Source organism: Microcaecilia unicolor, chromosome 5 (genome assembly GCF_901765095.1).
Source record: "Microcaecilia unicolor chromosome 5, aMicUni1.1, whole genome shotgun sequence".
Classification (NCBI taxonomy): Eukaryota; Metazoa; Chordata; class Amphibia; order Gymnophiona; family Siphonopidae; genus Microcaecilia; species Microcaecilia unicolor.
In genome coordinates this window covers 363,791,568-363,923,865 of record NC_044035.1, presented here as the reverse complement: position 1 = coordinate 363,923,865, position 132,298 = coordinate 363,791,568, and the positions used below count along the sequence as shown (strand labels likewise).

Here is a 132,298-nt window from a genome sequence, read left to right as displayed (position 1 = left end):
GAAGCAAGCCAGAGCCGCTACCTGGACTTTAAGGGAACTGAGCGACAGGCCTTTCTCCAGACCTTCTTGCAGGAACGCCAACACTGAAGACATTGGAGCAGTGAAGGGAGAAAGTGAGCCTGCTTCACACCATGCTGCAAAGATACGCCAAACCCTGGCGTAAGCAGTAGAAGTAGAGCGCTTCCTCGCTCTCAGCATAGTGGCGATGACCTTGTCTGAGAAGCCCTTCTTCCTCAGACGCTGCCGCTCAATAGCCAGGCCGTAAGACCAAAGGGAGAGGGATCCTTCATCACCACGGGACCCTGATGTAACAGGCCCTGCTCCACTGACAGCCGCAGAGGATCGTCGACTGAGAGCCTGAACAAGTCCGCATACCAGGGACGTCTGGGCCAATCCGGACCCACCAGGATTACCCTGCCGGGATGCTTTGCCACCCGGTCTAGCACCCTGCCCAACATGGGCCAGGGCGGGAACACATAGAGGAGCTCTTGTGTCGGCCACTGTTGGAGAAGAGCATCTACTCCCAGGGATCAAGGGTCCCGTCCTCTGCTGAAAAAGCGCGGCACTTGGCCATTGGCCGATGACGCCATCAGATCTAGGCTCGGCTGGCCCCAGCGCTTCGTGATGTCCAAGAACGCCTGAGCAGATAGTTGCCACTCTCCGGGCTCCAAGGTATGGCGACTGAGAAAGTCCGCCTTGACATTCATGACTCCGGCAATGTGGGCCGCTGAAAGCTGCTCCAGGTTCGCTTCCGCCCACTGGCAAAGACCCATAGCCTCCTTGGCTAGAGGGGCGCTCTGGTACCTCCCTGGCGGTTGATATAGGCCACAGCCGTGGCATTGTCCGACAGGACCCGTACAGGCTTCAACACGAGTACCGGGATGAACTCCAATAACACCAAGCGAATGGCTCTGAGTTCCAGGAGGTTGATAGACCACTTGCCTCTGCAGGAGACTAGAGCCCCTGCGCTGTCCTTCCCAAGCAGTGGGCTCCCCAGCCCATCAAAGAGGCGTCTGTCGTGACGACAATCCACTCCGGGGTCACCAGAGGCAATCCTGCAGACAACTTGTCTGTCTGCGTCCACCAGCTCAGCGCCTTGCGCACTGCTGGGTCCACGGGAAGGCGCACAGCATAATCCTCCGACATCGGAGTCCAGCGCAGCAGCAGAGATAGCTGTAGTGGTCTCATATGAGCCCTGGCCCAGGGCACTACTTCCATCGTGGCCGTCATAGAGCCCAACAGCTGCACGTAGTCCCAAGCCCGAATAGGAGAGGCTACTAGGAACTAGTCCACCTGAGCCTGAAGCTTGACAATCAGATTGTCTGGCAGGAACACTCTGCCCACTTGGGTGTCGAATCGAACTCCCAGATACACCAGGGACTGAGCCGGGCGCAGCTGGCTCTTCTTCCAGTTGATGATCCATCCCAGGGAGCTCAAAAGAGCAACTACCCGGTCCATAGCTTTGCCGCACTCTGCATAAGAGGGGGCTCGGATCAACCAGTCGTCCAGATAAGGATGGACTTGTACTCCTTCCTTTAGCAGGAAGGCCGCTATGACCCCCATTACTTTGGAAAAGGTCCGCGGAGCAGTAGCCAACCCGAAAGGGAGGGCTCTGAACTGGAAGTGTCGTCTCAGGACTGTAAAACGCAGAAAGCGTTGGAGAGGAGGCCAGATGGGAATATGCAGGTACGCTTCCTTGATGTCCAAGGAAGCCAAGAACTCTCCTGCCTTCACTGCCGCTATAACAGAGCGGAGAGTCTCCATGCGAAAGTGCCTCACTTTCCAGGCCCGATTGACCCCTTTGAGGTCGAGGATAGGCCGGACAGAACCTCCTTTCTTTGGAACCACAAAGTAAATGGAGTAACGTCCCTTGCCAATCTGATTTTTTGGCACCGGAACGACCGCACCCAGGCGGATCAGGTTGTCCAAGGTCTGCTGCACTACCACAGCTTGACCGGAGACTTGCAGGGAGAGAGTACAAACCCGTCTCTTAAGGGTTGGCAGAACTCTAGCTTGTAGCCGTCTCTGATGACTTCCAGCACCCACGCGTCTGAAGTTATAGTGGTCCACTCGCCCAGAAACGAGGACAGCCGTCCTCCAATCTGCACTGGGGCGTGGACCAAGGCCCCGTCATTGGGTACGAGACCCTGGGGGAGGACCGGAGGGAGCACCTCCGGGACGGCGGTCTCTGCGAAAGGAATGCTGCTTGGGGGAGAAATTCCTCTTGAAGGAAGAGGGGGCAGAGGAACCCGACTTGCCCGGGCGGTATGGAGGTATCGGGACGAGTACTAACCCGAGCCCTGACCTCTGGTAATTTCTTGCCCTTAGACGTGCCGAGATCGGTCACGATTTTGTCCAGCTCGACCCCAAAGAGCAGCTTGCCTTTAAAAGGCAATCTAGCCAGGCGGGATTTAGAGGCGTGGTCAGCAGACCAATGTTTCAGCCAAAGCCACCGCCGCGCAGAGACTGTCTGAGCCATGCCTTTAGCTGAGGCTCTCCAGACATCATACAGCAAGACTGCCAAATAGGCTAAGCCCGATTCCAGGGCCGGCCAATCAGCCCTCAAGGAATGATCCGAGGGGGAAGCCCGCTGCACCATAGTCAGGCACGCCCTGGCCACATAGGAGCCGCAAACTGAGGCCTGCAAACTTAAAGCAGCTGCCTCCAAGGACGACCTTAAGGCCGCCTCCAATCTTCTGTCTTGGGCGTCCTTTAGGGCCGTGCCACCTTCCACCGGCAACGCCGTTTTCTTAGTCACCGCAGTGATTAAAGAATCCACGGTAGGCCACAGATAGGCCTCACGTTCACTCACAGCCAAAGGATAGAGGCGGGACATAGCCCTAGCCACTTTAAGGCTCGTTTCCGGGACATCCCATTGAGCCGCAATTAAGGTGTGCATGGCATCATGCACGTGGAAGGTTCTAGGCGGGCGCTTCGTCCCCAGCATAATGACAGAGCCAACAGGGGCTGAGGGAGAGACGTCCTCCGGAGAGGAAATCTTCAAAGTGTCCATGGCCTGTAACAACAGGTTGGGCAAATCCTCTGGGCTAAAAAGCCGCGCTGCAGAGGGGTCATCCGCTCCATCCGAGCGGGGATCTATCTCCTCCAAGGAATTCGCAAAGGATCGTTGGGAGACCTCAGACACGCTGCCCTCATCTACATCGGAGGAGACAAAGTCCTCCAAGGCCTGGAAATCAACCCGAGGGCGTTTACCTCTGGGAACCTCAACCTCTTTATCAGAAGAGGGAGCAGGGGCAGCGTTTTGCATGAGGAAAGCCTGATGCAGCAGCAAAACAAACTCGGGGGAGAAACCCCCCAAACTGTGCACTTCCGCAGCCTGGGCAACAGCCCTAGACGCACTCTCAACCGGCGCTCGCAATAGCGGGGGAGAGACATGCTGCGCATCCAAAATGGCGTCCGGCGCGAAACTCCGTGAAGGAGCCGCGCGGGAAGAACGGCGCTTAACTTTAGCCGCTTTTGTGCCGTCGCCCAAATTAAGGGCGTTCATGGCATTAATGTCTCCAACCTCAAGGGCGGCCCCGAAGAAGCCGTCCGAGCCGCGTGGCCGGCCAAGATGGCGGAGGCGAGGAGCGGGGGATGGGCGTTTATGGCAGGAAAAAAACGCCACGCCGGAGGAACGACTGGGACATTCATCGGTCACTAAACTATCACCCATCAAGGGCGAATCAGGTTGTAAAACCCCCGCATCCCCTCTAGAAGCGCTCCAGCGATCCGGGGAGCGACCCTTTGCGCCCTCGCCCTCCGACGCCATTGCCACGAGGAGAAGAATCGGGGAACCCCCTGCCCGCTATAAAAAGGTAAAATTACCTGCTTGCCGCTCCGAGCTGTAACGAACTGGTGTCCCAGTGAGTAGCTGCAATGAACGTTTAAAGAAACGTCGCATTAAACGCCTTTAAAGACGTTTAAAAATATTTTTTTTTTTTTTTTTTTTTAAACGGAGCCAGCGGGAGGGGGGAGAAAAGGAGGGACCTGGCACCACCAGGTTTGCACTTGCTCAAAAGAGCCCTCAACCCCAGGCCTCAACAAAACCTAAGGATTAGGCTTGGAGGCCTAGCCAGAGCTGCTGCTGTGTGTGACCACCACCTGCTGAGATAGAGAACATACTGGGGAGTTTCCGGCAGCACATGACCACATATAGGGAGGCAAAAGTTTGCTCTCTATCTCCACCTGCTGGTAGATGGACACAACCCACCAGTCTATGGATTGATCAGCTTGATGATATGGAACGGAGATTTTTTCTAGTAAAATCTAAAGAGCTTTGCGACAGCCAGCAAAGCACGGGATGGATGCACTGCGCATGCGCGGCCATCTTCCCGCCCGCGTGCGTACGTTCCCGCCTCAGTTATATCAAAAGCAAATAAAGAATAAAAACAACTCCAAAGGGAGGTGGGCGGGTTGGTGAGAACAATCAGCCTGCTGTCCTCGGAGAATACAAATACCTGCTACACTTTAAGTATCTTCGCTTTCTCCGAGGACAAGCAGGCTGCTTGTTCTCACATGTGGGGTATCCCTAGCCCCCAGGCTCACTCAAAACAATGAACAATGGTCAATTGGGCCTCGCAACGGCGAGGAGATAACAGAGATTGACCTACAAAGAAACAGCTAACTGAGAGTGCAGCCTGGAACAGAACAAAAATGGGCCTAGAGGGGTGGAGTTGGATTCTAGACCCCGAACAGATTCTGCAGCACCAACTACCCGAACCGACTGTCACGTCGGGAATCCTGCTGAAGGCAGTAATGAGATGTGAATGTGTGGACTGAGGACTACGTCGCAGCCTTGCAAATCTCTTCAATAGTGGCTGACTTCAAGTGGGCCACTGACGCCGTCATGGCTCTAACACTATGAGCCGTGACATGACCCTCAAGAATCAGCCCAGCTTGGGCGTAAGTGAAGGAAATGCAATCTGCTAGCCAATTGGAAATGGTGATTTCCCGACTGCCACTCCCCTTCTGTTGGGGTCGAAAGAAACAAACATTTGGGCGGACTGTCTGAAGGGGCTTGTCCACTCCACATAGAAGGCCAATGCTCCCTTGCAGTCCAATGTATGCAACTGATGTTCAGCAGGGCGGGTATGAGGACGGGGAAAAAATGTTGGCAAGACAATTGACTGGATCAGATGGAACTCCGACACCAGTTTCTGCAAGAACTTAGTACAGAGGACTACTCTGTTATGATGAAATTCAGTATAAGGAGCATGGGCTACCAAGGCTTGGAGCTCACTGACTCTACGAGCTGAAGTAACAGCCACCAAGAAAATGACCTTCCAGGTCAAGTACTTCAGATGGCAGGCAATCCAGTGGCTCAACAGGAGGTTTCATCAGCTGGGTGAGGACGACGTTGAGATCCCATGACACTGGTGGAGGTTTGACAGGGGGCTTTGATAAAAGCAAACCTCTCATAAAGCGAACAACTAAAGGCTGTCCAGAGATAGGCTTACCGTCTACACGATAATGGAAAGCACTAATTGCACTAAGGTGAACTCTTACGGAGTTGGTCTTAAGACCAGACTCTGATAAGTGCAGAAGGTATTCAAGCAGGGTCTGTGTAGGACAAGAGCGAGGATCTAGGGCCTTGCTGTCACACCAGACGGCAAACCTCCTCCATTTAAAAGAGTAACACCTCTTCGTGGAATCTTTCCTGGAAGCAAGCAAGACTCGGGAGACACCCTCAGAAAGACCTACGGAGGCAAAATCTATGCTCTCAACATCCAGGCTGTGAGAGCCAGAGACTGGAGGTTGGGATGCAGAAGCGCCCCCTCGTTCTGAGTGATAAGGATTGGAAAACAGTCCAATCTCCACGGTTCTTCGAAGGGCAACTCCAGAAGAAGAGGGAACCAAATCTGATGCAGCCAAAAGGGTGCAATCAGAATCATGGTTCTGCGGTCTTGCTGCAGTTTCAGCAAAGTCTTCTCCACCAGAGGTATGGGAGGATATGCATACAGAAGGCCTGTCCCCCAATGCAGGAGAAAGGCACCTGACACTAGTCTGTCGTGGGCCTGAAGTCTGGAACAGAATTGAGGAACCTTGTGATTGAGCTGAGTGGCAAAAAGATCCACCGAGGGGGTGCCCCACTCCTGGAAGATCTTGCGTACCACACCCGAGTTGAGCGACCACTCGTGAGGTTGCATTATCCTGCTCAATCTGTCGGCCAGACTGTTGTTTATGCCTGCCAGATACGTGGCTTGAAGAAACATGCCGTACTGGTGAGCCCAAAGCCACATTCTGACGGCCTCCTGACACAGGGGGCGAGATCCGGTGCCCCCCTGCTTGTTGATGTAGTACATGGCAACCTGATTGCCTGTCTGAATTTGAATAATTTGATGGGACAGCCGATCTCTGAAGGCCTTTAGAGCATTCCAGACCGCTCGTAACTCCAGGAGGTTGATCTGTAAACCTTTCTCCTGAAGGGACCAACTCCCTTGGGTGTGAAGCCCATTGACATGAGCTCCCCACCCCAGGAGAGACGCATCCATCGTCAGCACCTTTTGAGGCTGAGGAATTTGGAAAGGACGTCCCAGAGTCAATTTGGACCGAATTGTCCACCAATGGAGGAACTGAAGAAAACTCGTGGACAGCAGGACTACGTCCTCTAGGTCCCCAGCAGCTTGGTACCACTGAGACGCTAGGGTCCATTGAGCTGATCTCATGTGGAGGCGGGCCATGGAAGTCACATGCACTGTGGAGGCCATGTGGCTGAGCAATCTCAACATCTGCCGAGCTGTGATCTGCTGAGTCGCTCGTACCCAAGAAACAAGGGACAGAAGAGTGTCGGCCCTCGCTTCCAGGAGGTAGGCACGAGCTGTCTGAGAATCCAGCAGAGCCCCTATGAATTTGAGTTTCTGAACAGGAAGAAGGTGGAACTTTGGATAATTTATCACAAACCCTAGTAGCTCCAGGAGTCGAATAGTCATCTGCATGGACTGTAGAGCTCCTGCCTCCGAGGTGTTCTTCACCAGCCAATCGTCGAGACAAGGGAACACGTGCACTCCCAGTCTGCATAGAGACGCCGCTACTACAGCCAGGCACTTTGTGAACACCCTGGGCGCAGAGGCGAGACCAAAGGGTAGCACACAATACTGAAAGTGCCATGTTCCCAGACGGAATCGAAGATACTGTCTGTGGGCTAGCAGTATCGGGATACGAGTGTAAGCATCCTTTAAGTCCAGAGAGCATAGCCAATCGTTTTCCTAAATCACGGGAAGAAGGGTGCCCAGGGAAAGCATCCTGAACTTTTCTCGGACAAGATATTTGTTCAGGGCCCTTAGGTCTAGGATGGGACGCATCCCCCCTGTTTTCTTTTCCACAAGGAAGTACCTGGAATAGAATCCCAGCCCTTCCTGCCCCAGTGGCACGGGCTCGACCGCTTTGGCGCTGAGAAGGGTGGAGAGTTCCTCTGCAAGTACCTGCTTGTGCTAGAAGCTGAAGGATTGAGCTCCCGGTAGGTAATTTGGAGGCTTGGAAACCAAATTGAGGGAGTATCCTAGCCGGACTATTTGAAGAACCCACTGGTCGGAGGTTATGAGAGGCCATCTTTGGTGAAAAAATTTTAACCTCCCCCCGACCGGCAGATCATCCGGCACAGACACTATGATTTCGGCTATGCTCTGCTGGAGCCAGTCAAAAGCCCGTCCCTTGCTTTTGCTGGGGAGCCGCAGGGGCCTGCCTAGTCGCACGGTGTTGACGAGAACGAGCGTGCTGGAGCTTGGCCTGGGCAGCAGGCTGGCGAGAGGGAGGACTGTACCTGAAGGTAACAGTCCTTCTTCCGCCATAAAAACGTCTACCAGTTGAGGTAGATGCTGAAGGCGCCCGGAGGGAGAATTTGTCGAATGCGGTGTCCCGCTGGTGGAGCTGCTCAACCATCTGTTCGACTTTTTCACCAAAAATATTATCCCCCCCGGTAAGGAGAATTCGCAATCCGCTGCTGAATCCTATTTTCTAGGTCGGAGGCACGCAGCCATGAGAGTCTGCGCATCACCACACCTTGAGCATCGGTCCTGGACGCGATATCAAAAGTGTTATAAACACCCCTGGCCAGGAATTTACGACACGCCTTCAGCTGCCTGACCACCTGCCAAAAAGGCTTGGCTTGCTCAGAAGGGAGCTTATCCACCAAATCCGCCAACTGCCGCACATTGTTCTGCATATGAATGCTCGTTTAGAGCTGGTAAGATTGGATTTTGGCTACGAGCATTGAGGAATGGTAGGCCTTCCTCCCAAAAGAATCCAAGGTTTTAGAGTCTCTGCCTGGGGGCGCCGAAGCATACTCTCTAGCACTCTTGACCTTCTTAAGGGCCAGATCCACAACCCCAGAGTCGTGAGGCAACTGAGTCCGCATCAACTCAGGGTCCCCATGGATCCGATACTGGGACTCGATCTTCTTGGGAATGTGGGGATTAGTTAGTGGCTTCACCCAGTTCTCCAGCAGTGTCTTTTTGAAGACATGATGCATGGGTACTGTGGACGATTCCTTAGGTGGCGAAGGATAGTCCAAAAGCTCAAACATTTCAGCCCTTGGCTCATCCTCTGTAACCACAGGGAAGGGAATTGCCGTAGACATTTCTTGGACAAAGGCCGCGAAAGATAGACTCTCAGAAGGAGAAAGCTGTCTTTCAGGGGAGGGATTGGGATCAGAAGGAAGACCGTCAGACTCCTCATCTGAGAAATATCCCACGAGGCCTCACCATCGGTATCGGACACCAGTTCATGAACTTCTGTCTGAAGTCGTGCCTGCCTCGTCTCCGTAGACACATGGCCACGGTGGGAACATTGAGAAGTAGACTCTCGCATCGGCGGCGACGAAGCTCCCTCCATCGACGTCGTCGGGGAGTCTGCTTGGGAGGCAGCCGACGTGGGCACTGCAAGTGGTACCAGCATCGGAGACCTCACGACGGGCAAGGGGCCAGCCGTCGCCTCACTGTACGGCACCGGTGGCGCAAGCACCCCCGGTACCGGAGGAGAAGGCCGCAACAGCTCCTCCAGGATCCCTGGAAGGATGGCCTGGAGGCTCTTGCTTAGAGCGGCTGTCGAGGAAGGCTGGGAATCCAGTACAGGCGACAAACTCAGAATCTGTTTGGGGCGCGGAGGCAGTACCGGGCTGTCCAGGGTAGAGCGCATCGACACCTCCTGAATGTTGACACCTCCTGAATGAAGGTTGAGCGGTCCTCCCGGCGTCGATGCCTAGTGGGTGCCGACTCCCTCGGCAACCCAGGGCTCTTGGTACCACGTCGGGAAGGTGACCGGTGCCGATGCTTCTTTGCCTTCACACGAAGCATGTCACCGAAACCTCCTGGTACCGACGAGGACGTCGAATCCAAGCGCTTCTTCCTCGGTGCCGGGTCGGAAGAAGGTCGATCCCGGGGGGGGGGGGGGGGAGGGCTGTACCGCAGGAGCCCTCGAGGCAGGGGGAGACCTACACGAGGGCTCACCGACCACCAGCAGGGGAATGGACAGCCCTCACCTGCACTCCTGACGAAGAGGCACCCTCCGACGACATCAGTATCAACGATTATCTCGGTACCGTAGACGCTGGAACACCGGTCGATGACCTTGGTACCGCAGACGTCGATGCACCGGCCGATGACCTCGATACTGTGACCGTCAAAACACCAGGCGAGGCCCCGAACAAAGCGTTCTACTGGGCGGTAGTTGGTAATATCATTTGTTTTTTTTTCTTGGTGTCTTTTGGTATTGGGGTGAGCAGGATGTTGCCTGTTGTAGCATGAAGTGGTATGTGAGATCTGTTATGAAGCGTTAGGCAGCAGATCATATTAGGTAGCTGGGGCAGGTGTCCAGTTGACAGTGGCTGTTGGAGTATTGTTTAATCGACTGGGTAACTGTGTTGGCGGTGAGTAGAGCGAAATTGGACCATATTCGGTCAGGAGGGTATTCACCAGGGATTGGGTCTAGACCATTAATGAAGTTTTCCTGTGTCCATGTTGTTTTGAGGTTGGATTTTGCGTAGGTTTATGATTTTTTCATTGAAATATTTAGCAAGGCTGTCTGCGGATGGGATGTCAGTGTTGGTTGTGGTAACCGGTGTTGTGTCTAGTAGTTTGTTCATGAGATGGTATAGTTTCTTTGTGTTTTTGTAGTCCGGCCCAATTTTAGTTTTGTATTTTTAAAGCATGTTTTATGGCATATTTATATTTCCTTTGTAGTTGTTTCCATACGTTGAGTGTTTGTTATGGCAGAAAAACGTACAAGTGTTAGGAACACCCAGATCCTGCCCTTAACATGCTCTGGTGCGCCCCCTTCTGATCTGAATGCATTTCTGACTGATTTTATGTTTAAATTTGTTTATTGATTTGCACGGAAAATTCCATATCATATTCAGCAAAGGCTCTGAACAATTTTCATGCTGACTGATTTTATAGAAAAAAAGCTAAACATTGGTTTTGAAAATACCAATTTGAAGATTATTGTGAGAAAATTGTCCAAATGCAGATTTATGCCACTTTTTGGGCATTTTTCTCTCTTGAAAATGAGCCCCAAAGTCAATCAAATTATGATCTATTGAACAAATAAGTTTTAACCTTTTTCTGAAATTTCAGGAGTACATATTCAGCAAGAGCAACATGTTTAAAAAGCTCCATGTGGGGGGGAAAATAAAGCATTCAGCTTTCCACCAAATGTGTATGGGAAAAACTTTTTAAAAACTGTCGCTCCTCACAGAATCCATCTACCTAACATGTGAATCCTCCAGGTAGAAAGAGCCCTTTCCAATTCCTCCCGCACCCCTGTGGGCTACTGGGAGCAGGAGCGATCACCAGTAGCTCTTGTTTACTACAGCTCTGCTCAAGGGCACCAATTAGAACCCAGAGCCATAATGAGCAGAAGAGACTGGGGTTCACTCCTGCTCCCACTATACCACCAGGGACCCCAATACTGCTGGAATGGAAGGGACGGGTACATTGGTCTTTGCAGTTGCCCCTTCAAGCTGACACTTGTGAAATGGAGAATACACGTCAATATTTTAGGCCTATTCAAACCATATCTCTTTACAATCTGTGTGTGATGTAATCAGCACTTGCACATAGCAGCACATTTAAAAGCTGATATTCACACGTGAAGATGCTTCTAAAATACAGCAAGTAGTGCCTGTTTCTTATAAGTATTTAATGCACTGTGGCATAAACTTAGTTATTATGTTAGTGATTTAGTGATTATTGATTATTTATTGCTGTTTTATATTAAGGTGGTATGCTTTATGTAATCAATTATATATACTGTATATCACCAGAACCTTAATCAGGGTCAGTAATTTAGAAATTATATTAAACTAAATAGTAACTACTAGTACTACTTAACATTTCTAAAGCGCTACTAGGGTTACGCAGCTCTGTACAATTTAACATAGAAGGACAGTCCCTGCTCAAAGAGCTTACAATCTAAAGGACAAGTGAACAGTCAGTCCGATAGGGGCAGTCAAATTGAGGCAGTCTAGATTTCCTGAAAGGTAAGAGTTAGGTGCCGAAAGCAGCATTGAAGAGGTGGGCTTTAAGCAAAGACTTGAAGATGGGCAGGGAGGGAGCTTGGCGTAAGGGCTCAGGAAGTTTGTTCCAAGCATAGGGTGAGGCGAGGCAGAATGAGCGGAGCCTGGAGTTGGCGGTGGTGGAGAAGGGTTCTGAGAGGAGGTATTTGTCCTTTGAACGGAGGTTTCGGGCGGGAACGTAAGGGGAGATGAGGGTAGAGAGGTAGTGAGGGGCAGCAGACTGAGTGCATTTGTAGGTAAGAAGGAGAAGCTTGAACTCAATGCGGTATCTGATCGGAAGCCAGTGAAGTGACCTGAGGAGAGGGGTGATATGAGTATATCGGTTCTGGCGGAATATGAGACGTGCAGCAGAGTTCTGAACAGATTGAAGGGGGGATAGATGGCTAAGTGGGAGGCCGGTGAGGAGTAAGTTGCAGTAGTCAAGGTGAGAGGTAATGAGAGCGTGGACGAGAGTTCGGGTGGTGTGCTCCGAGAGGAAAGGGCAAATTTTGCTGATGTTAAAGAGGAAGAAGCGACAGGTCTTGGCTATCTGCTGGATAAGAAGCAATTGTTTCCCAGCATCAGCTATGGCAGCTGCACCATGAACACCACCTATTTTTCTAGACTCCACAATTGTTGAGGTTTGAGAACAGCTGTCTTTTTTTTCTTCACTTTGTTTTACCCTTTACGCGCTGTTGATGTAACACCAATGTACACTACCAGCAGGAATCCATTGTTTCAGTCAGAAAGAAGGGAAGAGACAAGTGTGAAAAGTGATAGGTTTGTATCTCGACAATGAAAGTGAGCTAGAGGCAGAAGAGAGAGAAATTCGGATTCTTTGAGGGATTACAGGAGCCAGTCAGAGTAAAAGATCATCCTTACCTGAGGGACTGTGGCAGGTCACCCTCTGGCACAGAGGCTACCAGCTTCTTTAACAGAAGAAAAAGCTCTGCTTTACAGATTCGGGACCTGCAGGGAAACAACCACGGAAGCACTTGCTTGTATTATTGATTTGTCAAATGTAGAAACCTATCTCCCCTAGGTTGCTGCTCGGTCCCTTCCCATGGCTACAGTACCTCTCTACCAGCCTTGCTGACATCTCTCCTGCACTTCTACATAGAAATGCCACTGAAGCCATCTCTCCTGGTCCCCTTTCTCTACACTTAACCAATATTTCTGTCATTTGTGCTGGTCCCTGACCTTTTTTCTCTCTCTTCTGCTTCCACTAATCCACAGCTGCTTCTGCAGTCATTTCTATTACCTACCACTACCCCCTTCTACATCCCCTCCATCCCTCCTGTCCCCTCCCCCTCACCCCCACACATCTGCTACCACCATCTCTCTTACAAAGAGACATAGATAATAAGGCAGCAAAAGAGAAAATGGCCTATCCAGTCGGCCAATCCATGCCATCTACTATCCCTTCCTCTCCCTATTCTATATTCCTCTATTCCATTTGAGTCTTATATACTGACTGTAGTTCCAGAAAGGATTCACAGCGGTTAACAATTAAAGAAGATCTCAACATTTCAGAGCAATTACATAGGAACATAATAGCCATACTGGGTCCATCTAGAACAGTGGCCAATGCAGGTCACAAGTACCTGGTAGAAATTCAAATAGTAGCAACATTCCATCCTACCAATCCCAGGGCAAGCAGCGGCTTCCCCATGTCTGTCTCAATAGCAGACTATGGACTTTTCCTCCAGGAACTCCTCTAAACATTTTTTAAACCCAGATGCACTACATCTCAACAAAGAGTTCCAGAGGTTAACTATTTGTTGAGGGAAAAAATATTTGCTCCTATTTGTTTTAAAAGTATTTCTGTGTAACTTCATTGAGTGTCCCCTAGTCTATATACACTTTGAAAGAGCAAAAAAAATCTATTCACTTCTACTCGTTCTACAACACTCAGGATTTTGTAGACCTCAATCATATCTCCCCTCAGCCGTCTCTTTTCCTGAGAAAATTAAAGAGTCATGGGATAGTAGGCAATGTTCTGCTGTGGATTAGGAATTGACTATTAGACAGAAAGCAGAGGGTAGGGTTAAAGGAACATTTCTCTCAATGGAGGAGAGTGAACAGTGGAATGCCACAGGGATCAGTACTGGGAGAAGTGCTATTTAACATATTTATAAATGATCTGGAAATCGGAATGACAAGTGAGTTGATTAAATTTGCAGGTGACACAAAACTATGATTCAGATTATTCTTCCCAATGTGCATCACTTTGCATTTGTCCACATTAAATTTAATCTGTCATTCGGATGCCTAATCTTCCAGTTTCCTAAGGCCTTCCTGCATTTTTTCATGGTACACATGTGTTTTAACAACCTTGCTTAGGGGGGTAGGGGGTGGGGAAGGGCCGCTAGACCACCAGGTGAGGGGGGGATTGACCTGAGGCCTACTGGGTCACCAGGGACAACTGAAGGGATGCTGGGGGGAAGGTTAGAGGGGCTGGAGACCCACCACAATCCTCCTGAAATTTACCCTATGATCAGAAATAATAGCGCACATAAATTTGCATGCTATTATCTTTGATCATAGGGGCAGTAAAGGCCTGCGCTGTTTGGAACAGCGCAGGGCTTTCAATCATCTGCCCATCTGCCACAGTAGGCTTCTTCATAGGCTATCTGACGTTGACATTTCTAGCACTGCTCTCTCCTGGTTCAGGTCTTATGTCATAGTCCACTTTGAAACAACTCTTCTGCGCCTTCTGTTCTGCTATCTGGTGTCCCCCAAGGCTCTATTCTAGGTCTCATCTTACTTAACATATTTTCACCCTTTTGCTCTCCTCAATCAGTCTATAGGCTTCTCATTACATATCTCTTTCTAGCATTTATTGTTTTGCCTCACCTAAAGCTTGAAGCAAAATTACAAAGGTAAAATATCATTACAAATAGGGTTGTACCAAATACTCATATTTGATTCAATTTGGCCCGAATACTGCCTCAAATTTATTATTTGTAATTGGACGAATATTGAATTAAATTGGAATACAAATATTCCAGGGCTTTACTGTGCTAAATCCTACTGAAATAAACACAATCTCTGATTTTATGTTGCTTCTTTTATTATTTGTTATGTTAAAGCTCAATGTCCATTATTCTAAGAACATAAGACTAGCCATACTAGGTCAGACCAATGTTCCATCCAGCCCAGTATCTTGCTTCCAACAGTGGCCAATCCAGGTCACAAGTACCTGGCAGAAACTCAAATAGTAGCAACACTCCATGCTACCAATTCCGGGGCAAGCAGTGGGTTCCCCATATTCATCCCAATAACAAACTGTGGACTTTTCCTCCAGGAACTTGTCCAAACCTTGTTTTAAACCCAGATATGCTAACAGCTGTTACCACATCCTCCAGCAAAGAGTTCCAGAACTTAACTATTTCGTCAGTGAAAAAAATATTTCCTCCTATTTGTTTTACAAGTATTTCCATGTAATTTCATTGAGTGTCCCCTGATTTTTGTACTTTTTGAAAGAGTGAAAAATCGATTCACTTCTACCCGTTCTACACCACTCAGGATTTTATAGACCTCAATGATATCACCCCTCAGCAGTCTCTTTTCCATGCTGAAGAGCCCTAACCTCTTTAGCCTTTCCTCATACGGGAGAAGTTCCATCCCTTTTATCATTTTAGTCGCTCTTCTTTGAACCTTTTCTAATTCTGCTATATCTTTTTTTTGCAATACAGTGACCAGAATTGAACACAATACTTATTTGTATTCTGCCAAATAATATTTTTCATTATTTATATTTGGACGAATAGTAAAATATGCTATTTGGCACAGCTCTAATTACAAAACAACTCATTAGATACTATCTACAACTATATTACACAGCTTCAACAATACATTTCCTATGAAACCATGCTTTTTTACATTTTTATGAATTGAATATAGCAATTTATCTGGTGTGACTCTGAAGATAATTCATTCCAAATTTTCGGACCTAGAATTGCAAAAACTCCTTTACACGTAGACTGTAACTTAATCTTATTTGGTCTTTCCTAAGATCTCTAGTTGGATTATAATGTTGCAATAGGTCAGATACATATACTGGACCCACCTGGGGACAAATGACCTGGCCAACAATAGCAAGTTTACAGCACAGAGAGCATTCCAGAAGTTTGGGGAGGGACTGAAATCTTTGGTGCGGACTGTGTTTTTTTTCTGAAGTAATTCCTACGTTGGGGAGGGGAGAGGAAAGACTACGCAAAACAGAGGAATTCAATAAGTGGCTTGAGTCTTGGTGTAAAGAAGAAGGTTTTATATACATAGGATATCAATAGAAATCAAACAAAATAAAACCTGGAAAAGAAAATAAGATGATACATTTTTTTATTGGACATAACTTAATACATTTCTTGATTAGCTTTCGAAGGTTGCCCTTCTTCGTCAGATCGGAAATAAGCAAATGTTGGTAGATGTTGCCATCCCTCCTGTCCCCTCCTTCACATCAAAGCATTTCAGTGACAGTCTAACAGGATGGGGGTGGATAGGTGAGAGACTGGGAGATATGCATGGGAACATCAAAGCATTTCGTCTAACAGGATGGGGGTGGATAGGTGAGATAGGAGAACGGGGTAATACGTGGAAAAATAACAGGCTGTACTGTAATGATGGGCTACATCTTTCTGTGATGGGAAAAGGGATTTTGGGGGATAAATTCAGACAGTATGTTTCTAGACATTTAAACTAGAGGGTGGGGGTGACAAAAGGAAACAGGATTTTGGAAACTCACCCTCAGAATAAACATGATGGCAGAGGGAAAGGTCATGTAAATATAAAAAAACCACCTAAACTCACTAAGCACATGGAAAGCTATGTGCACAAATGCTCATAGTCTAAATAAAAAGGTTCAAGACTTGCAAGCCCTGATGTTTGAAGAAAACTTGGATATTGTTGTTATTACGGAGACGTGGTTCAACAATTCTCATGAATGGGATGTGACCGTACCGGCCTATAATCTTTTTAGGAAGGATAGAGAGAGCCAAAGAGGTGGAGGAGTGGCTCTGTATGTGAGAGAAAATATCGGAGCGCCTGAAATGCGGGGAACCTGGGGAAAAGAAGAAGCTTTATGGATCGTCCTGGAAAAAGAAGACGGAACCTGTATCCACACGGGAGTTATCTACAGACCTCCTGCGCAAACATAGTAACATAGTAGATGACGGCAGAAAAAGACCTGCATGGTCCATCTAGTCTGCCCAAGATAAACTCATATGTGTATACCTTACCTTGAATTTGTACCTGTCTTTTTCAGGGCACAGACCGTATAAGTCTGCCTAGCAGTATTTCCCGCCTCCCAACCACCAGTCCCGCCTCCCATCACCGGCTCTGGTACAGACCGTATAAGTCTGCCCTCCCCTATCCTAGCCTCCCAACCACCAACCCCTCTTCCCCCCACCTGCTCCGCCACCCAATTTCAGCTAAGCTTCTGAGGATCCATTCCTTCTGCCCAGGATTCCTTTATGCATATCCCACGCATGTTTGAATTCCGTTACCGTTTTCATCTCCACCACCTCCCGCGGGAGGGCATTCCAAGCGTCCACCACCCTCTCTGTGAAAAAATACTTCCTGACATCTTTCCTGAGTCTGCCCCCCTTCAATCTCATTTCATGTCCTCTCGTTCTACCGCCTTCCCATCTCCGGAAAAGATTCGTTTGCGGATTAATACCTTTCAAATATTTGAACGTCTGTATCATATCACTCCTGTTCCTCCTTTCCTCCAGGGTATACATGTTCAGGTCAGCAAGTCTCTCTTCATACGTCTTGGAACGCAAATCCCATACCATCCTCGTAGTTTTCTTTGCACCGCTTCCATTTTTTTAACATCCTTCGCCAGGTATGGCCTACAAAACTGAACACAATACTCCAGGTGGGGCCTCACCAACGTCTTATACAGGGGCATTAAAACCTCCTTTCTTCTGCTGGTCACTCCTCTCTCTATACAGCCTAGCAATCTTCTAGCTACGGCCATCGCCTTGTCGCACTGTTTCGTCGCCTTCAGATCCTCAGACAAGGATCTGATAGAAGATATTCAAAAGACTGGTATGAAAGGGGAGGTGCTACTGTTGGGAGATTTCAATTTGTCTGACGTGGATTGGAACGTCCCGTCTGCAGAATTGGAAAGAAGTAGGGAGATTGTGGATGCCTGTCAAAGTGCCTTGCTCAGACAAATGGTGACGGAACACACGAGGGAAGAGTCGATGCTGGATCTAGTGCTCACTAATGGAGGTAATGTTTCAATATCCGGGTGGGTGCCCACCTATGTAATAGTGATCATCACACCGTATGGTTTGATACACGGACGAAGGCGGAGTGTAGACGCACAAAACTCAAAGTACTGGATTTGAGACGTACTGATTTTGATAAAATGGGGGAATACCTGAAGAAGGAGCTGTTGGCATGGGAAGGCATAGGAGAAGTGGAAGAACAGTGGTCCAAGCTAAAAGCTGCTATAAATATGGCAACTGATCAGAGAAGCAGGAAGCCTATATGGTTCTCCAACCAAGTAACTGAAAAAATAAGAGCAAAAGAAGCTTTGTTCAAGAAATACAAAAGAACGCAACAAGAGGATCACGGAAAAGATTATTGGATTAAACTCAAAGAAGCGAAGAGGGAAATATGGCTAGCGAAAGCGCAACTGGAAGAAAAAATGGCTAAAGATGTAAAGAGAGGTGACAAGACTTTTATCAGATATATTGGAGAAAGGAGAAGAGACAGGAATGGAATTACGAGACTGAAAGATAATGAGAATGGCTATGTGAAGAGTGATGAAGATAAAGCGAATGTGCTAAACAATTATTTCTCTTCGGTGTTCACGGAGGAAAATCCTGTAGAAGGACCGCGGTTGACTGCCAAGGGAACGTCTGGGAATGGAGTGGATACTGCGCCGTTTACAGAAGAAAGAGTTTATAAACAGCTGGAGAATCTGGTGAACAAAGCTATGGGGCCGGATGGGATACATCCCAGGATACCGAAGGAGCTCAGAGAGGTCCTGGCGGGACCTCTTAAAGATTTATTTAATAGATCTTTAGAAACAGGAGAGGTTCCGCGAGATTGGAGATGAGCGTATGTGGTCCCTCTTCACAAAAGTGGAGACAGAGAAGAAGTGGAAAACTACAGACCGGTAAGTGTCACGTTGGTGGTAGGAAAAATAATGGAGTCGCTGCTGAAAGAAAGGACAGTTAACTTTCTAGAAACTGACGGGTTACAGGACCCGAGGCAACATGGCTTTACCAAAGGAAAATCCTGCCAAACGAATCTTATTGACTTTTTTGACTGGGTGACCAAAGAACTGGATAAGGGACGTACGCTAGATGTAATCTACTTGGACTTCAGCAAAGCCTTTGATACAGTCCCCCACAGAAGACTCGTGAATAAGCTGAAAGGGCTGAACTTAGGATCAAAAGTGGTGAACTGGATAAGAAACTGGTTTACCGACAGGTGGCAGAGGGTGGTGGTAAATGAAATCCACTCTGAGGAAAGGAAGGTGAGCAGTGGAGTTCCTCAGGGGTCAGTGCTGGGGCCTATTCTGTTTAATATTATATATAATTTTTATTAAGTTTTTAATACTTATACAGATATTATCAATACTGCAAAGTATAATACAGCCATTAAACAATAAGCTTTTAAGTCAGGAAATCAAGAAAATATTTTCTTTATATAACATGACTTCCTTAGACCTCAATGTGGAAGATAAGGGGGGGTAGGAATATAGTGAAGTTTAAACATAATATATACATAAATCATTATAATTTTAATTATGGTTCAGTATTCCTTTCTTCTTTATTACTCTACAGATTTCTTGCTGTCTAGGAAGGTCTGAAGTTGGTTAGGCAAATAATAGACATATTTTATCTGATTTAGTCTAATAATACATTTACAAGGGTAAGCCAGGAGAAATGAAGCCCCCAATTCCAAAACTTTTGGTCTCATAGAAAGGAATATTTTTCGTCTTTCTTGAGTAGACTTAGTCACGTCCGGGTAAAGCCAAATTTTTTGACCAGCAAACAAACGGTCAGTAGATTTAAAATATAAACGCATTATTGCATTTAAATCCTGCTGAAATACAAATGAAACAATTAATGTCCCTCTTTCTGTTACATCTTCAATTGATTGTTCCAAAATATCTGTGACGTTTTGCAGGTCTATTGACTTCTCTGAATCTATTTTTTTCATTGTAGATGGTATATAATAAATTTTATTTAACGGTGGAAACACTTCTTGGGGAAATTTCAAATTTTCTTTTAAAAACCTGCAAAACATGTCATTCGGGGACACTCCCATCAATCTAGGAAAATTCAGTATTCGAAGATTTAATCTCCTATTATAGTTCTCCACTTGCTCTATCTTCCTTCTTAAATCCATATTATCCTTTATCACTGCAATTTTAAATTCTTCAGTTTGTTTTGATTCTCCCCGCAAGGCCTCAATTTTCAAAGACAGATCTTGTTTCACCAACTCATGGGAGTTCTTCACCTCCTGTATATTAACATTCAATATCTTTACCTCTTCAGAAGATTGTTTCAATATTTTGTCCATTTCTACCAACTTTAGCCAAATCTTCCCCAGGCTCACCTCCATCTCTCCGGCAACTGCAATGTTTTCTCCAGATTCGAGCTCCCCTCTGGGCTCCTCGGGATCGCCCCTTCTGGGTTCCACAGGGAGCCCCGTTCGAATCGCAGCAGCTGCAGGGCAAGGAGGCGTCATAGAGCTTGGCGGGGAGAGAGATGTTTCAATTTCCAGCGGGGGAACCGCTTCACCGGTTTCTCCCGCTATGGACTCCGCGTCACCACGTCGGGAAAGAGCGTGGAAGAAGCGCTCCAGGCCCACAGTTACTGGCGTGGACGTTCCAGAAGGTAGGGAATTCTTCCGAATCGTTCCCTTTCGTTTTGTATGCGGCATATTGTAATGAGGCAACTAGAAAAAACAAGTTTTAGCAACTGTAGAGCGGAGAACACCTCAAACGTTACCGCTCACGGCGCCATCTTGACACGCCCCCTATTCTGTTTAATATATTTGTGGGAGATATTGCTGAAGGGTTGGAAGGAAAGGTTTGCCTTTTTGCGGATGACACGAAAATAGCCAATAGAGTGGATACCCTGGAGGGAGTAGGAACGATGAGAAGGGATCTCCGAGCATTAGAAGAATGGTCGAGGGTCTAGCAGTTAAAATTTAATCCTATTTCAACCAGGGGGATGTAGCTTGTTATAAGAGTAAGGTCAATGCTAATTACCAATTACAAAGTACTCTACTACTAAATTGTACGAAATTGGACTAATAACAGCGGTCTGTGCTGACCATCTGTGGAAGTGATGGACTTAAATCCAGCAGGAAAAAACCCTCTCTACCCTCTAAAGAATTTATCAATGCTGCATTTATTCTAAGTAGCAAATATTGAAAAATATGAGTGGATTATATGAGTGTCGTTTGACTGAGTGGGTGACATTTGAAAGTGAGTTGCATGGAAACCTAGGGTTATGGGAATTATCTGTAAGCACAAATGGAAACAATAAATGTATTGATGTTTGTTGAATTTAGTAGTAGAGTATTTTGTAATTGGTAGTTAACATTTAATGTACACAAACAAAACCCTTATAACATAATTTATATGTGTGTTTCAACAGTGCAATATTTAAACAAACAAAATTTCCACACCCACTTTTTTTTAAATATTTTTTTGATTTGCATTCAAGTAGTGCTCAGTGACTGGACAACCACCACTAGACTGACTGGCAGACATTAAAGGTGTTGTATTCATTATGGCGAAACATGCTTGCATGTAGGGCACCAAGAACAGATGACAACTAGGAACTGGTACATCTCTGATAACTGGTAAGGATGGGGGGCGGGGGAGGGATAGGCGGAGAGAGGGACTGTAGATGATGTAAGCTTAAATATTACATGAGACGCGTCATAAGCAGACTTCAATTTTATTTTTAATATCTATGTTACAAAGTAAACGCAAACACAATGGATGTGGTGAAATGGTTGATTGGGCGGGGGGAGGGAGAAAATGATAAAACCATTGATGATAAAGGATAAGGATGAACATATATAAATAAGATGTATTCTTTAAAAGGTTCAATTACCGGTTATGTTGATATTATTGAATCATCAATAAAAATTGTTATAACTAAAAGCTCCACAATAGTCATGTTTCACTGCACGTTCTTAAAGCGACTGGGACCTCCACTAGCCACAGCTGAATCTACTTTTAAGCACTAAGGTAAGTGGTTTGTCGAATGATTTCTAATGTGGATAAGGAACACACATATTATCCACAGCAGCTATAACGTAACATCATAGGTAGGCAGGAGGCTTAGTGCTATGATGCATTAACGGATACAACACCTTTAATGGCTGCCAGTCAGTCTAGTGGTGGTTGTCCAGTCACTGAGCACTACTTGAATGCAAATCAAAAAAATATTTAAAAAAAAGTGGGTGTGGAAATGTTGTTTGTTTAAATATTGCACTGTTGAAACACACATATAAAATTATGTTATAAGGGTTTTGTTTGTGTACATCAAGTTGAGTAGAAAACCCATAGGACTATCTATACTAGTGTGTACTAGTTAAAATCTAATGCCAAGAAGTGTAGAGTGATGCACTTGGGGTGCGGAAACCCAAAAGAGAGATACGGGATAGGAGGGGAGAGATTAGTAAGCTCGACTCAGGAGAGAGACCTTGGGGTGTTGGTAACAGAGGATCTGAAGGTGAAGAAACAATACAAGGCGACGGCCGTGGTCAGAAGGATGCTAGGCTGCGTAGAGAGGGGCATAAACAGCAGAAGAAAGGGGGTGTTGATGCCCCTCTATGAGTATTGTGTTCAGTTTTGGAGGCCGTATCTTGCTAAAGATGTAAAAAGACTGGAAGCGATACAAAGAAAAGCTACGAAAATGGTATGGGATTTGCGTTGCAAATCATACGAGGAGAGACTTGCTGACCTGAACAAAGGACAAACAGACGTTCAAATATTTGAAAGGTATTAATCCGCAAACTGAACCTTTTCCAGAGACGGGAAGGCGGTAGAACTAGAGGACATGAATTGAGGTTGAAGGGGGGCAGACTCAGGACTAATGTCAGGAAGTATTTTTTCATGGAGAGGGTGGTAGATACGTGGAATGCCCTCCCATGGGAGGTGGTGGAGATGACAATGGTAATGGAATTGAAACATGCATGGGATAAACACAAAGGAATCCTGTTTAGAAGGAATGGTTCCGTGGAATCTTAGCGGAGATTGGGTGGTGACGCCGGTAATTGGAAACAAAATGGGAGCTGGGCAGACTTCTGTGGTCTATGCCCTGATCGTGACTGAATAGATAGGGATGGGCTGGAGTGTAAATTTTAAGGGGCTTTCGATGTTAGCTTCAGAACTTAGTACAAGAACAATACTGGGCAGACTTCTACGGTCTGTGCCCTGAGAAAGGCAAGGACAAATCAAACTCGGGTATACATATAAAGTATCACATACCATGTAAAATGAGTTATCTTGTTGGGCAGACTGGATGGACCGTACAGGTCTTTATCTGCCGTCATTTACTATGTAAATGCAGAGAAATCTATATTAAACACAATAACTTGAAAATATTTCTTCACTCAATGAGTAATTAAACTCACGAATGGACTACAAACGCTGACACCATCCAATTCCTTCAAGAATGGGATGACATAAGCACAACAACATTAGACAAAATCGCCCCAGTCCAAACCAGAACAACACACAGAAAAAACGCAAATCCATGGTTCACCGAAGAGCTGAAAAAACTAAAAACACAAGTCAGGAGACTAGAACGAGCCTGGAACAAAAAGAGAGACGAACAAACACTAAATGACTGGAAAATAATTCGGAGAAAATACAAATATACCATAAAACAGACAAAAAGACTTCACTACAAAACATTAATAGGACCAAACTACAAAGACACACATAAACTCTTCAACCTCGTGAACAAACTATTAGACACCTCACCAGTTACAACCAACGACAAAGATACACCAAGTGTCGACAACCTAGCGACATACTTCAAGGAGAAAATTGTTCTACTACGGCACAAGATACCCACTAGCCCTACAGAATACACCACTCTTCTAGACTGCCTAGATCCAGAAGAAGGAATATTCCCAGCAGACAGAACCTGGACTGAATTTGAACAACTGCCAGAAGACCTCATCTCTAAAACTCTTAAAAGATATGCTAAATCCAACTGCAAACTAGACATATGTCCAAACAGCCTCATGAAATCCGCTCCCCAGAAATTCATAATAGACCTAACAAACCACATAAACTACATGCTACAAAATGGACTCTTCCCAAAAGAAAAAGGAAAAATCTTGCTCACCCCTATTCCGAAAGATACAAAGAAAAACACGAGCGAAATAACCAACTACAGGCCAATAGCATCTATACCACTCATAACCAAATTAACTGAAGGTATGGTAACCAAACAACTCACAAACTACCTAGATAAACACTCAATACTGCATGACGCCCAATCAGGATTCCGATCGAATCATAGCACAGAAACAGTATTAATCACCCTCATGACCAAATTCAAACAAATCATCGCAACTGGCAACAATATACTCCTCCTACAATTTGACATGTCAAGCGCCTTCGACATGGTAGATCATGGAATCCTGCTACACATACTCGAACATTTTGGCATAGGAGGAAATGTCCTGAACTGGTTCAAGGGGTTCCTAACCCTACGTTCGTATCAAGTCACATCTAATTCAACCACGTCCAAGGCATGGACACCTGTATGTGGAGTCCCACAAGGATCACCTCTTTCACCAACCATTTTCAACCTAATGATGATCCCTTTAGCAAAACTCTTATCAAACCATAAGCTCAACCCGTATATATACGCCGATGATGTAACAATATACATCCCATTCAAACAAGACACCAAAGAGATCTCCAACGAAATCAATCAAAGTCTACACGTCATGAACACATGGGCAGACGCATTCCGCCTGAAACTAAACGCAGAAAAAACCCGATGCCTGATACTCACCTCCCAATACAACACAAATGAATTCAGCGCTATAAACACACCAACCCTAAACCTCCCAGTCTCAGAAACACTAAAAATCCTCGGAGTCACCATCGATCGCCACCTAACACTCGAAACCCACGCAAACAATACAACCAAGAAGATGTTCTACGGCATGTGGAAATTGAAAAGGATAAGACCATTCTTCCCAAGATTCGTCTTCCGCAGCCTAGTGCAATCCCTCGTCCTCAGCCACCTGGATTACTGCAACTCACTATACGCGGGCTGCAAAGAGCAAATAATGAAGAAACTTCAAACAGCCCAGAACACAGCAGCCAGGCTCATCCTCGGAAAACCAAGATACGAAAGGGCGAAACCACTACGAGAGAAATTACATTGGCTTCCACTTAAGGAACGCGTTACTTTCAAAGTTTGCACACTAGTCCATAAAATCATCTACGGCGAAGCCCCAGCGTACATGTCTGATCTAATAGATCTACCACCCAGAAACGCTAAAAGGTCATCCCGAACATACCTCAACCTCCACTTCCCCACTTGCAAGGGCCTGAAATACAAGACGCTACACGCGTCAACCTTTTCCCACATGAGCACGCAGGCCTGGAATACACTACCGCGCAACCTAAGAACGATTAACGAACAAGCTTCCTTCCGAAAACTACTGAAGACCTATCTGTTTGAACAAACTTACGGAAAGAACCAAAACACATAGAGTCCATACTCACTGTTCACCAATGCAACATACATCCACTTCAGATCCCTCATCCTGTAATCAACTGTCCCAATGTCTCCTCCCAATGTTTCTATGTTGATGTCCCATTGTTATATTCCTAATGATAATCGAATGTCTCACACAACTCTGTACAATGTACTCCATATTCAAGCTATTACAAATGTATTTCTATTATTCATATCTTATTGTAAGCCACACTGAGCCCGCAAAAAGGTGGGAAAATGTGGGATACAAATGCAATAAATAAATAAATAAATAAATAAATAATACATACTTTCCTGTCAGCTTTTCAAGACTCAAACCCACCAAATCAAAAGAGAAATCTAAATAATAAGTGTCTATTGTAAACATCTCCCTTACCTGGCTTGCGGTGTTCCCATGACTTTCTTAGTTGCTCCCTGCCTGTAGCCATTGGCTGTGACATCCAGTGAATGCTCAGGGAAAGCACTCCAGCTGATAGCTGTAAAACAGAAGAAATAGCTAAAAGAGAATGTAATTTAAAGGAAAGCACAAACCTATTCAGTCACCCGTCTTCAAACAGACACAAAACTCATTCAGATTTGTTCTCTAATAAATCACAACACTATCTTTAAGGAATTCACATTCAAAGGCTCCATGCAAACCCTATGTCTGATTGAACAGAGACAGGTAATTTTCAGAATTTGTGTTATTCAAATATGAAATCAGTGCTGGACATATCAATCTGCAATGTATAAGTGTTTGGCCTACAATAAATACCAGGGCCACCGAGAGGGGAGGAGCAGGGGCAAAATTCCCCGGGTCCGGCACCGGGCTCTCTCTCTCTCCTGCTCGTGATGGGACCCGAGTGATCATGTCCTGACAGGAGAAGGAGAGAGAAAACTCCGGCGCTGGGCCTTGGAGGCTGGGGAAGACCTGGAGGAGCAGACACTGCTGCTCTTCTGCCCATTGCTTGCTGAGTGGTTGCTTTTCCTCTCAGGCACGCATGCTCGGTTTTGAAACGGAGTATGCCTTGAGAGAAAAAGCAGCCACAGGGGCTAGCAATCGGCAGAGTGAAGAGTCAGTGCTGGAGGAAGGTGTCTTCTGCTGGCAGGGCCTCAGGATCTCTGCCGGCCAAGGTATTTCAATTGTGGCAGCGATTGGGGGGGGGGGGGGGGGGGGGGAGCGGCCCTGCCCCAGGCCTGGTTCAGTCTCTCGGCGGACCTGATAAAAACGAATTAAGGATGGAATAAAATCATGAGCCTCCCCTCCCCCACCCCAAGATGGAAACATTTTGTCATTGAACTTTAACGCAGATTTCTCAAGTTGCCAATAAGCAAAGGCAGATTCCATATCACAAAAGGAATCTAATTCAGAACCAGGTGTCTAATGACAACTCCAAGAACATAAGAACTACCATACTGGGTCAAACCAAAGGTCTATCAAGCCCAATATCTTTTTTTACAACAATGGTCAATCCAAAATGATAAGTACCTGGCAGGATGTCAGAAAGTAGATAGATTCCATGCTGCTTACACCTCCGGGGAGAAGCAGTGGCTTTCCCCAAGTTTATCTTAATAAGAGTTTATAGATTTTTCCTTCAGGAACTTGTTCCAAACCTTTTTTTAAATCCTGCTGTGCTAACTACCTTTACCACGGACTCCAGTAAAGAATGACAGCATAATAGTGAATACCATGAAAAATATATTTTCTCTGATTTTAAATGTTCTACTTCAAATGTCCCCTAGTCTTTATATCTTTTGAAACACTGAATAACAGATTCACATTTACCTGTTGCACTCTACTCCTGAATCTACAGACCTCTATCATATCTCCTTTCAGCTGTCTACTACTACTACTACTATTTAGCATTTCTATAGCGCTACAAGGCGTACGCAGTGCTGCACAAACATAGAAGAATGACAGTCCCTGCTCAAAGAGCTTACAATCTAATAGACAAAAAATAAAGTAAGCAAATCAAATCAATTAATGTGTACGGGAAGGAAGAGAGGAGGGTAGGTGGAGGCGAGTGGTTACAAGTGGTTACAAGTCAAAAGCAATGTTAAAGAGGTGGGCTTTCTGTCTAGATTTAAAGATGGCCAAGGATGGGGCAAGACGTAGGGGCTCAGGAACGTTTATTCCAGGCGTAGGGTGCAGCGAGACAGAAGGCGCGAAGTCTGGAGTTGGCAGTAGTGGAGAAAGGAACAGATAAGAAGGATTTATCCATGGAGCGGAGTGCACGGGAAGGGGAGTAGGGAAGGACGAGTGTAGAGAGATACTGGGGAGCAGCAGAGTGAGTACATTTATAGGTTAGTAGAAGTTTGAACAGGATGCGAAAACGGATAGGGAGCCAGTGAAGCGACTTGAGGAGAGGGGTAGTATGAGTAAAGCGACCCTGGCGGAAGACGAGATGGGCAGCAGAGTTTTGAACCGACTGGAGAGGGGAGAGGTGACTAAGTGGGAGGCCAGCAAGAAGCAGATTGCAGTAGTCTAAACGAGAGGTGACAAGGGTGTGGATGAGGGTTTTGGTAGAGTGCTCGGAAAGAAAGGGGCGGATTTTACGGATGTTGTAAAGAAAGAAACGACAGGTCTTGGCAATCTGCTGGATATGAGCAGAGAAGGAGAGAGAAGAGTCAAAGATGACCCCAAGGTTTCGAGCTGAGGAGACAGGGAGAATGAGAGAGCCATCAACAGAAATAGAAAACGGGGGGAGCGGGGAGGTGGGTTTGGGGGGGAAAATGAGAAGCTCGGTTTTGGTCATATTTAATTTCAGGTGGCGTTGAGACATCCAGACAGCAATGTCAGACAAGCACGCTGAAACTTTGGTTTGGATGCAAGGTGAGATATCAGGGGTAGAAAGGTAGATTTGGGAGTCATCAGCATAGAGATGGTAGGAAAAGCCATGGGATGAGATTAATGAACCAAGGGAAGAAGTGTAGATAGAAAAGAGGAGGGGACCAAGAACAGAACCCTGAGGTACGCCGACAGGCAGAGGGATAGAAGTAGAAGAGGATCCACCAGAGTGAACACTAAAGGTGCGGAGGGAGAGGTAGGAAGAGAACCAGGAAAGACAGAGCCCTCTTCTCCAAGCTCAAGAGCCTGAACCACTTTAGCCTTTCTTCACAAGTCATTCCATGCTCCTTATCATTTTGGTTATAACTTACGGTGAAATTATAAAAAAGGTACAGATATCTTTTTTGAGATGCAATTACCAGACTTGCACACAATACTCAGGGCAAGAGAAGCGCACTGAACGGCTAAAATATTAATTCCTTCCGAGTACGGCTGAATTGCACAAAATGCAAGGCACTCACGATCTCGGAAAAAGGTACCACTACTCCTGCTACACCTCTGCTTATTCAAAGTAGCACCGTACCTTTGGTCTTCACACTAAAAATATTAGGCGTCATACTGGATGACAAACGGTACAAATCCTCATCGGTCATTCAGCGCCGTTGCTATAAATTAAGGCAAATTATGTCAGTGAGGCATCTCTTTAACCAAGTTGCTCTTGGAACATTGGTCCATGCATTAGTCATTAGTAATGATCAGTATTGCAACGCCCTCTATTAGGGACTCCAAAACATCTCCATTAAGCTCATCAGGGGTGCTACAAAATATGATCATGTGAGACCACTTCTTCAAGAGGCACATCACCTACCACTCACACACACATCTGCCAAGATATTACTTCTGGTTTTTAAAACTTTACACTCTAATCTTCCCTTTTCCTTATCACATATATTAGTCACAAACTCCCCTCATTGAATTCTTAGATCACGTCAGCAACACCTACTTAGTATACTCAATTTACACAAATAAGATATGACCACATTAGAAAAAAAATCTTTAATGTAGTAGGGCCCTAGACTGCGGAATGCTCTCCCCAATTACATAATATTGCAGGATTCTTTAATCAAGTTTAAAACTGATATAAAGACCTTCCTATTTGAAGATGCTCTCTCATGAGTCAAAAACCACCTTACTGGGTCAAGGGCCAGATTACAGCTGGGTGGAACGCCCTGGATAGCAGTACTGTAATACTACCCTTTATATTTTCTCCAACTTTCCTGTCTTGGGATAGGAGACGATGTCCTTCTGTGGCTTAGGAATTGGTTACTGGACAGAAAACAGAGGATAGGGTTAAATGGTAATTTCTCTCAATGGAGTAGGGTGAACATTGGAGTGCCGTAGGGATCTGTACTGATCTGGAAATTGGAATGACGAGTGAGGTGATTAAATTTGCAGTTGACACAAAACTATTCAAGGCTGTTAAAACACATGTGGACTATTAAAAATTGCAGGAAGACCTTAGGAAATTGGAACACTGGGAATCCAAATGGCAGATGAAATTTAATGTGAACAGATGCAAAGTGATGCACATTGGAAAGAATAATCCTAATCATACTTACCTAATGCTAGGAGTCAGCACTCAAGAAAAAGATCTAGTTATCATTGCAGATCAGGGGAGTATCTGCTGTGGGGCCACAGGGGCCTGGCTCCTGTAGATTTGCCCCTGGACCCCCCTACCGACGACCCTCTCAACCCCCCTCCTCCTGCCATCACTCCGCTATCGCGCCTCACCTCCCTTTGCTAGGCGGGGGACCCCAACCCCCACCAGTCGAAGTCTCCTTCCTTCCTTTGTTTGGGTTTGGTTTCTGACGTCATGCACGCACGTACAAAAAAAAAAAAAAAATAAGAGCCAACCTCATCAGTGATGTCACAATGGCTTGATTGCCAGATACTTGGCCCACTTCTGATATTGTGATGTCATAAGGGAAAGAGGAAAGGGAACTGGGACTTCACATACCGCCTTTCTGTGGTATTTTGCAACTACATTCAAAGTGGTTTACATATGTTCAGGTACTTATTTTGTACCTGGGGCAATGGAGGGTTAAGTGACTTGCCCAGAGTCACAAGGAGCTGCACTGGGAATTGAACTCAGTTCCCCAGGATCAAAGTCCACTGCACTAACCACTAGGCTACTCCTCTGCCTCATATGGGAACTTCTGCCATATGAGGAAAGGCTAGGGCTCTTCAGCTTGGTAAAGAGACAGCTGAGGGGGAATATGATTGAGGTCTACACAATCCTGAGTGATGTAGAGCGGGTGGAGGTGAATCGATTTTTCACTCATTCAAAAAGTACAAAGACCAGAGGACACTCAATTAAGTTACATGAAAATATGTTTATAACAAACAGGAGAAAATATTTTTTCATTCAACGAATAGTTAAGCTCTGGAACTCTTTGCCAGAGAATGTAATAATAGCAGTTAGTGTAACTGGGTTTAAAAAATGTTTGGACAAGTTCCTGGAGGAAAAGTCCATAGTCTGCTATTGAGATGGACATGGGGGAAGCCACTGCTTGTCCTGGGATTGGTAGCATGGAATGTTGCTACTATATGGGTTTCTGCCAGGTACTTATGACCTGGATTGGTCACTGTTAGAAGCAGGATACTGGGCTAGATGGACCATTGGTCTGTCCCTGTATGGCTATTCTTATCCTATATAATAAAACTCACCCTCAACGTTCTGAGCACACTGACGTCACTGTCAGGTCCTCCGGGCACTTCCTTCTGGTTCGAAGCCTTCGTGGTGGTGAAGCCACCGAAAACACTGTGTTGGGGCCCCGCCCTCGCGTCAAACGTGATGACGTCGAGGGCGGAGCAATGTCAGCAGATTGAAGGTGGCGTGCCGAGGTCCGCAACAACGGCGGACGAACGCCGATGGAGTGAGTAGGGAGGGGAGGAGGTCCGGAAGGAAACTGTGCTAGCGCCCGTTTCACTGCCGCAAGAAACGGGCATGTTTTACTAGTGTCTTAATAGAATTCCTTTCAATGAGTCTTTATTATAAATTTTATACATAGGTGTAAACCACTCAGACAGACCATGATGGGCGGTATAATAAATAATAAAGAAACTTGAAACTTGAGGTGAGAAGAAATTATCCAGATTAAGCAGAGCTGAGAAGCACATTGAAAGACTAGTTTGGGACTTGTGGAAATTAAACTAGACCTATGTTCTATTAACGGTTATGAGTATTGGTGATGCAAAGAGAGATGCCTGGGTAAAGGACTACTACTATTTGAAATTTCTAAAGCGCTACTAGGGTTATGCAGCGCTGTACAATTTAACATAGAAGGACAGTCCCTGCTCAAAGAGCTTACAATCCAATGGACAAAATGTACAGTCAAGTAGGGGTCGTCAGATTGGGGCAGTCAGGATTTCCTGAGAGGTATAAAGGTTAGGTGCTGAAAGCAACATTGAAGAGGTGGGCTTTGAGTAAGGATTTGAAGATGGGTAGGGAGGGGGTTTGGCGTAAGGGCTCAGGAAGTTTATTCCAAGCATAGGGTGAGGCGAGGCAGAAAGGGCGGAGCCTGGAGTTGGCGGTGGTGGAGAAGGGTACGGAGAGGAGGGATTTGTCCTGTGAGCGGAGGTTTCGGGCGGGAACGTAAGGGGAGATGAGGGTATAGAGGTAATGAGGGGCTGCAGACTGAGTGCATTTGTAGGTAAGAAGGAGAAGCTTGAACTGTATGTGGTATCTGATCGGAAGCCAGTGAAGTGACCTGCGAGGGGTGATACGAGTATAACGGTTCAGGCGGAATATAAGACGTGCAGCAGAGTTCTGAATGGATTGAAGGGGGGATAGATGGTTAAGTGGGAGGCCAGTGAGGAGTAGGTTGCAGTAGTCAAGGCGAGAGGTAATGAGAGCGTGGATGAGAGTTCGGGTGGTGTGCTCAGAGATGAAAGGGCAAATTTTGCTGATGTTGAAGAGAAAGAAGCGACAGGTCTTGGCTGTCTGGTGGATATGCGCAGAGAAGGAGAGGGAGGAGTCGAAGATGACTCCGAGGTTGCGGGCGGATGAGACGGGGAGGATGAGGGTGTTATCAACTGAGATCGAGAGCGGAGGAAGAGGAGAAGTGGGTTTAGTTGAAAGACGATAAGCTCAGTCTTGGCCATGTTCTGTTTCAGGTGGCGGTTGGACATCCATGCAGCTATGTCGGATAAGCAGGCCGATACCTTGGCCTGGGTTTCCGCGGTGATGTCTGGCGTGGAGAGATACAGCTGGGTGTCATCAGTGTAAAGATGATACTGGAAACCATGAGATGAGATCAGTGAGCCCAGGGAAGAGGTGTAGACTGAGAAAAGAAGGGGTCCAAGGACAGATCCCTGGGGAACTCCAACAGAGAGCGGGATGGGGGTGGAGGAAGAACCATGAGAGTGTACTCTGAAGGTTCGGTGGGAGAGATAGGAGGAGAACCAGGAGAGGACAGAGCCCTGGAACCCAAATGAGGACAGTGTTGCAAGAAGTAAATCATGATTGACAGTGTCAAAAGCAGCGGATAGATCGAGGAGGATAAGGATGGAGTAGTGGCCTCTGGATTTGGCAAGGAACAGGTCATTACAGACTTTAGAGAGTGCTGTTTCTGTCGAGTGTAGAGGGCGGAAACCGGATTGAAGCGGATCGAGGATAGCCTGAGAGGAGAGAAAATCTAGGCAGCGGCTGTGAACGGCGCTCAAGTATTTTGGAGAGGAAGGGTAGGAGGGAGATGGGGCGGTAGTTAGAGGGACAGGTAGGGTGAAGTGATGGTTCTTTTGAGGAGAGGTGTGACTACGGCGTGCTTGAAGGTGTCAGGGACAGTTGCAGTGGAGAGAGAGAGGTTGAGGATATGACAGATGGAGGGGGTGACAGTATGAGTTCGGGTGGTGTGCTCAGATCCTTGCTGAATTCTTTCACAACAAGGTTCAAAAGATAAACCTTGCTTTCTCTACCTCACCACCTCTCCCTCCTTCTCCTCATTCCCTTTCCTCCTTTCCTGAAGTTACTATTGAGGAAACTACACTTCTCCTTTCTTCCTCAAAATGTACCACCTGTTCCTCTGATCCCATTCCCACCCACCTTCTTAATGCCATCTCTCCTGCTCTTATTCCTTTTATCTGTCACATTCTCAACCTCTCAATTTCCACTGCGACTGTCCCTGCTGCCTTTAAACATGCTGTGGTCACACCTCTCCTTAAGAAACCTTCACTCGACCCTACTTGTCCCTCTAATTACCGACCCATCTCCCTCCTTCCTTTTCTCTCCAAATTACTTGAGCGTGCTGTTCACCGCCGCTGCCTTGATTTTCTCTCCTTACATGCTATTCTTGACCCACTACAATCTGGTTTTCGCCCTCTCCACTCAACCGAAACTGTGCTTACTAAAGTCTCCAATGACCTATTACTGGCTAAATCCAGAGGTCAATATTCTATCCTCATTCTTCTTGATCTTTCCGCTGCTTTTGACACTGTCGATCACAGCATACTTCTCGATACCCTGTCCTCACTTGGATTCCAGGGCTCTGTCCTTTCCTGGTTCTCTTCCTACCTCTCCCTCCGCACCTTTAGTGTTCACTCTGGTGGATCCTCTTCTACTTCTATCCCTCTGCCTGTCGGCATACCTCAGGGTTCTGTTCTTGGTCCCCTCCTCTTTTCTATCTACACTTCTTCCCTTGGTTCATTAATCTCATCCCATGGCTTTTCCTACCATCTCTATGCTGATGACTCCCAAATCTACCTTTCTACCCCTGATATCTCACCTTGCATCCAAACCAAAGTTTCAGCGTGCTTGTCTGACATTGCTGTCTGGATGTCTCAACGCCACCTGAAATTAAATATGACCAAAACCGAGCTTCTCATTTTCCCCCCCAAACCCACCTCCCCGCTCCCCCCGTTTTCTATTTCTGTTGATGGCTCTCTCATTCTCCCTGTCTCCTCAGCTCGAAACCTTGGGGTCATCTTTGACTCTTCTCTCTCCTTCTCTGCTCATATCCAGCAGATTGCCAAGACCTGTCGTTTCTTTCTTTACAACATCTGTAAAATCCGCCCCTTTCTTTCCGAGCACTCTACCAAAACCCTCATCCACACCCTTGTCACCTCTCGCTTAGACTACTGCAATCTGCTTCTTGCTGGCCTCCCACTTAGTCACCTCTCCCCTCTCCAGTCGGTTCAAAACTCTGCTGCCCGTCTCGTCTTCCGCCAGGGTCGCTTTACTCATACTACCCCTCTCCTCAAGACCCTTCACTGGCTCCCTATCCGTTTTCGCATCTTGTTCAAACTTCTTCTACTAACCTATAAATGTACTCACTCTGCTGCTCCCCAGTATCTCTCTACACTCGTCCTTCCCTACACCCCTTCCCGTGCACTCCGCTCCATGGATAAATCCTTCTTATCTGTTCCCTTCTCCACTACTGCCAACTCCAGACTTCACGCCTTCTGTCTCGCTGCACCCTACGCCTGGAATAAACTTCCTGAGCCCCTACGTCTTGCCCCATCCTTGGCCACCTTTAAATCTAGACTGAAAGCCCACCTCTTTAACATTGCTTTTGACTCGTAACCACTTGTAACCACTCGCCTCCACCTACCCTCCTCTCTTCCTTCCCGTTCACATTAATTGATTTGATTACTTTATTATTTTTTTTTTTGTCTATTAGATTGTAAGCTCTTTGAGCAGGGACTGTCTTTCTTCTATGTTTGTGCAGCGCTGCGTACGCCTTGTAGCGCTATAGAAATGCTAAATAGTAGTAGTAGTAGTAGTAGTAATGGTGTTAAGTAAGTTGGTGGGGATGGGATCAGAAGAACAAGTGGTGCATTTCGAGGAGGAAAGAAGGCGGGGGTTTCCTCCTCGGTGATATCAGGAAAGGAGGAGAAAGAGGCTAGGATTGGTATGTTGAGGGAGAGGGTTGAGGGGCGAAGGGGGGGAGGTGGTTTGGTAGTGAACTCAAGGTTGATCTTTTGCACCTTGTCGCGGAAGTAGTCAGCCAGTGATTGAGGAGAGAGTGGGGGGGGGGGGGGGGGTGTGAGCGGAGGGCACTTTGAGGAGGGAGTTAAGGGTGGCTAAGAGACGACGAGGGTTGGAGCTGAGAGAGTTGGTCAATTGGGTGTAGTAGTCCTTTTTGGCAAGGAATAGGGAGGATTGGAAGGAAGATAGCATGAATTTGTAATGAAGGAAATCTGAGTAGGTGCGAGATTTCCTCCAGAGGCGTTCAGTGGATCAGGCGCAGGAGCGAAGGTGACGGATGCAAGGGGTCAGCCAAGGCTGGGGATTAGTACGCTTAGTGGGACGGGAGATGGATGGTGCGAGGGTGTCCAGAGCAGAGAAGAGAGTGGCATTGTAAGCGGAGACAGCCTTGTCGACAGACTCGGAGGACATGATGGAGGGGAGGAGATTAGAAATACTAGAGGATAAGGTGGGAGGGTCAATAGCCTGGAGATTCCTGGAAGTAGTGGTTAATGTTGGGTGGGGCTGGGGGGGGGGGTGAAGAAGAGTGAAGGTGATCAGGTGATGATCAGAGAGAGGAAGAGCTGAGGCGTGGAAGTTGGAGGGTGAGCCGGAAGAGGAGAGGATGAGGTCGAGACAATGGCCATTTCGGTGAGTAGGGGTGGTGGAGCACAGCTGGAGGTTGAAGGAGGATGTTAGAGTGAGGAACTGAGAAGCGTGAGAGTCGGATGGGTCATCAGCGTGTATGTTTAAGTCTCCAAGAATGAGGGACGGAGATGAGGGATCAAGAAAAACAGAAAGCCAGGCATCGAAGTCAGTGAGGAAGGAAGAGAGAGCTTTATCAGGGGGGCGGTAAATGACTGCCACTGAGTGGCAACGGGTAGAATAGACGGATGGCGTGGGCTTCAAAGGATGAGAAGCAGTGAGATTGCGGTAGGAGGAGGGGTTGGAAACTACAGGAGGGCGAGAGTAGTAGCCCGACGCCTCCACCGCGGCCAACTGGGCGGGGAGTGTGGGAGAAGAGATAACCTCCATGGCATAGGGCCGCGACTGAGGCAGAGTCATCAGCGGAGAGCCAGGTTTCAGTTAGGGCGACATCTACAGCAAGCTACTCCCAGATGTACAGTTTCCCTACTTTTAATCCACCTGATCAAATGGTGTTGGCCTCAATTCACAGGCAATGCAATCAGTGGCAGAAGGGAAGATCCATATGGAAGCATTATGTGAGAGTGGTGGACACATATGGGAAGCTAAATACTACAGTGTATCCGGAATCTTCCTAGGAGAAATACCTGTGCACAAGCCTGACCCTAAACAGTGCTGCATGTGACAGCTTAACAAAGGCTATATAGAATCAGTACAAGGGACTGTGAGCCAAAGCATCCTTGTGAGAAAATTATCCAGTTTCTCTCTTTTGGTGTTAAATGTGGTCAGTTTGTATGTCTTTGCTTATTTTGCAGATACAGAAATCAGATGTATGTCTTGCAGGCAGGCACTGTATGAATTCTGCCTTCTCAAAGCTTTCAAAAACATCTTTATTGGGCTAATGCAACTTGAAACATTTTTGATCTCTTAATAGGGGAATTAATTCCCACCATGTTCCGAACCTTAAATGGAATGCAGACACAGAACAAAAAGTTGTAATCACACTGCTATGCCAATGGCGTCTATCATAAGATTTAGGTGCCCAGCCTCCATCTAGATATCCAGAATCCAGGCACCTCCCGAACCAGCTAGACAAAAGAGCATATATACTTCTAAACCCATCCCACCAATTCTCTCCAACAAAATACCTCAGGCTCACCCTCCCCAGTGGAAGAGTTGATTGATCCCTCCCCTCCTCTCCCCCATTTACTTCCCCAACCACGTTAAACAGCCATTGTGCTAACCTTCTCCCATTCCTAAACAATGTCATACAATCTTCGCTATTCTACTCAAGACTCACTCACCCCACACTCACAACTTCCATTCCAATCATACAATCTTCCTCCAAGCTCACGGAAACTAACCCCACAGACAGATCTATATAACATGGGCAGTAGGCCCAACGCGGACTCACCACCTGTTAAAAAGAAAGTACCGTCAGGCTACCACAGCAGCCCAGCAGTCGTTCCCACCCCCAGCACGCCGTCATATCTGCTGCTACAAAAATATTTTTTTCTAGTGCCGGTGTGTATCCGGAAGTTACCTCCGGGTTACAGCGGGAGCCCTTACCGCTACCTCAATGGATGGCAGTAAGTGCTGCACCACGAAATGGCTGCGTGGCACATTGGCGTAGCCACAGGTGGGCCTGGGTGGGCCGGGTGCCACCCACTTAGGGCTCAGGCCCACCCAACAGTAGCACATGTTTAGCGGTAGCTGGTGGGATCCCAAGCTCGGCCAGCTCAAGATTTCCCCCTGATGGTAACGAAAACGCTACTCTCCACGACAATAGAACCTGCACATGCTCAGTTTTCAGTGCATGCCTGCTGCAGATTGCCAAGATGGAAAGAAGTGTTTTCTCACCAGCTGAGATATTTTTTGGGTGGTGGTTGGAGGGGGGGAGGGGGAACACTTGGTGCCCACCCACTTCTTGCCTAGGCCCACCCAAAATCTGTTGTTTGGCTATGCCCCTGGCGTGGCAAGTGCTTCACGGCCATTTCCTGAAGAAAAGTAAAATGGGGCCTCGGCACGTGTCAAAAGCATGCACCGATGCCAGCACAGGCCCCCTTTTGCCGCAGCTTTATACAAGGGGTCTATATAAAGAAATAAAACTCATGATACTGCTTTCCGCTATTGAGGACAAAGAACCAAAAAAAGGGAGAAGAAACCTAGGGACCCTGTTTACTAAGGCGCGTTAGTGTTTTTAACGTGCCTACAATCTGCGCGAACGCTAACCATGTAGGCGACTAGAGGGATATTGTAGGTGCGTACACAGTTAACGCGTGTTAAAAATGCTAACATGCCTATAACACGGCTTAGTAAACAGGGCCCCTAACTCTCAATATTATATCGAAAACACAATAGGGTAATAGGTAAAACGGCAATCAATTCTCAATTCTTTCAAAGCAGTTTTTTATTTCTATTTTTTTATTCTATATTATTATTAAATTAGAAAAAGCAGAGGAGGAGGTCATCAGTATATCTACAAGGTAATGGACCTCGAGTCGCAGTCACTGCTGTCCCAAAGTCTTAGCCTTTCATGTAGTTGCTCAATCATCCGTCACTCCAACCTCTACCCTGCCTGTACCTTTTAACTATAAAAACTCAAAATACTTTAATCAAAATATATTCTAAAAATCACATAAGTAAAAAGCGGTCACTTAGCTTTAATCAAAATTTGCAATGCCAACTTCATGTCAGCACTGCAATTTTTGAATGAAAGCTAAGTGACTGCTCTTTACTTATGTGATTTTTAGAACTCTTCTCATATGAGGAAAGGCTTAAGAGGTTAGGGCTCTTCAGCTTGGGAAAGAGAGAGATGAGGGGACATATGATTGAAGTTTACAAAATCCTGAGTGATGTAGAATGGGTAAAAGTGAATCGATTTTTCACTCTTTCAAAAAGTACAAAGACCAGGGGACACGCAATGAAATTACATGGAAATACTTTTAAAACAAGTAGGAGGAAATATTTTTTCACTGAAAGAATAGTTAAGGTCTGGAACTTGTTGCTGGAGGATGTGGAAACAGTGGTTAGTGTATCTGGATTTAAAAAAAAAGGTTTGGACAAGTTCCTGGAGGAAAAGTCCATAGTCTGCTATTGAGATAGACATGGGGGAAGCCACTGCTTGTCCTGGGATTGGTAGTTATTTGGGTTTCTGCCAGGTACTTGTGACCTGGATTGGCCACTGTTGGAAGCAGGATAGTGGGCTTGATGGACCATTGGTCTGACCCTGTATGGCTATTCTTATGTCCACCTTCACCATTAGGACTTGCAGATCTGAAGTTTTTTTGTGTGTAGACAATCAGCATTTGTACTCCTAGGTTTCCAGCTACTTTTTCTTTGCTTGCTAATACTCTTTCTAGGGATTGCTTCCAGCCCAGACACGTTCTATAGGCTCTAGAGATGGAAAATCTCCGATCTGATCAAACTGGATTTGTAGCAAAGAGTAGGCATTTAAACTGGCTGGGTTTTAGAATAAAGATAGCTGGATCTTTGGAAAACCCTAGCTTTTAACATTTCCAGTTCTTCTTCTTATGCCATTCCGCACTAACCCCTCCCCATCATCCATAATTGTAGAAGTCATCTCTCTCTCTCTCAAGAAGGCTGTGGTCATGGAACAGAGGGGAAAAGCTGCTTTCTGTTTTCAAATCTCATGACACCAGACTCAACAACTAATTTATTTTATTTATTGCATTTGTATCCCACATTTTCCCACCTCTTTGCAGGCTCAAGGTGGCTTACAATACATCATGAACTAAGTAGTTTCTGGCTTCTTTTATGTTTTTTTCTAACTCTGGTTTTGCTTTGAGATATTTATTTATTTTCAGCACTTGATATACCACAAGTGATCTTTGAGCTGCCTAAGCAGTTTACAATTTCTATTACAGGCACTTTGTCCCTAATGGACTCACAATGTAAGTTATATATTGTACCTGGGGCAAAGCAGAGTTAAATGACTTGCCCAGGGTCACATGGAGCTGCAGAAGGAACTGAACCTGGTTCCCCAGGATCTCAACCCACTGCACTAGCCATTAGGCCACTCCTCCACTCCGCAGCTATTCAGAACAATATTGTGAATTTACTGCAAATACTTTTATTTGGACTACATCTTTCTGAGGAAGGCAAAAGTATTCTAACTGAAAAATTCAATCAATATGTGGACAGGCGTTTAAACTAGAGGAAGGGAATGGGGAAAGAATAAAATACTATCAAAAAGTCACCCCTAATATAAACATTCAAGTGGCATAAATAATAAAGAGATATGACCTCAACAAAGAGAGGAGACAACCAGAATAAGCCACATTGAGCCTGCAAATAGGTGGGAAAATGTGGGGTAGAAATGTGATTGATAAATAAATAAATAAAAACACTCAAGTTTAGCAAATAAAATTCCTGATCTGGCAGCTCTAATGCTAGACATGGACTTATTAAACACTGTGGCTGTTATGGAGACATGGTTCAATGAGTCTGATGAATGGGATATTATCAGACCTGTCTATAACCTATTTAGGAAGAAGAGAAATGGCAATAGCTCTCTAACAGATAAAGACCTGTACGGTCCATCCAGTCTGCCCAACTGTCACACTCATTATCAATTCATGATTAAATCAACAGTGAATACAATGTAAAATACTTGATCTTGGTACATAAATACATAAGTAATGCCACACTGGGAAAAGACCAAAGGTCCATCGAGCCCAGCATTCTGTCCACGACAGCGGCCAATCCAGGCCAAGGGCATCTGGCAAGCTTCCCAAACGTACAAACATTCTATACATGTTATTCCCGGAATTGTGGATTTTTCCCAAGTCCATTTAGTAGCGGTTTATGGACTTGTTCTTTAGGAAACCGTCTAACCCCTTTTTAAACTCTGCTAAGCTAACCGCCTTCACCACGTTCTCCGGCAATGAATTCTAGAGTTTAATTACGCGTTGGGTGAAGAAATATTTTCTCCGATTTGTTTTAAATTTACTACACTGTAGTTTCATCGCATGCCCCCTAGTCCTAGTATTTTTGGAAAGCGTGAACAGATGCTTCACATCCACCTGTTCCACTCCACTCATTATTTTATATACCTCTATCATGTCTCCCCTCAGCCGTCTCTTCTCCAAGCTGAAAAGCCCTAGCCTCCTTAGTCTTTCTTCATAGGGAAGTCGTCCCATCCCCGCTATCATTTTAGTCGCCCTTCGCTGCACCTTTTCCAATTCTACTATATCTTTCTTGAGATGCGGCGACCAGAATTGAACACAGTTTTCCATACCTTTCCTAATAATACCCAACATTCTATTCGCTTTCCTAGCCGCAGCAGCACACTGAGCAGAAGGTTTCAGTGTATTATCAATGATGACACCCAGATCCCTTTCTTGGTCCATAACTCCTAAAGTGGAATCTTGCATGACGTAGCTATAATTCAGGTTCTTTTTTCACACATGCATCACCTTGCACTTGCTCACATTAAACGTCATCTGCCATTTAGCCGCCCAGTCTCGTAAGGTCCTCTTGTAATTTTTCACAATCCTGTTGCGATTTAACAACTTTGAATAACTTTGTGTCATCAGCAAATTTAATTACCTCGCTAGTGGACTTCCGGCGGAGCTGCTGGCCAAGATGGCCGCCATAAGCTGAGCGCCGCACAGTCACGATCGTGAACTCTGAAGAAAACCGAAGTTGCCTACCCCACCACAGCACAGTTGGAGGAAAACTACGGGGAGGTAATCAAGAAGGAGATCCGACCCCCGGAAACAAAGCAGCAGTGAAAGCAGAGTGAGGAGAATCGGCAGCAGCTATCTACCCCTCCCCCATACCACAAGGCGAACGGCCAGCACCGAAGAGACACTTGAACGAAGATCACTCTCTGGTCAGAAGATAAGAGCAGATCGAAAACAGTTCCAGCCTGCTGACAGAGTGAGTTCCATAAAGCACAAGGGTGAATCCAGGAAAGGGGGGCCGATAACGAGAGAGCTGGTGCCGTAGCAAGCAAAACTGAAAGTGGGGGTCGGAGGGACTAACAGAGTGGATAAACAGCAGCATAAATTATGTAATCAGTTATAACCAGAGCTCAGAGCTGGTGCAGCAGGGTCAGAACGTTTAAGGAATAACAAAAGCTCGGCTGCAAGCAAGGCAATTTGGTTTGAGAGTACAGCATGGATATTTAAAGAGACAGGGGCACCCTTCTTCAACTAATCTAAATTTAGCCCAGGAAGAACTGTGGGTGAAGTACAGCACTTAAAATCCCAGCAGGTACGCTACACTAGTGGTGCAGACCTTGTCTTATACTTGACTGCAGAAGCAGCAGAGCTTGGGAAGTTCCTAGACACCGAAAAAAAAAAGCCATCTCAAAAGCTATACTGTACTGTGTATGGCGACCCGTGGATCCAAAAAAGAGCCGGAAAAATCCAAAGGAGGAGGCTCCAAGATGGCGGAGAAAAGCTCACCGCCGTCACCGTCAGTGAGTTCCGTATGGGCCTCGGAAATCGTGGCGGAGGTTAAGATGGCGGTGGAAGACACCATGAATCACCAACTGCAACAAATAATTGACAAGCTGGATGGCATGGATCACCGGTTTACAACTTTTACAAAAGACTTTCAGGATGTCCAGCAGCGGCTGGGAGAAGTGGAAACATCGACGCAGGAATCTTCCACAGCCATAGTAGACCTTACAAGAAAAATAGCAGTTTTGGAAGATAAAGTGGATGATTTTGAAAACCGTTCTCGACGGAATAACATCAGACTGGTAGGAATACCAGAATCTATAAAGGACGGTGATCTGAGAGAATATTTGGAATCCTGGTTAGCTAAGCTACTGCCCACCGCAAGCACAGCAGGCCTCCTTAAAATAGAGCGGGCACATCGTTTGGGACCCTGGAAAGCCCCTAATGAACGGCCGAGGGTGGTCATAGCGCGGCTGCTACACTACCACCACAAAATGGAGATCCTTACAGCGCTCAGGAAAGGAGCAGCTCTCGAGAGAGAGGGTCACAAGATAGTGTTTTCAGGATTATTCCACTAAAGTCTCTCTCCAGCGTAAGCAATATTCACAGGTCTGTGGGAGACTGCATAAACTGCAAATCCGTTTTGGTCTATTGTATCCAGCGAAATTACGGGTCCAGCACAATGAAGCAGTGAAGTTCTATGAGACTGTAGAGGCGGCCCAGGCGTTTGCAGACCAGATGGAGAGAGAAAGACTGAGTCCGTCTAAAAACAAGTAGACTGTGTTGGTGAGATGGGAATCCTGAGTAAATACGGGAATAGTAGAAGAGATGAAAAAATCTTATGCTGGGATGGAGTTAATTATCTCTGCAAAGGTTAAAGCGGTTAATGCTGTTATAAAAATTATGTTGTACAAAGAGGGGAACACAGTTACATAATTTGCGACACATTTGTTAAAGGGAGTCCCCGATAGGAGACAAGGAAGTCGAGCACCTTAGGTGCCCAGGAGGTCCCAGAGTAAGGGGAAGGAGGTACGACAGGGGGAGGGAGGGACGGAAGTAGAGCACATGGGTGCTGCAAGGCAAGGGGGGAGGCGGGGACACCAGGGATGGGATGGGGGGAGGGCAGAGGGGAGAACATTGAGGAACAAACATTTCATGGTTCAAGGAGAACAGGAGAAAGTCGATAACATCTTACAAATGACACGGAAAGCATATTCTTGTAGATCAGATATCTCATACAATTCAAGCTCCTCCTCCTTACCTACAAATGCACTCAGTCTGCGGCTCCTCACTACCTCTCCACCCTCATCTCCCCCTATGTTCCCGCCCGTAACCTCCGCTCACAGGACAAAGCCCTTCTCTCAGTACCCTTCTCCACCACTGCCAACTCCAGGCTCCGCTCATTCTGCCTTGCCTCACCCTATGCCTGGAACAATCTTCCTTTACCCATACGCCATGCCCCCTCCCTACCCATCTTCAAATCTCTGCTTAAAACTCACCTCTTCAATGCTGCCTTCGGCGCCTAACCGCTCAAGATATATAGAATGCCCCAAATCTATCCACCCTATCAGACTAACTGTTCACTCGTCCTCTAGATTGTTCACTTGTCTTTAGATTGTTCTCTTGTCTTTTAGATTGTAAGCTCTTTGAGCAGGGACTGTCCTTCTAGGTTTAAATTGTACAGCGCTGCGTAACCCTAGTAGCGCTTTAGAAATGCTAGTTAGTAGTAGTAGTAGAACACTGTCTGACCACAGGTGGTGGGGGTATAGGCTGGGATGCCCCTCCTGCCCTATTAGCGAAGATATTGGGATCCTGTACCCTAGGTCTAAAGATTATACGTGATGACCCTTAAAGTAGTGACCTGGAACGTGGGAGGGATCTCATCGCCAATAAAAAGACAGAAAATACGCCAAGCACTTCATAAACAACAGGTCTCAATAGCAATGCTTCAAGAAACACATTTAAATGCCAAAGAGCATGAGAAATTATGCCACTGGTGGGTGGGCTCATATTATGAATCTCCGGCACAGGCTAAAAAAGCGGTGGTCATAATCTTGATTAAGAAAGGGGTTCATGTTATGACACACAAAATTATTGCTGATGAGGAGGGCAGATTTGTACTGGCACATTTAACAGTAGAGCGTCAACCTGTAGTTCTGTGTAATGTCTATGCTCCCAATACATATAGCAAGGTGTTCTACAAACAACTTTTGCGCCATTTAATATGTTTTGAAGGAACTCCCCTGCTGGTTGAAGGAGATTTCAATGCAGTGGGAGCCCCTAGACTGGACAGGTCGCAGGGGGAGAAAAGGGGATTGGGAGCGGACTCCAGAGGCATAGGAATGTTAAGTGAGGTCCTTGACCTGGTGGATGTGTGGAGAACCCTGCATCCATCAGAGCGTGACTATACTCATCTGTCTCGCGCACACGCCACCATGTCAAGGATTGATTACATATTCATTTCTCGACCCCTATTTACAAAACTTTGTGCGGCAGAAATTGCTATGGTAACGGTAATGTGGGAAACATCAAAAGGAGATCCTGGCCCATTTCAGTGGTGATTTCCTATTTGACTATATAAAGATCAGAGTTTTCGAGAATTCATACTTAAAAAATATAAGCAATTTCAAGACACTAATCTGGTACACAGGATGACTCCAATACTCTACTGGGATGCGGCCAAGGCTGTACTTAGAGGGGAGATTATTGCCTATACAAGTCACCAGAAAAAGGCATGGGAGAAGGAACAGCTTCGGTTAGAAAAGGAAGTAACACGGGTTCGGCGAGAATATGGACGCCATCATACCATAGCACTAAAAGCCCAGCTTTTGGAACTGCAGCAAACCATGAATGAGAGGCTGCATAGCAGGGCACAAAAAAGTTATGCCTATTATAGATATCATTTATACAAGCATGCCAATAAAAGTGGAAGAATGTTGGCTACATTAGCAAAACCTCGGCAAGGCCCCTATAAAATAAATACATTGTACTCAGCTACAGGAACCTTGGAAAATGAGGATATCCAAATTAATAAAATCATGCAGGAATACTATAAGAAATTATATGCCATTCCAGATCCACCCCCGCTAGACAGTGAGATATATTTGGATGGGCAGGATCTTCCGCATATAGATACAAAGAGCCTAGACATTCTAAATGCTCCCATAACAGTAGAGGAAGTCTCATGGGCTATACAGCAGGGGCCATTGGGGAAAGCTCCAGGCCCGGACGGGTATAGAGGAGAATTCTACAAACTATTAAAAGAAGAAATAGTAGCACCTCTTACCTCAATGTTTAATACCATAGCGCAGGAGAAACAAATGCCCGCCTCCTTAAGAACAGCACAGATCATAGTGATTCCGAAACCAGGGAGGGATATTCAGAAACCTGAATCTTATAGGCCAATATCATTGCTTAATTATGAGGCTAAACTATTCGCTAAAGTCTTAGCCAATCGCCTATCTCGAATACTATCAGACATCATTGAGGAATCTCAGGTGGGATTTGTACAGGGCAGAACTATTACCAAAAACATGAGAAAGATTTTGGCAACATTAGAGAAGATGTCCACACAAGCCATGCCATCGCTATTCGTTAGTTTTGATGCCGAAAAGGCGTTTGACAGGGTAGTATGGGGCTTTCTATTTGGAACTTTACACGCCTATGGTATAAAGGGATTTTTTTTCAAGAGGCGATTTGAGCTTTATACTATTTACCACAAGCCCAGGTGTGGGTTAATGGTATTTTGTCTTCTCCCTTTCCCATATATCGGGTAACTAGGCAGGGCTGCCCACTGTCACCCTTATTATTTGTTCTGACCCTAGATCCATTGATACTCGATGTACACGGTGTTCAGATGGGAACAGAAATTTTCAAAACAGCAGCTTTTGCTGATGATTTATTAGCCCATGTAATCCACCCAGCAGCATCATTGACGGCTCTCTTAGAGTGTATGACAGAATATGGCGACTTCTCTGGATTTAAGCTCAATTTAGAGAAGTCTGAAGTTTTGCAGAGGGAGGGAGACCAACTAAGAGATAGGCTGGGACGATTACCGTTAAAGTGGGCAGAGGAATCTTTTAGGTATCTGGGAATTCGTCTGACAATGGACACCACCAAGCTTTATAAAATCAATATAGAAAAGCAATTACAGGATACTAGATGCTCTCTTGAAAGATGGAACCATTTACCGATATCATTAATAGGTAGAATAAATCTATTTAGAATGATCATATTCCCAAGATGGCTCTACCTCTTGCAGGTATTGCCAATACATTTGATCAGTAAAGATTTACGACAGCTGAATAGGATCTGTAGGGGATTCCCATGGGGGGGGGGGGGGGGGGGGGAAGAAATCCAAAGTGCGCTTTGAATATTTGAATGATGGATGGGCAAGGGGTGGGCTAGGATTACCTTGTATTAAACGATACAATAAGTACATAAGTACATAAGTAGTGCCATACTGGGAAAGACCAAAGGTCCATCTAGCCCAGCATCCTGTCACCGACAGTGGCCAATCCAGGTCAAGGGCACCTGGCACGCTCCCCAAACGTAAAAACATTCCAGACAAGTTATACCTAAAAATGCGGAATTTTTCCAAGTCCATTTAATAGCGGTCTATGGACTTGTCCTTTAGGAATCTATCTAACCCCTTTTTAAACTCCGTCAAGCTAACCGCCCGTACCACGTTCTCCGGCAACGAATTCCAGAGTCTAATTACACGATGGGTGAAGAAAAATTTTCTCCGATTCGTTTTAAATTTACCACACTGTAGCTTCAACTCATGCCCTCTAGTCCTAGTATTTTTGGATAGCGTGAACAGTCGCTTCACATCCACCCGATCCATTCCACTCATTATTTTATACACTTCTATCATATCTCCCCTCAGCCGTCTCTTCTCCAAGCTGAAAAGCCCTAGCCTTCTCAGCCTCTCTTCGTAGGAAAGTCGTCCCATCCCCACTATCATTTTCGTCGCCCTTCGCTGTACCTTTTCCAATTCTACTATATCTTTTTTGAGATACGGAGACCAGTACTGAACACAATACTCCAGGTGCGGTCGCACCATGGAGCGATACAACGGCATTATAACATCCGCACACCTGGACTCCATACCCTTCCTAATAACACCCAACATTCTATTCGCTTTCCTAGCCGCAGCAGCACACTGAGCAGAAGGTTTCAGCGTATCATCGACGACGACACCCAGATCCCTTTCTTGATCCGTAACTCCTAACGCGGAACCTTGCAAGACGTAGCTATAATTCGGGTTCCTCTTACCCACATGCATCACTTTGCACTTGTCAACATTGAACTTCATCTGCCACTTGCACGCCCATTCTCCCAGTCTCGCAAGGTCCTCCTGTAATCGTTCACATTCCTCCTGCGACTTGACGACCCTGAATAATTTTGTGTCATCGGCGAATTTAATTACCTCACTAGTTATTCCCATCTCTAGGTCATTTATAAATACATTAAAAAGCAACGGGCCCAGCACAGACCCCTGCGGGACCCCACTAACTACCCTCCTCCACTGAGAATACTGGCCACGCAATCCTACTCTCTGCTTCCTATCTTTCAACCAGTTCTTAATCCATAATAATACCCTACCTCCGATTCCATGACTCTGCAATTTCTTCAGGAGTCTTTCGTGCGGCACTTTGTCAAACGCCTTCTGAAAATCCAGATATACAATATCAACCGGCTCCCCATTGTCCACATGTTTGCTTACCCCCTCAAAAAAATGCATTAGATTGGTGAGGCAAGACTTCCCTTCACTAAATCCGTGCTGACTTTGTCTCATTAGTCCATGTTTTTGTATATGCTCTGCAATTTTATTCTTAATAATAGCCTCCACCATCTTGCCCGGCACCGACGTCAGACTCACCGGTCTATAATTTCCCGGATCTCCTCTGGAACCCTTCTTAAAAATCGGAAGTAACATTGGCTACCCTCCAGTCTTCCGGTACTACACTCGATTTTAGGGACAGATTGCATATTTCTAACAGTAGCTCCGCAAGTTCATTTTTTAGTTCTATTAATACTCTGGGATGAATACCATCAGGTCCCGGTGATTTACTACTCTTCAGCTTGCTGAACTGACCCATTACATCCTCCAAGGTTACAGAGAATTTGTTTAGTTTCTCCGACTCCCCCGCTTCAAATATTCTTTCCGGCACCGGTGTCCCCCCCAAATCCTCCTCGGTGAAGACCGAAGCAAAGAATTCATTTAATTTCTCCGCTACGGCTTTGTCCTCCTTGATCGCCCCTTTAACACCATTTTCGTCCAACGGCCCAACCGACTCTTTGGCCGGTTTCCTGCTTTTAATGTATCTAAAAAAATTTTTACTATGTATTTTTGCTTCCAAAGCTAATTTCTTCTCAAAGTCCTTTTTTGCCCTCCTTATCTCCGCTTTGCATTTGGCTTGGCATTCCTTATGATCTATCCTGTTACTTTCAGTTGGTTCTCTTCTCCACTTTCTGAAGGATTGTTTTTTGGCTCTAATGATTTCCTTTATCTTACTGTTTAGCCACGCCGGCTGACGTTTAGTCTTTTTTCCCTTTTTTCTAATACGTGGAATATATTTGTCCTGAACCTCCAGGATGGTGTTTTTAAACAGCATCCACGCCTGATGCAAGTTTTTTACTCTGCGAGCTGCTCCTTTCAGTCTTTTTTTCACCATTTTTCTCATTTTGTCGTAATCACCTTTTCTATAGTTAAACGTTAGCGTACTTGATTTCCTAGTTTCACTTCCTTCAATGCCAATATCAAAACCGATCATATTATGATCACTGTTATCAAGCGGCCCTCGTATCGTTACCCTCTGCACTAGATCATGAGCACCACTAAGGACTAAGTCTAGTATTTTTCCTTCTCTTGTCGGCTCCTGAACTAGCTGTTCCATGAAGCTGTCCTTGATTTCATCAAGAAATCTTATGTCCCTTGCGTGTACAGATGTTACATTAACCCAGTCTATATGCGGGTAATTGAAATCCCCCATTATTATTGTGTTGCCCAGTTTGTTTGCGTCCCTGATTTCCTTTAACATTTCCGCATCCATCTGTTCGTCCTGGCCAGGCGGACGGTAGTACACTCCTATCACTATCCTTTTCCCCTTTGCACATGGAATTTCAATCCACAGTGATTCCAAGGAGTGTTTTGTTTCCTGCAGAATTTTCAATCTATTTGATTCAAGGCTCTCGTTAATATACAATGCTACCCCTCCACCAATCCGATTCACCCTATCACTACGATATAATTTGTACCCCGGTATGACAGTGTCCCACTGGTTATCCTCCTTCCACCAGGTCTCAGAGATGCCTATTATATCTAATTTTTCATTTAGTGCAATATATTCCAACTCCCCCATCTTATTTCTTAGGCTCCTGGTATTCGCATATAGACATTTCAAACTATGTTTGTTGTTCCTAAGTACATCATGCTTAGTACTTGACAGTATTAATTGGCAATCTTTTGTCTGATTTTTATTGTTATTTAAAGATACCCGATCTACTACAATCTCTTTTGCAACCTCACTATCAGGATACTCTATCTTCCCTGTTATGGTGATATCTTTGAAAGATACCTTATCCCGAACCATGCTCTTTTGAGCGACTGTCGGCCTTCCCCCCATTTCTAGTTTAAAAGCTGCTCTATCTCCTTCTTAAACGCCGATGCCAGCAGCCTGGTCCCACTCTGGTTAAGATGGAGCCCATCCTTTCGGAATAGGCTCCCCCTTCCCCAGAATGTTGCCCAGTTTCCTAACAAATCTAAAGCCCTCCTCCCTGCACCATCGTCTCATCCACGCATTGAGACTCTGGAGCTCTGCCTGTCTCTTGGGCCCTGCGCGTGGCACAGGTAGCATTTCAGAAAATGCTACCCTGGAGGATCTGGATTTCAGCTTTCTACCTAAGAGCCTAAATTTTGCTTCCAGAACCTCTCTCCCACATTTTCCTATGTCATTAGTACCCACATGTACCAAGACAGCCGTCTCCTCCCCAGCACTATATAAAATCCTATCTAGGTGACGCGTGAGGTCCGCCACCTTCGCACCAGGCAGGCAAGTCACCAGGCGATGCCTTCTGAGACATCTTAGGGATTGGCTGTTTAACACAAATCAATATACCCCACTTAGTTGGGAGCAGGCACTATTTAGGCCTTGGCATTTGAATTTCTTATTACAAGCAAAAACAAAAAGCTTACTCCTTAGCATTCGGAACAGCATATTGCTTCAACCTCTGAGAAGTGCTTGGAGATTTCTTATGCAGTCTTGGCAATATAACCCCAATATTAGTGACCAGCTCCCATTGTGAGGGAATGGGGACTTTCCACCGGGGCTGGAGAAGGGTTTATTTGATAGATGGTCGGCACAGGGGATTACTTTGCTAGAACATTTAATGAATGAAGAGGGTGTTCTGTACAGTTTTCCGGACATTCAGCAGAGATTCTCTTTAGCCACTAAAGATTATTACACATATCGACAATTGCATCACTATTGGTAAAGTATGGACCAAAATGCACTAGGCACAAGGTTGGGCTTTAGGCTTCGAGATTTTTTGAAAGGGGATGCACACGGACAGGTGTCAATATCGAGTTTACATAAAGTATTGGAGTCCCTTAGCCCCCCACCTCATTCCTATGAGATACTTGAAAAGACATGGAGCAAAGACTTGGGCTATGAGCTGAAAGGAATACATTTTGCAAAACTGATAAAAGATATACCAAGACAAGTGGGAGGGGTGGAGCTGCAGGAGAGTCAATACAGGGTAATTCACAGGGGGTACATATCACAATCACAAGCAGTAAGGGCAGGATGGATATCTGATGCTCAATGTCCTAAGTGCCATAGAGATAATAACACTTTTTTGCATGCATTTTGGTGATGTGATCGAATAAAACACTTTTGGAAAATGTTACAAAACTATCTTGAACAACTATTGGGACATAGACTGCTTCCCTCCTGGAGGGGAGTGCTTTTGAATAAAAGCAATGCTTATGGGATCTCAGACAAAAATCAGGAGTTATTCTTGTGTAAGGCCCATGCAATGGGGAAAAAATGTATACTCAGACATTGGCTGCAGGCTGAGCCACCCTCCTTTTGGTACTGGAGAAATAGGTTCCATGAGCTAATGCTCTGGGAGGCCAGGGAGGCTTACGGTAACCCAAAGAAAAGAAAGATCTTTGTTAATATATGGTCTAAATATTTACAAAATATCTCCCACAAGGCTAGAAGTGCAGGGCTTAACAAATTGGATACGTCCTAGATAGTGAGACATCCAGCAGATATTTGCTCCAGATTTTGGACCGGTTAAGACTACTACTACTACTACTATTCAGCATTTCTATAGCGCTACAAGGCGTACGCAGCGCTGCACAAACATAGAAGAAAGACAGTCCCTGCTCAAAGAGCTTACAATCTAATAGACAAAAAATAAATAAAGTAAGCAAATCAAATCAATTAATGTGAACGGGAAGGAAGAGAGGAGGGTAGATGGAGGCGAGTGGTTACAAGTGGTTACAAGTCAAAAGCAATGTTAAAGAGGTGGGCTTTCAGTCTAGATTTAAAGGTGGCCAAGGATGGGGCAAGACGTAGGGGCTCAGGAAGTTTATTCCAGGCGTAGGGTGCAGCGAGACAGAAGGCGCGAAGTCTGGAGTTGACAGTAGTGGAGAAGGGAACAGATAAGAAGGATTTATCCATGGAGCGGAGTGCACGGGAAGGGGTGTAGGGAAGGACGAGTGTGGAGAGATACTGGGGAGCAGCAGAGTGAGTACATTTATAGGTTAGTAGAAGAAGTTTGAACAGGATGCGAAAACGGATAGGGAGCCAGTGAAGGGTCTTGAGGAGAGGGGTAGTATGAGTAAAGCGACCCTGGCAGAAGATGAGACGGGCAGCAGAGTTTTGAACCGACTGGAGAGGGGAGAGGTGACTAAGTGGGAGGCCAGCAAAAAGCAGATTGCAGTAGTCTAAACGAGAGGTAACAAGGGTGTGGATGAGGGTTTTGGTAGAGTGCTCGGAAAGAAAGGGGCGGATTTTACGGATGTTGTAAACAAAGAAACGACAGGTCTTGGCAATCTGCTGGATATGAGCAGAGAAGGAGAGAGAAGAGTCAAAGATGACCCCAAGGTTTCGAGCTGAGGAGACAGGGAGAATGAGAGAGCCATCAACAGAAATAGAAAACGGGGGGGAGCGGGGAGGTGGGTTTGGGGGGGAAAATGAGAAGCTCGGTTTTGGTCATATTTAATTTCAGGTGGCGTTGAGACATCCAGACAGCAATGTCAGACAAGCACGCTGAAACTTTGGTTTGGATGCAAGGTGAGATATCAGGGGTAGAAAGGTAGATTTGGGAGTCATCAGCATAGAGATGGTAGGAAAAGCCATGGGATGAGATTAATGAACCAAGGGAACAAGTGTAGATAGAAAAGAGGAGGGGACCAAGAACAGAACCCTGAGGTATGCCGACAGGCAGAGGGATAGAAGTAGAAGAGGATCCACCAGAGTGAACACTAAAGGTGCGGAGGGAGAGGTAGGAAGAGAACCAGGAAAGGACAGAGCCCTGGAATCCAAGTGAGGACAGGGTATCGAGAAGTATGCTGTGATTGACAGTGTCAAAAGCAGCGGAAAGATCAAGAAGAATGAGGATGGAATATTGACCTCTGGATTTAGCCAGTAATAGGTCATTGGAGACTTTAGTAAGCGCAGTTTCGGTTGAGTGGAGAGGACGAAAACCAGATTGTAGTGGGTCAAGAATAGCACGTGAGGAGAGAAAATCAAGGCAGCGGCGGTGAACAGCACGCTCAAGTAATTTGGAGAGAAAAGGAAGGAGGGAGATGGGTCGGTAATTAGAGGGACAAGTAGGGTCGAGTGAAGGCTTCTTAAGGAGAGGTGTGACCACAGCATGTTTAAAGGCAGCAGGGACAGTCGCAGTGGAAAGTGAGAGGTTGAGAATGTGACAGATAAAAGGAATAAGAGCAGGAAAGATGGCATTAAGAAGGTGGGTGGGAATGGGATCAGAGGAACAGGTGGTACATTTTGAGGAAGAAAGGAGAAGTGTAGTTTCCTCAATAGTAACTTCAGGAAAGGAGGAAAGGGAATGAGGGGAAGGAGAGAGAGGGGAACGGACTAGTGGAGGGAGAGGTGGTGAGGTAGAGAAAGCAAGGTTTATCTTTTCAACCTTGTTGTGAAAGAATTCAGCAAGGGTCTGAGGAGATAATGAAGGGGGAGTTGGGGGAGGGGGCACCTTGAGGAGAGAGTTCAATGTGGTGAAGAGAAGTCGAGGATTAGAGCCAAGAGAGTTGGTCAGTTGGATATAATAATCCTGTTTGGCACGTAAAAGAGCAGATTGGAAGGAGGTCAGCATGAACTTAAAGTGTAAGAAATCAGCAAGGGCCCGAGATTTCCGCCAGAGGCGTTCGGCGGAGCGGGTATAGGAACGTAGGTAGCAGATATTAGAAGTCAGCCAAGGTTGGGGTTTTGTACGCCTTACAGGGCGGGTCATCAAAGGTGCAAGAGTGTCTAAGGCAGAGGATAGAGTATTGTTGTAAGAAGAAACAGCCTCGTTGACAGATGTGGATGGTGCCACAGTAGAGAGGAGGTTTGAAACATGGGAGGATAGAGATGAAGGGTCAATATCGTGAAGATTCGTAGATAAATTAGATAAGATAGGACGGGACTGGGAGGGAGGAGATTTAAGTGTGAAAGTTATAAGATGGGGATCAGAGGAGGGAAGATCAGAGGCAAGGAAACTAGAGGGTGAACAGTTGGAGGAGAAGATGAGATCAAGACAGTGACCATTTTGATGAGTGGGGGAGGTGGAGCATAGTTGGAGATTAAAGGAGGACGTTAAAGCGAGTAACTTGGAAATATAAGAGTTGGAAGGATCATTAGCAGGAATATTGAAGTCACCAAGGATGAGAGAGGGGGAGGAAGGATGATGGAAGAAGGCAAGCCAGGCATCAAAGTCACTGAGAAAGGATGAAAGGGACTTATCAGGGGGACGATAAATGACCGCTATTCGAAGAGGCAGAGGAGAGAAAAGGCGGATAGAGTGGACTTCAAAGGAGGAAAAACAGTGAGATTGAGGTGGAAGAAGGGGTTGAAATCTGGAGGAGGGAGAGAGAAGTAGTCCAACACCGCCCCCACAGCCAGCAGGGCGAGGAGTATGTGAAAATAGATAACCGCCATGGCAGAGGGCTGCGACTGAAGCAGAGTCATCAGGGCATAGCCAGGTCTCTGTTATGGCGAGCAGATGGAGGTGACGCGAGATAAAGAGGTCATGGATATAGGCGAGTTTGTTACAGATAGAGCGGGCATTCCATAGGGCGCAAGAGAAGGGCAGAGAAGAGGAGGGGAGTAGAGGAATAGAGATGAGGTTAGAGAGGTCGCGGTGAGATCTGTAGAGTTGGGATAACAGTTGGTGAGGGGGGCCAGGATTGGGATTGATGTCACCGGCTGAGAGTAAGAGAAGGAGTAAAAGAGAGCGGAGGAGAGTAGGAGAGGTGTGGCCACGAAGGCGTCGAAGGCGAGAGGTATTTAGGTGGAATGGGGAAGGCAAAATGGACGGAAGAAAGAGGCGGAGATTAAAAGCCAAGAGGGAGGAAGAGGGTAGGAGAGAAGGTGAGGTGATGAAGTCGATGGATGGGCAGTGAGTTCCTGTAGCGGAGAGAGGTAGGGGGTGAGGGAAAAGATTAGGAAGGGACAGGGCTAGGAAGAGAATATGAATAGGGGCCATAAATGACTGAGGTACTTTAGCAAGATGTAAAGAGAAAAATGCCCCGCGCGCCTAAGAGCGGAGGCCCTGAGTGGATCGGAGTGGACCTGGGTGTCACCCCGGAGAAGGCTGTAAGGATATGCAGATGAGCTGCAAGTCCTCCACAGCACCTGAAAGGCAGCCGGTGGTAGAGCTGGGCACCTCTCAGCTGAGGAAAGGCTTACCAGGTGTTAGGCCGAAGCCAGCATTCCTCCCCCTGAGGGTCGCCTGATTTACTACGTTACTATGTTGTTATAAGCAACTGGCGTCTTCTCGCTCTAGTTCTGAACCACTCAGTTTGACTCCACAATAGCATTCCAAATATTCTGCCAAAATACCATTTAGATGTCTAATGTTAAGTATGTTCCAAGAGAATCCCAGACTCTAAGAGGTAATACAGCTTTTTTGTGATCCCCTCTGGCACTAAAAACATCTCTTTCTGTAGCTCACCCGCACCACAAGGAGTAAGTTTTTCTTTGCCATTGCCACAGGAGGTAGTGACAGCAAGGCGACCATGTGTAAACTCCAAATTGGACTGCAGAATTTTCATCTCCTGAACCTTGAAACCATCAGGCAAGGACGAAATATCTTGGCACCTGGATACAGAGGCAAAAAATAAATCAGGGTTTACCATTTTACCTAACACTTAATAAAGGGAAAGAAATAGATGTATACCAAAAAATGTAGTTGAACAGGTAAGGAAAATGAAGTTAGCCTTCATAAATTACAAGAGAGAGCAGAAAGAGGCAGATAAGCAACAATATCTGGAAAAGTTAAGTGAAGCTGGTAAAGAAGTCATAAGAACATAAACAAGACTCAAAAAAAGATGTCAGGAAGTATTTTTTCACAGAGAGAGTGATGGATGCTTGGAATGCCCTCCCACAGGAGGTGGTGGAGATGAAAACGGTAACCGAATTCAAATATGCGTGGGATATACATAAAGGAATCCTGTGCAGAAGGAATGGATCCTCAGAAGCTTAGCCAAAATTGGGTGGCGGAGCCGGTGGGGGGAAGAGGGGTTGGTGGTTGGGAGGCGAAGATAGTGGTAGGCAGACTTATACGGTCTGTGCCAGAGCCGGTGGTGGGAGGCGGAGCTGGTGGTTGGGAGGAGGGGATAGTGCTGGGCAGACTTATACGGTCTGTGCCCTGAAAAAGACAGGTACAAATCAAGGTAAGGTATACACGAGTTCATCTTGTTGGGCAGACTGGATGGACCGTGCAGGTCTTTTTCTGCCGTCATCTACTATGTTACTATATGTTATGTTACTTGGACAGACTGAAGGTCCATCAAGCCCAGTACCCTGTTTCCAATAGTAGCCAATCTAAGTCTACTTAAAACAGATTTTATGATGCTCATCCTGGAAATAAACAGTGGATTTTCCCACGTCCATCTTAATAATGGCTTAAAATTATCCAAACCTTTTTTAAACCCTGCTAACTGATTTTACCATATTCTCTGGCAACAAATAAAATCACTAACTACCGTCCAGTAGCATCCATTCCGTTGTCAGTCAAACTGAAGGAAAGCATGGTAGCCAAACAATTTACAGATTATATAAACAAATTCTCAATATTACACGAATCACAGTCAGGTTTTCGCCCCCTACACAGCACAGAAACTACTCACTCTCCTAGCCAAATTCAAGCAGGAAATAGCAATAGGCAAAAACATCCTCCTCCTCCTCTAATTCGACATGTCTAGTGCATTCAACATGGTAAACCATAATATATTAATAAGATTACTAGATAAGTTTGGGATTGGTGGAAACACACTTAGCTGGATCAAGGGTTTCCTAACCACAAGAACATATCAAGTCAAATCAAATTCAAACATATCATCACCGTGGAAAGCAGACTGCGGAGTACCACAAGGATCACCGCTATCATAAGTACATAAGTAGTGCCATACTGGGAAAGACCAAAGGTCCATCTAGCCCATCATCCTGTCACCGACAGTGGCCAATCCAGGTCAAGGGCACCTGGCACGCTCCCCAAACGTAAAAACATTCCAGACAAGTTATACCTAAAAATGCGGAATTTTTCCAAGTCCATTTAATAGCGGTCTATGGACTTGTCCTTTAGGAATCTATCTAACCCCTTTTTAAACTCCGTCAAGCTAACCGCCCGTACCACGTTCTCCGGCAACGAATTCCAGAGTCTAATTACACGTTGGGTGAAGAAAAATTTTCTCCGATTCGTTTTAAATTTACCACACTGTAGCTTCAACTCATGCCCTCTAGTCCTAGTATTTTTGGATAGCGTGAACAGTCGCTTCACATCCACCCGATCCATTCCACTCATTATTTTATACACTTCTATCATATCTCCCCTCAGCCGTCTCTTCTCCAAGCTGAAAAGCCCTAGCCTTCTCAGCCTCTCTTCATAGGAAAGTCGTCCCATCCCCACTATCATTTTCGTCGCCCTTCGCTGTACCTTTTCCAATTCTACTATATCTTTTTTGAGACACGGAGACCAGTACTGAACACAATACTCCAGGTGCGGTCGCACCATGGAGCGATACAACGGCATTATAACATCCGCACACCTGGACTCCATACCCTTCCTAATAACACCCAACATTCTATTCGCTTTCCTAGCCGCAGCAGCACACTGAGCAGAAGGTTTCAGCGTATCATCGACGACGACACCCAGATCCCTTTCTTGATCCGTAACTCCTAACGCGGAACCTTGCAAGACGTAGCTATAATTCGGGTTCCTCTTACCCACATGCATCACTTTGCACTTGTCAACATTGAACTTCATCTGCCACTTGCACGCCCATTCTCCCAGTCTCGCAAGGTCCTCCTGTAATCGTTCACATTCCTCCTGCGACTTGACGACCCTGAATAATTTTGTGTCATCAGCGAATTTAATTACCTCACTAGTTATTCCCATCTCTAGGTCATTTATAAATACATTAAAAAGCAACGGACCCAGCACAGACCCCTGCGGGACCCCACTAACTACCCTCCTCCACTGAGAATACTGGCCACGCAATCCTACTCTCTGCTTCCTATCTTTCAACCAGTTCTTAATCCATAATAATACCCTACCTCCGATTCCATGGCTCTGCAATTTCTTCAGGAGTCTTTCGTGCGGCACTTTGTCAAACGCCTTCTGAAAATCCAGATATACAATATCAACCGGCTCCCCATTGTCCACATGTTTGCTTACCCCCTCAAAAAAATGCATTAGATTGGTGAGGCAAGACTTCCCTTCACTAAATCCGTGCTGACTTTGTCTCATCAGTCCATGTTTTTGTATATGCTCTGCAATTTTATTCTTAATAATAGCCTCCACCATCTTGCCCGGCACCGACGTCAGACTCACCGGTCTATAATTTCCCGGATCTCCTCTGGAACCCTTCTTAAAAATCGGAGTAACATTGGCTACCCTCCAGTCTTCCGGTACTACACTCGATTTTAGGGACAGATTGCATATTTCTAACAGTAGCTCCGCAAGTTCATTTTTTAGTTCTATTAATACTCTGGGATGAATACCATCAGGTCCCGGTGATTTACTACTCTTCAGCTTGCTGAACTGACCCATTACATCCTCCAAGGTTACAGAGAATTTGTTTAGTTTCTCCGACTCCCCCGCTTCAAATATTCTTTCCGGCACCGGTGTCCCCCCCAAATCCTCCTCGGTGAAGACCGAAGCAAAGAATTCATTTAATTTCTCCGCTACGGCTTTGTCCTCCTTGATCGCCCCTTTAACACCATTTTCGTCCAGCGGCCCAACCGACTCTTTGGCCGGTTTCCTGCTTTTAATGTATCTAAAAAAATTTTTACTATGTATTTTTGCTTCCAACGCTAATTTCTTCTCAAAGTCCTTTTTTGCCCTCCTTATCTCCGCTTTGCATTTGGCTTGGCATTCCTTATGATCTATCCTGTTACTTTCAGTTGGTTCTCTTCTCCACTTTCTGAAGGATTGTTTTTTTGGCTCTAATGATTTCCTTTATCTTACTGTTTAGCCACGCCGGCTGACGTTTAGTCTTTTTTCCCTTTTTTCAACCTAATGATGACCCCACTAGCCAAGTCCTTATCCAACCAAGGCCTTAACCCTTTCATCTATGCAGACGATGTCACAATATTCATTCCTTACAAATCTAAACAAACAGAAATCATCAACGAAATCAAGATCAGCTTGAACATCACGGACTCTTGGGCAAATGCATTTCAACTAAAACTAAACAAAGAAAAAACACACTGTCTCATCCTCTCATCCCCACACAGCGCGGATAACCCCACTATTATGAACACCCCAGATTACACCCTCCCTATCTCAGACAGCCTGAAAATACTCTGCGTTACAATGGACCACAACTTAACAGTAGAGAGCCAAGTGACATCAACAACAAAGAAAATGTTCAACTCAATGTGGAAACTCAAACGCGTGAAACAATTCTTCCCGAGGGGAACATTTTGCAACCTGGTACAATCAACGGTACTAAGCCATGTAGACTACTGCAATGGAATTTATGCGGGATGCAAAGAACAAACCTTAACGAAACTTCAGACCGCTCAAAACACGGCAGCTAGGCTTATCTTATTTTTTGGGATCTTGCCAGATATTTGTGACCTGGATTGGCCACTGTTGGAAACAAAATGGTGGGCTTGATGGACCTTTGGTCTTTCCCAGTATGGCAATACTTATGTACTTATATCTTCGGAAAAATACGATTTGAAAGTGCAAAAACCCCTTCGCAAAAAACTACACTGGCTCCCAATCAAAGAACGCATAGCTTTCAAAATCTGCACTCTGGTTCACAAAATTATCTACGGTGAAGCTCCGGGATACATGACAGACTTGATCGACCTACTAGAAACACATCCGAATCAACACAAACATATCTAAATCTGCACTACCCAAGCTGCAAAGGACTCAAATACAAATCAACTTACGTGTCCAGTTTTTCCTACATAAACACACAACTGTGGAACGCATTACCAAAAGCCTTGAAAACTACGAACGATCACCTAAACTTCCAGAAAACACTAAAAATTAACCTGATTAAAAAAGGCATACCCTACCGATCCAACATAAATGCCTGATCTTTGCAACACAACAAAACTAAAGAACGTAATGGACATAGCACAACTCTTGCGTTGTACGATTCCCTAGTGTGGCTGTGCCACACGAACTTTACCTACCACAACATCACTTTGTATTTGTTTACACCGGAGTCTGTAACACCTCTCTGGTACTATGTAAGCCACATTGAGCCTACAAATAGGTGGGAAAATGTGGGATATAAATGTAACAAATAAATAAACAATATAATACAATACAGGCATTTCTATACTGCAACTACCATAAACACAAATTCCAGAGTTTAATTACACATTGAGTGAAGACATATTTTCTCCAATGTATTTTATAGCTACTACTTCATAGGTTCATTGTGTGCCCCCTAGTTCTTGTATTTTTGGAAAGAGTAAACAAGCAATTTCACGTCTACCTGTTTCATTGCACTCATCATATCTCCCCTCAGCTATCTGGTCTCCAAGTTGAAAAGCCCTAGCCTTTCCTCCCAGAGAAGTCATCCTGTCCCCTTTATCATTTTCATCATCCTTCTCAGTACCTTTTCTAATCCCACTATTTTTTTTTTTGAGATGCAGTGACTAGAATTGCACAGAATATTTGAGGGAGAATGGAGAGACAAGAAATTGTTAGAGATAAGAAGAACAAAAAGTAGTTCAAGGGTGAAAGGGAGGAATATGTGACTGTTAACCATTTTATTGTGAAGGAGACTATGGGTCCGATATTCAGCACAAGTTAACCAGCCAGGAACAGCCACAGACTGTTTAACTTGCGTGTCAGCGGATAACCGGTCATTTTCAGCTGCATGTACCCAATTATCACCACTAAAAATGCCTCGTTAGTGCCAAAAATAAAGCCAGCCATGTTGGGGGTGTTCTAGGGCCATGACCGGTTAAGTCCTGATATTCTGAACGTAACCAGTCAGGTTTAGCAACCAAATAAGGCCACATAAAAAACAGGCCTATCTTTGCCTGCTAAGCCATGGCTGGTTAAGTCTGAATATCAGCTTAACTGGTCATGAGCTAGCCGGCGTTGAAAATGCCGGTGACTGGAAATGGCCTGGCATTGAATATCTGGGTTGAACGCAGGCAGCAAAGTACTGCCCGCTGAATATTAGGGTGTGTGTTTTTAACTAGCTGTTCTTGTATCCTTGTTATCTTCCTGCTGCTGGACTCTCTCCCGAAGAAACTCTGCCACATTTTTTAATGTCACTATCAGTGTCCTTGTTACCTTCCTGCTGCTAGACCTACAATGAAATTCTCTCCACAGCTCTGGATACCCTAGCACCATCTGTCTTTCGCCCCACTAAGCGCATTAATCCTCAGCCCTGGTTAACCCCTTGCATCCGTTACCTTCGCTCCTGCACCCGTTCCGCGGAACGACTCTGGAGGAAATCTCGCACCCTGTCAGACTTCACCCATTACAAATTCATGCTTTCCTCCTTCCAGTCCTCCCTATTCCTTGCCAAACAGGAATATTACTCTCAATTAACCAATTCTCTTGGCTCCAACCCTCGCCGCCTCTTTGCCACCCTCAACTCCCTACTTAAAGTGCCCTCCGCCCCCACCCCCCTTCACTCTCTCCTCAAACACTAGCTGATTACTTCCGCGATAAAGTGCAGAAGATAAACCTTGAATTCACTTCCAAGCCTTCTCCTCCCTGTGACTTCTTAACCCACTCCCTCAACCAACCTAACGCCTCCTTCTCCTCCTTCCCTGAGATCACCGAAGAGGACACTGCTCGCCTTCTTTCTTCCTCTAAGTGCACCACCTGTTCCTCTGATCCGATTCCCACCAATCTGCTTACCAACATCTCTCCTACAGTTATCCCCTCAATCTGTCACATCCTCAACCTCTCTCTCTCCACTGCTACTGTCCCTGACACCTTCAAGCACGCTGTAGTCACACCACTTCTCAAAAAAACCTTCACTTGACCCCACCTGTCCCTCCAACTACCGCCCCATCTCTCTTCTACTCTTCCTCTCCAAAATACTTGAACGCGCTGTCCACAGCCGCTGCCTTGATTTCCTCTCCTCTCAGGCCGTCCTCGATCCGCTTCAATCCGGGTTTCGCCCACTACACTCGACAGAAACAGCACTCTCCAAAGTCTGCAACGACCTGTTCCTTGCCAAATCCAAAGGTCACTATTCCATCCTCATCCTCCTCGACCTATCGGCCGCCTTTGACACCGTCAATCACAATTTACTTCTTGCCACACTGTCCTCATTCGGGTTCCAGGGCTCCGTCCTCTCCTGGTTCTCGTCGTACCTTTCCCAACGCACCTTCAGAGTATTTTCTAACGGCACTTCTTCCACCCCCATCCCGCTCTCTGTTGGGGTTCCTCAAGGATCTGTCCTTGGACCACTTCTTTTCTCGATCTACACCTCTTCCCTGGGCTCGCTGATCTCATCACATGGTTTCCAGTACCACTTCTATGCTGATGACACCCAGCTTTATCTCTCGACATCACAGTCGAAACCCAGGCCAAAGTTTCGGCCTGCCGCTCAGACATCGCTGCCTGGATGTCCAACCGGCATCTGAAACTGAACATGGCAAAGACTGAGCTCCTTGTTTTTCCACTCAAACCCTCATCTCCTCTTCCCCCACTTTCCGTCTCTGTGGACAACGCCCTCATCCTCCCTGTCTCTTCAGCCCGCAATCTCGGAGTCATCTTCGACTCCTCCCTTTCCTTTTCTGCCCATATCCAGCAGACAGCTAAGACCTGTCACTTCTTCCTCTATAATATTAGCAAAATCCGCCCTTTCCTCTCTGAACAGACCACCCGAACCCTCGTCCACTCGCTCGTTACCTCTCGCCTTGACTACTGCAACCTTCTTCTCGCTGGCCTCCCGCTCAGCCATCTATCCCCCCTTCAATCTGTCCAAAATTCCACCGCACGTCTTATCTACCGCGTGAACCGATACTCTCACATCACCCCTCTCCTCAAGTCGCTTCACTGGCTCCCAATCCACTACCGTATACAGTTCAAGCTTCTCCTATTGACTTTCAAGTGCACTCAATCTGCAGCCCCCCACTACCTCTCTGCCCTCCTCTCCCCGTATGTTCCCACTCGTAACCTCCGCTCTCAGGACAAATCACTCCTATCTGTACCCTTCTCTACCACCGCTAACTCCAGACTCCGCCCCTTCTGCCTCGCATCACCTTATGCCTGGAACAGACTTCCCGAGCCCATACGCCATGCGCCCTCCCTGCCCATCTTCAAGTCCTTACTCAAAGCCCATCTCTTCTCCCTTGCCTTTGGCGCCTAACCACCTTCCCCATTCATGTTACCTACACTGACTACATAGTTTGTAACCTCTAGATTGTAAGCTATTTAGTTATAACCTTTAGATTGTAAGCTACCTACACTGACTACATAGTTTGTAACCTTTAGATTGTAAGCTCTCCTGAGCAGGGACTGTCCTTCCCCATGTGAAACTTGTACAGCGCTGCGTAACCCTGGCAGCGCTATAGAAATGCTAAGTAGTAGTAGTAGTAGTAGTTCTGAAGAAGCTCCATCCCCAGGTGCCGAGCTGGAAAGTTTAAATCTGAACTTCTCTGCGGTACATGTTGATTGTTACTCAATTAATTGTACTGGAGACTGCTTTTAATTAGCTGTTCTTGTGCTTATTTGTAGTGTCCTTTTTACCTACCTGCTGCTAGACCCTCTCCTGAAGAAGCTCTGCACCCTTTTTGAAAGTCACTATCAGGTGGAAAGTTGGCACGTAGACACCACTGGCATGCAATAAAGGAGCAGTTGTTCTCCTTTTCGCGTCTCCTGCACGTTTCCTGCATGTTTGTTTTACTTTATTTCTCTTATCCAATGACTCCAGTAATATCATTGCACACATAGGCCACCACCCTCAGCTTCATCACCATCCAGTGATGTTTAACCTCTTCAGCACAGGTTTTTCCTTTATCATCAGTTTCTTGTTCCACTGTCTAACCTTGATCAACGTTGGTTCCTTAAAAGCTAAGGGTTCTATCTCCTTTGATTTACGTAAGAACATAAGAATAGCCATACTGGGTCAGACCAACTGTCCATCTAGCTCAGTATCCTATTTCCAACAGTGGCCAATCCAGGTCAAAAGTACCTCACAGAAACCTAAATTGTTGCAAGATTGCATGCTACTAATCCCAGGGCAAGTGGAGGCTTATCCATGTCTATCTCAACAGCAGACTATGAACTTTTCCTCCAGGAACTTGTCCAAACCCTTTTTAAACCTAGATATGCTAAGCACTGTAACCACATCTTCTGATGAGTTCCAGAGATTAACTATTCGTTGAGAGAAAAAATATTTCTTCCTATTTGTTTAAAAGTGTTTGTGTAACTTTATTGAGTGTCCCCTAGTCTTTGTACTTTTTGAAAGAGTAAATAATCAATTTGCTTTTACTTGTTCTATATCACTAAGGATTTTGCAGACCTCTTGATTCATCTCAGACTGCTATACTAGCTATTACTGAAATTTGGCTAAAGCAAGGTGAGACTATCTTACTCAAGCTTGTCCTTCTACCTACTCCTCCTCCTTCCACTGCTCATCCAGACACGGTAGAAATATTGTGCTTTTTGCAAGCAGTTCTTTCCTTCCCAAAGAAATTTCCAGTTTCTCCTTTCTCAAGATATTCTAATTATTCACTGGCTAACCTATTCCTGGTAATCTGTCTTTTGCTCTATCATCCTCCACCTCTTACATTATCTTCCTTTTAATGAACTCAGTTGTATAGTTGCTGATTTTGGTCTCATTAGGGGATTTTAATATTCATCTTGCTGCTCCTTTTTCTCAACTAGAAAAGGATTTTTTTCATCTCCTACTAGATGTTGATTTTATCATTCATACGACGAAACCTACCCATCATGCAGGTCACTGTCTGGACTTATTGGCTATTGAGACAGACATGGGAAGCAACTGCTTGCCCTGGGATTTGTAGTATGGAGTGTTGCCATGATTTGAGTTTCTGCCAGGTACTTGCGACCTGGCTTGGCCACTGTTTGGAAACAGGATACTGGGCTAGATGGACCATTGACCTGACCCTGTATGGCTACTCTTATGCTCTAATTCTTTATCGGCTTGGCTCTATTGTTGAAAACAGTACAGACTCTGCAAATATAAGTGTTGGTTTATTAATATTTGAAAAAAGACATGGACATATCTGCCAGAAAAGATTGTACTGACTTACAGTGAGCAGCAGAAGAAATGTATTATTTAAAACCTTTTTGAAAAATATAAATTATTAAGGAAGGTTTTTGCCAATGATGAAAGAGTAGAGATCTTTATAGATCCCCTTCAGCTCGTTAAATCTTGAAAGATTTTGAGCTCTTTGAGGCTTTTCCTTCCGAGGCATATCAGATCTGTCGTTTTTCAGTAAGTGGATTAGTTTTTGTGATTTCATTAATATATTTGGTTAATCCACACCTGCGTGTTTTTTTGCTATAAATCATTAATATCCATAAAACGTAAGGAGAATAGTCTTAAATTGATGACAAGATGGTATATGACTACAGTGAAGAATGGGGGAAATGATTCCTAATACATCATTGGGAACTACAGGAACAAAGGTAGTGGCTTTCACATGTGGTGGATTGTCCAATAAATAAAAAAAAGTATAATACTTAGGATATATATCTCAAAACATAAATATCAAAAAAGTAAATAAAATGGAATAAGATTTGTCAGCAGTATTTTGCCCTGTTAAAAACGTGAGGCAAGAGATGAAACAGCCAAAGCCCTGAAGCAGGCAAACTCGCTGACGAAACACTTTTGTGCCTCTTCACTGCTGCTTTTTACGTACATGGAACTTTAATTTCAACAATGATGACACAACTCAAACAATCGTATAGGCATAACAGAATAATAAACACTAAAACTAATCATTCACCGAGAGTGCAAAAATACTATGAAGGAAACATCATCAAATTTTTCTTTTTAAACTTACAGAATATGGAACTTTAATCTAATGAGACAGTCTTCAACAGCAGGTTGTTTGCTGTAGGTGCTTCCTGACAGTGGGAGAGTAATTGTTAGTGTTTGTGCTGCTTCAGATAAGTACTCACCTGTTTAACAATTTCAAAATATTTTTCTAAGTTTTTCAATGCACATTTTTGATTGCAGCAGAAAATATGTTAAAAAGTAGGTCTGGATACACTCAAAGATTTATTCCTGGGAAAGTCCTTTGACATCTCTCAACTACACGAATCTCTGTCTGAAGCCCTAAAAAAAAACCTTTAGAATGCTGCATATGTATAGATGTAAAAATACTGTAAAGGTATTTTTATTCACTTTTTGATATTTATGTTTTGAGCTATATATCTATACCTGTTTCCATAGTATCCCCCCCACACACACATTTTTAAAATGTGTTATATTGTTTAGGGTTGGAAATAATAACTCTACATGTATTTGTGAATAAATAAAAGAGGAAATAAGGGGAGGTTTAAGCAGGATATTAAGTGGAATCCTAAGTTGTTACTGGGATATTGGAAAGAGGTACCTGGAGGTCAATATAGAAACCAAACTGGGGCCTGCTTGACTGCAGCACGGTGCAAAATTGTATATAAATGGGCAGCAGGAGGACCTGAGCATATAGCAATGGAAGGCTAGGTTGAACCTGATGGAAAAATTATCCGCAATGTACCGTGATAAGCTGGAACAATTTGATAAGGAGTGGAAACCTCTTCTTGTCTATTTAGGGATATAAAAAAATCACTGATGTATGGACTTGTGCCTTGAAGAAACAACTGGGTACCAGAAGAGGGTTTTTTTTCGTATCTTATTATGCTCGTTGTGATCGATTCAAACTGAAATTTAAAAAAAAAAATGGCCAAATGGGTAGAAAAGGTGACAGACAGCAAAAGCCAGAAGGATGCTCGGACACATAGGAGGTGAAGCCTCTGTTTAAGTCTCTGGTTGAGACCTCATTTAGAATATTGTGTACAATTCTGGAGACCACCTTCAAAAGATATAAACAAGATGGAGTTGGCCCACAGAGCAGCTACTAAAATGGTCGTGATCATAAAGATCTCAATATGTATACTTTGGAAGAAAGGCAGGAGAGGGGAGATATGAAAGAGACATTTAAATACCTAAGCGGAATAAACGTACAGGAGGCAAGTCTCTCTCACGTGAAAGAAAGCTGTGGAACGAAGGTGAAAGGGGACCTGAGGAAATGCTACTTCATGGAAAGGGTACTTGAGGTGCGGAGGGGATGGAGACGAGAACTATATCCGAATTTTAAAAAGCTTGGGAGAAGCACAGAGGATCTCTAAGAAAGAGAAAAGGACGACTAGTTTATTATCAATGGGCAGAATTGAGAGGCCATATGCTCCTTATCTGTCATCATTTTCTAGGCTTTCATTTTATATGTCTATGAAATTTTAGACTGAAAGGACAGGGATAAGTAGAAAATGTCATACGGATAGAGAATGCAATAAATAAACAGTGTGAATATGGATCTCCTTGATAGTTCTGGTCAGTTAGATATATATCACATAATATACTGCAAACCAAAGATACTGAGACTTATATTTTGTCTAAGACTCAGTTGTTAGCACTCACAGAAAATTTCCAGGACTCAACATGTGTATTTTACCTGTCAATAAGTGCTCTCTTCATGGATTCTTGGCTGTAAGGGCACTTCCCAACTACAACTGTGGAAAAATATAGTGGCGACTGCAGGAAATGCATGAGGAGTGCCCCCTGAGACCCCAGCACATTCCAGCGGGCCATTTTATCACTGCAGGACATGGAGAGCGTCTGGTCTCCTCGCCCTGGTTTTACCCGTAATAATCCTACAGAGTGATAATTAATACCAGGGCTGTGTGTATCCTGATTCTCGCCTGGCACACACTTTGCTCCGGTCCTGTAAACATCCACCACTCTTGCCAGAATTGGATCAGCTTTATGGTCAGTTAATGCTTTTGCAGGTTGATCCTCAACAGATTTCTGGATTCCGGAAGTTGCCGTTTCTTCTGTGCTGTGCTTTTTTAGCAGATGATTTGCTTGTGCTTGCTCCAAATACTTCATTCTCTTGGTGGATGAGCAGCTTGTACTGTTGTCCATCTTTCTTTTGCTATTTTCTGTTATCACCTGGTTAGCAATCTCCTTGTCTTGCAGAGAGAGGTGAGGGGTACTTGGGGGTGCAACAGGCAGATGGACTTCATGTTCTAGGACTGGAATAATAGAAGCATCGCCACCTTCCAGAGAGAAAACTCCATGAGAATCAGTTCACATATGTTGGAAATAATAATAATAATAATTCAAAGGATGCAAATATTATCAAACAGAGTAACGTGCATATGTTTTCAATTGTAGCATAACTAAATGATTTACCATAATGCAGAGATATGAAAGAGTTATAGACCTTTGTCTTTTTGCTTGTGGGAAAAGGAACGGTCTTGTACAATTAAAATTTCACTGTATTACTAACCTGGGTCAGAGCAAAGAATGCAAACAGAACTTTTTCTCTTATGACATGGAAATACTAGAGAAAGCTGTGGCACCAGGGGCGTAGCCAGACTTCGGTGGGAGGGGGGGGGGGGGCCAGAGCCAAGGTGAGGGGGCACATTTTATCCCTCCCCCGCCGCCATTTTTGACCCCCCCCCCCCCCCCCCCCGACGTCCTACGTGCAGGACGTCAGGACAATTCATACCACGCAAAGAGAATCGGCTTCCCGCTTACAGAATCAGATCAGCTGCTGCAGGCTGCAGCAACGCACCGGCCCAGACGGGCTGAAGACACAGAACTTCGGCTGGCGGGGATTGGGGACCCCCGCCAGCACAGGTACTCGACGGCGATGGGGGAGGGTTGGTGACGCCGGGGGAGGGGGATCAAAGATGGCGGCGGCGGGGTTGAAGGGGTTGGTGGTGGGGCCAGGGCCAAATCTGAGGGGGCCCAGGTCCCCCAGGCCCCACATAGCTACGCCACTGTATGGCACACTCAGTGGAGTGGAGTAGCCTAATGCTTTGAACAGTAGGCTGAGAAGCAGGGGGTTCGATTCCCAGTGCAGCTACAAAACGTAGATTGTGAGCCTACTAGGGACAGCGAAAGTGGCAATGAAAACGGTAATGGAATTAAAAAATGCAGGGGATAAATACAACACCAGTAATTGAGAAGCAAAGATGGAGCTGGGCAGACTTCTACAGTCTGTGCCGATCGTGGCTAGATAGATTTGGATGGGCTGCAGTGGGGCTTTGATGACAGTTTCAGTGGTCTGCGCCCTGAAAATGACAGGGACATATGTAGTATCACATCATACCTCACGCCATGAGTTTATCTTGATGAGCAGACTGGATGGACTGTGCAGGTCTTTATGTTATGTAATTCAGAAACTGCTTTGGCTGTACCACAGAAAGGCAGTTTACCAAATCCATCACCCAGACCCTCACGTGAATGTGGTATGAGACCCTTCTCCCAAGGGTGTGTAAGAGAAGGGAAGTACTCACATGGGGTATGGCTGGTAAAGAACACAAAGGAAATTTCTGGTTTCAGTTTCCATTTCCCGGTTTCAACTGCAGGAATGAAAATGGAGCTCTGTTTCTGTGAGACTGCCAATGAAATCTGATGAAGGAGGTACCTGCCAATGAAAAAGAAACATGTGGGCACTCTGACTTACCTTGGAAGAGAAGATAAAAGCACATCCATATTCCCAGCAAGAACATCCGAAAGAACATCATCCCATTTCTCTTTCATAGAGCAACCAGTAAACCATAAATATACATCACCTCTAAATCCCAGCATAAACAAAATACTGAAGATCACACGATCTACTGTATCAAAAGCTGATGAAATATCCAATGATACAAAACAAACTGGGAGTGGAGGAGTGGCCTAGTGCTTAGGGTGGTGGACTTTGGTCCTGAGGAACTGAGTTTGATTCCCACTTCAGGCACAGGCAGCTCCTTGTGACTCTGGGCAAGTCACTTAACCCTCCATTGCCCCATGTAAGCCGCATTGAGCCTGCCATGAGTGGGAAAGCGCAGGGTACAAATGTAACCAAAATAAAATAGATACTATTGGAGATTCTACATGGAATGTTGCTACTAGTGGAGATTCTACATGGAATGTTGCTACTATTGGAGATTCTACATGGAATGTTGCTACTATTGGAGATTCTACATGGAATGTTGCTATTCCACTAGCAACATTCCATGTAGAAGGCTGCGCAGGCTTCTGTTTCCATGAGTCTGACGTCCTGATGTCAGACTCACAGAAGCAGAAGCCTGCACGGCCACATTGGTGATCTGCAAGGGCCGACTTCTACATGGAATGTTGCTAGTGGAATAGCAACATTCCATATAGAATCTCAAATAGTAGCAACAGTGGAGGAGTGGCCTAGTGGTTAGGGTGGTGGACTTTGGTCCTGAGGAACTGAGTTCAATTCCCACTTCAGGCACAGGCAGCTCCTTGTGACTCTGGGCAAGTCACTTAACCCTCCATTGCCCCATGTAAGCCGCATTGAGCCTGCCATGAGTGGGAAAGCGCAGGGTACAAATGTAACAAAAATAAAATAGATACTATTGGAGATTCTACATGGAATGTTGCTATTCCACTAGCAACATTCCAGGCTGCGCAGGCTTCTGTTTCTGTGAGTCTGACGTCCTGTGCAGGACGTCAGACTCACAGAAGCAGAAGCCTGCGTGGCCACATTGCTGAATGCTGATCTGCAAGGGCCGACTTCTACATGGAATGTTGCTAGTGGAATAGCAACATTCCATGTAGAATCTCAAATAGTAGCAACAGTGGAGGAGTGGCCTAGTGCTTAGGGTGGTGGACTTTGGTCCTGAGGAACTGAGTTCAATTCCCACTTCAGGCACAGGCAGCTCCTTGTGACTCTGGGTAAGTCACTTAACCCTCCATTGCCCCATGTAAGCCGCATTGAGCCTGCCATGAGTGGGAAAGCGCAGGGTACAAATGTAACAAAAATAAAATAGATACTATTGGAGATTCTACATGGAATGTTGCTATTCCACTAGCAACATTCCAGGCTGCGCAGGCTTCTGTTTCTGTGAGTCTGACGTCCTGTGCAGGACGTCAGACTCACAGAAGCAGAAGCCTGCGTGGCCACATTGCTGAATGCTGATCTGCAAGGGCCGACTTCTACATGGAATGTTGCTAGTGGAATAGCAACATTCCATGTAGAATCTCAAATAGTAGCAACAGTGGAGGAGTGGCCTAGTGCTTAGGGTGGTGGACTTTGGTCCTGAGGAACTGAGTTCAATTCCCACTTCAGGCACAGGCAGCTCCTTGTGACTCTGGGTAAGTCACTTAACCCTCCATTGCCCCATGTAAGCCCCATTGAGCCTGCCATGAGTGGGAAAGTGCAGGGGACAAATGTAACAAAAATAAAATAGATACTCTTTGAGATTCTACATGGAATGTTGCTACTACTGGAGATTCTACATGGAATGTTGCTATTCCACTAGCAACATTCCATGTAGAAGGCTGCACAGGCTACGTGCAGGACGTCAGACTCACAGAAGCAGAAGCCTGCGCGGCCACATTGGTGATCTGCAAGGGCCAACTTCTACATGGAATGTTGCTAGTGGAATAGCAACATTCCATGTAGAATCTCCAATAGTAGCAACAGTGGAGGAGTGGCGGACTTTGGTCCTGGGGAACTGAGGAACTGAGTTCGATTCCCACTTCAGGCACAGGCAGCTCCTTGTGACTCTGGGCAAGTCACTTATCCCTCCATTGCCCCATGTAAGCCACATTGAGCCTGCCATGAGTGGGAAAGTGCGGGGTACAAATGTAACAAAAAAAAAAAAAACATATTTATTCACACCCTTCCTAGGTACATCCAGACAATAAAAGAATCTCTATACTTTGGGCTCGTCGAAATCTATATTCCAGAGAATGTGGTAAAGGCGGTTATTTGTGGCTTTAGATGACTCTTGATACAGGTACTTAGTACTGAAAAACAGAGCCATGTTGAGTTTACCTTCTCAATTTCCACATTTTGGTGTTTTATATAGACCTGTGGTCTAGGTGTCATCATCTCCTCAATGTGCAGCGTCAGCTAAGTAAGAACTGTAGAATGTTAGGAATTATTAGAAAAGGAATGAAAAACAAAAATGAGAATGTTATAATGCCTTTGTAGCGCTCCATTTATGACCACAGCTCAAGTACGGTGTGCAATTCTGGTTACTGCATCTCAAAAAAGAACTAGTGGAATTAGAAAAGGTACAGAGAAGGGCAATGAAAATGATAAAGGGGATGGGATGACTTCCCTTTGAGGAAAGGATGAAGTGGCTAGGGTTCTTTTGCTTCAAGAAGAGACGGCTGAGGGGAGATATGATAGAGGTCTATAAAATACTGAGTGAAGTGGAACAGGTAGACGTGAATCACTTGTTTACGCTTTCCAAAAATACTAGGACTGGTGGGGGGGCACACAATGATACTACTAAGTAGTAAATTTTAAACAAATCAGAGAAAATATTTCTTCCCTCAACCAGTAATTAAGCTCTGGAACATTGCCAGAGAGTGTGGCAAAGCAGTTAGCTTAGCAGGGTTTAAAAATCCACTGCTTATGTCTAGAATAAGCTGCAAACAATCTATTTTACTGTTCTGGTATCTTGCAGGTACTTGTGACATGGATTGGCAACTGTTGGAAACAGGATACTGGGATTGATGGAACTTCGGTCTGTCCCAGTATGGCAATGCTTATGATCTTATTTCCACCACCTTCTGGGGATTTGTTTTATGTAGACCTGTGGTCTTTTTTTCTCCTAATAAACTCTGGGACTCTTATCAAGCCTCGATCCCCTGGTGCCGACTTGACCGAATCCGAGCATCTCCCCGGTGTCGTGTCAGATGCTGACTGGTGCCTGCTAACAGTGCCTGGTGTCAAGGAAAGTGAAGACCCACTCAATGCCGGTGCACTCCCAGTGGTTACTGGTCGGAGCAGCTATGGTCAATGCCACCAGTGCCAAAGATGATGGTCCGGCCTTCAAAAAGTCAAAAACCTTCTCCTGTTGAGCCAATCGCACTCTCTGTGTCCTGGTCTGCATATAAAGACAAAGATCACAGATTGAGGGGGTCATGATTTGACCAAAGGCACCCAATGCACCAGTTGGGCGGGTCCGTGAGTGAAATAATGCATCAACGTTTAGTGCAGTGCTTAAAGCCACAGCGAGCCATCTTGGACATTGAATAAAGAATGCACGCTAAATTAAACTGCTCAATCTTGAACAATTAAAAAAGGGGAGCCTTCAAACTGAGATTGGGCTTGTGGCCTAATCACGCAGCCACTCGTGTAAAAATAAAGGAAACCAGATAAAAATATGAGAAAGGGAAAACAGAAGAAATAAATAAAAAAAGATGATTACCCACAAGGGAAGGCACTTATGACAGCGAAAAAGTACTTTGAACAGCACAGGAAACGTGTCATAAGTACATAAGTATTGCCACACTGGGACAGACCAAAGGTCCATCAAGCCCAGTATCCTGTTTCCAACAGTGGCCAACCCAGGTCACAAGTACCTGGCAAGATCCCAAAAAAGTACAAAACATTCTATACTGCTTATCCCAGAAATAAGCAGTGGATTTTCCCCAAGTCCATTTAATAATGGTCTATGGACTTTTTCTTTAGGAAGCCGTCCAAACCTTTTTTAAAACTCCGCTAAGCTAACCACCTTTACCAAATTCTCTGGCAATGAATTCTAGAGTTTAATTACATGTTGCGTGAAGAAAAAGTTTCTCAGATTCGTTTTAAATTTACTACACTGTAGCTTCATCACATGCCCCCTAGTCCTAGTATTTTTGGAAACAGTAAACAAACGATTCACGTCTACCCATTCCATTCCACTCATTATTTTATAGACCTCTATCATATCTCCCCTCAGCCGTCTCTTCTCCAAGCTGAAGAGCCCTAGACGCTTCAGCTTTTCCTCATAGGGAAGTATTCTCATCCCCTTTATCATTTTTGTCACTCTTCTCTGTGCCTTTTCTAATTCCACTATATCTTTTTTGAGATGTGGCGACCAGAATTGAACATAATATTCAAGGTGCGGTCGCACCATGGACCGATACAAAGGCATTATAAGATCCTCACTTTTGTTTTCCATTCCTTTCCTATTAATACCTAACATTCTATTTGCTTTTCTTAGTCGCCGCAGCAGCACCGAGCAGAAGGTTTCAAAGTATCATCAACGACAACACCTAGATCCCTTTCTTGGTCCGTGACGCCTAACGTGGAACCTTGCATGATGTAGCTATAATTCGGGTTCCTCTTTCCCACATGCTTCACTTTGCACTTGCTCACATTAAACATCATCTGCCATTTAGATGCCCAGTCTCCCAATCTCGAAAGGTCCTCTTGTAATTTTTCACAATCCTCTCGCAATTTAACAACTTTGAATAACTTTGTGTCATTAGCAAATTTAATTACCTCACTAGTTACTCCCATCTCTAAATCATTTATAAATATATTTAAAAAGTAGCGGTCCCAGCACAGACCCCTGAGGAACCCCACTATCTACCCTTCTCCATTGAGAATACTGACCATTTAACCCTACTCTCTGTTTTCTATCCTTTAACCAGTTTTTAATCCACAATAGGACACTACCTCCTATCCCATGACTCTCCAATTTCCTCTGGTGTCTTTCATGAGGTACTTTGTCAAATGCCTTTTGAAAATCCAGATACACAATATCAACTGGCTCGCCTTTATCCACATGTTTGTTCACCCCTTCAAAGAAATGTAATAGACTGGTGAGGCAAGATTTCCCTTCACTAAATCCACGCAGGCTTTGTCTCATTAATCCATGCTTTTGAATATGCTCTGTAATTTTGTTCTTTAATTTCCCGGATCCCCTCTGGAACCTTTTTTAAATATCGGCGTTACATGGGCTACCCTCCAATCTTCCAGTACCACGCTCGATTTTAAAGATAATTCACATATTACTAACAATAGTTTTGGCAGTTCATTTTTCAATTCTATCAGTACTCTGGGACGAATACCATCCGGTCCAGGAGATTTGCTATTCTTCAATTTGACAAATTGCCCCATTACATCCTCTAGATTTATAGAGATTTCATTCAGTTTCTTCGTCAGCTTCGAATACCATTTCTGGCACCAGTATCACTGCCAAATCTTCCTCAGTGAAGGCCGAAGCAAAGAATTCATTCTGCTATGGCTTTGTCTTCCCTGATCGCCCCCTTTACTCTTCGGTTATCTAACAGTCCAACCAATTCTTTGTCCTCTCAGGTCTGCAGAAAAAAAATAAGACTGAGGGACCCGCGCTCAAGTGTCAGGCAGGAAGGCAGTTGTAAATGCACAGTGGGATGCTGCTACAACTTTCTTTAGTGCTAGCGATTCAGCGTCTACATCGGGGCTCCGTCTGATGATGTCACCCACATGTGGGAATAATGTGGCCTGCTTGTCCTTGGAGAACTGCTCGTTTTGTACCACGCAAACGGTTGAAGGGGCAAACCTCTAATATTTTGTGTTTTTTTTTTTAAATTTAAAAGTAGAGGGCCCAATAATCAAAGCAATTTAACTGGTCAGCAATAGCCACTGACTGGTTAAATCGCACATAACTGGCTATCCGAGAATATTCAGCAGGAGATAACCGGTTATCTCTGCTGAATATCTGTACTTAGCACATAAGTGGGATCCGGCTATCTCGAGGGTGGGTTACTACATGTGTACGGACGCTTTTATGAAGCTACTGTTTGCCAAACACCATCCAAAGCAACATTTGATGACTATTAAGAAGTTGAGCAAAAAACTCTAACCCCCTCCCCCCCTCTGATTTTCAACTGGCGGCAGGTAGTGTGGTTAAAGCCCACCACTGGAGCTGAACCAGGATATTCAATGCCAGGTCATTTCCAGCGACCAATTCAGCTCTAACCGGATGAGGTTAACACATAAATAGGACAGCACAAATAGCTCTCCTATCTTTATGCACTAGCCGATGGCCAGTTAACGCTAAATATCGGCTGTTGGCCAAAAAATGAAACCAGATATTCAATGCGAGTCACCAGAAATGGTCTGGCATTGAATATCCAGGTTCAGCGCTGGCATGGGTTTAACCGCTCTGCCCACCGCTGGCTAAAAATCGGGGAGAGTTTTTGTCACTACTTCTGAAAAGTCATCAAATGTTACACTGGACAGTGTTTTGCAAACAGTAACTTCATAAAACTCTTCATCCATACACATGTAGTTTGCAAAATCAGCATTTATACCTTCAATCTCACAAGATAAGTACATATGAAGATAAGCATTGCCATACTGGGATAGACGGAAGGTCCATCAAGCCCAGTATCCTGTTTCCAATAGTGGCCAATCCAGGTCAAAATCTCAAAAGAATAAAGGAGAAATTAGACCTTACCTGCTAATTTGCTTTCCTTTAATCCCTCCGGACCGGCCCAGGATTGGACTGATGGGTTGTGCTCGCCTACCAGCAGATGGAGACTGAGAAAAAACTCTGACTCTAGTGAGCCAATAAGAGCCCTGGTTATGTGACCCTAGCCTCAGTATTTGAATAACAAAGCAGAAAGGAAAAGAAGAACCTATATTCTGTGCCATGAGGAATCCAAGCAGCCAGGAAGCACCAGAGAAATGTGCTTAAAGTACGGCTCAGCCGTGATACTAGGCTCACCAACAACTCACTTCAGAGATGAGGTATGGCCAACTATGTACAGAATAATAAGTACATAAGTAGTGCCATACTGGGAAAGACCAAAGGTCCATCTAGCCCAGCATCCTGTCACCGACAGTGGCCAATCCAGGTCAAGGGCACCTGGCACGCTCCCTAAACGTAAAAACATTCCAGACAAGTTATACCTAAAAATGCGGAATTTTTCCAAGTCCATTTAATAGCGGTCTATGGACTTGTCCTTTAGGAATCTATCTAACCCCTTTTTAAACTCCGTCAAGCTAACCGCCCGTACCACGTTCTCCGGCAACGAATTCCAGAGTCTAATTACACGTTGGGTGAAGAAAAATTTTCTCCAATTCGTTTTAAATTTACCACACTGTAGCTTCAACTCATGCCCTCTAGTCCTAGTATTTTTGGATAGCGTGAACAGTCGCTTCACATCCACCCGATCCATTCCACTCATTATTTTATACACTTCTATCATAATGTATTTCTTTAAACTGTTCAACATGTATAACATAGAGTTACGAAAACTCTGTTAACTGATCAACTTGCATAATATCATGAATTGTTTAACCCTTGAAACTTGGAAAAAAAAACATTATGCAATTTCTTTGTCTAACTAGCAGAACAGCTCTGTAGACGACAGTTGAATGTCTGTACACAGTAATGTTTCACTTCATCTGAAAAGATTAACTTCGCCTGAAAAACAGCATACGGGAGGGGCCTGGGCCGGAGGGATTAAAGGAAAGCAAATTAGCAGGTAAGGTCTAATTTCTCCTTCCTTAGCATCCCTCCGGACCGGCCCAGGATTGGACTGATGGGACGTAACAAAACAGTAGTCCTAAGGGAGGGACCCCAGCAAACCTGCTGTGAGTACTCGTGATGCAAAGACTGCCTCTTGACGACACTGGACATCCAGCCTGTAATGCTTAGAGAAAGAATGGAGAGAAGACCAAGTCGCCGCCTTACAGATCTCCGCTGGAGGCACCAAGAAGCACTCCGCCCACAAAGCTGCCTGCCCACGTGTAGAATGAGCTTTGAGCGCCTCAGGAACTGGTCTGCCCGCCAAGAGATAAGCAGACGCTATCATCTCCTTAATCCACCGAGACAACGTGGGCTTAGAAGCTGACAATCCCCTGCGGCGATCAGCAAAAAGAAGAAAAGGACGGTCCAAGCGACAGAAGTCCTCCGTAACAGCCAGATATCGTTTAAGAACTCTCTTAACATCCAAAGTACGCAACTTCTGCTGTTCCTGCGTACCAGAGGCCGAACCCAGAACAGGAAGAAAAACCGACTGGGACATATGAAAACAAGAGAGTACCTTAGGCAAAAAAGAAGGAACCGGCCGAAGGACCACCCGCTCTTTAGAAAATTCCAGAAAAGGAGATTTACAGGAAAAAGCTTGTAACTCCGAGACACTTTGAGCAGAAGCAATAGCCACCAAAAACACTGTCTTAAGCGTTAAATCCTTCAAAGAACAGGCCTGTAATGGCTCAAAAGGAGGCTTTGTCAGAGACGAAAGAACCAGATTAAGGTCCCAAGCTGGAAAGACCGAGCTAACCGGTGGACGAAGGAGACTAACCCCCTTCAAAAACCAAGCTACTTCGGGAAGACTAGCCAAAGACTTGCCCCGAATCCTGCCTCTGAAACAGAAAAGAGCTGCCGCCTGCACCTTCAAAGAAGAAAGAGACAGGCCCTTATCAAAACCTCGCTGCAGAAAATCTAACATCTGAGTCACTGACACCCGAAAAGGAACAATGTCAGCATCTGCACACCAATCCTCAAAAATTCTCCAAGTGCGAATATAGTTTAAAGAAGTGGAACGCCGCCGAGAATGAAGCATGGTGGAAATCACTGGCGCCGAAAAACCCCTCTTAGCTAAACGGGCTCGTTCAAGAGCCAAGCCGTAAGACAAAATTGAGCTGGGTCTGGATGTGGAACTGGTCCTTGTACCAGCAGAGCCTTGTGCACTGGTAGCCGAAGAGGAGAGGCCACGGAGAGACGTTGAAGATCCGCGTACCAGGGACGCCGAGGCCAGTCTGGGGCCACCAAAATTATCGGCCCCTCGTGCTCTTCGATCCTCTGTAGGAGGCGACCTATTAGTGGCCATGGAGGAAACGCGTAAAGAAGGCCTGAGGGCCACGGCTGCAAGAGGGCGTCTACCCCTGCTGCTCTTGCATCCCTTCGGCGACTGAAGAAGCGAGGAACTTTGGTTGAGACTGGAGGCGAACAGGTCTAGTACTGGCAGAGTCCAGCGCTCTACTATCAACTGAAACACCCGATCGCTGAGAGCCCATTCCCCGGGATCAAGAGTGTGGCGGCTGAGAAAGTCTGCTTGAACGTTGTCTACTCCTGCTACATGCGAGGCCGAGATGGCCGTGAGATGAATTTCCGCCCACGCCAGAAGACTCTCCGCTTCTCGACACAGAAGACGGCACCTCGTTCCTCCCTGGCGGTTGATGTAGGCCACTGCCGAGGCGTTGTCCGAGAGAATTCGCACCGCTTTGCCCACCAGAAGAGAACCGAAGTGCTGCAGGGCTAACCGAATCGCTCTGGTCTCTAGAAAATTGATGGATTGAGCTGCTTCCCACGGGGACCACAGACCCTGGGTCCACTGATCTAGGCAATGAGCTCCCCAGCCCCGGAGACTGGCATCTGTTGTCAGTGGTATCCACCGAGGAGACTCCAATGGCATCCCTACAGTGAGATTCCGCATCCGTAGCCACCAAAATAGGGAGACACGCTCGCGGTGGCGCAGAGACAACTTCCTCAGAAGGGAATCTGTTTGAGCCGACCACCGGGCCAGAAGGGACCACTGAAGAGACCGCATGTGAGCCCTGGCCCAGGGAACTACCTCTATCGTGGCTGCCATGGAACCGAGAACTTGAAGATAATCTCGAACACAAGGTACCTTCTGCTGCATCAAATTCATTATCTGAGATCTGAACTTTAGAATCCTGCCCTGCGGAAGAAAAACTCGACCCCTCGCAGTATCGAAGGTGACCCCCAAATACTCTAGAGACTGAGAGGGAACCAGATGGCTCTTGGCTATATTCACCACCCAACCTAGGGACTGCAGGAACGCTACCACTCGCTCTGTGACTTGACAACTCTCTTGATAAGACTTCGCCCTTATCAACCAGTCGTCTAGGTAAGGGTGAACCAGGATCCCTTCCTTCCTGAGAGCCGCTGCAACCACGACCATAACTTTGGTAAATGTGCGTGGAGCTGTCGCTAGACCGAAAGGCAGAGCGCGAAACTGGTAATGGCGTCCTAGAATCGCAAAACGCAAAAACTTGTGGTGAGCCGGATGGATAGGAATATGTAAATAGGCCTCCGTCAAATCCAAGGCTGTTAAATACTCTCCCTTGCGGACTGCCACTATGACTGATCGTAGGGTCTCCATACGAAAACTGGTGATCTTGAGGGCGCAATTGACAGCTTTGAGGTCTAAAATAGGGCGAAAGGAGTCCTCCTTTTTTGGCACCACAAAGTAAATGGAATACCGACCTTGCCTGCACTCGGAAGGAGGGACTGGACAAATAGCCTGTAGATCTAAGAGCCTCTGTAGAGTCTCCCGAACCGCTCGTGCTTTGAGAGGAGAGCGACAGGGAGACTCCAGAAAGGCGTCTGAAATAGGCCTTGCGAATTCTAAGGCATAACCGTCTCGGACAACTTCCAGGACCCACTGATCTGAGGTAATTTGGGCCCACCTCTGAAAAAACTGAGAAAGCCGAGCTCCGACAGGGACCAGAGGAGGGGCCCTCGCACCTTCATTGGGAAGCACGTGATGGGGAACGAAAACTCGCACCTGAGAGTCTGCCTCTTCTGCGATAACCACGAAAGGACTGAGACCTGCTGAAAAACCGAGACCTCTGAGTCTGAGGACCCCTATCAGATTGAAATCTACGGAAAGAGCGTAGACGACTACGACCAAACAAAGCTCCGTGACTAGACTGCTGAGGCCTATCCTCCGGAAGACGAGGAACTTTAGCATCCCCTAGGGACCAAACAAAAAAGAACCTTTAAAAGGAAATTTACTTAATTTAGACTTGGAGGCCACATCCGCCGACCAGCCCTTCAACCAAAGAGATCGACGAGCTGCAACTCCCAAGGCCAAGGACTTAGAAGAAGCCCTCAACAGATCATACAGAGCATCGGCTAAAAAAGCAGAGCCTGTCTCAATCTTAGCTACCTCTATATCAATTGCGCCTAGATCATCGGAAGAGCAATCCAAAACTCTTTCCGCCCAACGAAAGCAAGCTCTGGCCACCAGAGAACCACAAATGGCCGCCTGTACTGCCAGAGAAGAAACATGAAAACTATTCTTTAGAAGAGTGTCAAGCCTTCTATCCTGAGCATCCTGAAATGCCGTTCCGCCATCTACCGGGACAGTATTGCGCTTAGTTACAGCTGAAACCACGGCATCTACCACGGGAAGCTTAAGCAGAGCCCTATCAGGCTCTGGGACAGGGTAAAGGTGCTGCATTGATTTAGAGGGACGAAAAGCCGCATCCGGGACCTCCCATTGCGCTTTAATAACCTCCCAAATATCTTGATGCATCAGAAAAGCTTTTGTGGAAGCTCTGGATCCTTTAACTAAGATATCCTCCTTTCGCACCTCCGAGTCAGAAGGAGGAGCCTCAAAATGCAAAGTAGAGGATACCATAGCGATGAGATCCTGCAAGTCCTCTCTATGGAACACTCAAGCCACTGCGGGGTCATCCCCCTGAGACAAAGGTCCCGCATCTGGATCCAACGACGAAGGATCTTCCCCAGAATGTTCCCCTAATTCCTCTTCCTCCTCTAAAAGAGGCATTTCTTGATCTTGACAGGAAAATAAAATCAAGATGTGTGTCCCATTCCCGAGGTCTTTTGGAAGGGAGGATGGATGGAACAGTCTCCTCTGACACTCCTGCTCCTGAAGTACCCTTCTGCATCAGAAACGCCTTATACAGTGGGGGAAATAAGTATTTGATCCCTTGCTGATTTTGTAAGTGTGCCCACTGACAAAGTCATGAGCAGCCCATAATTGAAGGGTAGGTTATTGGTAACAGTGAGAGATAGCACATCACAAATTAAATCCGGAAAATCACATTGTGGAAAGTATATGAATTTATTTGCATTCTGCAGAGGGAAATAAGTATTTGATCCCTCTGGCAAACAAGACCTAATACTTGGTGGCAAAACCCTTGTTGGCAAGCACAGCGGTCAGACGTCTTCTGTAGTTGATGATGAGGTTTGCACACATGTCAGGAGGAATTTTGGTCCACTCCTCTTTGCAGATCATCTCTAAATCATTAAGAGTTCTGGGCTGTCGCTTGGCAACTCGCAGCTTCAGCTCCCTCCATAAGTTTTCAATGGGATTAAGGTCTGGTGACTGGCTAGGCCACTCCATGACCCTAATGTGCTTCTTCCTGAGCCACTCCTTTGTTGCCTTGGCTGTATGTTTTGGGTCATTGTCGTGCTGGAAGACCCAGCCACGATCCATTTTTAAGGCCCTGGCGGAGGGAAGGAGGTTGTCACTCAGAATTGTACGGTACATGGCCCCATCCATTCTCCCATTGATGCGGTGAAGTAGTCCTGTGCCCTTAGCAGAGAAACACCCCCAAAACATAACATTTCCACCTCCATGCTTGACAGTGGGGACGGTGTTCTTTGGGTCATAGGCAGCATTTCTCTTCCTCCAAACACGGCGAGTTGAGTTCATGCCAAAGAGCTCAATTTTTGTCTCATCTGACCACAGCACCTTCTCCCAATCACTCTCGGCATCATCCAGGTGTTCACTGGCAAACTTCAGACGGGCCGTCACATGTGCCTTCCGGAGCAGGGGGACCTTGCGGGCACTGCAGGATTGCAATCCGTTATGTCGTAATGTGTTACCAATGGTTTTCGTGGTGACAGTGGTCCCAGCTGCCTTGAGATCATTGACAAGTTCCCCCCTTGTAGTTGTAGGCTGATTTCTAACCTTCCTCATGATCAAGGATACCCCACGAGGTGAGATTTTGCGTGGAGCCCCAGATCTTTGTCGATTGACAGTCATTTTGTACTTCTTCCATTTTCTTACTATGGCACCAACAGTTGTCTCCTTCTCGCCCAGCGTCTTACTGATGGTTTTGTAGCCCATTCCAGCCTTGTGCAGGTGTATGATCTTGTCCCTGACATCCTTAGAAGCTCCTTGCTCTTGGCCATTTTGTAGAGGTTAGAGTCTGACTGATTCACTGAGTCTGTGGACAGGTGTCTTTCATACAGGTGACCATTGCCGACAGCTGTCTGTCATGCAGGTAACGAGTTGATTTGGAGCATCTACCTGGTCTGTAGGGGCCAGATCTCTTACTGGTTGGTGGGGGATCAAATACTTATTTCCCTCTGCAGAATGCAAATAAATTCATATACTTTCCACAATGTGATTTTCCGGATTTAATTTGTGATGTGCTATCTCTCACTGTTACCAATAACCTACCCTTCAATTATGGGCTGCTCATGTCTTTCTCAGTGGGCACACTTACAAAATCAGCAAGGGATCAAATACTTATTTCCCCCACTGTACATCTGCAAGACAAACTCAGGAGGAAAACCCCCTGCTTGAGTGCTTGCAGTCTGCAAAATAGCCCCCGATTAAGGATCAGCAAAGGAGGCAGAGCTGCGCAAAGCAGACGGCCCTCCTGCAGGAGAAATCTGAGCAGAACTTAAAATGACCTCGCGGGGGAAGAAGGAACCGCCGGCAAAAGAGACCTTGACATCGCCGGAGGGAGTGGAGCAGAGGAAACTTCAAGCGCCGTGCAGAATTTACAAGCGCCTGAGGCATTAACGCCTCGACGCTGACAAACTGAGCACCTCTTCAACTTCTCTGACATTTCGGAGAAAAAACGTGCATGCGTGTGCTCGCGCCGATGCGGTTCCCACGGATTTCCCTTTTTAAGTAATTACCGAGAACGAAGCGGCAGCCAAGAAAAAATAAACAAAACTACACAAATACCGTATAGCCAGTAAAGAGGGCACAAACCAATGCTGCACAAAGCTGAAATAGTTCTTTTTTTTTTTTTTTTTTTTTAACACAGAGCTGCAACACAGCTAACAAGGCATACCCTGACTATTCAACAGAGCTGTCTGCTCGTTCAGTCAGTGGGGAAAATATATATATTTATTTTTTAAAGAAACACTGGCTGCCTCTCCCAAAGGCACAGCCCTCTCCTCAGAAAGGGAGACCCTTCCCGTTTTTTTTTTTTTACCAATTAAAAATTATTTCTGAGTCTTCAAACATTAGGGAGATGGGGAGGAATGGGGGAAGGACCCAGGAACACCCGAGTGTGACACCCCAGAGGCTGAGAAGTAAAAGGAAAAGCCTCTAACAGTATTCCCCAGGCACAGAAGAGAAAAATAAGAGAAAACAACTAGATAAAGAGATATATACCAGATAGAGAGACTAATAGGCTCACGTCCTACCTGCTGGGAGACTGAGAAAATACTGAGTCTGGGGTCACAAGACCAGGGCTCTTATTGGCTCGCTAGAGTCAGAATTTTTTCTCAGTCTCCATCTGCTGGTAGGCGAGCACAACTCATCAGTCCAATCCTGGGCCGGTCCGGAGGGATACTAAGGAAACAGATTTTATGTGGCTTATCCTAGAAATAAGCAGTGCATTTTCCCAAATCCTTCTTAATAATGGGAAAGGGAAGGGGGACTTGATATATCACCTTTCTGAGGTTTTTGCAATGACATTCAAAGCGGTTTACATATATTCAGGTACTTATTTTGTACCAGGGGCAATGGAGGGTTAAGTGACTTACCCAGAGTCACAAGGAGCTGCAGTGGGAATTGAACCCAGTTCCCCAGAATCAAAGTCCAGTGCACTAACCACTAGGCTACTCCTCCACTCTTATGGAGTCTTCTTTTAGGAAATTATCCAAACCTTTTTTAAACCCTGCTAAGCTAACTGCTTTTACCACATTTTCTGGCAATGAATTCCAGAGTTTAATAACACGTTGAGTGAAGAAATATTTTCTCTGATTTGTTTTAAATGTACTACTTAGTAGCTTCAATGTGTGCCCCCCAGTCCTAGTATATTTGGAAAGAGTAAACAAACGAGTCATGTCAACCCATTCCATTCCACTCATTATTTTATAGATCTCTATAATATCCAATGTTGTGTGATATTGAATTACTAGTAATTAGTTACCATAGTTAATTACTTTCTTGTAGTAATCAACAAACTAGTTAACTATTTATTCACTATCCCAGTAACTGTAATTACTTACTTTTGAAGAGCAACTAATACATGACATGACAGAGGAGGTGGTTGGCATGAGTTGGTCAAAACTCCCTGAAAGAAGCATCAAGAGATGAAGTTATGCAATATTCACACTGGTGTATAAGATGGTTATTTTACCTCTTCATCTACCATAAAGGCTTTTACCATAAGTATCCTTGGATACAGTATCAGTAAAGGAAAGGCAATTAGTTACTCTATAATCTCTCTATATAAAAGGCAACACCAACGTTCTATGAAGCCTCCAGCCGGAAGTGTGAAGGGGGCGAGATATCCGGTTTCCCTATGAGTGTCTGCCCCGCCCTCTCTGTAACACAGTCAGTGAAGGAAAACAGCAGAGCACGAAATCAAATCGCTGGCTCTGTAACAGTGAAGGACTCAGAGGGGGGAGGGGAGAGAGGCCAGAAGGCAGGGACACACACACTCCCACAAGAAAACATTGCTAGCCCCCGTTTCATTTGCATCAGAAACGGGGCTTTTTTACTAGTTAATTATATTCCTAAATGAGTAATTTAATTACTGTAGCTAATTACTTTGAGCAGAGAAGTAACTAGTAACTGTAATTAATGTTTTTGAAGATTAACCAGCACAACTGATGTTAACACCCCTCAGCTGTCTTCTCCAAGTTGAAGAGCCCTATTCTCTTTAGCCTTTCCTCATAGGGAAGTTGTTCCATCCCTTCTATCATTTTCGTTGCCCCTTTCTGTACCTTTCTAATTTTGTTATATCTTTTTTGACATGCAGTGACCAGAATTGCACACAATATTTGAGGTGAGGTTACACCATGGAGCAATTCAAAAGCATTATAACATTCTCAGTTTTGTTTACCATTTCTTTCCTAATAATTCCAACGTTCTATTTGCTTTCTTAGCCGCCACTTCCAAACAATATTTCTCTTTTTCTGAATGTGTTTCTTTGTAAAACGGCTGTTACTTGCTGATGTATTTTACAAAAAAAGACTCCCTGTTCAGTGAGTAAAATACTTGTGAAATCGTGCACTCCTAACCTGGACGTCTCATGTCCTACCTAGATGACCTATGCAAAATCAGCCTGGATTCCAACATGATTTCCAACAATGGCTGGGTTAGAGAGGGCAGAGAATTAATCAAACAAAACCTTAGCAGATGTGAATTACGCCTCTTGTTTCTTGGTTTCAAAATCACCAAATGTTCCAACTGGGCTAGAAACACCCAGGACAGTGATAACAACAGGCAGCACAAACCAAAGGCTTCCCCCCTCGTTAGAGCCCATATTAATCACTGAAATCCTTTTAATTTCATAACCATTACCATGTAAAAACGCATTACCAATAAATTCTAATTCACGTGCATTCTCACCTCTGAAAACTTCTCTTAGCCACCACTTCGGCATGGCTGTCATTGAGGGCATCTCCTACATACACCCAAAAAAAAGCAGATATTATTATGAGCAAAACATCAGCTCTCTTCCTACCTGCGTGAGTGAGAAACATACTATTCTCTCTCATTTCAAGTACTTATATTACTAATTTAAGTATGTTATAGCATCATTTGTAGTGTCAATACATGATGCATGGTATTTAATATCTGTACAGTGTTTCTCCCAAGCAGTAGATTTATAAAGCTGTAGAGAACCAAGGATTTGATGCATTAAGTCCTGCATTAGGATGGTGAGCTAAATTTCAATGCACAGCATTCTAATGCATGTATTTAAAACATTTTTTACTCCTGGGGTGAGCAGCATCCTGACTTGGACTGGCCATGGCTGGAGACAGGGTACTGGGATTGATGGATCTTTGGTCTGACCCAGTGTGGTAATTCATCTGTTCTGAAATTACCATAATCTTAAAAAGTGTGAGCTGACAGAAAAAAACCTTGGCTCTCCGCCTTCAACATATTGTTCCGGACATAATCCATAGGGATCAGAATGGGTTTACAGTAGATAGACTGGCTAGTGATAACTCTAGACTTTTCTGGAATATTCTGGCGCATGTTGAGGGCTCTCGTGAGCCTTTTCTAGCGGTTTCACTTGATGCCGAGAAAGCCTTTGATAGAATTGAATGGCCTTACTTGTTTCACATCTTGGCTTGGTTTAATTTTAGCCCATCCTTTATTAAAATGATTAAAGTTTTGTATACTAATCCAAAGGCCTCAATCTCAGTGAATGGTAATGATTCTCACATTTTTCCTCTTAGAAGAGGCACAAAACAAGGCTGTCCATTGTCACCTCTCCTTTTCAACATTGCCTTGGAGCCATTAGCTATAGCTATTAGAGCTCACTCGCATATTTCTGGTGTCTCTGTTGGAGGGGAGATGTTTAAACTTTCCATCTATGCTGATGATATATTGCTTTATACCACACCAAATTCTCTTCCCAGTGTATTGGGAGTAATCAATTCTTTTTCCTCTCTGTCTGGTTATAAGATAAACTGGTCTAAGTCAGCCATAATGCCGCTCAATTCCTTTGTGCATAGAGCTCAGGTATCTCAAAACCCATTTTCCTGGGAGCCTCACAAAATTAAGTATTTAGGAGTATGGTATTCCAAATCTGTTGATCAAAGTTTGTCCCTCATTAAGGACCAAATCTTATCTTTAACTGCTTCCATCCTAAATGTATGGTCTCCGCTATATCTAACGTGGTGGGGGAGGGTAGAGGCTATCAAGATGGTTCTGGCTCCAAAACTAAATTACATCTTCAGTATGACCCCCCTCTCCTTTCCCAACTCACTCTATAACAAGCTTGATTCCCTCCTAATTAAGTTTTTAAGGAGGCAGAAGCCTCCCCGCATTGCGCTCAAGAAGCTTAAATTACCGAAAGATTTGGGAGGTCTTAATGTTCCCGATTTTAAACACTATCACAAGGCTTTTCGGCTTGCCCAGTCTCTACGGTGGTTCCAAAGGGAATTATCTCATCTCACGCCTCGATGGCAGATTTTTGAGGCAGCGTTGGTGCACCCTTGCCCTTTATCTCTTCTCCCGTATGCAGATTTGTACCCCTATACCAGACGCATTCGGCTGTTAAAAGCCTCTGCCTCTGATATCCGTACGTTTAGAGCTGGTCTTGGAATCCGTGTTATCTCTTTGGAGGATATATCTCTCTGGTATAACTCTGGTTTTCCAGCTGGTCTCCTGCAGTCTCAAACAGCGGAATGGCAAGAGAGGGGTGTATGGCAGCTGTCACAACTGTATATTGCTGGTACTCTGTTATCGCCTGCTGCTCTGTCTGCATTGTATAATGTTTCTTTGCTAGATTCTGGCACATGGAAAGACATCTCCACATATATTGCAACCTTTCAGGTCTCCAATTCACTTGTCTCGAATCCTTCAGAGTTTATCTCCTTTTGTCACACCATTACATCAGGTCGTAAGAAGGCTTCTCTGCTATATAAAAAACTTCAGGATCTACATGCCGATGCAGTTGCTCCATTGAGGATGTCTTGGGAAGCGGAGTTCGGCTTGGATGCATCTGAATTTGATTGGTTTACTTTCTGGGTTAACTCCATACGTCCCACGAAGTCAGCAGCAATATCTCAATCCTCATATTTCATCTTCCACAAAGCCTATTGGACTCCTGCTTGAGTGGCCAGAATCACTAAGAGTGTCAACTTCAACTGCTGGTCTTGTCAAGAAAGAGATGGTTCACTGGCACATATGGTTTTCTACTGTAAAAACGTCAGAGCTTACTGGCAACTAATTTGGTCAAAAATGTGTCTTATCTTTCACTAGCCTGAGTCCACTGTGCTCTCTTATGAGGTTGTGATCTTACGAGCTTCTTGTCCTACTATCCCTCTTTTGGAGTCTGATAAGAAATTGTATAACATACTGCTAGCTGTTGCCTTGCATTTAATTGTCTCCAACTGGAAAAATAATGTGTACCTGAATTATAATGAATGGTGGAGTTATGTATGCGTGATCAGAAAATATGAAACAATTTTGGCCCATAGACGTCGAAATACTAGGTCTGTTTTGAGGACATGGGCTCGTTTAGACCTTTTTTGTCAGGAGCCACATAGCGAACTTATGTAACCCTGCAATTTGTCTCCGGGTATTGCCATGGAACTTTGAATTTTTTTTTTTTTTTAGGGGGGGGGTTAATTTTCGGGGGGGGGGGGGTTTGGTTGATTTTGTGTTTACTTTTGCATTCTCTGTATGACAAAACCTTTAATAAAAATATAATTTAAAAAAAAAAGAAAAAAACCCAGCACACACCAGCGCAGTAATCTGCAATGGTTCACTGAATCGGGAATAAGATCTCTCTCTCTCTCTCTCTTCCAGCACAACACAGACAAGTTTTATTTTTGCATAAAGCTGTCTTAATTGCTAAATGTTGTATTATTATTCAGTGGATCAAAGATCAGCCCCCTATGCTTATGCAATGGAGGAATCAAATATATGAACTCCGACATATGGAGCGCATTACATTAGATGTAAGGGGACACAGAGTGAAGAAATGATTTCTCAAAGTATGACAGGCATACCTGACCACCTTGTTGATGAGTGTGTGTTCCACTTTCTTTAATACATACTTGCATACGTCAGATTTCATGGTTATAGAATGTAAGTGGGTTAATTGTGGGTATAAGGGGTTGGGAGGGATTGAGGGCTTGGTTGGGGGAATATTTCACAAAATCTTGTGTTGTAGTCACATAATTGAACTGGTTTGTATTGTGGTAGACCTACGTATGAATATGTTATTGCTGGTTGTATCTCTCTTGGTGACTTCAATAAAATACATTTAAACATAAAAATGTTTCTCAAATAAAATGTTTTCAGAAACTTCCTAAACAAGATGTAATCTGTAATTTATTTTTATTATAAAACTTACATTTCGCATTATCCACCATTCTAAGTGGATTACATTAAGAACATTCATAATACAACAAAAGACATCATACAATTTCATAAAGTTGAAAAGGAATAAAATTCCACAATTTAACTGCTAAATAACTGTAAAAAAACTGTTTACAATGAATCTAACTTCAGAAAAAGCCAAATTTGATGCATAACATCAAATGTTTTTGACATTATACTGCCTATTTCTGAAAAAACCCTTAAACCAATCAAAAACTGTACCAGTCAAACCCAATCACTTAGCCTACTTAACAGTAATATATGATCGACAGCATCAAAAGTGCCTGAGACATCAAATTGCAATAGCAGTGAGGGAATATTTTGACTAACCAATAAAGACTCGGTGCTGTGCATAGATCTAAACCCATATCGAGAAGCATGAAGGCCCAGGTATAAATCTAAGTAGGACTTGAGCTACAACGAAGATATAGATTCTATTAATTTAGCAAGCCAAGGAATACTGGCAACGGGACAGAAACTAGCTGCCACTGCTAGATCTGCATCACCAGACTTTGGAATTGGGGTCAAATTATTCTCCCAAGATCCCAAGGGACTTTTCCCTGTTTAAACAATACATTTACTAAGAATGTTATCCAATCTACTACTTGGGATGGAACTGTTTTTAACAAGTAGGACTGGCAATGATCCACCGACAGAACTTGCCAGCAAGCTTTTTTTAAAATACGTTCTACCTCTCGAAGAAACGTCATTAAATTCAGACCATATAAGCTGTGCTTTAGTTCCAATTTCTTCATTTGGTCCCTCAGTAATATTAGGACCTAGCTGTAATAATGCTTTCAACCTTGCAAGCCAACTCCTCCATTGAAGGTTGCAATTCTTCTGATATTTGAGTAACAGATAAATAATTTGTCAAAGATCTAAAGATTTTGAATAATACTTTATTATCTGATTGTTCTTTTCCTATTAATGTCTGATAATAGACTTTCTTAGCCTCTGTTACTACAAATTTATAAGTACCTATTTCAGTTTCTGATCATCGCTCTTGGTTTTCCTCCACGCCCTTTCCAACATCTACATGATCTACGTAAATCCCTCAATGAATTTATTTTAGGGATGGGTTAATTTAAATTCTAATTTTATATTGCTGGGAAAACCGTTTTATTTATTTTTCATACCTTAGTAGAGAGGATTTAGTTTAATTTTCTCTTTAAGGAACTTCTTTGCTTGCTTGCTCCAAGATTTCTTTTTTACCTCCATTTCAAAAGCAGAGGTGACCTAAATAATCTCTTTTGAAGTCCCTGCACTTCTGAGGGTTAGACCTTACATAAAAGAAAACAGCTGCTACTTTTAGCCTACAGGAAGCGGAGCAAAAGTTAGGGACTTTGCTAAGACTTTTTCTGTTTTCTTTCTACAGATGCAAATACTTCTGCAACTGCAGTATGGCTCGGAAACATCGTGTCATGAAAGCTGTCGCCCCAGTTACAGCTTCAGCCTCTGTGCACACAGAAAATGCTTCTCAGCTTGCCACCTCCTCTCTTAGGACCCCTTTTACAAAGACACACTAGTGTTTTTAGCGTGCGATGAAAATAAGTGACACTTTTTAACATCTTTCTGCAACCCCTATGTTTATTGATGAGTAGTTTATGAATAAACTATAGGATATAGACAATATCCAGTTTTTCTTCCTCTGTGATTCTACAGTTCCTACAGGATAGCATCTTTATTTGCATCTGATTAATATTTGGATGAAGCCAATAGAATAAAACTGAACATGACTAAAAACACAGGTATTATTTTTGAGTAGTCACATTATGGTAGGAATACCGAAGAGTTTTCAAATTGATGGTCAGAAAGTGGAGATTAAAAATAACATTAAAACATTGGGAGTGATTGCTGAATCTAATCTAACAATGAGAGATCATCTTTCCAGGATATTCTGTTTCCTGTTGAACGATGTTCCATCAAATTCTATCATGTATTCCCTTATTATATTGGCAGTTAGGGCCTCTCATGCACGTAAGCATAAGTTTTCATTTGATATGGGTTGACCTACGTCCTCGGTATGCATACTCTTCATACTACCCCCCCCCCTCACCCTCTTGCTTAGCTTACAGTTTTTACCCACACCCACTTACTTCTCCTTCTGATTGTTTATCTGGATACAGCAGGCATAGGAGTCTCTGGCTCTTAGTGGCTGACCAGCAACTTATCACAAGTTAGCACAGGTGAAATGTCAGACCACAGGAGGAAGTAACGTCACGGACCGGGATGGTAGCTTGAACGCAGAGCTCCGTTCGGGCGCTATTAAAAGTGAGCAAATCCTGTAGATTTGAGCAGCATCTCAAAGCTTGGATTGCAGGGGAGAGGTCCCAGAACTATGCTGCCGAAGGGGATGGGGTGATTCCGTTTCACGACGGAAGCAAAAAAACGCCGGCGGTCTCGGCGGGGCCAGAGCCGAGCAAGTCCAAGATGGCGGCAATTCCAGCTGTAGCCGAGGAGGAGCATGCTGAGGAAGGACTGGAGGATGCTGGTGAGATTACTAAATCGGATGTGGTGGGTTGGTTTTAGGACTTGAAGGCTGATCTGGCAGGGGTCTGAAAGGATGTCCAAAATGCCCTGAGAGAAATTAGGGTTGAAATCCGCGACCTGAGAACGCATGTCGGTGAGTTGGAGGAGGGGATGGAAACGCAGGACATGGGAAAACTCCATAAAGTAGTGAATGCTGACACGGTGGAAGTGCAACAACTAAAGGAGCAGTTGGAAGATCTAGAGAATAGGTCGTGCCGAAATAATTTGAGATTTAAAGGAATCCCAGACTTGGCTATGTTCAGCAAATGTGAAGCAGTGATTCAAGAGCTGTGTGGGCACATATTGAATTCCGAGGAAGGGGGTCAATTACCAGACCTCCACATCCAGAGAGTGCACAGAGTGGCTGGCCCGCAGCGAGATTCCAACCCAAGGGACACTGTAGTGTGTTTCGCTGATTTTCCCACGAAGGAGCAGATATTGTCTAAAGTGAGGCAGCAAAAAAAGATTCTTTGGAAGAACTGCAAGATTGGAGTGTTTCAAGATCTGACATGGACTACTTTACAAAAGCGTCAATCCTTTAGAGAAGTCACGATATTCATGAGGTCAAAGGGGATCCGCTACAGGTGGCTATTCCCCTTTGCGATGTGGCTAACGGTGGATGGGAAGTCACGCAAAGTAAAGACCCCAGGTGATGCCTGGTCAACATTGCGATCTTTGGGGTGTAGAGGTGATCCAGTACAGACGGAGTTATCGGAGACCGCCAAGGAACCCAGAGCGGATTCAGCGTGGCAGACGGTGGTGGATCGCGGAAAGAAATCTGATAAGCAGGCTTCCTGAAGGGGAACAGACTTAAGTGGACTGGCGACAGATTGATTAATTCGCTGAGGACATTATGCAGATAAGCAACCATTTCAGGGGGTGCTATGCATAGGGGGTCGGGTGGGAAGAGGGGAGGGGAGGGGAGAGGAGGCACGGCACCCTGGTGAGAGTGGGGAGCATGTTGGAACATTGTGAGGGGTGAGCTGAGAGATTGAATTGGAGGGATTTTGGGTGTGTGAAATATAATTGTGTGGGTCTGGGGGTGGAAGGGTGGAGGGATGCTAGACAAGAGGGTAATGGTTAAGTGAATGTAGCGGATGTGGGGGAGTGTGGGGTGACGGGAGGACAGGGGATGGACTGTTGTGAGGCCAAAGCCCGGGAGAGTGTGCTTATTCCTCATGGGATGGCTGATCTACTGATAGAGAGATCGGCTAAAGGGAGGGGGAGGGACTGTGGATTTGTTAAAGCAGGGGAGAGTGGGTTTGGAGTGGGGGGGAGGGGAAGAGACCTTACTGGTGGGTACATGGAATGTGAACGGGTTCAATAATCAGGGGAAGCGCAGTAGAGTATTTAAGGAGTTGAGCAGGCTGAAGTGGGATGTAAGGTTTTTGCAAGAAACACACTTAAGACCAAGAGATACTCACATGCTGCGTTGTAGGCCTTTTCGAGAAGTGGTGGTACATCAGGGAGAAGGACCAAAGAGGATGGGGGGGGGGGGGGGGGGGGGGGAGAGGCCATATTGATAAGACAAAACTGTGGGATTGTGATTAAAAAGGTGTTTCGAGATACTAGTGGGCGCTGTGTGGCCCTTAGAGGGTGGTTGCAGGGCAAGGATCTGACATTGATCAATATGTATGCACCGAATGTGGGGCAGAAGAAATTCTTTCAAATATTAAAAAGAGAGATTCTGGGATTTGTGGGAGGGCAGGTAGTGGTAGGGGGGGGATTTTAATCTCGCCCCGGATGCAAGGTTAGACCATTCGACAGGAGGAGGGCAGCAGAGTGGTCCTGGGCGGAAGGCATTGTTGCAATTTATGAAGGGGCTGGAAGTGGTGGATTGTTGGAGGTTGCTACATGGGGTGCAGCGGAATTACACCTTTTACTCGCATGTAGCGCAGACCTATTCCCGGTATAGATGGGTTGTGGGTGCATCGTATTGGATGGCATATGGTGGAGGCGGCTGAGATAGAGACAATTTGTGTTTCTGATCATGCGCCAATGTGGATTAAACTAACTAGGCTGGGTCATTGCAGGCGACAAGGAGTCTGGAGACTGAATGAGTCACTGCTAGGCGATGAGAAAGTGAAGGAAGATATTAAGCTTAATATTCAAGAGTTCCGTCTCTTTAATGTCAATGGGGAAGTAACTGACGGGGTGTTATGGGATGCGTTGAAGGTAGTGGTGAGGGGGGCCTTGATTAAGTGGGGATTGCGCAAGAAAAGGGAAAAAGGACAACACTCACTAACTTTGCATATGAGGTTATTACACTTAGAAAAGCTGCACAAACGAAACCCTACAACACAATTGCAGATGGCAGTCGTTCATTTCATGAGAACTAAGCAGAAATATTTTGAGTTTGCCAATAAATCAAGTGCAATGTTGGCCCGTTATTTATGGGCAAGGAGAGGGCACTCCCTTATCCAAAAGTTGAAAGATGGTGGGGGAGGTTGGCACTATGCTGAATCAGATATTGGAAAATGCTTTGTGCAATATTACCAAGACTTATATAGTGCCTCTGAGGGTGCATCGGCTGCAGAAATAGCTCATTATTTGGATCAGGTTCCATTACAATGATTGGATGAATCTGAAAGGGCTCAGCTTGGGGAATCTATTAGACTAGAGGAGGTAGAGGGGGTGATAAAAAGGCTTTCCTAATGGTAAGGCCCCAGGATTAGATGGATACTCAGTGAGGTTTTACAAGTGTTTTGTGGAGGAGAAGGAGATTTATTGGTGCAAGTGGGTAATGGTGTTTTGGAGGGCAATGGGCTCCTGGTATCCATGTCTGAAGCTGGGGTAACGGTCCTGCCTAAACCTGGGAAAGACCCCACTGTTTGTGGTTCATATAGACCTATTTCACTTCTGAATGTGGACGCAAAGATAGTGGCTAAGATCCTGGCTAACAGATTGGCTAGGGTACTGCCGAAATTGATTCAAATAGATCAATCTGGATTTATCCCAAAGAGGCAGGTAGGGGATAACATAAGACGTACTCTTCATTTAATATATTTTTTTTTGTTACATTTGTACCCCGCGCTTTCCCACTCATGGCAGGCTCAATGCGGCTTACATGGGGCAATGGAGGGTTAAGTGACTTGCCCAGAGTCACAAGGAGCTGCCTGTGCTGGGAATCGAACTCAGTTCCTCAGTTCCCCAGGACCAAAGTCCACCACCCTAACCACTAGGCCACTCCGGTCTAGTACAGCTATGTTAGCCATAGACGCAGAAAAGGCTTTTGACCGGGTCAGTTGGGGGGTTTTGCGAGCAGTGATGAATCGCATGGGCCTTGGAGATAATTTTGGTACCCGGCTGGCAGCCTTATATGCAAATCCGAAGGCATGCCTTAATATTAATGGGGGACATACATCTTTTTTTTCCAATTGGTAGGGGGACTAGGCAGGGATGTCCCTTGTCGCCCCTTCTATTTGCACTGTACATAGAGCCATTAGCAGAAATGATACGTCAACATCCAGATCTTCGGAGTATTATTTATTTATTTATTGCATTTGTACCCCACATTATCCCACCTATTTGCAGGCTCAATGTGGCTTACAGAGTGTTATGACATAGTCATGACAGGATCTTAGATACAATTGGTTGTAAGCAGAAGATGTAAGAGGGATTAGAGAAGTAAGTGTTAGATAGGGTGGTGTAAGAGGTGTATTTTAATACTTGGGTGGGTTGGGTGGTGAATTGAGTCATTAATGGTTCTTCTTGTAGGCTTTGTTGAAGAGATGTGTCTTCAAAGATTTGCGAAAGTTGATTAGATTGTCCATGATTTTCAAGGCTGTGGGCAGTGCGTTCCATAGCTGTGTACTTCTGTACGAGAAGGTAGTGGCGTATGCCTGTTTATATTGAAGTCCTTTACAGCTGGGGAAGTTCAGGTTGAGGAATTTGCGGGCTGATCTTTTGGCATTTCTGGGTGGAAGGTCCACTAGGTTTAACATGTAGAGTGGGGCATTTGCATGAATGATTTTGTGTACGGTCGTGCAGATTTTAAACTCAATGCGTTCCTTGAGAGAGAGCCAGTGTAGTTTTTCTCTTAAGAGTTTCGCACTTTCGTATTTAGTTTTTCCAAATATGAGTCTGGCTGCGGTATTTTGAGCAGTTTGGAGTTTTTTAATAGTCTGCTCTTTGCAGCCAGTGTACAAGGTGTTACAGTAGTCCAGATGACTTATTATCATTGACTGTACCAGGGTACGAAAAATGTTTCTCGGGAAGAAAGGTTTTACTCTTTTGAGTTTCCACATCGAGTAAAACATCTTTTTCATCGTGTTCTTTACGTGGGTATCAAGTGTAAGGTTTCGATCGATAGTGACTCCAAGAATCTTCAGATTTTCTGAAATGGGAAGAGTGTAGTATGGTGTGGTTATGGTGGAGTAGTTGTTTGTGTTGTACTGGGAGGTAAGTACTAGGCATTGAGTTTTTTCTGCATTGAGTTTTAGCTGGAATGAATCTGCCCTGGAGTGCATGATTCGGAGGCTTTGGTGATTTCGTTTAGGTCATGTTTGAACGGGATGTAGATTGTGACATCGTCTGCATATATGTATGGGTTAAGGTTTTGATTAGCTAAGAGTTTGGCTAATGGTGTCATCATTAGGTTGAAAAGAGTTGGTGAGAGGGGGGATCCTTGAGGTACTCCGCATTCCGGTATCCATGGAGGTGATCTTTCAGCGTTCGTTGTTACTTGGTAAAATCTGGTGGTGAGAAATCCCTCAAACCATTTGAGAACTGGGCCTCCAACTCCAAAGTATTCTAGTATATGAAGTAATATTCCATGATCACTACTACTACTACTACTACTAAACATTTCTAGAGCGCTTCTAGGGTTACGCAGCGCTGTACAAATTAACAAAGAAAGACGGTCCCTGCTCAAAGGAGCTTACAATCTAAAGGATGAAATGTCTAGATTTCCTGAGTAGAGGTGTAGTGGTTAGGTGCCAAAGGCGACACTGAAGATGTGGGCTTTGAGCAATGATTTGAAGATGGGTAGGGAGGGGGCCTGGCGTATGGGCTCAGGGAGTTTGTTCTAAGCATGGGGTGAGGCGAGGCAGAAAGGGCGAAGCCTGGAGTTGGCGGTGGTGGAGAAGGGTAATGAGGGATTTGTCTTGAGAGCGGAGGTTACGGGTAAGGACGTAAGGGGAGATGAGGGTAGAGAAGTAAGCAGGGGCTGCAGATCGAGTGCATTTGTAGGTTAGTAGGAGAAGCTTGAACTGTATGCGGTATCTGATCAGAAGCCAGTGAAGTGACTTGAGGAGAGGGGTGATATGAGTATATCAACCATGTCGAAAGCGCTAGACATGTCAAATTGTAATACAGTGGTGGAAATAAGTATTTGATCCCTTGCTGATTTTGTAAGTTTGCCCACTGACAAAGACATGAGCAGCCCATAATTGAAGGGTAGGTTATTGGTAACAGTGAGAGATAGCACATCACAAATTAAATCCGAAAAATCACATTGTGGAAAGTATATGAATTTATTTGCATTCTGCAGAGGGAAATAAGTATTTAATCCCTCTGGCAAACAAGACCTAATACTTGGTGGCAAAACCCTTGTTGGCAAGCACAGCGGTCAGACGTCTTCTGTAGTTGATGATGAGGTTTGCACACGTCAGGAGGAATTTTGGTCCACTCCTCTTTGCAGATCATCTCTAAATCATTAAGAGTTCTGGGCTGTCGCTTGGCAACTCGCATCTTCAGCTCCCTCCATAAGTTTTCAATGGGATTAAGGTCTGGTGACTGGCTAGGCCACTCCATGACCCTAATGTGCTTCTTCCTGAGCCACTACTTTGTTGCCTTGGCTGTATGTTTTGGGTCATTGTCGTGCTGGAAGACCCAGCCACGACCCATTTTTAAGGCCCTGGCGGAGGGAAGGAGGTTGTCACTCAGAATTGTACGGTACATGGCCCCATCCATTCTCCCATTGATGCGGTGAAGTAGTCCTGTGCCCTTAGCAGAGAAACACCCCCAAAACATAACATTTCCACCTCCATGCTTGACAGTGGGGACGGTGTTCTTTGGGTCATAGGCAGCATTTCTCTTCCTCCAAACACGGCGAGTTGAGTTCATGCCAAAGAGCTCAATTTTTGTCTCATCTGACCACAGCACCTTCTCCCAATCACTCTCGGCATCATCCAGGTGTTCACTGGCAAACTTCAGACGGGCCGTCACATGTGCCTTCCGGAGCAGGGGGACCTTGTGGGCACTGCAGGATTGCAATCCGTTATGTCGTAATGTGTTACCAATGGTTTTCGTGGTGACAGTGGTCCCAGCTGCCTTGATCATTGACAAGTTCCCCCCTTGTAGTTGTAGGCTGATTTCTAACCTTCCTCATGATCAAGGATACCCCACGAGGTGAGATTTTGCGTGGAGCCCCAGATCTTTGTCGATTGACAGTCATTTTGTACTTCTTCCATTTTCTTACTATGGCACCAACAGTTGTCTCCTTCTCGCCCAGCGTCTTACTGATGGTTTTGTAGCCCATTCCAGCCTTGTGCAGGTGTATGATCTTGTCCCTGACATCCTTAGACAGCTCCTTGCTCTTGGCCATTTTGTAGAGGTTAGAGTCTGACTGATTCACTGAGTCTGTGGACAGGTGTCTTTCATACAGGTGACCATTGCCGACAGCTGTCTGTCATGCAGGTAACGAGTTGATTTGGAGCATCTACCTGGTCTGTAGGGGCCAGATCTCTTACTGGTTGGTGGGGGATCAAATACTTATTTCCCTCTGCAGAATGCAAATAAATTCATATACTTTCCACAATGTGATTTTCCGGATTTAATTTGTGATGTGCTATCTCTCACTGTTACCAATAACCTACCCTTCAATTATGGGCTGCTCATGTCTTTGTCAGTGGGCACACTTACAAAATCAGCAAGGGATCAAATACTTATTTCCACCACTGTATGTTCTTACCAGTTGCAATTGTTTTTTTGAATGAATTCATTGCAGACACTAGTACAGTTTTGGTGCTATGATTTGATTAAAATCCTGATTGGGACTCATGTAGAATTGAGTGTTTAGTTAGGTATTCGGTTAGTTGTTTCGTCACTATGCCCTCCATCAGTTTGGTTATGAGCGGAATGGATGCAACTGGGTGATAATTGGTTAGGCCCATTGTGTTTTTCTTGGCATCTTTTGGCAGCGGGGTGAGTAGGATGTTTCCTTTATCCGTGGGGAAAAGCCCATTTTGGAGTCTGTGGTTTACCTGGTTCGTGAGGACTTTTTTGAATTGTTTGGGGTTGGGGGTGGGGAGATGGAACATCGTATTGCGCTGTTTGCGGATGATGTGCTACTTTATGTGGTGGATCTGGAGCAGATGCTACCTATGGTGTTGGAGATCCTTGGGGAATTTGAAAGATATGCTGGTTTAAAGGTTAATATGGATAAAAGTGAGCTATTGGGGATTTCTCTAACCCACATGGAAGAGAGTAGATTGAGAGCACTGTTTGGTTTCAAATGGGCCAAGAATCACATTCGATATTTGGGGATTCAGATTCCCAGGGATCTGAGAAGGGTTTACAGTTTAAATTATGAGAGGATCATGGACCAAATTCGGGTGGAGTTATCCCGATGGAAGGGATTGTGGCTTTTGTGGTGGGGGCATATGGCAGTGGTGATGATGAATTTGCTGCCTAGATTGTTATTTCTGTTTCAGTCACTGCCAGTGGCGGTTCCGAGGGGTTTTCTGTCACAGTTAATTTGGGAGGGCAGACATCCCCGTTTGGCAGGATGTCTATTGTGGGGGGCTCCTGAGAGGGGTGTAGAGCGGTGCCCAATATTGAGTGGTATTATTTTGCTGCCCAACTGCGGATGATTATAGACTGGGAGAGGGGGAAAACAAAGCCAGCTAGTCAGGTGGAGCAGTCGTATAGCCCTCATAGGCCAACGAGTTCCTACTTGTGGACTACTGAAGGAGTGGGAATGATTTTGGCTGGGATACAAAATCCGTTTGTGAATCATCTGGTGGAACTGTGGGGAGAAGTGCGGAGGAAATGGGGCCAGACTGATAGGGTGTCTACACTTGCGTCTTTGCGATGGGAGCCAAAATTTGGGGCTGGGAGAGAAAATGCCATATTTGTGCGGTGGGAACAAATGGGTATATTGAATTTCCGAGCTGTGCTGCAGGGGGGTAGGATGAAGAGTTTTGATACGCTGTGCTCCATGTATGGCCTGCCCGGGGGAGATATTTTTTCCTATTTACAGATTCAACACTTTGTGGGGACACTGGGTTGGAGGGGGGAGAACCCTCAAGTGCTGGAAAGTCTGGAAAACCTGTGGCTTTTGTTGAGGAGGGTGCCCCGACCAATATTAGTCATACATACATTTCTGGTTTTCAGGGGGCCTGGGAGGAAGATTTAAATTGCCGTTTTTCTGATCAGGAGTGGGAAGTTATTTGCGGTGAGGTTCAGAAAGCTTCGGTATGTGTTTTGGTGCAGGAAAATGCATACAAAGTCTTATCCAGATGGTATTACACACCTGAGAGATTGAAGCGGATGTACCCTGCTACATCAGACATATGCTGGAGGTGTAAATCCCAGCTGGGTTCTTTTCTACATATATGGTGGACCTGCCCAAGAGTGGTTCCCTTCTGGTAGGCCATTATGGAGAAATTAGATCTTACCTGCTAATTTGCTTTCCTTTAGTCCCTCCGGACCGGACCAGGATTGGACTGATGGGTTGTGCTCGCCTACCAGCAGGTGGAGACTGAGAAAAACTCTGACTCTAGAGAGCCAATAGGAGCCCTGGCCATGTGACCTTAGCCTCAGTATTTGAATAACAAAGCAGGAAAGAAAGAAAGAAAGACCATCTGTGCCGTATGGAATCCTAGCAGCCACAAAGCACTCGGCAATGCCAAGTATCAGAGCTCACCAACAACTCTTACCAGAGAAGTGGTATGGCCCGATTTGTCCTACAGCTCACCAGCAACTCTCACCAGAGAAGTGGTATGGCTCCCTTGTATTATAGCTCACCAGCAACTCTCACCAGAGAAGTGGTATGGCTCACTTGTCTTATAGCTCACCAGCAACTCTCACCAGAGAAGTGGTAAGGCTCACTTGTCTTATAGCTCACCAGCAACTCTCACCAGAGAAGTGGTATGGCTTACTTAAAGTTTCACATATATATACTAGCATGGCTTATTTAAAGGTTCACATATATATATACCAGCAATTGGGTACCCCAGCAACTCTCACCAGAGAAGTGGTATGTCCCTTTTGTAGGAAAGCTCACCAGCAACTCCTACCAGAGAAGTGGTATGGCTCACTTGAATTAGAACTCACCAGCAACTCTCAGCACAGAAGTGCTAAGGACCTCAAAGTTCTATACATATATAGATATATACATACATATATAGATAGATATATAAATACATACATACACATATATTCCAGCAACTGAACCCACCAGCAACTCCGACCAGAGACGTGGCATGGTCCACTTAAAGTCCTATATATGTACAAGCGTCTTTTTTTTTTTTTTTTTTTTTTTTTTTTTTAATACCCCCTTGAAAAAGTGACAAAATATGGGAGGGGCCTGGTCCGGTCCGGAGGGACTAAAGGAAAGCAAATTAGCAGGTAAGATCTAATTTCTCCTTCCTTAGCGTCCCTCCGGACCGGACCAGGATTGGACTGATGGGAAGTACCAAAGCAGTAACCTTAAGGGAGGGACCCTTTCAAACCCCTAAGCATCTCCGAGTTGCATAGATCACCTCCTGGCGACAATGAACATGTAGAGTGTATATCAATCAAAAGAGAATGAAGATAAGCTCAAAATGGCACCGTACAAAATGTGCACCTAGTGCACCAAAACTCGCTGTGCGAAGGAAAGAACCCCGCTTCTCAAGATGGAGCATATGTTATAACACTCTCAGGAAATGGTCCCCCAGTGAGTAGACAAATAGAAGGTATGAATTCCTTAATACGTCGAGATATAGTGAGGCCGAAACAACGGCAACCTTACCTTGACTAGAAGTACCAAAAGGAAGGACCAAATAGCTTGTAACAGCTCTCTAAATATATAAGATCTGTTTTAATATGTAAAGCATATATAAAGCATATAATTTCCTGTGATCTTGAACGCCAGTAGAAGAGTCCAGACCAGTAAGAAAAAAGTGATTGGAAAAGATGAAAAATGGAAAACTAAGGTAGAGTGAAAAAGAAATACCCAGGTGAAGAAGTACCTCTTACCTAGACGTACTAGCTGATTGGAAAAAAAGAAAACCTGTATGAGAGAAACTTGCAGTCCTGACCCTGCTAGCTGAAGCCATGCCTACTAACAACAGTGTCTGAAAGGAGAAAAAAACCTTAAAGGAAACAAGATGATTTTGAATTATCGTGCGAAGAAGAATAACACCCTGTCCCTCTGACAATGTCACTAAGGCACAGAGGCTAAAAGCTGAGAAGAGAATACTGCAACTACAAAAGATGCCATCCTGCTTAGCAAGGCTGAATGCCTGTCCCAGACTGAGAGCATGCACCAGCCTGAGCAAGAGAGAAACAAAGAGGCCGGACTGGGGAAGAGAGAAGGTCCTCTAGAGAAAACAGAAAACCCCCTCGGCTCCATAAAAAGTCAAGATGACAACCTAAAAGGCAGCCTGGTATATCTGCAAGGAAAAAAAAAAAACAAACAAACAAAAAACATAAGGGTTACGCCCCTGAGATCCAAATATCTAAGCGAAATGCCCGACCTGAAGAGAAGGCCACCATGCCAGAAGGGGATGGCATGCTACAGGGCTGGTCAGATGGTAGATCCATACAAATGACTCCCCTTGAATAAAACAGACATCAGCCATGAAATAAACCAAACGTCAGTGCGGATGTGAACCCACCTAGGAGGCAGGACGATTAGAGTCAGAGTGAGAACCAAAGCTGGGCCTCCCCGATGACATCTCACTGCACTGTTCGCTAGATTACCCCTTAGGCAGCTTACAGAGAAAAGTGAAAACATGCAAAAATAAAATGACATACATGTCAATCGTGTAAAGGGGGGCACATGCAAGCCCTGTAAAGAAACAGAATGACCAGATAGTAGAACTGTCCGAGGAAAGGATGTACCTTCAATACACAAGAAGACCAGAGACCTACCAGGGGCCTCAATATGTAGCCTAAGAAGGCAACAGACCTACCAGGAGACCGAAGACCATTCTGAAAGAACATAAGCTAGAAACAGTCCTGCCAGAGAGCAGGATTGAGTCTTTGAAGAAACCTAAGATGATAACAGTCCTATGAGAGTACAGAAAGAGCATTCCGGACTAACATAACATGGCAACAATGCTGACCAAAGACAGAGTGCTCAGAATAAAACGCTAGCCCTCAGGGATACCTCCTTGCTCCGAGAGCGACTGACAGTCCCCTAGTTGCAATGTAAAGAGACCACATGGTAATCCTGAAAGCAAACCGAATGCCAAGAGCCAAGAAGGAAAAAATTAAGTTGCAAAGTAAAGAGACCACATGGTAGTCCTGGAAGTAAAACCAAATGCCAGGAGGAATGTCCTACTCAACTAATGCCGAAAAGAGCAGCAGTCTCGGGGAAAAAAACAAAAGGGAAGCTGCAAATGCTTCAGAACACTCAAAAAGATAAAGAGCACGGGAGTGCAGCTCATGAGACTGCAAAAGGCAATTGCCCAGGGGAAAAAAACCTTGCAACTATGTCGCATGTAACCCCAAAATATTGTGGAGACTGCGAAATATTTAGATGACTCTTGACCACCAGTACTAGGCATCCTGAGAACCATAAAAATTGCACTTCTCGGTCTGCGACTTGCTGACTTGTCGACAAGAGGTTTTTTTTTTTTTGTTTGTTTTTTTTAATAGCTAGCTGACTCGCCATGAGTGAAGAAGAATCTCCCCTTTTCTGAGGGGTAGCATAACTATGATGAACTTTTAGAGACTGGAAAACAGTGTCGTGAAGGGACATTATTGCGCATTGTGAGCTGGTCACACTTCCAGGACCCAGCCTGGGCGGACCCTGCTTAGCTTCCTTCACACCGGGCTCTATCCTTCTCAGAAACTCTCCTAAGAGAAATATGCAGAAAAGTTTGTATCAAAAAATGTGCTGCACGAAGCTTCACTATGGATCGAAGGCTTTCATGAAAAAGACTTGAGACTTTGAGAGCGCTCTTGACAGCATTTAGAATTGAAATAGGAGGAAGGAAAATTCCTTCTTAGGAACTAGGTTCTTGTGATAAAGATTTGAGACATTGAGAGTGCGCATGACGGCAGTGAGATTCCAAATAGGAGGAAGGGAGATCCATTCTTAGGAACTAGAAATTAAAATTGCATTCGGAAGAATCAAGAGAGAAAATGGTCTAAGATCCAAGAGTCTATGTAGGGAGACCCCTACTTCACATGCCTTGCCGTGAGAGCGATAGAGAAAGGAGGCGAAATGAAAAGCATAACCATCTAAAAATAAAACCGCAAGAACTCCTGGACAGAGGAAATAAGAAGATGACTGTCATGTAAGAGTAGCCTGCAACTATGATTTCATGACACAAAGTTAAACAGGTGAGAGTGGCATGTACCTATGATAACATCCTTACTGCCCCCATGCCTGTGGAAGAACAAACGTATAGCTAACATATAGGAAATATCCTGGTATGGAAAGCAACCTTTCGAAAAATGCTATAACAAAAAAAACACAACTGTGAACTACCTTCCCACAGTCACATTGGAGCCGACTCTGTGGGTGCTTGAGCACCCCCGATATTGAGAAAAACTCATGTATATGTCCAGGGAGGGGTCATTTTCATTGGACTTAGCACCCCCAATAATTTTGAAAAGTTGGCTCCTAGCCCACAGACAAACGCCACCTGAGATTATAAAGAAACAAACATCAAACAGGCTGGCCAAGTAATGCATATATAGTGGGACACAGACATACAGGAGTCCCAGAAAGAGAAATAAATTACTAAAACTGGGACCTGCACCCAGTTCTGTAGCCCACCTTTTGATGCTGCTTTTAACTCCTAACCCTTATTCACTCTGTTCAGGACCCTTATTTTAAACCTGCTCACTTTAAAATCTCCTTATCTCTTGTTTGTTCTGTCTGACCTAATGAGATTGTAAGATCTGAGGAGCAGGGACTGTCTCTTCATATTCAAGTGTACAGCGCTGCGTTTTTCTAGTAGCGCTTTAGAAATGATAAATAGTAGTAGTAGCAGCTTCAGAGACTGTAGTGCTGACTATTAGGCTACAGCAACCAGCTACTCAACATTAAAAACATAAAAAGCAAAGAAATGACCCCCCTAAAGAACATAGGCGACTCCTGAGAAAGATCAGCCCCAAACGGCCCGAAGACGGCGAAAAAGAAAGTCCCGACGCACCCCCCAGCGGCGCACAATATTTACAGGAGCCGGAAGAGGAGATCCCCGACGCTGGCATACAGCGCGTCTCAGCTTCTCGGACATGACGGTAATGCGCGTGCGCGTGCACGCGCGTACCCGATTCGCGCCAAAATCTCTCTTTTTTTTTTTTTTTTTTTTTTTTAAGCCCTGCTCCGCCGAACAAACCGCTTAGGGAAGAACACAAACGGCAGTGCTAAATAAAATACAGCTCAACTCAAAGAGGGCTGAAAACAAAATGCTGCTGCTTACTCTTTTTTTTTTTTTTTTTTACACAGCTGACTCACAGCATTCCCATGCAATCAAACGGAGCTGTCTGCTCATTCAGTCAGTGGGGACAAGTTGTCTTTAATTTTTTTTTTTTTTTTTTTACACCTAAACTCCTCCAAATTACTGCTGCCTCTTTTTTTTTTTTTTTTAACCAGCTAGATAAAATAGACACCTAAAACAGCAACCAGAGCTGCCTGCTCGTTAAAGTAATGGGGAAAACTCCGCTGAAGAGTAATAGAACAACACATAGCTGTCTGCTCGTTAGAAGCCGGGGGATGTAGCTTGCTCCTTAAAATGCTTATAAGATTTAACTTTCTATAGTGGCTGCCTCTCCCAAAGACATACACCTTTCTAAACAAAGGGTAGTCCTTCCCAGCTACGTATGGGAGATGGGGAGGAAGGGGGGAGGGACCCGGAGACATCCAAGTTTGACACCCCCAGAGGCTGTAAAAGAAAGAAAGGAAAAGAAGTCCCTACCTGACCAGCGTCTAACAGAGAATTCCTAGGCACAGAAGAAGAGGTAGCAATGTTGTTCTTATTGTAAACCTCTAAAAGAGAAAGAGAGAGACTAATGGGCTCGCTTCCTACCTGCTGGGAGACTGAGAAAATACTGGGGCTAAGGTCACATGGCCAGGGCTCCTATTGGCTCTCTAGAGTCAGAGTTTTTCTCAGTCTCCACCTGCTGGTAGGCGAGCACAACCCATCAGTCCAATCCTGGTCCGGTCCGGAGGGACGCTAAGGAAGAAAGCGTTAGTAATATTCATTGAAGCATCATTGGTGTGTAGTCCTGTGGTATGCCTCTTGGGTTTGTATAACGAGCGGGATTCTTGGGAGGACAGCAAATGGCTGTGATGGGGGTTGGCAGCAGCCAAGTGCCTTATAGCACAGCATTGGAAGAAGGTAGACCTTCCGACATTGGATGATTGGAAATGCAAATTGGGTCAGTTAATACATATGGAGCGCCTTACGGCTTATCGCAGGGAGGGTGTTCTGCGACATAAGGGTTGGTGGGCGTTATTCCAACAGCGATTACCACGCATTTAGGATGATGGAGAATTAGAGGATGTTGATGGGCTTGGAAGGGGAGGGTTAAGTGGGGGAGGGGTGAGAGAGAGTGCCTCAAAGAACCAAGGGGCATTCTCAAGTTATGAAGGGGCCGGAAGAGGTTGGAGGGTTGGGGGGGGGGGGGGGTGGCGCATACTATTGGTGAACAGTCTATTTGGGGTGTGGAAGTTGTTTAAGGGACTAATTATATAACAAATAATGCAGAGGAGTTCAACTAGCTGATAAGCTTGAGTGTGTTGTATTAGTCTAGAAATTATTAGCCCCGGTGTGGGCACGAATGAGCCGGAAGTGTTCTTTCTTAAAGTTGACTGTTACAAAATTATTATAATAAAAATTTAAAGTGGAAAAAAAGAAATGTCAGACCACAGCCGTAGAAAGGTATTTTTCAGAAAAAGCACATTTATAACTCTCTTGCAACTCTTAAGTCTGCTCCCAGCTCAAGAAAAGCAAAATAGTTATAATAAAATAAAAACTAGAAATATGTACGGTTTGCACCTTTTCACGGCCTTTACGATATACAAGTCTGCACTATTTGCTTTGCTTTCCTGAGTCTCACAAGCATTTGTGCAAAAGCATTTTATACATCTGGCTTTGTTTTTACAGTGCTTGATTGTGACCCCTGATGCAGGCAGTTTGTCCCACTGAAACACGGACTGTGTCAGGTTCATAAACTGATGCTGTGAATAAAGTATCTTTAAGCAACATTTCCTGTGGTGGATGATCTTTTGGCCAACCTTCTTCTGTAGAGGTTATTCCTGTTTTGCTGTGCCTGATATCCTGAAAACCTCAACTGGCTGGGTTGAAAACCCCTGGTCTAAAGAGCTTAACACTATCAGGGGGTGGGAGGAGTGGTGCAGATTTTACGTAGAAAAGGTTAAATACACCAATTTTACTTACCAATTCTGCTCATTTTTGATTGACCGATACATTTTGTGCCAGTTCCCATAGCAACAACTTCTTTGATTACTTAAGAAAAAGAAATTGAGAAATTATCAAAAAAAATTCACCCTTTCCTAAAATCTTGCTGGTACTTTAAGAATTGTAAATGGTAACTTAACATAATTTGTCTTCTAAGTTTCCTTCTGCATTTACCACATAGCCAAAGATGGGGTAATTCTATATCCCAGACACTCCAGGTGTGTCAGCGCAAATAACCACATAATTTGCACACATAGGGGCAGAACACGGGCAAAGTGTGGGCTGGACGTATGCAGGACTGTTCACTACTTGCAGGTACCTGCCACTCTTACACCAGCTCCATGGTTGACATGAGCACCTAAATGTTAGGCATATTAATCTTATTAATCGTACTTTCAGTGTATACTCTGGCAGCTCCTCCTCCACTTCTATCCCATTATCAGTTAGTGTACCTCAGGGATCTGTCTTGGGAACTCTTCTTTTTTCCATCTATACTTCTTCCCTTGGTGCTCTGATCTCATCCCATGGTTTTCAGTATCACCTTTACGCTGACTCCCAGATCTACCTCTCCACACCAGAAATCTCAGCAGGAATCCAGACCCAAGTACATAAGTATTGCCATACTAGGAAAGACCAAAGGTCCATCGAGCCCAGCATCCTGTTTCTAACAGTGGCCAATCCAGGCAAATACCCAGCAAAATCCCCAAAATATACAAAACATTTTATACTGCTTATCCCAGAAATAGTGGATTTTCCCCAAGTCCATTTAATAACGGTCTATGGACTTTTCCTTTAGGAAGCCGTCCAAACTTTTTTAAAACTCCGCTAAGCTAACCGCCTTTACTACATTCTCTGGCAACGAATTCCAGAGTTTAATTATATGTTGAGGAAAAATTTTTTCTGATTCGTTTTAAATTTACTACATTGTAGCTTCATCGCATGCCCCCTAGTCCTAGTATTTTTGGAAAGTGTGAACAGACGCATCACATCGACCCATTCAACTCCACTCGTGTCTGACATTGCTGCCTGGATGTCTCATCACCATCTGAAACTTAGCATGACCAAGACTGAGCTTCTTACCTTTCTCCCTAAACCAACCTCTCCTCTTCCCCCATTCTCTATCTCTGTGGATAACACTCACATCCTCCCTGTCTCATCAGCTCGTAACCTTGGGGTTATCTTCGATTCCTCTCTCTCCTTCTCTGCACATATTCAGCAGACTGCTACAACCTGTTGTTTCTTTCTCTATATCACCACCAAAATTCGCCCTTTCCTTTCTGAGCACACTACCAGAACCCTTATCCAAACTCATCACTCTTGCTTAGACTACTGCAACTTGCTTCTCACAGGTCTTCCACTAAGCCATCTCTCTCCCCTTCAATGTGCTCAAAATTCTGCTGCACGACTTATTTTCTGCCAATGTCGCTAACCACTAGGCTACTCCTCCACTCCAGCTGACGATACCCAGTTTTTCTTCCCCTGTGATTCTACAGTTCCTATAGCTATGGATAGCATCTCTTATATCTTCTCCTCTATGGCCTTGTCCTCACTGAGTGCTCCTTTCATCAGGGGACAGAATACTATAAGCTTTCAGTCAATCTCGCTTGGCAAGGCAACAGTTAACATAACTGGGCTACTGTTTGTCTGCAGCAGCCAAAACTGAGTGTGAAAGGGAAGTTTTTTAGCAACTGGACTGGAAGTTATTTATTTCAAATTAGGAGAATGACACAGGGATGGGGACTTGCGGTAACCACAGAGACAGGGAAGAGATAGAGCCTGCAAGGACAAGGCGAGGACAAACTTTGTCCCTGTGTCATTCTCTACTTTGAAAGCAAACAAACTGGCAAAATTTGCACGGGGGATGCTGTGCATTCCTGCTACCAGCACATTTTCTGAGAAGCCATTTTCTATTGTGGGAAGGACTGTGGAAGACAGACGAGCTAGACTGAATCCTGAGATTGTTGATGACTTATTCATCCACAGATTAAAAAATCATAACAGTTCTTTGTAGGGCATATTTCTCCCCCACTAGGGCACATAGAACGAGTTGTATTTTGTACTCTGGACATTTTAACAGGGTGGATTAGGGTTCCTTGGGGTAGTAAACGTCAGCTATTGTTGGGGTTGGAAGGGTAGAGGGGGGGGGGGATTATTATAGTTGCTCGTGGTTATTATTGTTTTGTGATTTATAAACAACAGTTGCACAGAATATGGTACCTTTTTATACTTTAATAAAAAGATTTAAATATAAAATCATAAGTGTTTGAGGCTTCTGCAGATGAGAATTAAGCCCATGGGGAAGGGACGGAGCCTATGGGGACAGCACAGGGATGGGGACAAACTTTGTCCTCGTGTCATTCCCTACTTGAAATATTAAAAACAATTTCTATCCACTTACGATCACTTGATATTGTTTAATAAATTTGATTAACCATTCTTTGAGGATATCAGCAAAGCGGTGTAATCAAAATAAAAATAAATGTAAAAAGGATTAAAGTAATGCACGCTAAAAAGAAAAGCAATCGCCAGAATAAAGGCACTCACTCTGTGGAGGTTCCTGGCTAGGGCCACTTTCCGTCTTAAGGTCTGACGACTCAACTTGTACAACCGCTGCCATCAATGTCCACTCTCGGTTGGGATCAGGCATACCTTGCTTGGGCAACTTGGTAGAGTAGTGTTTATATGACAGTTCAGCAATCTCATCTGCAGACCACATTCTTACAGCCACCTTTAAGAAACAATATTCACAACTAGTCAACCGCATGTCCTGCTGAAATGTTGACGTATTTGAATTGTCAGGTGGTATAATATACGCTTAAATTAAGTACATAAGTAATGCCACACTGGGAAAAGACCAAGGGTCCATCAAGCCCAGCATCCTGTCCACGACAGCGGCCAATCCAGGCCAAGGGCATCTGGCAAGCTTCCCAATGTACAAACATTCTATACATGTTATTCCCGGAATTGTGGATTTTTCCCAAGTCCATTTAGTAGTGGTTTATGGACTTGTTCTTTAGGAAACCGTCTAACCCCTTTTTAAACTCTGCTAAGCTAACCGCCTTCACCACGTTCTCCGGCAATGAATTCCAGAGTTTAATTACGCGTTGGGTGAAGAAAAATTTTCTCCAATTTGTTTTAAATTTACTACACTGTAGTTTCATCGCATGCCCCCTAGTCCTAGTATTTTTGGAAAGCGTGAACAGACGCTTCACATCCACCTGTTCCACTCCACTCATTATTTTATATACCTCTATCATGTCTCCCCTCAGCCTTCTCTTCTCCAAGCTGAAAAGCCCTAACCACCTTAGTCTTTCTTCATAGGGAAGTCGTCCCATCCCCACTATCATTTTAGTCGCCCTTCGCGGCACCTTTTGCAATTCTACTATATCTTTCTTGAGATGCAGCGACCGTAATTGGACACAATACTCAAGGTGCGGTCACACCATGGAGTGATATAACGGCATTATAACATCCTCACACCTGTTTTCCATACCTTTCCTAATAATACCCAACATTCTAATCGCTTTCCGAGCCGCAGCAGCACACTGAGCAGAAGGTTTCAGTGTATTATCGACGACGACACCCAGATCCCTTTCTTGGTCAGTAACTCCTAACGTGGAACCTTGCATGACGTAGCTATAATTCGGGTTCTTTTTTCCCACATGCATCACCTTGCACTTGCTCACATTAAACGTCATCTGCCATTTAGCCGCCCAGTCTCCCGCATGATCTGGTGCGGGAGGTAATGGTGCTGGGGCCACTTGATAACAGTGATCATAATATGATCGGATTTGATATTAGCTTTGAAGTAAGTATACACAGGAAATCAGATATGTTAGCATTTAACTTTAAAAAAGGAGACTATGATAAAATGAGAAGAACGGTGAAAACGACACTTACGAGAAGCGGCTGCGAGGGCCAAAAATTTACATCAGGCGTGGACACTGTTCAAAAACACCATCCTGGAAGCCCAGGCCAAATATATTCCGCGTATTAAAAAAGGAGGACGGAAGACCAAACGACAGCCAGCGTGGTTAAAAAGTGAGTGAAGGAAGCTATTAGAGCTAAAAGAAAATCCTTTAGAAAATGGAAGAAAGAACCGACTGAAAATAAGAAACAGCATAAGGAATGTCAAGTGGAGTGGAGGAGTGGCCTAGTGGTTAGAGTGGTGGACTCTGGTCCTGAGGAACTGAGTTTGATTCCCGGCACAGGCAGCTCCTTGTGACTCTGGGCAAGTCACTTAACCCTCCATTGCCCCATGTAAGCCGCATTGAGCCTGCCATGAGTGGGAAAGCGCAGGGTACAAATGTAACAAAAAAAAAAAAAAAAAGTCAAATGCAAAGCACTGATAAGGAAGGCTAAGAGGGACTTCGAAAAAAGATTGCGTTGGAGGCAAAAACACATAGTAAACATTTTTATAGGTATATTAAAAGTAAGAAGGGGGAAATGGGATTTGATATACCGTCTTTCTGAGGTTTTTGCAACTACATTCAAAGTGTTTACATATATTCAGGTACTTATTTTGTACCAGTAAGACGGCAAAAGAATCGGTTGGACCGCTAGATGACCGAGGAGTAAAAGGGGTGATCAGGGAAGACAAAGCCATAGCAGAGAGATTAAATGAATTCTTTGCTTCGGTCTTCACCGAGGAAGATTTGGGAGAGATACTGGTGCCAGAAATGGTATTCGAAACTGACGAGTCGGAGAAACTGAATGAATTCTCTATAAACTTGGAGGATGTAATGGGGCAGTTCTACAAATTGAAGAGTAGCAAATCTCCTGGACAGGATGGTATTCATCCCAGAGTACTGATAGAACTGAAAAATGAACTTGCGGAGCTATTGTTAATAATATGTAATTTATTCTTACAATCAAGCGTGGTACCGGAAGATTGGAGGGTGGCCAATATAACGCTGATTTTTAAAAAAGGTTCCAGAGGAGATCCAGGAAATTATAGACAGGTGAGTCTGACGTTGGTGCCGGGCAAAATGGTAGAGACTATTATAAAGAACAAAATTACAGAGCATTTTCAAAAGCATGGATTAATGAGGCAACCCCAACATGGATTTAGTGAAGGGAAATCTTGCCTCACCAATCTATTACATTTCTTTGAAGGAGTGAACAAACATGTGGATAAAGGTGAGCCAGTTGATATTGTGTATCTGGATTTTCAAAAGGTGTTTGACAAAGTACCTTATGAAAGACTCCAGAGGAAATTGGAGAGTCATGGGATAGAATGTACTGTCCTATAGTGGATTAAAAACTGGTTAAAAGATAGAAAAGAAAGAGTAAGGTTAAATGGTCAGTATTCTCAATGGAGAAGGGTTGTTACTACTACTTATTTCTAAAGCGCTATTAGACGTACGCAGCCCTGTACACTTGGGGGTTCCAGAGGGGTCTGTGCTGGGACTGTTGCTTTTTAACATATTTATAAATGACCTAGAGATGGGAGTAACTAGTGAAGTAATTAAATTTGCTAACAACACAAAGTTATTCAAGTCGTTAAATCGCGGGAGGATTGTGAAAAATTACAAGAGGACCTTACGAGACTGGGCATCTAAATTGCAGATGACATTTAATGTGAGCAAGTGCAAAGTGATGCATGTGAGAAAGAGGAACCCGAATTATAGCTATGTCATGCAAGGTTCCACGTTAGGAGTCACTGACCAAGAAAGACATCTAGGTGTCATCGCTGATGATACGTTGAAACCTTCCGCTCAGTGTGCTGCTGCAGCTAAGAAAGCTTGGAGAAGAGATGGCTGAGGGGAGACATGATAGAGGTATATAAAATAATGAGTGGAGTGGAACAGGTGAATGTGAAGCGTCTGTTCACGCTTTCCAAAAATACTAGGACTAGGGGGCATGCGATGAAACTACAGTGTAGTAAATTTAAAACAAATCGGAGAAAATGTTTCTTCACCCAACGCATAATTAAACTCTGGAATTCGTTGCCGGAGAACGTGGTGAAGGTGGTTAGCTTGGCAGAGTTTAAAAGGGGTTAGACGGTTTCCTAAAAGACAAGTCCATAAACCACTACTAAATGGACTTGGGAAAAATCCACAATTCCAGGAATAACATGTATAGAATGTTTGTACGTTTGGGAAGCTTGCCAGGTGCCCTTGGCCTGGATTAGCCGCTGTCGTAGACAGGATGCTGGGCTTGATGGACCCTTGGTCTTTTCCCAGTGTGGCATTACTTATGTACTTATGATACATAGTAACATAGTAAATGACGGCAGATAAAGACCTGTACGGTCCGTCCAGTCTGCCCAACAAGATAGTAAATGATGGCAGATAAAGACCTGTACGGTCCATCCGGTCTGCCCAACAAGATAAACTCATTTGCATGATACTTTATTTGTATACCCGAGTTTGATTTGTCCTTGCCTTTCTCAGGGCACAGACTGTAGAAGTCTGCCCAGCACTGTTGTACTAAGTTCTGAAGCTAATGTCAAAGCCCCTTAAAATTTACACTCCAGCCCCACAGACCCCTCTGGAACCCCCAAGTGTACTACTGCTACTTATCCTTTCTATAGCGCTACAAGGCATACACAGCGCTGTACACCATACACAAACAGTCCCTGCTCAAAGAGCTTACAATCTAGATAAGACAGGTAACAGACAGAACAATTAAGGGTAAGGGAATAAAGAGGTGAGGATAAAAGGACAGGGCAAGTGAGTAGTGGTTAGGAGTCAAAAGCAGTGGTAAAGAGGTGGGCTTTAAGTTTGGACTTGAAAACGGCCAAAGACGGGGCTAGACGTACATGCTCGGGAAGTCCATTCCAGGTGTGAGGTGCAGCAAGATAAAAGGAACAAAGTCTGGAATTAGCAGTAGAGGAGAAGGGGACAGATAAGAGAGATTTATCTACAGAACGGAGTACTCGAGGCGGGGGGGCATAGGGAGAGACAAGAGTGGAGAGGTACTGGGGAGTGGCGGAGTGAATGCACTTATAGGTTAACAAGAGAAGTTTGAATTGAATGTGGAAATGGATAGGGAGCCAGTGAAGTGACTTAAGGAGAGGGCTAATGTGAGCATAGCGACTTTGGCGGAAAATGAGTCGCGCAGCAGAGTTTTGGACTGATTGAAGAAGAGAGAGATGGCTAAAAAGGAGGCCGGTGAGAAGCTGGTTACAATAATCAAGACAAGAGGTGATAAGAGTGTGGATAAGGGTTCTGGTACAGTGCTCAGAGATGAAGGGACAGATTTTGCTGATGTTATACATAGTAACATAGTAGATGACGGCAGAAAAAGACCTGCACGGTCCACCCAGTCTGCCCAACAAGACAAACTCACATGTGCCATTTTTTGTGTATACCTTACCTTGATTTGTACCTGTCCTTTCCAGGGCACAGACCGTACAAGTCGGCTCAGCACTATCCCCGTCTCCCAACCACCAGCCCCGCCTCCCACCACCGGCTCTGGCACAGACCGTACAAGTCTTCCCAGCACTATCCCCACCTCCCACCACCAGCTAAGCCTCTGGGGATCCCTTCCCTCTGAGCAGGATTACTTTATGTTTATCCCACACATGTTTGAATTCCGTTACCGTTTTCCTCTCCACCACCTCCCGCGGGAGGGCATTCCAAACATCCACCACTCTCTCCGTGAAAAAATACTTCCTGACATTTTTCTTGAGTATGCCCCCCTTCAATCTCATTTCATGTCCTCTTGTTCTACCGCCTTCCCATCTCCGGAAAAGGTTAGTTTGCGGATTCATAGCTTTGAAATATTTGAACGTCTGTATCATATCACCCCTGTTTCTCCTTTCCTCCAGGGTATACACGTTCAGGTCAACAAGTCTCTCCTCATACATCTTGTAACGCAAATCCCATACCATTCTCGTAGCTTTTCTTTGCACCGCTTCCATTTTTTTAACATCCTTCACAAGATACGGCCTCCAAAACTGAACACAATACTCTAGGTGGGGCCTCACCAACGACTTATACAGGGGCATCAACACTCCCTTTCTTCTGCTGGTCACACCTCTCTCTATACAGCCTAGCAACTTTCTAGCTACGGCCACCGCCTTGTCACACTGTTTTGTCGAATTCAAATCCTCAGATGCTATCACCCCAAGATCCCTCTCCCCGTCCGTACCTATCAGACTCTCACCGCCTAACACATACGTCTCCGTGGATTTCTACTCCCTAAGTGCATCACTTTGCATTTCCATTTCTTCTAAACAGGATTCCTTTGTGTTTATCCCATGCATGTTTGAATTCCGTTACCGTTTTCATCTCCACCACCTCCCACGGGAGGGCATTCCACACATCCACCACCCTCTCCGTGAAAAAATACTTCCTGGCATTAATCCTGTCTGCCCCCCTTCAACCTCAATTCATATCCTCTAGTTTTACCGCCTTCCCGCCTCCAAAAAAGGTTCATTTGCGGATACCTTTCAAATATTTGAACGTCTGTATCATGTCACCCCTGTTTCTCCTTTCCTCTAAGGTATACATGTTCAGGTCAGCAAGTCTCTCCTCGTACGGTTTGCAACGCAAATCTCATACCATTTTTGTAGCTTTTCTTTGCATCGCTTCCAGTCTTTTTACATCTTTAGCAAGATACGGCCTCCAAAACTGAACACAATACTCCAAGTGGGGCCTCACCAACAACTTGTTGAGGGGCATCAACACCTCCTTTCTTCTGCTGGTTATGCCCCTTACTATGCAGCCTAGCCGTCACCTTGTCGCATTGTTTCTTCCCCTTTAGATCCTCAGACACCAACACCCCAAGGTCTCTCTCCTGAGTCTAACTTACTAATCTCTCTCCTCCTATTTGGTATCTCTTTTTTGGGTTTCTGCACCCCAAGTGCATCACTCTACACTTCTTGGTATTAAATTTAACTGCCAGACCCTCGACCATTCTTCTAAGGTTTGGAGATCCTTAGAAGGGGATAAAGGGGATGGGTCGACTTCCCTATGAGGAGAGGCTAAAGTGGCTAGGGCTCTTCAGCTTGGAGAAAAGACGACTGAGGGGAGAGATGATAGAGGTCTATAAAATGATGAGTGGAGTTGAACAGGTAGACGTGCAGCATCTGTTTACACTTTCCAAAAATACTAGGACTAGGGGGCATGCGATGAAGCTACAAAATAGTAAATTTAAAATGAATCGAATGAAAATTGTTCTTCACTCAACAGTGACAAGGGGCCATTTTAAATGCAATGGCTGCAGCAGTTGCAACATGATGTTGGAATGTAGGGAATTCATCAACCCGGTCGATTTGATAGGGAATTCATCAACCCGGTCGATTTGAAGAAATACCACATAAATTCTTATACTAATTGTAAATCTGACCATGTTGTTTACCTATTACAATGTCCCTGTATTAAGATTTATATAGGCTAAACCATGAGACAGCTCCACACAAGACTATTGGAACATAAATCCTGCCTGAAGAGGAAACAATTAGGTTCCCCCTTGGTAGCCCATTGCAACACTGCAAAGCATGATTTCACAGAATTCCGTTGTGTTGCAATTAATCAGGTTACATTTGACATTAGAGGTGGGAACAGAGCTAAACATCTCCTTCAAGCAGAACAATGGTGGATCTTCAGACTCAAATCTTTAGAGCCTAAAGGTTTGAACACTACGATCCAATGGGCCACTTTTTTGTAGAATGGGCCCTTTAAGATCTTGTCTCTAGATTTCCTGACGATATGCCAACCAATCACACAGCAGTGACATCATAGGGTGTTAGTTTTAAGACACCATTTTCTAGGCAATGCTGGTTTGTTAAATAATATCGCACAGCATAGCAAGTAGGTCAGATAAATGAGTGCAAACCGTAACTAAGTGCATGAGTATGGCATTGGTGCAGGGGCTAATTTATCTACAGATTCACAACGTAGCATGAGGTTGTTCCCTTGATAAAGCCTGCGACGGCGAAACGGGACCCCATTGGGCGTACAAGAGTGCAACCAAATTGCAACTACATTGGCGGCACTAAAGATAAGTGTTCGTTAGATGTGATTATTTGTTTATTAAAGTTACAATTGGAGGTTTTTTAGCCAATGAAGATTCCATCCCCGCATAGAAATGATAAGTAGTAGTAGTAGTATAACAGATGTTCTGAAGCGGGAATAGAGGCTTTTTCCCCTCCATTTATATAATACAAATAGCAACTATTGAATGTTTTTGGCCACTTCAGCTGGTGAAATAACATTTGTTTCAAACAATAGTGGCAGTATCCTATTTTTGAATAAAGCTTTCAACAAATAAAACAGACCAGAATCTGCACAGGAAAACAATAAAAATATACCACTATGCTAGTTCACAGGAATTCACACTTTCTTGGTGAATCAGGAGACATAGAGGCTTATTTTCAAAGCACTTAGCCTCCCAAAGTTCCATAGAAACATATGGAACTTAGCCTCCCAAAGTGCTTTGAAAATATGCCTCATAGGATCAAAGCAAACCAAATTATTAGGCCGGTGTGTGGGAAAAGAATTCAGTATTTAAAACCCCAGAGAGAGACAAAGCCAGAGAAGCATACATTCACACACACACACCCCTCCCACATTCCACATTCACATGGACTCTCATTCACTGAACGGCATCAAGCAGACCCTGAGACACAACGGAGCACTGCTGTATTATAATGGAAAACAAAAATGAGGATGTTATAATGCCTTTATATCGGTCCATGGTGCGACCGCACCTCGACTACTGTGTTCAATTCTGGTCATCGCATCTCAAAAAAGATATAGTAGAATTAGAAATGGTGCAGAGAAGGGCGACAAAAATGATAAAGGGGATGGGATGACTTCCCTATGAGGAAAGGCTAAAGCGGCTAGGGCTCTTCAGCTTGGAGAAAAGGTGGCTGAGGGGAGATATGATAGAGGTCTATAAAATAATGAGTGGAGTTGAACGGGTATTATTATTATTATTTATTGCATTTGTATCCCACATTCCCCCACCTATTTGCAGGCTCAATGTGGCTTACATAGGTTAACATTTTCATTTCAGGATGAAATACTCTACCTGGAGTATTGTGTTCAGTTTTGGAGGCCGTATCTTGTTAAGGATGTAAAAAGAATTGAAGCAGTGCAAAGAAAAGCTACGAGAATGGTATGGGATTTGCGTTACAAGACGTATGAGGAGAGGCTTGCTGAACTAAACATGTATACTCTGGAGGAAAGAAGAAACAGGGGCGATATGATACAGACGTTCAAATATTTGAAAGGTATTAATCTGCAAACGAACCTTTTCCGGAGATGGGAAGGTGGTAGAACGGGAGGACATGAAATGAGATTGAAGGGGGGCAGACTCAAGAAAAATGTCAGGAAGTATTTTTTCACGGAGAGAGTAGTGGATTCTTGGAATGCCCTCCCGCAGGAGGAGGTGGAAATGAAAACGGTAACGGAATTCAAACATGCGTGGGATAAGCATAAAGGAATCCTGTGCTGAAGAAATGGATCCTCAGGAGCTTAGTCAAGATCGGGAGGCGGGGCTGGTGGTTGGGAGGCGGGGATAGTGCTGGGCAGACTTATACGGTCTGTGCCAGAGCCGGTGGTGGGCAGCGAGACTGGTGGTTGGGAGGCGGGGATAGTGCTGGACAGACTTGTACGGTCTGTGCCAGAGCCGGTGGTTGGGAGGCAGGGCTGGTGGTTGGGAGGTGAGGATAGTGCTGGGCAGACTTATACGGTCTGTGCCAGAGCCGGTGGTTGGGAGGCAGGGATAGTGCTGGGCAGACTTGTACGGTCTGTGCCCTGAAGAGGACAGGTACAAATCAAAGTAGGGTATACACAAAAAGCAGCAAATATGAGTTATCTTGTTGGGCAGACTGGATGGACAGTGCAGGTCTTTTTCTGCCGTCATCTACTTTGTTACTATGTAGATACAGTTAGTAATGTGTAATGATTGGGAAGGGAAGAAAGAAGAAGGAAGAAGGAGATTAGGGTAGTTATATAGTTGCGCGTTCATAACTGAGTGGGTTGGTGAGGTGACAATGTGGCTATTGTAGGCCTTGTTGTGAAGCGTCTGTTTATGCTTTCCAAAAAATACTAGGACTAGGGGGCATGCGATGAAGCTACAATGTAGTAAATTTAAAACGAATCGGAGAAACCTTTTCTTCACTCAACGTGTAATTAAACTCTGGAGTCTTTCATGAGGTACTTTGTCAAATGCCTTCTGAAAATCCAGATACACAATATCAACCGGCTCACCTTTATCTACATCTACAACCAGAGATGACCAGAAAATAAAAGGTAGAAAAAAATAATTTTATTTTCTATCTTGTGATTAGTGTACCTCAGATTTGAAATGTACATCCTGCCAGAGCTGATTTCAGACATGGCTGGGATCCAGGGCAGAAATCTGAGAGAGGACCCCCCCCCACCCAAAGCCCACTATCAGGCTGGGCTTTCATCAGCTTCCAGCAGGCTTGGGGCTCTCTCTGGTCAGAGGCCAAGGGCAGTTGCCCTAGTCACAATCCCTAACACCATCCCTGGCATGTGCCATCTTGTTCTTTTGCACAGTACAGGAGTAAATGCATCTTTCTAGATCTCTGGTGTTGTGCACAAGCTGTAAACAGTTATGTACCACATGGGGTCAGAGTGTGTGGGAACAGGGATGGGGACAGTAAAGTAATGAATGTAAGTACTTGTTTATTTTTTTAATATCTGTGTAAATTACAAATCGAACGATGATTTAAAATAGCCACGAATATCACTACATGCAGTGATATTCTAATTAAATGACACACTACTACTACTATTTAGCATTTCTATAGCGCTACAAGGCGTACGCAGCGCTGCACAAACATAGAAGACAGTCCCTGCTCAAAGAGTTTACAATCTAATAGACAAAAAATAATCAAATCAATTAATGTGTACAGGAAGGAGAAGAGGAGGGTAGGTGGAGGCGAGTGGTTATGAGTCAAAAGCAATGTTAAAGAGGTGGGCTTTCAGTCTAGATTTAAAGATGGCCAAGGATGGGGCAAGACGTAGGGGCTCAGGAAGTTTATTCCAGGCGTAGGGTGCAGCGAGACAGAAGGCGCGAAGTCTGGAGTTGGCAGTAGTGGAGAAGGGAACAGATAAGAAGGATTTATCCATGGACACAACTAAATAAGGATAATTTCTTTTTTAGACTATACTTATTCTGCAACAGATCATTGAGATCCTTTATGCAAGTTGTTTATAGAGTTTGATGAGCAAAACATACGTTATATAAATATTTTAAAACATTTATAGCCTGCTTTATGTAAAATCCCAGGTGGGCTTCAAACACACACACAAAATGCTGTGGTAATAAAAGTAATGTGATGCACAGGTGCCTTTATAAAACAGACTCCTAAATCCAACAGCACAAAAATTATGAGACACTAACGGGGGAAATAGATTCCTCCACGCCTGCATTTCATCTGCAATGTCGCCTCTGCCGCGGATACCTCCGAACACACAACCAAGTCACCCGCCAACTCCCCTCAAGGACCGGTGTCCCCTCCAGCCCCCCCCCCCCCCATCCAGCAACACTTCCTCTCTCTTCCCCCCCCCCACGATCCAGCAACACTTCCTCTCTCTCCCCCCCCCCCACGATCCAGCAACACTTCCTCTCTCTTTCCCCCCCCCCCCACGATCCAGCAACACTTCCTCTCTCTTCCCCCCCCCACGATCCAGCAACACTTCCTCTCTCTCCCCCCCCCCCACGATCCAGCAACACCTCTTCTTCCCCCACCCCCCCCCCCCCGATCCAGCAACACTTCCTCTCTCTTTCCCCCCCCCCACGATCCAGCAACACTTCCTCTCTCTTTCCCCCCCCCACGATCCAGCAACACTTCCTCTCTCTTTCCCCCCCCCCACGATCCAGCAACACTTCCTCTCTCTTCCCCCCCCCCCCCCCCCCCCCCCGATCCAGCAACACTTCCTCTCTCTTTCCCCCCCCCCCACGATCCAGCAACACTTCCTCTCTCTTTCCCCCCCCCCCCACGATCCAGCAACACTTCCTCTCTCTCCCCCCCCCCCCACGATCCAGCAACACCTCTTCTTCCCCCACCCCCCCCCCCCCGATCCAGCAACACTTCCTCTCTCTTTCCCCCCCCCCCCACGATCCAGCAACACTTCCTCTCTCTTTCCCCCCCCCCCACGATCCAGCAACACTTCCTCTCTCTTTCCCCCCCCCCCCCCACGATCCAGCAACACTTCCTCTCTCTTCCCCCCCCCCCCCCCCCCCACGATCCAGCAACACTTCCTCTCTCTTTCCCCCCCCCACGATCCAGCAACACCTCTTCTTCCCCCACCCCGGTAAACTCATAACTCACCTTCCCACAACAATCACAGGTTCCGCACTTCCGCTTCTTCCCTCTCTCTGAGGCTCTGTCTTGCCGGAAACAGGAAGTTGCGTCAGAGGAGACGGCATGAGCCCGTCTGTCCCATTATCTTGGCTGAAGCCAGTGGGCAGAGCTTAACGCCATATTTGTCAGATCAATACACGTGCCACTACTGCGGTGGTTTCTATTTTATTAAACCGCTGGGAATGGGATGGAAGTTTCTGGGGAGGCTTAGTTACAACATTCAAAATGTATTTGTTTGTGCTCCAGCCCTTACTTTTTTTTTTATTTACAATGATGTATTGTGTGGATTTCAGTGCTGTGGTTTATGCCTTTATTTTTACTTACAATGATAACGATATTTCTACATAGAAGTAATAGCAAACGCTTAGAACTGCCTATGTGTTTTACTTTTTTTTATTTGAAGGCTTTTTTTAGTTATTTGAAAACTTCCCATATGGCTTTTTCTGTAGGTAAAATGGAAGTGGAACTGTGACTCTGGGAGAGACTTCAGTGTGTGAAGAGCAACAAAAGAGGAACTTGAAGAGGGTCTTGGTCAGAATTAGAGACTCTGAGGAAAGGGGGAGTAGGAGGAGTAGGCTCTTGAACAACACTAGTAGGCGACCTAGATTAGGAACAATCACACTCGACTCAACACAGCCGTGTTTCGGCGCTACAGACCGTACAGACGCCTTCTTCAGGAGTCTATGAAATAAAACCAAACAATGGTAATATAACAAACATGCAGAACAAAAGTAAAATAAGTGTAGAACGTTAAATGTGTGATAAACATAAATTCCATGTATTTTACTTTTGTTCTGCATGTTTGTTATATTACCATTGTTTGGTTTTATTTCATAGACTCCTGAAGAAGGCGTCTGTAGCGCCGAAACACGGCTGTGTTGAGTCGAGTGTATATTTAAATAAAGAGATTGTTCCTAATCTACGTCGCCTACTAGTGTTGTTCAAGAGCCTACTCCTCCTACTCCCCCTTTCCTCAGATTCTACTTTTCGTAGGAATTTGTGTACCTCCACCCTTGTGGTGGTTTTGCTTGTAGAATTAGAGACTCACCATATCCCCTCCGCTTGGAAAAGAGAGAATACAGCACAAGACCCACTGCTGGAATGGAGTCTGAAAATAAGCAATGGTTGATGGAACTGGAGGAGGAGTGGCCTAGTGGTTAGGGTGGTGGACTTTGGTCCTGGGGAACTGAGTTTGATTCCCACGTCAGGCACAGGCAGCTCCTTGTGACTCTGGGCAAGTCACTTAACCCTCCATTGCCCCATGTAAGCCGCATTGAGCCTGCCATGAGTGGGAAAGCGCAGGGTACAAATGTAACAAAAATAAAATAGATATTATTGGAGATTCTACATGGAATGTTGCTTTTCCACTAGCAACATTCCATGTAGAAGGCGGCGCAGGCTTCTGTTTCTGCACGTACGTGCAGGACATCAGACTCACAGAAGCAGAAGCCTGCGTGGCCACATTGGTGATCTGCAAGGGCCAACTTCTACATGGAATGTTGCTAATGGAATAGCAACATTCCATGTAGAATCTCAAATAGTAGCAACAGTGGAGGAGTGGCCTAGTGGTTAGGGTGGTGGACTTTGGTCCTGGGGAACTGAGTTTGATTCCCACTTCAGGCACAGGCAGCTCCTTGTGACTCTGGGCAAGTCACTTAACCCTCCATTGCCCCATGTAAGCTGCATTGAGCCTGCCATGAGTGGGAAAGCATGGGGTACAAATGTAACAAAAAAAAAAACTGTGTTCCAGGCTATTCTTCCACAAACGAAGACGGTCATTTATTAAGCCGCAATAGCATTTGTAGCTCACATAGAAATCAGGTGGCAATAAAAACCGATGTACACAGAATATAATGGGCTAAAAACGCTTTTAAAAGTTAGGTTAAAAGAAGAGCGACCAAAATGATAAAGGGGATGGAACTCCTCTCATATGAGGAAAGGCTAAAGAGGTTAAGGCTCTTCAGCTTGGAAAAGAGACGGATGAAGAGAGATATGATTTTGCTGTACAAAATCCTGAGTGGTGTAGAAGTAAATCAATTTTTTACTCGTTCCAAAAAACTAGGGGAACACTCAAATTTACATAGAAATACTTTAAAAACAAATAGGAGGAAATATTTTTTCACTCAACGAATAAAGCTCTGGAACTCTTTGCCAGAGGAGGTGGTAACAGTGGTTAGAGTATCTGCCTTTAAAAAAGGTTTGGACAAATTCCTGGAGGAAAAGTCCATAGTCTGCTATTGAGGCAGACATGGAAAGCAACTGCTTGCCCTGGGATTTGTAGTATGGAGTGTTACTACGATTTGGGTTTCTGCCAGGTACTTTTGTCCTGGCTTGGCCACTGTTTGGAAAACATGATACTGGGCTAGATGGACCACTAGTCTGACCCAGTATGGCTACTCTTATGTTCTTATGTATGAGCTAGTAGAAACAACAATAATAAACTCTGTATTTTCTGCTCATTTTTCTACACAATAATGGTCAAATCACAGGAGATCATAAGAGTAGCCATACTGGGTCAGACCAGTGGTCCCATCTAGTATCCAAATAAGCACTGGGAAGTCAGATGCAAAGCTTTAATAAAGAAGACTAAAAGAGAATACAAAGAGGAACTTGACACACAGGCTAAAACAGTAACAGCTTTTTCAGGTACACCAGAAGCGCCTGCGAGGGAATCCGTGCGACTGTTAGATCACAAAGGAGCAAAAGGGGCATTCAGGGAGGACAAGGCCATAGCGGAGAAACTAAATTAATTCTTTGCTTTGGTTTTTACGGAAGAACATGTAAGAGATCTTCCTGTACCGGAAATGGTTTTCAAGGGTGATGATGCGGAGGAACTGAAAGAAAATTAACCTGGAAGACTGACTGAGACAAATTAAAGAGTAGTAAATCAACTCAACAGGATGGCATACATCCAAGGGTACTCAAAGAACTCAAGCATGAAATTGCTGATCTACTGTTTGTAATATGTAACCTGTTGTTAAAATCATCCTTAGTACCTGAAGATTGGAGGGTGGTCAGTGTGATGCCAATTTTTAAAAAGGGTTCCGGGGTGATCCAGGAAATTACAGACCGGTAAGCCTGACGACAGTGCCAGGCAAAATAGTGGAAACTATTATAAAGAATAAAATTACAGAACACATAGACAAACATGGTTCAATGGGACAGAGTCAGCATACACTCAGCCAAGGGAAGTCTCGTCTCATTAATTTGCCTCATTTATTTGAAGGCGTGAATAATCATGTGGATAAAGGTGAGCCGGTTGATGTACTGTGTCTAGATTTTCAGAAAGCTTTTGACAAATTACCTCATGAGAGACTCCTGATAAAATTAAGGAGTCATGGAATAGGAGGCAATGTCCTTCTGTGGATTAAAAATTGGTTATGGGCCAGAAAAAAAGGGTAGGGTTATATGAATGGAGGAGAGTGAATTGTGGAGTTCTGCGGGGATCTGTACTGGGACCGATGCTATTTAACATATTTATAAATAATCTGGAAATTGGAACAAGTGAGGTAATTAAATCTGCAGATGACACAAAACTATTCAAAGTTGTCAAAATGCATGTGGATTATGAAAAATTTCAGGAAGCTCTTAGGAAACTGGAAGACTTAGCAACCAAGTGGCAGATGAAATTTAATGTGCAAAGTGATGCACAGTGGCAAGAATAATCCAAATCATAGCTATCTGACACTAGGGTCCACTTTAGGAGTCAGCACTCAAGAAAAAGACCTAAGTATCATTGCAGACAATACGCTAAAATATTCTACCCAGACGTTCAAATATTTGAAAGGTATTGATCTGCAAACGAACCTTTTCCGGAGATGCAAAGGCAGTAGAATGAGAGGACATGAAATGAGATTGAAGGGGGGCAGACTCAAGAAAAATGTCAGGAAGTATTTTTTCACGGAGAGAGTAGTGGATGCTTGGAATGCCCTCCTGCGGGAGGTGGTGGAAACAAAAACAGTAACAGAATTCAAACATGCGTGGGATAAACATAAAGGAATCCTGTTCAGAAGGAATGGATCCTAAGGAGCTTAGCCGAGATTGGGTGGCAGAGCCGGTGGCGGGAGGCGGGGATGGTGCTGGGCAGAGCCGGTGGCGGGAGGCAAGGATGGTGCTGGGCAGACTTATACGGTCTGTGCCAGAGCCGGTGGTGGGAGGCGGGGATAGTGCTGGGCAGACTTATACGGTCTGTGCCCTGAAAAGGTCAGGTACAAATCAAGGTAAGGTATACACAAAAAGTAGCACATGTGAGTTTTTCTTGTTGGGCAGACTGGATGGACCGTGCAGGTCTTTTTCTGCCGTCATCTACTATGTTACTATCCTGCTTATAATCGAACGAGAAAAACGCCCAAGTTCCGACCTAAATCGGGAGATGGACGTTTATCTCACAAAAATGAATAACACGGTATTATCGAAAGCCAAACTTGGACGTTTCAACTGCACTCCATCGCGGAAGCGTGCAAAGTTGACAGGGGCATGTCAGAGGTGTGGTTATCACCCGAACAGAGATGGGCGTCTTTCGTCGATAATGGAAAAAAAGTATGCGTTTGTAGCTAGAATTTAGGGCACTTTTCCTGGACCCTGTTTTTTTCACGAATAAGGCCCCAAAAAGTGCCCTAAATGACCAGATTACCACCAGAGGGAATCGGGGATGACCTCCCCTGACTCCCCCAGTGGTCACTAACCCCCTCCCACCACAAAAAATGATGTTTCACAACTTTTTATTTTCACCCTCAAATGTCATACCCACCTCCCTGGCAGCAGTATGCAGGTCCCTGGTGCAGTGGACTTCAGGCAGGTGGACCCAGGCCCATCCCCCCCCCTACCTGTTACAATTGTGCTGCTTAATGCTTAGTCGTCCAACCCCCCCAAACCCACTGTACCCACATGTAGGTGCCCCCCTTCACCCCTTAGGGCTATAGTAATGGTGTAGTGTTGTGGGCAGTGGGTTTTGAGGGGGATTTGGGGGGCTCAACACACAAGGGAAGGGTGCTATGCACCTGGGAGCTCTTTTACCTTTTTTTTTTGTTTTTTGTAAAAGTGCCCCCTAGGGTGCCCGGTTGGTGTCCTGGCATGTGAGGCGGACCAGTGCACTACGAATCCTGGCCCCTCCCACGAACAAATGCCTTGGATTTATTCGTTTTTGAGCCGGGCGCTTTCATTTTCCATTATCGCTGAAAAGCAAAAACACCCAGCTCACAAATTGTCGAATAAAACATGGATGTCTATTTTTTTTCAAAAATACGGTTCGGTCCGCCCCTTCACGGACCCGTTCTCGGAGATAAATGCCCATGGAGATAGATGTTTTCGTTCGATTATGCCCCTCTATGTGTACACCGGTTGACAAAAACAGGATGCTAGGAATTATTAGGAAAGGGATGCAAAATAAGACCAAAAATATTACAATGCCTCCTATTGCTCCATGGTTTAACCTCACAGTACTGCGGAATTAAAAAAAGGTTCAAAGAAGAGCAACCAAAATGATAGAGGGGATGGACGTGCTCCCATATGAGGAAAGGGTAAAGAGGATAGGGCTCCTCATTTTGGAATAGAGACGGCTGAAGGGGGATATCCTGGGTGGTGTGGAGCAGTGGGAGGTGAATCTATTTTCACTCATTAAAAAAAGTACAAAGAGCAGGGGACATGCAATGAAATTGTATAGAAATACCTTTAAAACAAATAGTAGGAAATATTTTTTCAGTTGAAGAATAGATAAGGTCTGGAACTTGTTGCCAGAGGATGTGGTAATGGTGGTTAGCGTATCTGGGTTTAAAAAAGATTTCCTGGAGGAAAAGTCCATAGTCTGTTATTGAGATGGACATGGGGAAGCCATTGCTTGCTCTGGGATTGGTAGCATGGAATGGTGCTAATTGGGTTTCTGTCAGTTACTTGTGACCTGGATTGGCCACTGCTGGAAGCAGGATACTGCTCAGTGTGATGTGGCAGCAAAGAAAGAAAATAGAATGTTAGGTATTAAAAGGAAAGGATTGGAAAACAAAAATGAGGACATTATAATGCCTTTGTATCGCTCCATGGTGCAACTGCACCTTGAATACTGTGTGCAATGCTGGTCACCACATCTTTAAAAAGATATAGTGGATAAAGATGGAATATATTGAAATAAAATTAAACTCTCCTTTCATTAAGGTATATAAAATCACATCTTCACTTCATATCTTTTGTAGAAGTTTCCTTTTTAGATACACAAATGGATTATTCTGTTTTGAGCATGTTTCAGGGACAAGTGGTTTTATAAGTCAAAATAATAAATATTTTGTTTCATGCATATCCCCTGTTTTTTTAAACATAACTAAATGGGCTATAAGCCCCTAATGCAGTACATTGGTTTTCTTATAATTTTTCTTGTGCTGACTTATATTGTGCCAAAACTGAAAAATCTTGGTCAATACTAAAAGGAACTCAATGTGAACACTATCCACCCTAAGAAGTTACTTTGTAGCTGTGCATGAGGAACAATAATATTGCATAAATAAGTGTATGTCATTTGTGAAATATAAATGTAATTCAGCTCCAGCTCTTCTACTGCTGCTTTCCCTTAGCCATCATTATTTCCAGGACTCAGCTATATGATAACACACAACTGGAAGACAAAGATTAAACAAAAAACCAAACATGCCATTTACATTCAAACAGAACTTCTGCATGAAGAAAAGGAGCAAGTTCCTACATAACATATTTCTTTTTTGATCTACACACAGGATAAAAAAAGATTTTAAATGCTCCCAGGTTTCAACCTAATTAAAGTTTTAGAAAACCCTTTGTACTTAAAAATAAAAACTCTGAATGTTGAGCACCTGGTTCTCATAACATGTCTGTTTTGGTGGCCCTTTACTAGGTGAAAAAAATCCCAGCACCAATACAATGCCTGCTACTCTAACCGATGAAAGGTTATTCCGTTGTGATAAATCCGTATGCTACACAAGCCGCATGTTTCTATATATAACCAAGATAAAATAGCAATGAACAACAACGTGGATACAGCAACTGATAACCTTGCTTTGCTTGTACCAATATGGAAGCTGCTGAGGGAAATCGGCTTTGACACATCATGCTGTTTCCTGTTTTTTCTTGCTGTTTCCTGTTTTTTCTCCAACCTCCTTGGTTGGAGAAAGAACAGGAGATGGTCTGATATCACAAGGCTGGGGCAACTTTGCAGCTTCAGCTTATCACAAGTGTTTTTTTGAATGGACTGATATCGCTGCTCTGTGATATGATAGTGTGATGATAGATAACAGTGGCCTTGCAAATATATAATGGTCACATTTGTTTTCTGAGCACAGTCACATAATTTGTATTGGTTTGTAGAATTTAAAATGTTGAACCTGAGAAATTGTTTTTGATATTTTTGGAAATATTTTTTTTAATTTCATTTGTACCCCGCACTTTCCCACTCATAGCAGGCTCAATGTGGCTTACATATTATATACAGGTACTTATTTGTACCTGGGGCAATAGAGGGTTAAGTGACTTGCCCAGAGTCACAAGGTGCTGCCTGTGCCTGCAGTGGGATTTGAACCCAGTTCCCCAGGACCAAAGTCCACCACTCTAACCACTAGGCCACTCCTCCACTCAAATAAGACCTCTTTTGCTGGTATATTTTATGATTTATAATGGGATTTGATCAGGGAGGAATGCATACTTCATAAACAGGTCTCTGCCAGAGCATGTAATGCATTTCATAGTAACATAGTCTATGACGGCAGATAAAGACTTGTACAGTTCACCCAGTCTGCCCAACAAGATAAACTAATTATACATGTTATGTGATACTTTATATGCATACTCGAGTTTGATCTGTCCTTGCCATTTTCAGGGCATAGACCGTAGAAGTCTGCCCAGCACTGTTCTTGTACTAAAGGTTCTGAAGTTACAGTCGAAGCCCTTTAAAATTTACACTCCAGCCCATCCATATCTATTCAGTCATGATCAGTTCAGACCATAAGAAATCTGCCCAGCACTGGTTTTGCTTCCCAATTACCGGTGTTGCCACCCAATCTCTGCTATGATTCCATGGATCCATCCCTTCTAAACAGGATTCCTTTGTGTTTATCCCACGCATGTTTGAATTCCATTACCGTTTTCATCTCCACCACCTCCCATGGGAGGTCATTCCACGTAACTACCACCCTTTCCGTGAAAAAATACTTCCTGACATTACTCCCGAGTCTACCTCCCTTCAACTTCAGTTCATGACCTCTAGCTTTACTACCTTCCCATCTCTGGAAAAGATTTGTTTGCGCATTAATACCTTTCAAATATTTGAACATCTGTATCATATCACCCCTGTTTCTCAATTCCCCCAAGGTATACATATTCAGGTTGGCGAGTCTCTCCTCGTACGGTTTGCAACGCAAACCCATACCATTTTCGTAGCTTTTCTTTGCACTGCTTCCAGTCTTTGTACATCTTTAGCAAGATACGGCCTCCAAAACTGAACACAATACTCCATGTGGGGCCTCACCAACGACTTGTAAATGGCCATCAACACCTCCTTTCTTCTACTGGTTATACCCTTCTCTATGCAGCCTAGCATCCTTCTGGCCACGGCCATCATCTTGTCGCATTGTTTCTTCACCATTACATCCTGAGACACCAACACCACAAGGTCTCTCTCCCGAGTCAAGCTTACTAATCTCTCCCCTCCTATCTGGTATCTCGCTTTTGAGTTTCTGCACACCAAGTGCATCACTCTGCACTTCTTGACATTAAAGTTTAGCTACAATTCAGTGGCCTAGTGGTTACGGTGGTGGACTTTGGTCCTGAGGAACTGAGTTCAATTCCCACTTCAGGCCCAGGCAGCTCCTTGTGACTCTTGGCAAGTCACTTAAGCCGCATTGAGCCTGCCATGATTGGGAAAGTGCAGGGTACAAATGTAACAAAAAAAAAACTGGGTTATCTGCTATTCCCAGTTTCTGTATTTACTGTAGTACTTACTGATTCAAGAAACCTTGTAATATATAAACTGCCTATTTTATTCTTTATTTTTTAATTTTTCCACTTGCTTTTACTTGTGTGTAACTATGAAGACAGACTTGCTGACCTGAACATGTATACCCTGGAGGAAGGGAGGAACAGGGGTGATATGATACAGACGTTTAAATATTTGAAAGGTATTAATCCGCAAACAAATCTTTTCCAGAGATGGGAAGGCGGTAAAACGAGAGGACATGAAATGAGATTGAAGGGGGGCAGACTCAGGAAAGATGTCGGGAAGTATTTTTTCACAGAGAGGGTGGTGGATGCTTGGAATGCCCTCCCACGGGAGGTGGTAGAGATGAAAACGGTAACGGAATTCAAACATGCATGGGATATGCATGAAGGAATCCTGTGCAGAAGGAATGGATCCTCAGAAGCTTAGCCGAAATTGGGTGGCGGAGGGGGGGGGGGGGGGGAAGAGGGGTTGGTGGTTGGGAGGCAAGTATAGTGGAGGGCAGACTTATAGGGTTTGTGCCAGAGCCGGTGATGGGAGGCGGGACTGGTGGTTGGGAGGCGGAGAGTACTGCTGGGCAGACTTATATGGTCTGTGCCCTGAAAAAGACAGATACAAATCAAGGTAAGGTATACACATGAGTTTATCTTGTTGGGCACACTGGATGGAACATGCAGGTCTTTTTCTGCCGTCATCTACTATGTTACTATAAATAGTGCTCAGTCTCAATGCATTACATCGGCCATGATTGACTCTTAGTAATAGCATCCACCATGCATCATCGCACTACAAACCCTCCTCCCTACCTTCCTTGACTTGTGTTTTGTAGGGGTATTTCCCTGTGATCTAGCCTAAGCTGGTCTTGGCCTATACAAGCCTATGACATCTTGGTATAATAAGATGGCTGCTGCAACATCTCTGTGTCAGCAAGATCCAACTTCAGCTTGAAGAAAATCACTGACAGGCTTGCTAAAGCCAAGGATAGTCTGTGTTCTAAACACCCCCTTCTATCACCCTGAGAACGGAGTAGGGAGGCAGACATGGCTCCAGAAGTTACCATTCTCCAAGGTCACAAAACAAAGAACTCTTCTTGCCATGTACTGAACTGGACAAGATCATGATTGGTTCCTACCGTCACCTGACCGAGAGGTACGGGGAAAGCGGGAACAGAAGGGAGTGAGTCGGAGACCCTTGGAAGAGGGGCAACTGGTAAGAGGACCTGAGTTATCCAGCAAGGCTCGGGGGAGCCAGAGACTTTGTATGATACCAACCTCGTGACCTGCATCCTGGTGCAAATACCTGTGGCAGAGATATTGGCTCTGATAACCAAAGGAGTGACGGGAACCTACGTGGGCTGATAAAGACCTGCACTACATAAGACACAGACAGCTAAGAGAGTGTCTGGGGAGAT

The 132,298-nt window shown here is 44.9% G+C and overlaps 1 protein-coding gene across 1 annotated transcript; it reads right to left on the bottom strand.

The window, feature by feature from the left end:
• Nucleotides 1-12,369: 12,369 nt before the first annotated feature.
• On the bottom strand, nt 12,370-121,977 carry ADAT1 (adenosine deaminase tRNA specific 1). The gene is made up of 9 exons (XM_030205077.1): nt 121,905-121,977; nt 110,189-110,372; nt 107,624-107,692; nt 86,034-86,088; nt 69,266-69,396; nt 67,414-68,017; nt 55,235-55,380; nt 25,610-25,709; nt 12,370-12,460 (listed from the first exon to the last, which is right to left on the bottom strand). Exons 2-9 carry the CDS (start codon nt 110,358-110,360, stop codon nt 12,370-12,372), a joined length of 1,368 nt encoding a protein of 455 aa, XP_030060937.1. The 5' UTR covers nt 110,361-110,372; nt 121,905-121,977.
• Nucleotides 121,978-132,298: the final 10,321 nt, after the last annotated feature.

Excerpts from the sequence above, each read along its gene's own strand:
- ADAT1 (XM_030205077.1), bottom strand. The coding sequence starts at position 110,360 with ATGTGGTCTGCAGATGAGATTGCTGAACTGTCATATAAACACTACTCT. Across the intron at positions 86,089-107,623 it reads ATCAAAAATGAGCAGAATTG|GAGATGCCCTCAATGACAGC; the intron begins GTAAGTAAAATT and ends GGGTGTATGTAG. Across the intron at positions 68,018-69,265 it reads CTTTACCAGCCATACCCCAT|GTGGCGATGCTTCTATTATT; the intron begins GTGAGTACTTCC and ends TCTCTCTGGAAG.